Raw genomic sequence first — 144,179 nt, 5'->3', positions numbered from 1 at the left:
TCTAAGTGTCATTCCATCCACCCACCCCCAATATCAACATCACCAGCAACATCAGCAATGAACAATGGAGAAGAATGTGCCCATCGTGGTACCATAGACGTGCCCTCTTTCCAGCTAACCAGCACACAGCACTCACGGATTCATTTGTTTGATATTCCTTCATTCATTCCTTAATCTGCCTTGACTCCCCATTCCCTCCCCGCCCCAAACCCTTGGCCAAGTTCTCTGGAACTCTCCACCACCTCAACCTCTTCTCTTAATCTTCCCTCAACTCTTCACCTTAACCTGAAGCTAGCTGCCCCTCCCTAGAGGACTCCACTTGCCCTGCAGCCTCTGGGGGAGGAGAAGGGGCGTTGGTTTAAGAGGAAGGCGGGTGTGCCAGAAGACGGGCACTCCCCGTTGCTGCTTCTGAACCACCATCTTTCCTCCTCCTGCACTGTCTCCCTCTCCTCGCAGCTGTCATCCACCAATCCTCATTCACACAGGACTTGAGCCAGCTCACTGGCTTTGCCTCCTGTCACCCATGTGGATGACCGGCTACCCAATGCACAATCAGGTCCTGACCTCCTCACCACTGCTGACCTCTCCCTCCCCTCCACCTCACCCATCACTCCCATGGTCCCACCCTGTAACTGCTAATAACTGACATAGGGAAGTGAAGGTGCTGCTGACTAGAAGTGTGGAGGGTTGCAGAGCAGGGCAGGATATCAGATCTACACGGCAGTGGATGGGGAGCTGGAGGTCAGACCAGGGAGATGCTGAAGGCTTGGATGAGAGTAAAGCAGAGTATGGCACCTGAATGGACCACAGCTGTTTTTCATCTCAACCTCTCCCATCAAAAGCCATAACAACTCGAGATCAGTCTGGCTCAGGCAGGCTGCTGGGGCCGAGCATCCAGGGGTGTCCTCTGGGCATCCTCCTCCATGGCCGCCACACTCTGTACCCACAGCTCACTTCCTTGGTGTCACCTCTGCTGCAGGTCATTCTCCTCCCTCAGCACTTGCTAACTCCCTTCTCTTCATGCCCCTCCATCATTATAACCTTTACCTCCCTGCCCACCCCTGGCACTGTGGGTACTTCTGGCAGAACCCCAACCTTGAGTGGATGCAACAGTTTGTCTTCTCCACATATTTGTCATTTCCAGAGAAAATCTCCCAACCAAGCTGACTGGTTTCACCTCAGTCCATTAGCACAAGTCTCAGGGATGTTCAATACCCAGATTCATTCCCTTGGGGTTGATTTTCCTTCTCTCGAAGCAGTTTCTTGCTCTTTCCCATCCCACGCCCCACTTCCAGGAATGCCCTCACCTCATATCTTACGTGTGAAAAACTGAAGCCATCATAGGGGATGTCCCTCAACTTCCCACCGCTCCATGGGAACGCATACCTACGTGGTCCCCAACTCCCCACCTTCCCCCTGGTGCAGCGGGGATGCGTCCTGCTCTGCTCCTCAACCTCGAGGGGGTCCTGCTTCCTCATCCGCTGACTGTCCCTCTCCCTCACTGCCACCTTCCACCTCAACACTGGAACATTCCCCACAGAGTACACACACACTCTAGCACCTTCCAACCTGAAACAACACTCAACCAGGACACAGAGTCACTCTGCCTCATTTCTCCTGTCTCATTTCTCTGCTCTCCTCACCACCGTCTCCAAATTGCTGTCTCTGCTCGCTGTCTCCACTTCTGCACCTCCACAATCCACGGCGCTTCTACTCTCTCCAATCTAGCTGTTGTCCCCTTGCTTCACTGAGACTTCCTTTATTAAGGTCACCAGTGTGTCCTTGTGGACAAATCCAAAAGATGCTTCCTTCACCCCATCAGTGTTGTACACATTTGTCCATAGCCCCAACTGAAGTGCCCTCCTTGCTCGGCTTCCCGAACCCTCCACCCCATCCACCTAGTCTCCTCTCGCTGCATTTCCCACCCGTGTCTTGACACCATTTTCTGGCTCCTCATTTTCTGACCAACACTCAACATTCCAGCACCATAGGCCTGGCACTGGGCCCTCTCCTCTTCCCTGTCCACATTCTCTTCCTTGGTGACCACATCTGGTCTCATGGTTTTAAACAATTTCTATTTGCTGAAGAATCCAAGAGGACCTCTCCAGCCCTTGCCCCTGATCCCAGCATTCTTATATCCTGAAATATAAGAACTGCCTCCTTGAAATCCCCACTTGGGTGTCTAGGAGGCATCTGAAATGAAATATTCAATACAACCAAAATGGAGCATTTGATCCACTCTTCCCTCTGGGAAAACAAAGCAAAACAAACATATTTATTCTCTGGCCTTCTACAATCCCTATCTCAGCCTGAATGTCCACAGGTGCCTGCTGCCCAGAGGACACGCCTGGATGCTCGGCCCCAGCAGCCTGCCTGAGCCAGACTGATCTCAAGTCGTTATGGCCTTTGATGGGAGAGGTTGAGAGGAAAAGCAGCTGTGGTCCATTCAGGTGCCATACTCAGCCTAACTCTCATCCAAGCCTTCAGCATCTCCCTGGGCTGGCCTCCAGCTCCCCATCCACTGCTGTGTGGATCTGATATCCTGCCTTGCCCTGCAACCCTCCACCCTTCGCTGTAAGCAGCACCCTCATAGGGAAATCTATGTCCCTATGTTCCCATAGTCCCTGGGAGGAACCCATCTCTCCTCCAAGCTCAGTTTGCCTGTCTCAGTGCAAGATGACACTACTCCCCAGACCCATGACAATGAGCAGGCGACCCAAATATGGCCAACCAATCTATCCCATTTCCCTGGGAACATGACCCAAGCCAGGACAAAAAGACCAAATTCCAGGACTTTGGGCTTACTAGAAGAGTAAAGCTCTCCTCCAGCTGAGAGAGTCCTGATGCCATTATTTGAGTCCCTGGATCCAGCTAAGCCCCAAGTTATTTCTGCACCTGTCAGTTATGGGAGCCAATAAACACCCCTCCTTTATTTTTACTTAAACCAGTTTGAGTAAGATGATTTTGCTCACAACCCAAAGAGCTCTAATTAATGCATCAATTCATTCACTTATTTACTCACTCATCCCCCTACTAGGTAAAAGGCACTAATCTCTCTGCTAGTGACTTGTCCAAATCATGTCACTGAAACCACAAATATCCCCCTCTCTCTGCCCCATTGCCTAGGGGGTCAAGCTCTGGCATTTATAATTCCTTAACTGGGTCCCATCTGATCTCATTTCTCAAGACTCTCCTTAAATGAACCCACTACACCAAGAAGGCCAATTGTAGTCCCCTTCAAAAACCACATTTAGGGCTTCCCTGGTGGCGCAGTGGTTGAGAATCTGCCTGCCCATACAGGGGATGCGGGTTCAAGCCCTGGTCCAGGAAGATCCCACATGCCACAGAGCAACTAAGCCCGTGCGCCACACTACTGAACCTGTGCTCTAGAGCTCGTGAGCCTCAACTACTGAAGCCTGCCTGCCTAGAGGCCGTGCTCTGCCGCAAGAGAAGCCACCGCAATGAGAAGCCCGCATACCGCACCAAAGAGTAGCCCCTGCTCACTGCAACTAGAGAAAGCCTGCGCGCAGCAACAAAGACCCAACTCAGCCAAAAATAAATAAATAAATAAATTTATTAAAAAACAAACAAACAGGGCTTCCCTGGTGGTGCAGTGGTTGAGAATCCGCCTGCCAATGCGGGGGACACGGGTTCGAGCCCTGGTCTGGGAAGATCCCACATGCCGCGGAGCAACTAGGCCCGTGAGCCACAACTACTGAGCCTGCGCGTCTGGAGCCTGTGCTCCGCAACAAGAGAGGCCGTGACAGTGAGAGGCCCACGCACAGCGATGAAGAATGGCCCCCGCTTGCCACAAGTAGAGAAAGCCCTCGCACAGAAGCAAAGACCCAACACAGCCATAAATAAATAAATAAATAAATTTAAAAAACAAACAAACATGTATTCCTCTCCCAAACCCTTTCCTTGCATGCTCCTCATCTGATTCATCTTCCAGACTCATCTCCCAGGCACAGCCCCCTGAAGAGTTGCCCATGTGGCTCTGGCTTACACATCAGAGATCCTCTCCAGCAGCTCCTGGACCACATCCCCTCACCCCCTCACCCCACTGGAACTCAGCCTCCCTAGTCTCAGTGAACATGTGTCTTGCTTCCCAAAGGGCAACATGAAGGCAGGCCTGGGTCTCATGCTCCTTTCAGGCCCCAGAGTGTCTGGGACAGAATTGGACATCCTCATTAATGATAGGGTTTAGCGTTGGCCAGGCCCAGTTCCATGTTAATTCTGCTAATTCTCACAGTAATCAACAGTTGAGAAACTGAGGTGCTCAGGAACCCACCCAGCATCACCCAGCTGGAAGGTGTTGGGCCAGAGTAGGAACATGGATCTGCCTTAGGATTCCCTGGGCAGGAGTGGACACTTTCTCAGTGAGGAAGGGGCAGAGAGAGGAAAATGCATTTCTGAGGCCACTTTTTCCCACCCAGCGCCTGTCCTGCCATCTGTGGTGAAGAACAAACTTGAACCCATCTCTGCCCAGTTGGTCCAAGAAGAGGAGTCCACGGATCACATGTTTGGCACTTGCGGCCAGGACACACTGCTCTAAACGTGTCGAAATGTTTCCACTCAGCATCTGTATTCGCAGCCTCACGCTCCAGCAACAAACAGCAGATCAGGCTTCAGGCAGCAAATCCAGCCACCGCTTTTCAGGGGAGCCTGGTGCCTTTCTCTCCAACCTTTCCTCCTCAACCCTGTCCCACGTGGGCAGCTGTATCTGAGCCTGGAGTCCACATGACCAGAGAGCTGAGCGGGGAGGCAAGGAGCCAGCCTGGAGGAGACACCAGGTGGAACGGGACCCTGGGCAGGGGCACTGCTGAGACAGCAGAGGGGAAAGCAGCGCTGCTCAGCCCCCTGCTCCCGGAGGTCAGCTCTGCCACAGACCAGTGAGAAACCTCGGATTCAGCGCCAAAGGCTGTTGGGTCTCCTCAGAAGCACTGATCAGACCACTTGAAGAGAGATGTCAGACCGATGGCCCTCGAACCAGAGGTTAATGGCCTCTGTCCAGTAAATGCTCCAAGTTTCATTCATTCTTTCAACAAATGTTTATTGATTGCCAGGCTCTGCGCCAGCATTCAAGATAGAACCAAACCATGTCTCCTGCTAGTCGGGGGACAGACGCCTAGATAAGAGTTCAGGCGGACAGTCATGGATGGGTGGACAGTGAAGAAGAGGGGCTACAGAGAGCCTGGAGCAGGTCTCCAGTTCTGTGCCGTGGGAAGCTGCAGGGAGCTGCCTTTGCCCTCACCTGGTCCAGCCCATTCTTGGCATCAGATCTTTCCAGGGGGCCCCCCAGTTAACAAACGAAGGAAAACCTGGGGTCTGCACCTAAGGAACTGGAACTGGGCCAAGGGGCCCCTGCTAAATCCTCCCCCTCCTCTGGCCCCTTTTCCACCCACCATTCTTTCTTGTAGCAGGAACCTGATGCTCTGGGCCGGAATCTGTCACTTCCCCAGCAGACACTGAGAGGCTGTTAGGAAGATGATGCTCCTTCTCTATCCTGAGAGGCAGCATAGCAGGATCAGGAAGCTGGTCTTTGACCTCAGAAAGATCTGGGTTCAAATCCTAGCCTGGTCACTTTGCGAGGATGATGTAAAGTGGTTGAGAGCCAGACTACCTGAGGCCAAATTCCAGCACTAGCTGTGTCACACTGAGTCACTTAACATTCCTGTGCCTCAATTTCCTTCCCCATAAAGTGTAGAATCACTGTAGTACCTGCCATGGAGTGGTCAAGGGGACTGAGTGAGTGAATTCATGTAAAGTGCTAAACCAGAGCCAAGCTAACCATAAGCACTTTGTTATTGTTAGCTATGTTATTTATTGTATGTTAGTTATTGTTAGCTACAGTTATTACACCAACTCACAGGGATACTGAACAAACTAAATGGGCTAATCACTCAAAAATGTTGAATAGGTGCCTGACAAATATTACTGTCCTTTCTCATACATTTTTTTGATAAGATAAAGAGCAAGTGGAAGGCAGAATCTGCCCTCCCCACCAACCCAGGGGGCAGAGGCCTGCTGTAGATGTGAATGTCCAGGGACTGCTCCTGCTGCCCCTTGGGAGGGTATCCCCAAGTCCTCTAAAGGGGCTGTGAAGTTTTTGAGAAAATATCCATTTAAGTTCACCTTAATGCTTACACACTGTTTTTAAAAGGTAGATTTTTAAAAAGGAAGCAGGAAGGCAGAGAAGTGGGAGAAGCTGACAGCAGTGGCCAGCCAGCTGTGGGTCCAGGGGAGTGCCAGGGTGGAGCCCAGGTCACCCCTTGCCCATGACCCTGGGGGAAGATGCCAGGAGATCCTCTCCCTGGAACAGAACCTTCACCTTTTGCAGAGAGGGAAGCTGAGTGCTGCCTAGAAGAGATGAGCTTAAAAATGCTTATTCTTCCCAGAATACAAGCTTTTCTTGTTGCCTTTCCCAGACATTTTTGTGAAGGAAGGAAGAAAATTGTCCAGGGCCCCTGAGCTGAAGCCTGGAGGCTGTAGGTGGGAAGGGAAGGGGAGGACCCCCAGCTACAATCTCCCACTGGAAATTGCTGCCCCACCACGTGACCGAGGGATAGTGGGGTCTGGCTCGGCGTGAGGGGTCCTCAGAGCCCTCCTCTCTGTAGTCATCCTGGTGTCCAGTCCCTGCCCATTTTCAGGGAGGAGGAAGCCCCCTGAGGGACTTTCTCCACACAGCCACCTGAGACCCTGAGGTCATCCCCACACGTGCTCTCAGGACGGCTGGGATGCACCTGGCCTTAAACCCCTCTTCCTGAACCCAGACTGGTGCTCCGCTGTGCTGACTGGACCGTCCAGTTGGGTCAGCCAGTCGGAAAAGCTCCCAAGAAGTCACTTGTTCATGCTGGCCCTCCCCCAAACTGCCCCCTATGGCTTGGGCTGATCTGCATCTAAATGGTGACCCAGCTCCTGGCTAGGGCCTCACCTTGGGACTCGGTTTCTCCTCTATCTCTGATCCCTGGCCTCTGTCGGCCTCTCTAGCTGGTAATGTCCTATCATGCCAGGGCTGAGGGCACAAATAGACACCCCTGGGCTGGGCTGGCTGAGGTGAAACCAGGGGAGCCCAGACCAGACACAGGCAGGCGAGGCAGGTAGCGTGTGATGAGGTCTCCTTGGGAGAGCAGCTTGGCAGGTGAGTCACTCCTGAGGAATCCTCTGCATTATAAATAGGCCTGGCTGGCAGTGATGGGAGGGAGAACAATGAAGGACCATTGTCCTTCCTGATAGGTTGTCACTAAACCATGAATAATCCCTTTGAGGGAACTGAGTCTACAAACAGCACCCAAGCCCCTTCCGTGCCAGGCACCAGCACTGTTGATGATACTAGGTGCCTGGAAGCATGCTGGGCTGTATCTATATGATGGCGTTTAATCGATCAGGATATCAAACCAGGAGATAAGTATGCTTATCCTCAATTTAGAGATGGATCAACAGATCAGAGAGGTTCCCTGCCCATGTTCATGGCTGAGTCAGTGTTGGAACCCAGGTCTGCCTGCAGTGAGGCTTCTGCTCCTTCAGCCAGGCCATGGAGCTCCCAAGGGCAGGCCCAGGAACCCCAAAATGACCAAGCCAAAGAATCCACTGAGACTCGAGTGCAAAGCCAGCTGTGGGAAATGTCACCCATGGAGAGAAGTGGTTGGAAATCCTTTTAAGCAGGAATAGATCTATTAAACTTTTTTCATCTTTATTTCCCTTAAAAACATTAAATAAAGGGCAGGGCCAGGAAAGACTTCCAATAGGAACTAAGCAAAACCTGTTCTTTGCTACAAGGTCATCCTGCTTTCATTGCCAATGAGGGTCAGATCTCTGTCCCCACAAGAGGTCCAGAGACCATTCTAGCAATTCCTGGGCCATCACACCACGCCTGCTCCTCCCACACACCCCTGGGATGGAACAAGACCGGGCCTGCCTAGGTGGGCATCAGAGGCCTCAGATGACCAAGACGTGGTTTGATTGGGACCCCACCCAGTTCCTTGAGCCTCAGGCTCAACATGCAGGGGTGCTCACATTCCTGAGCTGCCTGGGACCTGGACCCCCGGGGGCAAACATCATCAGAACCTGAGAATAGCCTCCTCCTGGTTGGCTGTGGACTCCTGAGTCTGCTGGGGATGGAGTATGGGGAAGTTTGCCTGCTCCCTAGGCATTACAGGCCCAGAGCTGGAGCAGGCCAAACCCAGTCTACACTGGCAAGGTTAGAAGGGCACATCGCAGCTCCACTAATGCAAGTTGGGAGGGAGGTTTGTTTGCATATTTTTGTTTTTTGCATAAACACCAGACAGCCATCTCTCCTCCCCTTCCCCAAACCTTCCCTAAAGCTACATGTGAAAGCTCTTAGTGGGGGATGCATTTTAGGGAGGAAGGAAAAGGGGCCAAGTCTGCCTGGGTGTCAGCAGGTCTGGGTTGTCTGAGAAGGTCCCTCCCACAGTAGAAATCTGCATGGAGCTGGAAGCAGCCGGGACACACGGGCTACCCCCAGAGACACCACTGGAAGCCCTTGCCTTTTCCTCAATACCATAGGATGACATAATTCCTAAGCCAGGCCTCAGGGTTCTTCCTACCAGGGATTTTCAAGACCTGTGGCTTCCTCAAACCCTGGACATCTTACACACAAGTTAGAACCAAGAACAACTGGTTTAGGTTAAAATGGACTTTGAACTCAACAAGTAAAACCTCAAAAAATGGCTCTCTTTAAATGAATATTTCAGTGAGATATTGTGCAATGTCTGTGTACTTGGGGGCTACTTTCCTATAATGCCTCTGAGTACAGGAACCCTGATTCACAAGCCAAACCCAAACCCACAGCAAGGATCCCCATCCCCCACCCCCAGCCTTCCTTCCTGACATTGGCATCCAGTCTGTGATGATATGTGGGCACTTCATCAAAGTTTAAAGAGGCCAAATAAGTGCCAGGCACCCTGCCGGGGCCTTTGGCCTCCAGCTCCACTAGAATTGCCAAGACATTTGTTGAACAACCCAAGATGGCAGAGGCCACTGACACAGTGCAGCCTGAAGGGCTTGAAGGAAAGGAATCTGTGTGTTCTGAACACACACCCAGTTGACATGCAAGCAAGACACCCATCTGCAGAGCCAATGTTCACTCCTGTGCCAAGCCCAGCTCCCTTAATCTGCCAACCCAAGCCCAGTCAAGGGAACGAGACTAGGGCCTGTAACTTCCAAATGTCACACAGACCCTTGCCTGCCAACAGGCTGCCTGTGAGAAACTGGGCCAAAACACGAACCTACTCCCTTAGGTCCATGACAAATAGGGCAGGGCCATCCTGGTTCAGATGGAGCTGTATTGGCCCTCCTTCTTGTAAGAGCAGGACCTGCATTGGACCACTGGATCTTATGCTCAGGAATTTTCTGGTAGATGTGGCACACCAGGGACATAGCTGTCCCTTCCCATTGGAGCTTATCTAGGAGACCGTGACCCAAGCAGACACCATCCAGACCCCTTATCTTCACCTCTGCTTGCTTTTCCTATGGTTCCATCTACTTCTGTGGCTGTTGACCCAAATCTACACCTACAGCCTGGAGCCCTCTCCTGAGCCTCAGCTCACAGAGCAACAGTTCTTCAGGACACCCTGTGTCTGCTCTGCAAATGCCTCAAACTCACTAAGTCCAAGATGAGCTGACTTTATTTTCTCACATCCCATCCTGCTCCCAAACCTACCTTCTTTTTACATTCTCTACCTTGATAAATCCATCCAGACACCAGGTCAGAACTTTCTACTATTCCCCACCATCGCCACCTCCGCCTCCACCATGACCATTGCTACCACCTCCATCACCATCACCTCCACCTCCACCACAACCACCATAACCATGATCATCACCACCACCTCCACATTCACCTCCACTAACACCTCCACCTCCACCACTATCACCATTACCTCCACCTCCACCACCAACTCCACCATCTCCCCTCCACCGCCAACTCCACCACCTCCCCTCCCCCACCACACACACACACACACAGACACACACCCATAATGTGTCATCCAGTCCCAGTGATTCTTTCTTCCAAATTCCCCTGGAGTCTGTTCCTTCCCTGCACCCATCCAAACACCACCTGAGCTTAGGACTAGTCTGTGTTAATGTTGCCCTAATCAGCTCTCCATTCTTTAGCTCCTCCCCCTCCCCTTTGCTTACACACAGCTGTAAGAGGAATCTTCTAGAGTGCTCAAAGCCCTGCAGTGACTCCCTTCCACCTGCTCCCAGACTTTCTCAAACATGCCCTTTAAAAGAGAGTTTTGATCAAATTTGGGGGGTGCTGGACTAAAAACTAAAATGTTTTTCTTTATTGCAAGATTTGGCAGTCTTTAATATGAATGAGAATGGAGACACTTCCAGGGGAAGAAAGTAGATGCACTGTGAAGAGCTTCCTGAATTTCCCTAATCACGTAACTTTGGCTGGAGCTTCTCATGGAAGAGGAAGGGAAACCAGGGCACCTATTTGGCCCTGGTTTCCGCTTCTCATGATTCTCTCCCTGCTGGTAAGTCTCCTCAGAAATGTCCCTCCTCCACATCTTCCAAGGTAGACATAACCACCCCCCCACCTACTTCCTCACTCTCTTTCTAACACTATAATTGTTTACATCTCTGATTTCCCCACTGGTCCAGGAGCTCCCTAAAGGCAGGGAGTAATGGGGATCCCCTCAGCCAACACAGTGCCTGAGAAATGGTGGTGCCATCAGTGTTTGTGGAGCAGCTGTCGAATGCTCACTGGTCTGGGCAAGAAAATTTGAAGGAAACCGAGCAGTGTCTGCACGACTTGCCTGCACCATGCATCTCCTTCCCTCCCCTCCCCCACTGCTCGGCCCACTGGCCCCTGGAATCTGTTTCTGCCCCTCCGTCAAAGTAGCTCTTACTCGTGTCACCAATGATGCAAATCACTAAACTCGCCCTGCTGTGTGTCAGTTTTCAGCTGCCTCAACCTCTGGGCAGAATCTACAGTTGCCCCTCTGTCTTTCTGGACCAGTCTCATGCACAGGCACCACCCCCACCCCAACCACTCTGTCCTGGTATCCTTTGGGCCCAGGGTCTCCAGCCTTCCCTCAGCGCTGCATTCCTCCAGGCATGCCTGGCTGCCCTCTCCTGCTCTGGGCGCTCCTTCAGCCATGTCCCTTGCAGCTGCCCCCATGGCCTCAGCCACTCCAAGCCCTCTAATAACTCCCTCATGCTGTGTCCACCCCGGTCCGCGGCTCGGAGCTTCCAGTCTGATTTCACCAGCGACCCACTTGACAAATATACTTTGATGTCTCACTGGCGCCTCAAACTCTCTGTGGCCAACATGTTAACTCTTGTTCCTCCCCCTCAAACCTAATCTGCCTCCAGCGTTTTCCCATCTCCACAGATGACACAACCATCCACTTGCCTCCCTCAGCTCCACAGCTTTGCCAATAGTTAGTCCCCCAAATATATTTTTTAAATTTTTAAAAATTTATTTTGTTGTGAAGGAACATTCGACACGGAATCTACCTTCTTAAATTTTCAAGTGCACAATACGGTATTGTTAACTAAAGGCACAGTGTTGTACATCAGATCACCAGAACGTCTTCATCTTGAATAACTGAGTCTTTAAGCCCATTGATTCCATAGCTCACTGCCCAGCCCGCTGCCTCCAGCCTCTGACAACCAACTTTCTACTCTCTTTCTATGAGTTTGACAATTTTAGATACTTCATATAAGTGGAATCATACAGTATTTGTCAGAAGGACAAATCTTTCTTGAGCATCTTTCTTAGTCCACCCATTTCTCTTGGCTGCCACCCAATCCAGATGCCATCCTCTCTTGCTAGGATTCTTGCAGGAGCCTCCAAACAGTTCTCACCTCACCCACCCTCACCCACCTGCACCCCCATCCACTCTACACAAGCAGAGAAATCTTTCCAAACACAAACCATTCCCTTGCTGAAACCCTCTGTTTCCGCATTACTCTCAGGATAAAACTGAGCATACCTAGTGTGGTTCCCTCACCTCATCAGCAGGGTTCCTAGTTGCATCTCCAGCTTCCTGCAGGTCAACCACACCAGCTTTAGTGGAAGGGGTGCTTCTCCCTTCCTGCAGCACTTACACAAACTCCTACATGTAACTCCTCACGTCCTTTGGAGCTCAGTTCAAATATCCCTTCATGCCAGACACCTGCCGGACATCCGCATACACATTCTTGTGACACGATGTGCTTCTTCTTCCTAAATTCACTATGATTGTGATTAAATCCATAACTATATTAGGATCTGTTTCCACTGCCAGAATGCAAACTAAAAGGGCAGGAAGCATGTGCATATTGTCCTCACTGTGTCCCCAGGGCCTAGAAACAGCCTAGCACATTCAGGGACTCAGCCAGTAATTCTGCAGTTAATGCTTGAGAAGCTTTGCTTATTCAGAGGCAGCTTCTCTAACTGTGTTGAAAGCAAAGGTCTTGGAGTCAGACACACACGGCTCAGCCTCTCGCCAGCTTTGGGACCCTGAGACTCAGTTTCCTCATTGGTAAAGAGGGATGACTGTGTGTGGGGTCTGGCCTGGAGTCTTGAGTTCAGCGAATTTCAGCAGCTATCGTGCAAGGCCAGAGCAACAAAAAATCTCTATTCTTGCCTCCTGAAGGAGACATTTTACTCACTGAACACAGAACGGAGGCTGTATTAAGTAGTTTCCTAGGGTTACGATAACAAAGTACCACAAGCTGGGGGCTTAAGCAACAGAAATGCACTCTCTCACGGTTCAGGAGGCTGGAAGTCTAAGACCAAGGTGTCAGCAGCATTGGTTCCTTCTGACTGACCGGGAGGGAAGGTCTGTTCCAGGCCTCTTCCACAGCTTCTCGTGGTTTGCGGCAATCTTTGCGTTCCTTAGCTTGTAGAGGCATCACCCCCATCTCTGCCTCCATCTTCATATAGCATTCTCCCTGTGGGTGCAAGTGTATCCAAATTTCCCCTTTTTATAAAGACACCGGTTATTAGGGGCCTTTCCTACTCCAGTATAATGGCATCTTAACTAATTACATGTGCGACAATCCTATTTCCAAATCAAGTCACATTGTAAGGTACTAGGGGTTAGGACATCAGCTTCAGTTTGGGAGGGATACAGTCCAACCCATAATAGAACCTGTCCACAGGGTCTGAAGAGGAGCCCCCGCTGCCCTGGGTGGGGTGACTGGGCGTGGGTGAGGTCCTCTGTGCTTGGTGGCTCTCAGGCAGGCTGGGCCACCTGCAAGGTGTGGCAGGTGCGAGGCTGCGTAGCCAGCGTGATGCACCCTCAGACTGTCTGGCCTCGGAATGTCCCTTCGGAATGAAGGGGATTTCTCTCACCTCCAGGGCAGGCAGGTAGCCCCACTATGTCTCTGGTGAGGGCTTGAGAAAGGGTCTCTCCAGCGCTCTCCTGAGACCCCTTGCCCAGGTGCCCCACCACCCCACCGGTGGGCTCCTCCTGACTGCAGGAGGCCTTGGCCCCCACAGCTGCTTGTCTCGCAGAGGAGGGAGCCCGCCCTCCCCTCCCCTTTCACCCCATTACCAAGAACCGAGGCGAGCTGGAGCCTCCCCAGAACTTGCAGACCGAATGGGAGTGAGCAAGCATTGCTGGGCCTCGGCTCGGTCCCCGAGGCTGCTAGACGGGCTTCACGGGAAGGGCTTCTCCACCCACAGGGGTTCCCAGGGTGCACCCACCAGAGCTACACTGGGCTGTCCAGACCCCACAGTCTGTGTGACCCTCAGCAGCTGGAAGGCATGGCAGGCCCTTTGCACTCAGCGTTTTGTCTACTTTAAAGGTGGCAGAGGGATTCTCACTGAAGCTACCCCCTGAGGCTGCACGGTCACAGTCATGATTTCCCCCTCACCCGCTCTCTCTGACACACACCCCAGCTCCTCAGTTTTAAGCTAGGACCTAAAGCTGGTGAGCGACAGCCCAAGCACATAGTAGGTGCTTGATAAATGTTTCCCTGATGCTTCCCATGCTCTCCACCGGCATTTCCAGCTTCTAAGTGGAACTATCTTTAGCTAAGCTCTCTCCCAACTCCTCCTCGGTGTCCCCTGCCAGGCAGGGCACCAGCACCACAGCTGTCCAGTTGCCTCAGCTAGAAGCTCTCTCATTAAAGGCCTCCAGCATCTGTCTCCCAATTTCCCTCAAGCCCAGCCTCATCTCTCCACCCACACAACCTCCCATCAGGCCCACACTTGTCTTGCTTCCAGCTTGATAACTGTCTTCTCCCTGGGCTCCACTCTCGTGGTCTCCTTCCATCCTATCCATCTGCCCCTCTGCCTCCAGAGCCCCAGGACAGCTTGGGACCCCGCATCCAACGCTGCACCATCTGGAAGTACACAGCCTGTCCTCCACTTATCTGGTCATCTTCCCCTGCCAGCTTCGCCACATCGCCCTCTGCCTCAGTCACTCCAACCCACACGCTGTGAGAACCAACTCCAACATCACCTGTGACTCAGCCCTGATCATGCCACTCCTTTATCCTTCCTCCCAAGACAGGTTGGACACACGTCCACTGTGGCGTTTGTCACTCCATATTGTGATCCTCTGTCAATTAGTCACTCTCTCCCATAAGAGTCCCAAAGTGCACAAAACCACAAGGCAGCATCACAAAAAAGGCAGGTTGCCTGGCTCCAAGCCCAAGATTCTGATTGTGGGGCCCAGGAATGTGCATTTTAACAACACACCAGGTGGGCTTGTTACAGGTGGTCCTTGGGTCCCACACTGAGATCTGCTGCTCCTGTGAGTTACAGGCTTGGGGGTCTGGTCTTGTTCATGGGTGAGTGTCCCCAGCTCCAGCTCAGTACCCATCACAGGAGAGCCCAAGTGGGGGCCTTGGCTCACATCGTGGCTGCCCCCTTCCACCGGCTCAGGGACTATGGCAAGCTCCTCAGCCTCTCTGAGGCTGGCTCTGGGCTTCCTCTGGAAAAAGGAGGCTACCAGGCCTGGCTCACAGAGCTGTGGGGAGAACTGGAGGACAAAACAAACCTCAGCACATCTTTGAACCCAATATACCATCCGTGAACAAGGCTGAACCTATGGCAACCTGTGCATCATAAGATTTCCCAGAAGTGCTGAGGCCTCACTCCAGCCCTATCAGGGGATATCTATTGCAAACAAGTAGATGGAAATTCTACTGAGAGGAAATATCTCCTCCCTTCTTTGGAATCAATAGAATTTAAATCCTGTCCTGAATTTGCCTAGGTCTCTTGTCAAGCTTTAGGAGGGTGGATATTAATGCACAGAGATGAAGGCACCAGCATTTCCCAAGAAGACAGAAGGTGAGAAGTGTTTCCAGCACACTGCATGATGGAGATGGACCCTGGTGTGAGAACCACAGGGTGCAGCAGTGGCCCTGGGCCTGACATGCTGACCAACAGAAGTGCAGGTGGCCAAGGGCCAGGGCCTGCCTGGAATTCAGCACCCTTGTCCAGTTGGGTTTGGCCCTACACCCACCTCTGGGCTCTGTCTCACCCTCACAGTAAGTCATTCATTCATGCAGCAAATATTTATTGAGTGCCTGCTCCATGCTGGTGCTGTGCTAGGCCTGGAGATACAGAGGTGATAAGATAATCCTCTCCACAAAAGGATTTACAATATTGGGTGGGGGACAGATACGCAAGCAGGAGCAAGGCAAGATGGTAATGCTGGGATGAAAGTAAATAGAAAGTTCTGGAAGGACTTGAGAGGAGGACTACCAAGATGGAGTCTGGCCTTTACCTGTGGATTGAGATAGAAGAGGCCAATACCTCCTGTATCAGAATCAAGGCCTGTCTGGGCACCACATGCTGCCTTACTTCTCCCAGTGTAGTCCATGACCTCTGCAACCTCATCCACTGGCCCCTGAGTCCACAGGCCTGCGCGGACGCTAGGGTTGGCCAGAAGGACCAAGCAGAGAGGGCAGAAAGAGCCCGGAGGAGCAGACATGTCGAGAATCTGAGATGGGAACCCTGCCACCCGGACACAGATTCCCTCTGCTAATGCTTGTAGTACCTAACTATTTGGGGCTGATTCTTCTGGGATTCTTGAGAGCCCTTTGTAGTCTTATTTAAGGAAATATTTTACATGAACCAGTTTTGTTCATTCATTTATTCAAAAAAGTATTTACTAAGCATAGACCAGGCGCCAGGTGTAATGCTAGGTGCTTGAGTTATATCAGAGAACAATTTTAACAAAGACCCATGTTTTCATGGAGTGTGTGTTCTAGAAGGGGAAAACAGACAATAAACAATAAGCATAACAAATAGGTCAATTATATAGTATGTAGAAAGTTGTAGGTGCAGGAAGAAGAAAGCAGAATAGAGTGAGGGAATTGGGGGCTTAGCGAGTATGGGAGCAAATTACATTAAATAGGGCATAGGCTGGTCAGGTGAGGCCTTGTTGAGCAGGTGAAATGAGAAGACTTTGAGGAGGTGAAGGAGACACTGTCAGGGTATCTGAGGGAAGAGTGCTCCTGACGGAAGGCACAGCAAGTGCAAAACCCTACGTGGGAGTGCTCCTGGAATGTTTGAGGATCAGCAAGGTGACCGGGGGCTGGAGCAGAGTGAGGGAAAGGCAGAGCTGTGGGAAAGGAGACAGGAAATGTGAGGGGGCCTGAGGCCGGGGGCAGCCACTGGAAGAAGTGAGCCGAAGAATGTCAGCATCTGAGTTTCACTCTAAAATGATCACTCTATTATTTGGGACTTGATGGGGAGTAGAACAGGAAGACTAGTTTGGATGCTATCGCATAATTCAGATGTGAATCAATGATGCTCTGACAAAGGTGGGAGCAGGAAACCTGGTGAGCAGTGGGCAGTTCTGGATCTATCTTGCAGGAAGACCAACAGCGTTTCCTGACAGATTGGATGTGGGCTGTGAGAGAAGAGAAAGGTTGAGTTTGAGTGGGTTTCTGTTGCTTGTAGCCGAAAGAGGTGAGTCCTGAAACTGGTCCCCTTTGCTCTCACCAGAACTCTCAAGGTGGGCCTTCTCAAGCCTGCCTTTCCACTGGGCTCAAGGCCTGGCAAGACACTGCCTCAGAAACCACCCATTGCCCTGTGAGGAATTAGAGGCGATGACTAAGCCAAGGGATTGAGTGAGCTGGGCTGTGTTTACACATAGAAGCCTGAAGTCAGAAAGAACAAAGGGTGTGAATGAGAAATCCAGGAAATAGACCCAGGAGCTTATTTGGATTCAGCACTTTTTCCCACACACTGTCAGCAACTGTAAGGCCATTCTTCAACTCTGTGGTTGAAACTTCTCAGAGAAGGCATCAGACCACACACATCATTCTTTTTACCACGACTCTGCTGGTCTTGTGGAAACAGTTGATGCTCACCTACCTACTATCCATGAGCTCCCCTACATTTCCCAGCCTCCCTTGCTATTAGGTCATGTCACATGACTAACTCTGGCCAATGGACTGTTAGCACAGATGATATGATTTCCTCCCAAGATAAGCAATAAGAGGCAGTGTGTGTCCTCCTTCCCTCTCTTCCCCTGCTCCAGTGACCTGGGAAAAAATGGAGGCAGCCTGGTTCCCTGAGTCACTAGGTGGAAAGAACTACTACCAGACTTCATTGGACCTTATGTGAGCAAGAAATAAACTTTTGTTTATTACAGGGTTAATTTATTGTGACAGCATGGCATAGATTTCTCTGATGAATACCACTGACCAAAGACTTTGGAACCAATTTAAACAATAACAAGATTAGTAATATTCCCAAACTATCTCATAGTTTACAAGAGCTTTTGCTTATTTTCATTTGATACTCACCTATTCCATGAACTAGGTAGTTCCCTTTGAACATTTTCAAATGGACACCTTCTGACCAGTTGAAAAATAGCAACCATAGAGAAATCAGTGGCTTTCCTCTGTAGAAGACAAAGTGGAAAAGAAGACTTCTTTACCACACTATCAAAAATTAACATATACATAGGAACAAAGTTACCAGGAGGAAAGCAGGATTTGTTAAGAAAGCTATGAACTCTACTGAGGGAAACAAGATAAAATTTTAATAAATGGAGAAAGATATTTAGTTTTTTATTAGAAAGATCAACATTGTAAAAATGAAAACTCTTCCCAAATCAGTTTGTAAGTGTTATGTACTTCCAATCAAAATACCAAGAAGACTGTTTGAGAGACTTGACAGCATTAATATAAAGTTCCTCTTGGAGAATGAAATGGTAACAGAGGAGAAAATTTGGCGGGAAAAGTACAAATGCACGAGCAGATATTAAAAGCCTATCTTAAAGCCATAATCATCGAGAAAGCATGGTACTGGTGGCGAAATAAACATATCAATGAAATATAATAAAAAGCCTACAAAGAAACCCAGGTATTTCAGTAGATAAATAGAAGACAAACTCCAAAGGCATAAGTGACAAGAGTTTAATTATTTTCAAATCCCCAAACTCTGGAGTACTGCACACATTCTCAGGGTAACAGTACTCACCATGACAAAGATGCTTACTGGAAGGGCCTGAGATGGAAAGGGAAGCATTTAGAATGTCTGTGTGTGTGTGTGTGTGTGTGTGTGTGCGTGTGACTTTGAAAAATTGTCCCTCTATGTACATATGTAGTAAAGTGATGAGAAAATGCAAGAGAAAAATAAGCAATTCAAGACATTCCTTACTTCTTCAAGAGAAGGAAGAGAATGAGGTCAGAATGACCTTCAAAGGGCCTCCAAATATTTGGTGATGTTCTATTTATTCAGTTGAGTGTTGGGTAGATGAGGGTTTATTACATTATTTTTTATTCCTTAGATAGACATTATACTTATTCTTTGTATGTATAAAAAAGTTCTTAATACATTTTAAAGCCCCTGAGGTATATTGATATCCCTCCCAGGAAGGTGTATCTACCCCATCTCTAGTTATGAATCACTGAAATAAGAAATGAGTAATAAAACAAAATTTGAAGAATGGAAGAATTATAAGTAGTATACATGACTCACCATATTTTGAAAAAAAATGATGGTGAGGAAGATGAGGTCCAAGTGCTTCCATGAAAACAAGTGAGGAAATAGATTTTAGTGCCATCCCTTTCTTTCCCCAGCAACTCTTCCTCCCAACCCCACAATACAAAAAGTCATCGACTTCCTACACTTCAGCAATAACCTTTGTAATTATAATAGAGGAGAAATGCCATTTAAAAGAACATGAAATAATATTTTTTAAACCCCCATAGGAAAAAAATTATAAATTTTATGTGAAAAAATAAATATATATTTATTAAAGAACATTTTTAAAAGCCTGAATAACTCCATAATTTTCATTGGAAATGCTCAATTTTATAAAGTTTCCCTGAAATGATACACAAACTGAAAAAAATCCCAACCAAAATCCTAAAGGATTCCTTGAAATTTGCAAAATGATTCTATTTTTAAAATATCTGATAGTATAGCCATAAGTGTTTAAAAAATAAGAAAAAGGAAAAGTCTAGATATCAAAATAGTCTATAAAGTTAGAGTAATTAAAATATTGTGGTACTGGTACCAGAATAGACAAGTAGATGGATGGAAAAGAACAGCAAGTCTTGGAACAGACTCATGATTATTTAGGAATGTAGTACATGATGGAGGTGTCATTTTAAACCAACAGAGACAGACTAGAATGTTCTAGTCCCATAAATGAAGATAGGATGACTAATTAGTATTAAAATAAATTACATAGATCCTTAATATATCACTATTTACAAAAATAGAATCCAACTGGATTAATGAATCAAATGCCAAAAAATAAAATTATGGAAGTATTAAAATATATATATAAGGACATATCTTCAAATTTGATAGGCAAAAAGTTTTTCTAAGCAGGATCCCAAATCCATTAGCCATAAAAGAAAACACTAACAGATTTAACTACTATCTATAAGTTTTAAAACTTCTGTACATTAATGACATCATTTGCAAAGCTTATTGATGAGAGAGAATTAGGGAAAAAATATTTGTAATATGTATAAAAAACAGTGTTCAAGTTACAAATTATATAAATTTCTAAAAATTTATAAAAGAAAAGGGAACATCCTAGTAAAAATAAATAGACAAAATATATTTAAAAACAATCCACAGAAGAACTACAAAGTTTAGTAAGTCATTAAGCGTTGCACATGGAAATGCAAATTCTAACAAGAGGACGTTTTAAAATCTATCAGAATGGCAAAAATTTTTTTAAGATTGATAATGTGGGTTAGAGTGTGGGAGAAAGAGATCCATCACATGCTTTTGTTGGGATCGTGGAACGTGGACTGTGTTGTGGAGGGCATTGAGTGGTGCCCGTCAATGGACCACTCTCTGGACAAACAATCTCACAGTTAAGAATATAACTGACCTAAATCCTTATGCCATGAACAGGGCCATGCATTCAGGAACATTCTCTACAGCATTGTTGGTAATAGCTAAAATTGGAGAAATTTAAACATGTCAGGATGGGACTTGCAAAGTAAATGATGGTATATTCCTACTATGAAATATCATGCAGCCTTTCTCAAAAAGGAGGTGGTTCTAGATATCCAGAAGTGGAAAGAGACCAAAGATCTATTTTTAAATGCAAGACATAGAGTCTCAAAACAACACCTTTATTATGACCCTTTTGTGCAAGTGCAAAAAAAAATGTATTATAAAACAAAAAATTAAAATGGTCCTCACAAAACTATTTATATTACTCTGGCAAGAAAAATGAGATTGGAGGTGAGGTGGAGATATTGGATTTGCAATGAAGAATATTTACTTTTTATTTCTTTAATTGGGTATAGTTGCTTTACAATGTTGTGTTAGTTTCTGCTGTACAACGAAGTGAATCAGCTATATGTATACATATACTGCCTTCCTCTTGGACCTCCCTCACCCCCACATCCCACCCATCTAGGTCACCACAGAGCACCAAGCTGAGCTCCCTGCTCTACGCATCAGGTTCAGCTATCTGTTTTACACATGGTAGTGCATATATGTCAATCTTAATCTCCCAGTTCATCGCACCCCCCCTTCCCCCCCACATGTCCACATCTGTTCTCTGTGTCTGCATCTCTAATCCTGCCCTGGAAATAGGTTCATCTGTACCATTTTTCTAGATTCAACATATATGTGTTAACATACGGTATTTGTTTTTCTGACTTACTTCACTCTGTATGACAGACTCTAGGTCCATCCATGTCTTTACAAATGACCCAATTTCATTCCTTTTTATGGCTGAGTAATATTCCATTATATATATATGTATCATATCTTCTTTATCCATTCATCTGTTAATGGACATTTAGGTTGCTTCCATGCCCTGGCTACTGTATATAAAAGACACATGCACCCCAATGTTCATTAGTTTTAATAATCTATACTTTCCGACTCACAGATATAGAGAACAAACTAGTGATTACCAGTAGGGAGAGGGAAGGGGGGAGGAGCAATATAGGGGTAGAAGATTAAGAAGTAAACTATTAGTTATAAAATAAGCTACAAAGATATATTGTACAACATGGGGAATATAGCCAATATTTTATAGTAACTATAAATGTGAGTATAACCTCTAAAGTTTGTGAATCACTGTATTTTACACCTGTAACTTATATAATATTGTACATTAACTATACTTCAATTAAAAAAACTCCATAAGATACTCATCCATAAAAACTAATTGCCCAGGTTATTTAAAGTAGAATTATTTAACAATAAATTGTTATATTGACTAAAAAAGTTTTTGTTGAATGTACACACAAGTGAGTGAATAAAGCAACAAGAAAATTTTTTTTACAATCTATACTTCTTTTAAATTTGATATTTTAAAAGGATTTTTTTAAAACAATAAGTACAGAATTATTCCACTTTAGTTTTTAAAAGACAAGTACTTAAATACACATATAGTGGTCCTCACTTTGCATGGTAGTGTGGACCAAAAACTGACTGTGCTATCTGAAAGCATGCAAAGAGATCTTAATAATCAATGGAGAGGGTACACTCTAAAATTCCTCTGGGGAAGGAACTGGGACTGGGTCTTGAAGAGGGACATACACATTTTTCTCAATATACTTCTGTTATTGGATACTTGACAATAATCCTTGGAATTTTAAAATGAAGTAAGACATGCAGAAAAAGAAAAAGTCATCTGACAAAATACCATTGTTTTTCTAAAAAGATATTAAAAACACATTTAAATAGAAATACTTCATTAGATTTTATTTAATTATCTTTATTAGATTTTTAAAATTATGAAGCAATACATGTCTATAATAAGTAAAACAATGTAAAGACAATAAAAATGTTAATATTTATGGACTTTATTTTGCTTCATTTGTTTCTGATTTATGTGATTATTTTTATGCCAATTGTTAAAGCAGTTTTAAAGTGAGTTGTAAAAATCTGGGGAGGCAAACCACTCCCCTGCCACCATTCTCTTATAAAATGTTCTGAGTTATTCTCAGACTTTATTCTTTCATATTACCCCAACATATAAATATTTGTTCAACCCCAACATATAACATTGGAATTCCATTTAGAACTATATTTTATTTTTGTTTTTATACAAATTTGTGTTTATATCTAGGAACACAGTATGTCTCTCCCTCATTGTTTTACTTTATTTAATAAAGTTATATAATTTTCTTCAATAGGTGTTATTTCCTTTTTGCTAGATTTATTTCTATGAATATTGTTGAATTTTTGTCACGAACATGAGTAGGATATTTCTATTTTCATTTCTAACTAAATTTTGTTAATATGAAGAAAGCCTGCTGATTTTTATATATTTACCTTGTATCCAGCAAGCTCACTTAATTTTCTTACCGATACTATTTTTTTAGTCTTTTGAGTTTTCAAGATGTCCAATCAATTACAACTGCATATAAAGCCAAATTCACCTTTATTTCTAATATTTATATTTTTAATTAATTTTTATTTTTTATCTTAGTAATAAAAGCATATATTTAAAAATCATATAATACTAGAAGACTTAAAATTTAAAAGCAGCAGTTTCTTGCCACACTCTTGTTTCCATATCCTCAGACAAAGCCACTATTATCTCTTTTAGCTATTTTTTCTGACTTTTTCACAGTGCCGTATTTCTAAATGACATGCTTATACTAGTATCTTTTTATTTTTTAGGTTTAGATACTACCTATTCACTTCCCCAAATGGAAAACAAGAAGTTAAGTCTCTTACACCACCCCTCACCCACATGTATATTCCACATCTCTTAATATAGTTTTTTCACAATAAACCAATTTTCCATATTCATAAAGTCAAGGCTTTGTAAATATTATCTATAGATGAGCCATGCACCCAACGACTATGACCATCTTTCCTTTACTTACAGTTTTTCTTTTTCCCAGAGTTAATAATGGCTTTATTTTTCTGTTTGTTTCTTTGTTTTAGATGTGTGTATATGTATGTTGTCATTATTATTTTGTTTTGCTTAGTTATTCACTAGCATCACTTCTGATACATTCTCCTCTCAAAACATTTAAACACATCCAATAATCTATCAGTTTTGTTTCTTTTTTGGATATCTTTTTCCTGTGGCTCTCTATCTTCCTGCTCCAAATGAAACCGGCTGTGGTCAGCCAACAACGTGGCTGCAATCCTGGACTGTCATTCACATTAGCCTTTCACAACACCCTTTTGCCTTTCAACTGTGTCTCCTTTTCATTTATTTCTGGTTTTTCATCATCTTTCTTTTTCCTGCTTTACTCTCTCTGGTAAATAGAAGGTAAATTGTGAGAAAGAGAAGGTCATTCCCACTTGCTTAAAATGTTTTCTAGTAAAGAGAGAAACATAAACTTTAACCAAAAAGGGCAGATGAGAAGGAATTAGCTAAAAGAGAGAAATTGTGATCACCCGAGATAAGGAGATAATCTGTAGAAGAAAGTTTCCAGAGATTACACATGAATGAGCTGGCTTTGGAAAGGGAAGTCTTCCCACAACCATCATCAGGGACAGCCGAAAGACTCCATTTCTGGGAATTTGGCAGACAAGATTACTTGGCCAACCCTCCTGCTGAAAACAATTTAAAATGCTAGATAAAAATAGAAGAAATATCCAAAGGCTGGCTAAATATTAGATTTATTAGATTTGCCTTTTGACAGCCAAAAATGGCCAACTGATAATAATTCCATATGTTTCAATCTGGTAGTAAAGAATCTAGTAGTAAAGTAACAGGACAAAAATCTAAGGGAAAGAGGGAGCGGTAAGAGCAGTACTGGAGCTGCTTTTGCTCCAAGGACATTTGTTTTTGTTTATTTATTTATTTATTTATTTAGTTAGCTAGTTAGTTGAGGTATAGTTGTTTTACAATGTTGTGTTAGTTTCTACCGTACAGCGAAGTGAAGTTGTTCCCTGTGCTATACAGCAGTTTCTTATTAGTTATCTATTTTATACATACTAATGTATATATGTCAATCCCAATCTCCTAATTCATCCCACCACCAACCCCCTACTTTCCCCTCTTGGTGTCCATACGTTTGTTCTCTACATCTGTGTCTCTATTTCTGTCCAAGTGCATTTGTTGATCTAAGCCAACCTGCACTTTGATTGGCCTCTTGATGGTGCGGGGGCAAAAGTCAAAAGGGTAATAGGAGAATCTCCCACAATATTCTATGAATCTGAAAAGCTATACTCTTAGAAAAAAAGATGAATCAGGGAACTAAATGAGAGTTGCTGAGACGCTGAGCAGAATGGGAGGAGGGAATCCCCTAAAAATTTGTAATCATAAGTTGACCTTTATGGAGATTTGTAACCCAAGTTCACATTTCTAGGAGGGTCCCAAAGTAAGCTCAAATGTGAGTTTGGTTTAAAGTGGCCTTGGTGGGAGTGACCCCAGACAACTTGCAGAAACAAATGCAAATCCTGAAAGAAAACATTTCGTCCCACAAATACTTTTTCAAGGAAAATGAGCAGCATGCAATAAAAAATAACCAAGCCCATAAGGAAAAAGGCACCATGGTGAGATCCAGCGGAAACAATAGACAGCAGAAACAGACCTACAAAAAAGTCCGGTATTAGAAACATAAGACATAGATTACAAAATAACTGTAACTTATGGTGTTAAAAGATATTTAAAGCTTAAAAAATATCTGCAGAGAATAAGAATCTATAAAAAGTGACAGAAAATTTGAAATAGAACCAAATAGAACTTCTAGGAATAATTTTTAAAAGAATCATCAAAATTTAAAACTCATCTTTTTTTAACTTGTTTTTTATTTTGGGAAAATATAACATAACATGAAACTTAACATTTAAGTCATTTTTAAGTGTACAATTCAGTGGCATTAAATATATTCTTATTGCTGGGTAGCCATAACCACCATCCATCTCCTGAACATTTCCATCTTCCCAAACTGAAACTCTGTACCCTTTAAATACTAACTCCCCATTGCCTCCTCCCCAGACCCTGGCAACCAACATTCTACTTTGTGTCTCTATGGATTTGAATACTCTAGGTACCTCATATGAGTGAAACCATACAGTATTTTTCCTTTTGTGTATGGCTTAAATCACTTAGCATAATGTCTTCAAGATTCACCCATGTCATAGTATCAACATTTCCTTCCTTTTAAAAAAGTTTATTATGGTATATACACATAACATAAAGTTCACTATCTTAACCATTTTTAAGTGTACCATTCAGTGGTTTGAATAGATTGACATTCTTGTGAAGCCATCACCAACATCCATCCCAATAACTCTTTTCATCTTGTAAAACTGAAACTCATTAAACAATAACTCCCCATTCTCCCCTTTCCCCAGCTCCTGGCAACCACCATTCTACTTTCTGTCTCTGTCAGTTTAACTACTCTAAGTATCTTATATAAGTGGAACCATACAGTATTTGTCCTTCTGTGACTGGCTTATTTCACTTAGCATAATGATCTCAAGATTCATACATGTTGTCACACATTGCAGAATTTCCTTCTTTTTCAAGGCTAGATAATATTCCATTGTATGTATATACCACATTTTGCTCATCATCTGTCTATGGACAGTTGGGTTGCTTCTACATTTGAGCTATTGTGAACAATGCTGCTAGGAACATAAGTGTACAAATATCTCGTCAAGATCCAGTTTTCAATTCTTTTGGGTAAATATCCAGAAGTGGAATTACTGAATCATATGGTAATTCTATCTTTAAATCTTTGAGGAACCACCATTGTTTCCCACAGCAGCTATACCATTTTACATTCCCACTAATAGTGTACAAGTATTCCAACGTCATCATATCTTCACCAACATTTGTTGTTTCCTGTTCTTTTAAAAGTAGCCATCCTAATGGGTGTAAGGTGGTATCTCATTGTAGTTTTGATTTACATTTCCCTAATGATTAGTGATGTTGAGCATCTTTTAATGTGTATATTGGTTATTTGTATATCTTCTTTGGTGAAATATCTATTCAAGAACTTTGCCCATTTTAAAACTGGATTGTTTGTTTTTTGTTTTGAATTTTAGGAGTTTTCTATATGTTCCAGATATAAATCAATTACCAGTTAGATATATGATTTGCAAATATTTTCTCCCATTCTGTGGGTTGCCTTTAGGCTGTGTTGATGGTGTTTTTTGATGCACATAATTTTTAGTTTTCATAAAGTCCAATTTGTCTATTTTTCCTTTTGTTCCCATGGATGTTATCATATCCAAAAATTGGTTGCCAAACCCAATGTCATGAATCTCTTGTCCTATGCTTTCTTCTAAGAGTTTTATTGCTATAGAGCTTACATTTAGGTCCTTGATCCATTTTGAGTTAATTTTTGTATATGGGTTTAAGGTAGGGATCCAACTTCATTCTTTTGCATGTGGATATCCAGTTTTCCCAGCACTGTTTGTTGAAAAGACTGTCATTTCCCCATTAAATGACAGTCTTGGCACCCTTGTCAAAAAATCACTTGGCCATATATACAAGTGTTTATTTATGGGCTTTCTATTCTATTCTATTGATCTTTATCAATGTCTTTATTCCAATACCACACTATTTTGATTACTGTAGTTTGGTAGTAATTTTTGAAATTGAGAAGTGTGAGTCCTCTGATTGTGTTCTTCTTCTCAAAGATTGTTTTGGCTATTCAGGGGTCCCTTGAGCTTCTATACGAATTTTAAGATGGGTTTTTCTATTCCTGCAAAAAATGTCATTGGGATATTGATAGAGATTACATTGAATCTGTGGATCACTTTGGGTAGTATTGACATTTTAATAATATTAAGTTTTCCAATCCATGAACATGGGATATGTTTCTATTTGTTTATGCATTCTTTAACTTTCAGCAGTATTTTGTAGTTTTCATCGTACAAGTGTTTTACATCCTTGGTTAAGCTAATTCCTAAGTATTTTATTCTTTTTGATACTGTTGTAAATAAAATTGTTTTTGTAACTCCCTTTTCAGATTGTTCATTGTTCATGTATAGAAATGTTACTGATTTTTGTGTGTTGACTTTGTATCCTGCTACTTTGTCAAAGTCATTTATTAGTTCTAACAGTTTTTTTGGTGAAATCTTTAGGGTTTTCTACATATAAGATCATATCACCCACAAACATAGGTAATTTTACTTCTTTTCCAGTTTGGATTCCTTTTATTTCTTTATCTTGCCTAATTGCTCTGGCTAAAAGTTCCAGTACTATGTTAAATAGAAGTCATGAAAGCAAGCATTCTTGCCTTGTTCCTGATCTTAGAAAAAAAGCTTTCAGTTTTTCACCAATTCAGTACGATGTTAGCTGTGGGTTTTTCATTTTATGATGCGGAGATAGTTTCCTTCTAGTCCTAGTTTTTTGAGTGTTTTTATAATGAAAGCATGTTGAATTTTGTCAAATGCTTGTCCTACATCAATTGTGATGATTACTTGAGTTTTTCCTTTCATTCTGTTGGTGTGACATATTACATTGTCATTAATTTATATTTAACCATCCTTGCATTCCCATTTGGAATGAATCCCACTTGGAACAAATCCCACTTGTTTGGTCATGGTGTATAATCCTTTTAATATGCTGCTGAATTCTGTTTGCTGTATTTTGTTGAGGATTTTTGCATCAATGTTCATAAGGGATATTGGTCTGTAGTTTTCTTTTCTTGTAGTGTCTTTGTTTGGCTTTGGTATCAAGGTAATGCTGGTCTCAGAATGAGTTAGGAAGCGTTCCCTCCTTTTCAATTTTTTTGGGAAAAGTTTGAGAAAAATTGGTATAGTTCCTTTTTATATGTTTGGTAGAATTCACTAGTGAAACCATCAAGTCACTGACTTTTATTTGTTGGGAGATTTTTGGTTACCGATTCAGTACTCTTACTAGTTATATACCTAATCAGATTTTTCTATTTCTTCCTGATTTAGTGTTCATATGTTTTGTGTTTCTAGGAATTTGTCATTGCATTTAGATTATGCCAATTTGTTGGCATTGTTCATATTACTCTCTTCCAATCCTTTTTATTTCTATAGAATTGGTAATAATGTCCCAACTTTCATTTCTGATTTTAGTAATTTGAGTTTTCTCTTTTTTCTTGATCCATCTATCTAAAGGTTTGTCAGTTTTGTTGATTTTTTTCAAAGAATCAACTTTTGGTTTCATTGTTTCCTCTATTGTTTTCTATTATCTATTTAATTTATATTTGCTCCAATTTTTATTATTTCCTTCCTTCTGCTAGCTTTAGGTTTAATTTGTTCTTCTTTTTTAATTTCCTTAAGTTGTAAAGTTAAGTTGTGGATTTGAGATCTTTCTTTTTTAATGTAAATATTTATATCTATAAACATCCCCATTAGGAACTTTCCCATTTTCCCGTAAGTTTTAGTATGTTGTGTTTTCATTTTCATTCATCTTTAAGTATTTTCTAATTTCCCTTGTGATTTCTTCTTTGATTCATTGGGTATTTAAAAGTGTGTTGTTTAATTTCCAGAATTTTGTGAATTTTCCATTTTTCCTTCTGTTATTGTTTTCTAACTTCATAAAATTATGATTACAAAAGATACTTTGTGTAATACATATCTTTTAAAATCTGTTGAGGCTTAATTTGTGGCCTAACACATGGTCTATCCTGGAATATGTCCAGTGTGCACTTGAGAAGAATGTATATACTGTGTTTGTTGAGTAGAATGTTCTACATGCCTGTTACATCTAATTGGGCTAATGTGCAGTTGATGTCACAAAATTACATCTTTATATATGTGTGCCCCAAAACACAAACTAATAATTATTTTAAATGCATTGGTCTTTTAAGTTGTGTGGAAAAAAAGATTTGGAGTTATAAACAAAAGTTACAGTAGTACTAGCTTTTTTACACTAGTAATAGTTTTATTCTTTAAATGTACTAGTCTCTTAAATCATTTAGAAAACAAAAAGTTCAGTTAAAAACCATTTTTACAATAATACTTGCTTTTATAATTGCCCCTGTATTTACCTTTATTGAGATCTTTATTTCTCCATACTGCTCAAGTTACTGTCTAGTGTCCTTTGACTTCATTTTGCAGGACTCCTTTGAGCATTTCTTGTAGGTTGTGTCTGGTGGTCATGAACACCCTCAGCTTCTGTTTATCTGGAAATACCTTAATTTCTCCCTCACTTTTGAAAGACAGTTTTACTGGATATAGGGTTCTTGGTTGACAGTTTTTTCATTTAGCACTTTGAATATATTGGCTTACTGTCTTCTGGCCTCCAATGTTTCTGATGAGAAATCTGCTCACAATTTTACTTACTTCCTCATATACGATGATTCACTTCTCTCTCACTGCTTTTAAGATTCTCTATTTGTCTTTGACTTTTAAAACTTTAATTATAGTGTGTCTCAGCGTGGGTCTCTTTGAGCTCATCTTACTTGAAGTTTATTAAGCTTCTTGGATGTTTATATTTATGTTTTCAATTGAATTTGGGGAGTTTTCAGCCATTATTTTTAAAAATATTCTCTCCCTTCTCTTTCTAGGACTCCTACAGTGCATATGCTAATCCACTTTACGGTGTTCCAAAGGTCCCTTAGTCTCTGTTCACTTTTCTTTGATCTTTATTCTTCTGTTCCTCAGATTCAATAATTTCCATTGTCTCATCTTCAAGGTTGTGGATTCTCTCTTTCTTTATTTTTTTTATAAATTTATTTGTTTATTTATATTGTTTTTGCCTGTGTTGGGTCTTCATTGCTGCGCACGGGCTTTCTTTAGTTGCGGTGAGCAAGGGCGTCTCTTGTTGTGGAGCACGGACTCTAGGCACACAAGCTTCGGTAGTTGTGGCATGCGAGCTTCAGTAGTTGTGGCTCATGGGCTCTAGAGTGCAGGCTCAGTAGTTGTGGCAGATAGGCTTAGTTGCTCTGCGGCATGTGGGATCTTCCTGGACCAGGGCTCAAACCCATGACCCCTGCATTGGCAGGCAGATTCTTAACCACTATGCCACCAGGGAAGCCCTATGGCTTCTTTCTTTCGACTACTCAATCTGGCTTTGAATCTCTAGTGAATTTTTCATTTCAGTTATTGTACTTTTCAGCTCCAGAATTCTTTTTGGTTTATTTTTAGGTTTTCTATCTCTTGAGCATTTCTTATCTCTTTATTGATATATACATTTTGTTCACACATCATTTTCTTCACTTTCTCCACATCTTCCTTTAGCTTTTGGAGCATCTTTAAGATGGCTGTTTTAAAGTTTTTGTCTATTATATCTGCCATTAAGTCTTTCTCAGGGACAGAGTCTGCTGAATTATTTTTTCCTTTGAATGGGTCATACTTTCTTGTTTCTTTGTGTACCTTATAATTTTTTGTTGAACAATGGACATTTGAATCTAATAATGTGGGAACTCTGGAAAGTAGAATCTCCCCCTTCCCCAGAGTTTGCTCCTTTTTGTTACTGTTTTTGTTTATTTGTTCATTTTTTAAATTGTTGTAGGCCATAGCTATGTAGAAAACCAGGCTGAATTGTACACTTAAGGTCTTCTCAGGTCTTTTCTGAGCCTTTCCCTAGGATGCCTGGTCACTTCTAAATTTTCCCTGTAAATGCAGTTGTTTTTTGAGTGTCCTACTTTTTAATGTCTGATTCCCAAAAGGGGGAGAAAGAAAAAAATAAACTGGAGAAAAAGGAGATGGCAGCCTTTTAAATCCCCTGGAAGTCACTTTGGCCAGAGGGGAAAGAGCTCCCAACAGTGGGAAGAGGTGCAAAAACAATGGCTGCATGCCTCTTTGACTGCATCTCTGTGATCAAAAGCAACAATCAGTGATCACATTTGGTACAGATCCTGATACTTGGAGGACAGGAGAACAAAGTCTTTTTGCTCTCCCTGCCTCCTCCAAGAAGTGTGCAGGCTGTTCCAGGAACACAGACACACTGCCTGACACGCGGCTGGGGATGGGTGATGGGTAAGCAGCTACTGTGCTAAGAGCTGAAATTGACCAAAATTAACCACAATTTATGATCTAAGTCTTCCCCTGGAAGTTGTAAGCCTTCAACAGATTCCAGAGTTCCAAAACTGTATGCCAGACAGATTCTGCAGTACAATTGTTGGTAAAGAGATAGATTCCTGGCATTTCCTACTGCACCATCTTCACAGAGTTCTCCTCTAAACTCAGATCTTTTAACAAAAGGTTAGAAAAAGCTAAAGAAAGAATTTGAGAACTGGAAGTTAAGTTAGTAGATATTATCCAGAATGAAACACAGAGACACATTTAAAAATGGAAAATATGAAAGAGAGATTAAGAGATATGGAAGATAGAGTTAGGTAGAGTCAGAGTAAAGGAAAGAAAGAAAAAGGCAAAGTCAGTATTTGAAAAGATAATGACCAGCAATTTTCAGAACTGATGAAAGTATGGAATATATCCCTGGATGGTATTCCTCAATAAATACATAGCAAAATTTGCTCTGTTATCATATTGTGGTGGGTGTTGGTAAGACTTGGGAAAATTTTAAATTTTATTAAATCAGGATCACTTCACCCCATCCCCTGAGTTAAAATCCAGTATCGGTGTGATAACACACTGCAAAATCAGCCCCCACTCTGCATGGGAAGTAATGATTTACAGCCCAGCTGAAATAGAACAGAGCAGGTTCTTTAGAACACTGATCTCAGGTTAGGATTCCTTTGAATTCTCCCCAAAGACCCATGAAGTTTCACTTTTTAAAATCAGTATTATTGGTGAAAAAAGTATAACTTCCTCAGAGGAGGACAAAGAAAATCCCATAAGGTTCTACATCAGCAATCAAGACCAAGGCGCCAGAAAAATGTTACATGCTCTGTCTTGTCATGAGTTACAATCATTGTTCTGGGAAATTTCTCAGAGGCTTGGTATTTTTCCTTATAAACAAAACTACATATCATTCTTGAAGCTGTCTGATAACTGGAATGCAAGCAATTGCAGCATCTTTTCCAGGCCAAAGTGTGATGCCCGGTGGTCCCAAGTGACAACCAGGGGTTTGGGTTTCACTTTTCACTCCCCGGTGGAACTTCCCCCTTACAGGACACATATCAAGACAGCTATCTCCTCAGACCTCTCCAATCTGGCCCAGGCATCTCATGCATGGATCGCAGAGGGCTTCTTCCTCTACCTCACAGAGCCTGCAATTTTCTCTGCCTGGCGATAAAGGGCTAAGTTTTCTGAGGACCCGTTAGTGTGGACATGAGATCCCTGTGATCACTGTATCAAGTACACATGTCTGGTACATCATGTTCCTTATTTGTAAATTAATTCTGGGGTGAAGTTTACAAGATAAGTTTGATGACCTCTTGGATAAAGGGATGCAGGCTCAGAGATAGTTTAAATAGATCTGAATAAAACACAGAAGAAATAATCTTTGCCAGTCACCCCTTCGCCAGCCAACTTTCTTCTAGTTTCCCTCACTCCCTTTCTTATTTTCCCTTCGTTAACAATATCAGAGTAGGGTATCTCTTTATTATATAGTCTTGATCCCTAGTACCTTGAGCACAGAGCTCCTGATTCCTCTGGAAGTGGATTAGAGATCATCCTTCACATCTGTCTTGTTATCACCCCTTCTGGTTGTGGTGTTAGACCCTTTCCCATGTGCATACAAGACTGACCACAGTAGGAAAGGCAGCAGGTGACTCACAGGTATTCTCAGCTATCTTGACAGCCTTCTCTCATTTGAATATGAGGTCTCCCTTTCCCCAATTTCTCCTCCACACCAGTTCCTCCCCTGTACTTCAACCAACACTCTTCCTTGCCCATAAACCTTCAGTGATTTCCCATCTTCTTAAGGATCAAGGCCAAGCTTGTTCCTCTGGCTTCCAAGGCCTTCTTTAGTCTGTTCCCAAATCTCACCCTGATTTCCAACTCTCATCTGCTCTAGTGGTTCTCAACCAGAGGTGCCCTAGAGGGTGTTTGGAAATGCAAGGAAGCCTTCTGGTTGTCCCAAGGATGGGGGTGGCAACTGGCATTTGGTGGGCAGGGTCCAAGCATGCAAATTGCCCTCTGATGCCCAGGACAGTCCCAGGCAGTTGTCCCATCCTGACGCCAGCAGTGCCCCTGCTAGAAACACTGCTTGATTCTGACCAAACTTGTTCATTTTCCATCCATCAAACCAGTTACATGTGTTTGTCCCTGCTGTTACATCCTACCTGGAATTTACCTCCTTTCTTCTCTGCTTATCTGAGTTCTACCCATTTTCAAGAACTGCCCTGCTTAAATGCCTTCCTGAAGCCATCGTGCCCTCTGATCCCTCAAAGCCACCATCATCTATGACTGAGAGGCTGTCAGCCCACATGAAATATAGGACCCTGGAGTAGCACAGACCTGAGTTTGAGTCTCATTCTGCTGCTCTACCCACATAGCCTGGGGAGAGTCACCCCAGGCCAAGTCTAGTTTCCGCATGTCTGAGGTAGAGGTGATAACAGCACCTCCTTAGAAGGTTTTGTGAGGATTAGATGCCACACAGTAGTAAAGTGCCCAACACCATCTGGCGTGTGGTAGGAACTCCATTCATACTACATATTTTTAATTCCTTTCAACACAATGTATGTATTCAATAAACACGTGTGGAGTCACCATTCACCCCTAAGACTGTCTGTGAAGTTGAAGTGCTAGGTCCTGTCATTCTAGACAGAGACTGTGTAGGCAGAGACTCTTTTATTCAGCCACATAGTGTCTTAGCATGTGAGCCACTGAGAAGGGGCAAAGGAAGAGTCAGGATTCAGTACCTGCTGAATCCTGACTTTTCACTGAACGGGAGTGAGTCGCTGCCCCTCTGACGCAGAATGCCACTGCCATGCTGCCTCCCCAGCTTCTCTTGGCTGCTCTTTCCTTGCTCTGGTTCTGCACTACAGACACCCCCAGTTACCTTGGAGTCCTCCCAGCTTGGCTTTGCTTTATGTCCTAAGAAACGTCATTGTCTCCTAGTCAAGAAATGGCAGATATGGAGTCAGAGAACAGTTTCACTGCATTTATCCAACAACGTAGGGTGGCACAGATATCCAGGGAGTGTGCAAGGGCCAAGGTCAGGCCAGCCCAGCCTCCTTGGCCTGAGTCAGAAGCCCAAGTCCCCACAAACTGTGCATCAGCTCTTAGCAAGCACTCAAGGGCTAGCTGATGACAGCTCAGGATGTCACTGGCTCAGTAACCTTTAAGAATTGAAAGTTTATGAAATTCCTGGTAAGGGAGGACCAAGAGTGGTATGGCAACTCAGGGAGCTCTATCCAATCCCTCCTTATGATTTTCTACTTCCAAAGTTAGCAACACCCCAAAAGTCTAAGAAGATCCATCAGGAGTATTCCAAACCTCCTATAGAAGTAGCTCAGGCACAAGGCACTGGATTTCCTATGCTCTGAAGACAAGGAAGTGGTCCCAACCAGATGTGGGTCAATGGACTGATGGAGCAGATGGCACCATCCTTTGTTGGGGGAGGAGTGAGGCCTGGGCCTGTGGCCTGGCTCTGGGCACCTCACACAGCTTCTCTGGGTGTCTGTCTTATCTGTTCCATGAGACCATTGGTCTCTAAAGACTGCTTCTATGATGGTGATGATCCAATTAAACAACCAATAGACTTTTACCCAAAAGATTGATAAGTAGTTGCAATGATCTGTTGGTTGTTTATTTGGCTGCTGGCCCTTCCCACAGAAGACTTCTCACCCACCATCCACAAAGCCACCATGAGGACACCCAGCTCTCTCTGGTCACCCAGAGAGAGGGGCCTCCATCTGACCAGGTTATATGTTCCTGGCTCAAGTTCTGCTTCTGACTCCAGTCATCTGTCAATTAACCCTTTGGACCACCCCTTCTTTGTGTCTCCACTGATTCTTCTCCCAGCACCGGGGCAGGACAAGTTTCATCAGGGCTCTGGGGGGATGGGTCAGATGGTACCTGTGACCCAACGGCCAGAATCAAGAACTTTAATGACTTTCACTGCCCACACTCCACTGGGTAGTGGCTGGTGTCCAGCCAGAACAGCCAAGTGAGAAGTGACAAGCACCAATTCGTGCTCCTGTTCTTGGAGAGAAGGCTCTGTGGCTGCCCCTGGTGGCACTGGGGATGGAGACATTGGTTGTATGGCACGCGTTTGTAGATGTCTCTCTCAATACAAGGTCCCGTCAGAACCACGATCATTTGTACTCCTGGGAATGGCATCCAAAAGAGAAAGGCTGAGCAGACTTCCCTGGCCAAGGACTAACATAGCCTCCCTCCCTAGGAGTTGAGGAAGCCCTGCCTTCAACGTGGAGAAATAAGAATCCTTCTCAAAGCCATCTCCATCCACACATCCAAGTGTGTTCATGTCAGGGGCCAGCTGGACACAACCTGTAGGCCTTCATGCTTCTGGCCTCTTCAATTCAGAGGTTTTACTACAGAAAAAAAAAAAACCTTAATAAACTGGAGCATAATCAAAACTCTAAATTCATCAGGTTATTTTGGAAAGACTCTCTTGTAACAGAAAAAGAAATCACAATAACACAAACTCACATCAAGGATATAATTAGAGCACAGCAACACCAACAATCAAACCAAAATGGTCTTAGCTCTTGTCACCAGCTGGGAGGCAAACTTAGGATGGTGGCCCTAAACCCATCAAAGCCCAAAGGAACCACCCTAACTATCTGAAGAGAGAATTAATTCTGGAGACCCTTGCTGGTTTCCACAGAGGAGAGAGCAAATACATGCATTTCAGACTGTTGAGAATGAAGCAAACGGAAACTTTTCTCTCATTAATCCTCAGTGAATTAAACAATTTTGTTAACCGACTCTTGAGTGTCTCGGGCCCCTTGAGTATTGTGCTGAAATGACATTGGTAAGATATGCAGAGTATTCACACCCTGCATCTTGACAAAATCAGATACCTCAAATCTTTTTTGGAAATGAGATAGAGAATAAAGTATAAAAAGCCACAAAACAATGTGGAAAGAAAAGGGGACATTGTGATAAGCTACTCTTTTGTAGCCCTTTGGAGGCCTGGAAAGGTTAAGAGTGTTTGCAGAGTTGTGGCATTGGCTACCCTCCAAAATTTGAGAGGCACCTCAAGGCATTTGGAAGAAAGCACCATTTGGCCAGGAAAAGTGGTACCAAGGGAGGTTTTTGGTCCAGGAATTACTAGGAAAGTAACAATAATGTTAATCAAGTGACTAGAATTGGCTTCACACAGGCTGTCTATGCAGCAATTGGCAAAGGATATCTTTTTGTTTATTTGCATAGTTGACAAAAAAAATCCTTCTTCCTTAGAATGCATTAACCTCTTGTTCTACTTGTTCTTAAAACTGAGGCGGTCATAGATTCCTTTGAGAATACAATGACCAAAAATTCCTGCTAGCACACAATTTACAATGAGTTTGAAAGGACCCCAAAGTTAATCCATAGACCCTGGCCTGGAACCTCTGTGCTAAAATGGGCTCCATATGTGACCTGTGAACTAAGGGTAGGTTCAGGTCCATTTCCAGAGAGCTTCCCTGTCAGGAACCAATCTTCTCTGGGAGCTGATGGACAATTCTGATCACAAGAGAAGGACCTTGCAGCTCTCCAGTTTGCCCTGTGGGCCCACAATACCCCTGGTTATTGTGTAGGCATCCATCTTAACTCGCCCAAGGCCATTCCTCCCAAGGGTTTTCAGGCATTTAAAAAATACTAACTGGCATGACCAGCCAGGTGGGTTTAAGTCAAGACAACCTAGCAGTAGTCAAATCTAGACTGTCCCCATTAGGTTTCATCCTGTAACTGGTGTGCGTGTGTGGGTGTGTGTGCACACATGCACACACAGCAACCTCAGGCAGTCTCAGTGGCCCGCTGGGTTTGTCTAGGCTCAGGTCTACACCTGGACCAATTCCTCACTTTGGAGCATTTCCCCAAATGAATTGTGAAAAAGACCAATAGAACCAACAACTCAGTGATTCGGCTCAGAAGTGACCCATGTCACCTCTCTCACAGCCCTTGGGCTCAGAGGGGGCCTGTGGCCCTGCCTAAGGAAGAACAAAAATGGAGCCTCCATGTGGTCTGAGAGTGTGGAGCGCTGGATCCAGACAAGCTTGGGAGTCTCCTCCACACACCAGGTAGACTGATATGCTCAAGGTCACCTATGTAGAGGGCTCGGCCGGGATTCCAGCCTGTCTCTGTGGTACTCAGTGGCTATGCTCCAAATCACAGTCAGCACGAGGCAGGGATCTGGAAAGGGACAATATAAACACAGCAGGTCCCTGCTCTGCATAAGGTGCCTGTGGGGCACTGGCAGCTGTCTGCATGATGGGAGACCCCTCACCCATCCTCCTCTGGGAACAGGCACGTCAACACCCCCCCTTGCCTGATGTCACCCATGTCTTGGAATACTGGCCATAGAATAGGTGGATTTTCACCTGGCATCTGACCTGGTAACACGCCACGGCAACCACGTGCCCCAGGAGCCACCTGGTGGGCTTGAAGCTCATGGTGCAAGGTCTCAGTCAGCCTGGGCTGCCATGACAAAATACCACAGACTGGGGGTTCAAACACAGGACAGTTATTTCTCGAAGTTCTGGAGGCTGGAAGCCCAAGGTCAAGGTGCTGGCAGACTTGATTCTTGTTGGGAGCCCACTCTTGGCTTGCACACTGTAAATGAACAGTATGTCCCCACATGGTGGAGAGAGAGCAAGCTCTTTAGGGTCTCTTCCTCTTCTTATAAGAGCTCTAATACCATCTTGAGGGCCTCACCCTCCTGACCTCAGCTTAACCTAATCACCTCCCAAAGGCCCACCCCCTAATGCCATCACATTGGTTCTGGCCTCATCATATGAATTTGGGGAGGACACAAACATTCAGGCCAAAACAAACGTTCAGGTTCTGTGGCACTAGTGTCACTGGCGTGCACAGAACACATCTTCCTACTGTCCCAAATCTGCTCTGGCCAGGGAGGCAAATGGTGCAGGACCCCTTTCTTGTGGCTTCCTGGGAGGAGTCAGAAGGGCAGGGAGTCAGTGAGGGCTGGGGAAGGGAGGTTGGCTTTAGTTTTGAGGTTTGTGGACTTTAGACATAGACCCTGAACTTCCATGCTGACACCTTGCCCACAGCTGGAGTGCAGGCCTGCATGGCACAGGCTTCCTGCTCTGGGCCAAAGAGTAGAGCCGGGACTGTTCCCGGGGCAGCTTCTCGGCAGGAACACACCACACGGCAGTACCTGAGGCTGGTGGCAGCGGCTGAGCTAGGGCCCTGGGAGGGAGCCTGCAACACTACCTAAGAAGGGTTTGGAGTTGAGCCTCTGGCTCAGGCTCGTGGGGCCAGCTGCCTCTCCCCTACATCTTGTTTGGGCTTTGCTTGATTGATTCTGAGCGTTCATTTACAGTCAGAGAGCCTGAGCACCTCACTGTCCTGGGGATCCCCCTTATTTCCCTGAATCCTCTCTCTCGCTTACGCTCCCTCCCTCACTGCTGCTGTGACATCAGCCCTGGGAATCCGGCTGGCAGGGTGGATCATTCCTGCCAGACAGGCTGGCTTGCAGGGAGAAGCTGGAAGCTTCTGTCGGTAACAGGGCCACCTTCTTCACTTGCATCAGCATTAAAAGGCTGCACAGCCCACTTTTCCTGTAATTTGCTCTTCCCGCTCTTGCAACCCTGGGCCGAGTGATGTAATGAATGCCTCTCTGTCCACTGCTGCAAGGATTTCTTTGGCAGGCCATGTGGCAGCCTGAGGTCCACCAGAACGTTTCCATTTTGTTCCTTCCATTTCTCCTTTTCCATCAACCTTTTGGTCCATCCTGAGACTTTCTGAAGAAAACCAGGGCAGCGAATTCTGGCTCACAATGCTCCAGCCGAAAGCTCGCTACGTTTCCTGACAAACCAAGAAGCTTCATGTTGAGAATCTCTGAGAAACTCACTCAGCTGATTACAACATTGCTGAACTTTTGGCAGAATGTATGTTTATCCATTTAATTATCATTATTAAGTTTCTTTCCCACTCAAATTTTTGGCTTTACGTATTATATCATTTTTGGCTGAGTGTGCGTGGCTGGGGGGTGGTGTATGGAAGGATAAAAAGATGTAATTTGCTGCTCTTGACTCTCATGCTGTGTACTTAAACATTCATTTTCTCCCAAGGACAGCTAAGAGCTGTCCATGGCACTAAGCAAATATTCTTTTCTTTAAATCAATTTTCTTTTGTTTCCATCAAAAAGTCCCTTCCATTGTTTCTGCCCTCCTCATGTCTTACTCACGCTCAATCACTTCCTACTGGGGTCATAGATAGTTTTTGTTTCACCACTGGTCTAAAATGATGTCTTTTGAATATCCCAGACAGACAGCAGAAAGATTGAATCTCAGCTCTGGAAAATAAAATATTAGTCATCTGCTTTACTCACTCATGAAACATGGTGAAGGATTAAAATCCAACTCGCTTGTCCAGATTTCCAGAGTTTTCATACTGCCAGTTATTTCCATAATTCAAATCAACTTCACCTGTTATATATGCCTTCCTTGGTGCATTTGCATTTATGTGGACTGTTTCCAAGCTACTGGCCAGGGAAGATGGTAGGAGAGCTGTGGATGACCCTCCTTGAGAACCCCAGGCCTGCCCACTTTCCCACCCAGATCCAGAGGAGGATCTGTGCTGCTACCTCCCAGGACCCTCTCGCCCCTGGGTTGCCCTGTTCTGAAAGGACCCCCACATTTGGCTCTGCTGTAGCCACCGTTCCCTAACACACTCTCTCTCTCTTTTGCTCACCACCAATCCCCACCAGGGTCCCCTGCTCTAAGTTTGCTCCCCAGGATGTAGGCACCAGCCCAGAAGCCTGCAGCCGGGAGACAGTCTACAACGCCGAGGGTCCATGCTCTTGCCTATGTGGTTAACCTGTCTCCCCATGACTGGGATCCTGATGGTTCTCTCTTCTCTTTCTCCTCTCACTCCTGAATAAGTAGCCCTCATAGAGCAGCCCTCTCCTCCTGTCACCTGCTTCCCTCCAGGCCGTGTCTCCTCTGTGGCAGAGAGGGCTATGTGCAAAAAATAACCGTGCTCCCCTGCCCTGCCCGGTGGTCCCTGGGAGGGATCCCCACCAGGACTACCTTTTCCACCTCCCTTGCACCCAGGTGAGGCCATGTCACTGGTTCTTGTGCCAGTGGACCGTAGCAGACGTGCCAGAGTCACCTCTAGGCTGGGGTTCTTAAGGAGCAGATGTGACTTGCCTGTCCTCTTCTCTCCATTTGCTGGGTGGACAAAGAGTAAATCAAGAGCCTGGGGGCTGCCAAAGATACAAGATGGAAGAGTACCAGTCCCTGGCATAACACATGGGAGAAAATTTGCCCCTTGACCAAGAATGCCTGCCTTGGACTGTTACGTGGGTGAGACATGAGGTCTGTTGTGCAAAATCACCACCAAGTGGGGGTCATTTGTTACAGCAGCCAGTGTTCCCATCCATCCTCCAATGGCCATCTTTGGCCCGTTCCTCTCTGGGGCTGCTGCCCACCCTCCCAAGGGGCTAACTTCCCCACAACCGTTGAGACCAGCACCCTAAGGGCCAGCGGCAGTGGCAGTCTGGAACCTCCAAATCTTCTGTCCAGGTGACCTCTCCTGTCCCTTGAGAGTTATCCCCAGCCAGTTATCTCTCCCCACAGAGACATGCTGGGTGCTCCCAGAGCGCGGTGTGGAGGTAGGGTTTGCTCGCACTAGAGGGGAGGCTATCTTGGGGTCAGCTCCTCAGGTGACTGCACAGTGGCCCAGCCTGTCTCTATGTCAGTTCTTGCACCTGTTAAACGAGGTAATGGCCTCTAACCCACAGGGAAACTGTGAGGCTTTCAAGGCATAAGCCGCGCCCAAAGTACCTGGAGCAGAGTGAGGGCTCGGGAAGTGTTAGCTCCCTCCCCCAACACCCGCCTCCCTCTCTGAGGAAGAAATTCACACACAAAACCTTAGCTGTCTGCCTGAAAATCACCTGGAGAAGCAAAGCGGGGAAAACTTTCTAAAAACCAAAGCTGGCCAAGCCAGACAGGGTGCATCACTTCCCTGGTCAGGGAGCTCAGCAGGCCTCTCATGTTCCAGGGAGGTCAGAGGCCTGGGCCTTGTCACAAAGGCCGCCCCAGGCCTGTCCTGACCACTCATCAAACTCCCAACACCCCCAGGAGCCCCAGAAGGGGCCGCAGGTGGTGTGTGGGAGCTTGGGACCCCTCTTGCCACACCTAGGTCCACCTGGTGACAGGAAGAAGCTGTCCCAGAGCTCTTTAACACAGTCCTGCAGGGGTGTGGCCTCCTCCCGTCTGGGATGCAGAATCAGCGCTGACCCTTTACTTACATGAATGCTGTCCAAGGCTTGGCTCTGGAAGCCCCACCACTACTTCCCCACAGCTGTCTGCCAAGGAGGGGACGTGCTGGCTCTCCCTGGACGGGCTCCAGCTCTCCATCCTCCGGGCCCGGCCCTCCCCTTCCTGGCTTCACCCTCCGTGCTTCCTTGTGCACCTGGGCAGCCCACTGGGGTGTCCTAGGACGTGCGCCATATGCCCTGAACTCAGCAAGAGCACACACTGGAACCCAGGCTCGGGTGCCTGCTTGTCATCTGTCGTCGTTTCAAGGCTCTGGTCTTTGTTGAAGTCCTTCCACCTGAATGCTGTTTCCTGGAAGTCCTCTCACTACACCAGAAGGTCAGCTCTCAGTGAAACACAGCCACGGAATTTCCTTTAAAATGGAATCAGATACTGTACAGTTATGTTGGACCTCTACCCTCCAATAAACCCTGAGCTTCCAAATGTCAGCCAAGGGAAGCTCCATTTACAGGAAAGCTGGTTAGGTTCTGAAGATGTGGAGCTCATCAGCAGAATCACCATTTCTTTCTGTAAAGAGGCAGCTGGGGGGCTCAAGGTGGCCATCAGCCCTCCCTTTTTCTCAGGAAGGTCAGGGTCCAGGAGTAAGGGGAGAAGTAAAGACATCACCTCCATTCTTGCCCTAAAGAGGTGCTTCATCAAGGCAGTTCTTCCCCAAAAGACTGGCCTGGGATCACTCTGTGGCCAGGACCTGAGAGCCTCCTAAAGCCAGGTTCCAAAATAAAAAGGGAGAAGCCGACCTCTGATGGCAGGGCCTGACTGTCTCCTTCCTGGAACAAAGAACCCGGATTCTCTTCCAGATCTGCATGGCAAAACATGAGCATTTGCTGAGGATGGAATAGAGGAAACCCTTCCTGTCCTCTCTTCTCTACAGATGGAAGGACTGTCACCAGTGCCCCAATGCCTCCAAAATTAAAGGGGCTGCTCATGTTTTAAGCAGGGAAAAGGGAGAGGAAAACATGTGTAGACTGTAGCTCTGTGTGGCAGGGTGGGGACAAAAAGGGATTCAGGAATAGAACGAGGACCCGCTCTCCCATGACCACTTACTAGCTTTTGGTAAAATCTCAACTGCAGCAGGGTCCACAGGAATCTGACCCCTGCCTGCCCAGATGGCCCCCAAGGGCCTTAGATATTTAAAGAAGACTCTATTAGAATTCACAATAAAACATTCTACAAAGAAGTGACGTTTGGCTTTTGAGGCTAGTGCAATACTTAGGCTAGAATTGCCAGTTGCTTCCAAAATGACAGACCCAATCTTTCATTAAAATATCCTTTCCTGCCTGATGATAAAATGTTAGCAAGTATATAAAGCACTTTTGATTTGTCGATGTTGAAAAACCATCAGACTTCAGAGTATTTTGACAAAGGCAAAATTCTCAGGTGGTACCTAGGTAGTTCAACGACATCAACTGCTTCATCACCAAACACCACTGAAAGAGAAAAGCTTGGCTTTGGGGGAACTGAACTTGAGTGAGCAGCTCCATCACTGCCCCTGGCCTGCTCCTCCCCCCAGGAGGCACACATCAGCCCTTGAAGGCAGGACACGTCTGAGATGCCCTCAGTTAGGAGTAGGAATTCACATCCCAGATGGTTCTCTGTGTTCCCGTGTGCAAGGTTTGGCCTTGTGCCTCCAGTTTCTCAATTTGCAAATGACACAGAGAGGGCATTCTGAAAGGACATGCCATGTGGTTTGTGAAAGAGGCTGGGAGGAGGGTTGTCCCCTGGGTACACACGCTCTATGAGGTGTGGCAGTTGGGAGGAAAGTGCCGTGCAATCTTTTGATCCCAGGACACCATCCTTATCCCTGCCTCCTGGAAAATCTTTTCATCTCTGTCCCCCTGATCAGAGGATGATGTGTGAGGGCTTCTAGAGAATGGACTGTACTAGCAGGAGTTGCCGTTGCAACATTTTAATCACTGTCTTTTCACCAAGTGTTGTAACACAATGGTCACTGATCACCCACTGTCTTAAGAACTTTGTGTTAAGCTGGATGAGCAAGACACACGGGCCCCTGTCCATGAGGGTCACAGTCTGCAGTGGGAGAGTCCCACAAGCATGGACTAAAGAGCAGACAGGGACTAAAGGGACTCCACCTAGTCTGGGGGTCAGAGAAGGCTTCGGGCAGGATGGGAGCAGGGGAAGAGACTGTGAAGTGGAGTGGGGGCCCAGGCCACACGAAACCGCAGCAACGCCAGAAGCAGAGAGGGTGAGTGAGAGAGGGTGCCATACCCTGGGAGGCCGCCGGGATGTGGCCGAGAGGAGAGCTAAGCACCAGCCAATGGGAGTTTGAACATCACCCCAAGGGCAACGCCATGTGACTGCTGGTGGGTCAGCTATGGATGTCATTGACTCCCAGATGCCATCAATTTTAAGCCATTTCAGAAATGTTAAAGTGTAAAAACTGTACATATTCAAAGATGAGAAGTATAAGCCTCAAGTCCTGACTTAAAATATTTCAAAAGTCCAGAAAGGGTCCACAAGTGGGGTATGAGGACAAAGAGAGCCCGTGTCCTTCCTTAGGGGGCTGCTCACACCGCAGAGCTACCTTTCTAACCCCCAACTCACAGCACCCCCAAAGGCTCCCCGGCTCTGTTTCCCACCACCCCGAATAGTGAGGCAGTGGCCCCCCACCACCGACGCTCAGCACTCACCCATATTCCCCTGTTTGCATTTTACCCACATTTTAATGTTTCAAAATCACAGTATCTCTAACAATCGATGTGGACATTGAAGGTGTTTCTCCCCCTGAAAATCTGTTAAATTGATGGTGTATCTTAGAGTCATTTAGAACCTAGCCTGACTCTAAAATATTCAGTAATCCACAGGCCCAACACATTATGCTGTAGGGACTGTGTGATATACTAAAAAAAAAAAAAAAATAGGGCACTCGTTTTTTTTTTAATATTGCTATCTCCAACTCATCTCCCCTTTTTGCAGATGTGCACAAGAGCCACTTATAAACAAATTCCAACTTCTATTGGGTAATTCCTCTTAAAAAGAAAAAACATTGAGGAATATCTGGATGGTTACAGGCATTAGAGTCCCAAATATTTTGCGGGGGTGCCTTTTGCACTCACACCCAATAGTACTGTTTTACAGAGGGAGAAATTACCATAGCAAAGCAAGGCTGGGCATTTGGCTGGCTGCAGTTTGCTCTGCTTGCTGGCTGTCATTTGATGGTGCTGAATGACACAGAGCATCTTAGTAATCTTCACAGTAGCCCTGTGACTACTGTTCAGATGTGGAAACTGAGTCTTGGGGACAGAGGGGGCTGCCTGACACCACAGAGGCATGTAGTCAGGGCTTGAATGCAGGTACGTCTCATTCCACAGAGCCACAGAGATTCCAAGGGGCACAGCGTCCTTGGTGCTTTAACCCATGATGCAAATCAGTTTCCTTAATGTTCTTCCCGGGAGAAACTGGCGTGCATGATTCATCTCCCTGCTGCAGAACCCAGTGCTGCCAGTGCAAACTTAGCCTTTGCCTCCCCCACTCCCACCACCAATCCTCTCCTCCCACAGACTGAGGGGCAGGGCTGGTGGGGACCGAGTGCCAGGATGCTGATGGTGGCCGGGCAATTCTGACCGCTCTTAGGAAGACTTCAGGGTGCTTCTTTTCCAACGTGGAGAACTTGGGCCGTACATTTACAGGTGTGGCTTTGTGCCGAGCCCAGCCTGGGCTGCTAAAAAAGAGGGAGTTCGGTAGCTGGGGAGCAGAGCTGACTCTCCTCCGGCAGTAGTTTATGTGTCCAAACCTTCCCATCTTCTCCTTCTTATTGCCCTGAAACACAGGTGCATGCCCATTACTGCTAGTACCGCAGCCCCACTTTTTCACAGCCTCCCATCACTTTGCTGAGCAAATGTTGAAAGGTGAGTCCTCACCTTTCCCATCTAAATCTGGAGTTCAAAGACACTGGGAGCTTGATTAGACCAAGGAGGCCTCAGACAGTTGTGGCTTAACACGGTGAGTGTTATGGGCTGAGTTGTGTCCCCCACCCAAATTCCTATGTTGAGGTTCTAACCCCCAGTACCCCAGAATGTAACTTATTAGGAAACAGTGTCTTTGCAGATTGAACCAAGATGAGGTCATTAGGGTGAGCTCTAATCCAATATGACTGGTGTCCTTATACAACGTGAAAATTTGGATGCAGAAAAACATGCATACAGGGAGGACGCCATATGAAGATGAAGGTAGAAATCAGGGCGATGCTTCACCCAGCTAAGGAACTCCAGAGATGGCCAGCAAACCACCAGAATCTGGGGAAGAGGCCTGGATAGATGCCCCCTCACAGCCTCCAGAAGGAACCAACCCTCCTGACCTCTGGATCTCAGACTTCTGGCCTCCAGAACTGGAAGACAATACCTTTCTGTTGTTTATGCCACCCGGTCTGTGGCAGCCCTAACACACTAATACAGTGACCGACATCCTGGATTCTCCAGAAAAGTTACAATTCCAAATGTTCTAAAACTGAATCCTCATAAGCTGTCAAAATATTCCAGAAATTCAAATTTCAGCTAGAAAATATTCTTTCCCAAGCTGCCTCCCAGACTCCCTAAAAGCAGCAAAACCCACTGAGGGACCATAAATCTTGATTTAGGGTTCAGAAAACATGGACACCATATGTGCAGATCCATCCATGCAAGCCTGCCTCATCAGGACCCACTTTACCCAGCAGGGAAGCAAACATCCTCCTCCTGCTCTCCAAACACACATGACAGCGTCAGGGCTAGGCTCACCCCAAGGAAGGCCTAGCAAGCCCCTGTGGTGCCCGCAGACCAGCAGACTCTTCTCAGACAAGCCCTGCGAGAGTGAGCCAGCACGCACAGTGATGCTCCTGGCTTGCGGTACCAGCTCCCGCTCTCACTGTCCTGCTCTCCTGCTGAGTGCGCAGCAGGCCAGCCCAGCCGACGGGCTCCTTATTGTACGTCACTGCCTGTCTGTGCTTGAACACGTCTCAGTCCTGCTGCCTGTGACCCAATCCACCACAGTGACACAATTAGGATGATTCTAGTAAAACCAACTACCAAGTTTTCTTGGAGGATGGGAGGATGGTTTTTATGCACCATTAAGTTTCTAGGGCCAGAAAGCCATGGGTTTTTGGTTGGGTGGTGCTGCTTGCTTTAGGTAGCGTTGTTGCCTGTCCTTCCCCAGATGGGCTGACAAGGACCCCAACACTCTGGCAATGTGAGCAACGCCAGAGTGTTGACCGAAAGCCCCAGTGACTTTTGTCTAAGTAAGTGGAGAAAACGATTCACGGTGAAATGTGCCCAGGTGTCTTCCATCAAAACCCAAACCGTGGGGCTTCCCTGGTGGTGCAGTGGTTGGGAATCTGCCTGCCGGTGCAGAGGACGCGGGTTTGAGCCCTGGTCCGGGAGGATCCCGCGTGCCGCGGAGCAGCTAGGCCCGTGCGCCGCAATTGCTGAGCCTGTGCTCTGGAGCCCTCGGGTCACAACTACTGAGCCTGCGAGCCACAGAGCCACAGCTGCTGAAGCCCGTGCACCTAGAGCCCGTGCTCTGCAACAGGAGAAGCCACCGCAACGAGAAGCCTGCGCACCGCGGCGAGGAGTGGCCCCTGCTCGCTGCAGCTGGAGGGGGCCCGCGCGTAGCAACGAAGACCCAACACAGCCAAAAAAAAAAAAAAAAAAAAAAAAAAAACCCAGTCCGTGGTGCCACATCACCTGTGCTCTGGGTGAACAGTTAGAAATGCCCCAGGAACATCAGCCAAGGGCTCAGACCAAATGCAGCACAGTACATTTCTGGGAGGATTTGTGTGTGTGTGTGTGTGTGTGTGTGTGTGTGTGTGTGTGTTTAAACACAAGCAAGTCTGAGTCACAGAATTTAAAACCTAAGGAAGGGAATTTTCAAGTGAGTCTCTTCAGCTCCAACTCTGTGGGACCAACCAGCTTGGGCCATCTATTTACTTTGTTATTCAGTTTTTGGCCTGAGAGATGAAACACAAGATTAGAGAGAGGGGGAAAAAAGAAACACCATGTGTAAAGAAATGAGGAACAAAATTCTCCATCCAAACCAAAACAAACAGGCCTGGCCAGGCCTTCCCCTCCATCGGCTGGCCTGTTTCCTCACCTCACTTTAGCTTAGGGTAAACGTGTAGGGAAGGGAAATGCAACTCGGATGCAGTGCTGTGCATCACCAAATACTAGCTATTCCTGGAAGGGATATAAGCCATTCCCAGCCTCTGCTAAGTGGCCAGATGTTTTCCTCATTAAGCTTTTCCTAGGGTAGAAGTGATTCTTGCCTTTTTTAATGCAAGATTAGTAGTCTTTTGGCAAGGCCTAGGAACTGTCTACTTTCAACTGCCTTTAAAGATGAAACTCTTAATATGTATTCTAATACACAGCATCATCTATAAAATGTTTACCCTGAATACAGCCTAGCTGTCAGATTGACCTCCAGCTTACAGGAAATACCAACAGTAGATGATGAACAAGCTAAATGACATGAGGAATAAACAGTCACACAAATCCAGATTATGGGATATTCTCCAAGGCAACTCTTCTAGACTCTTTACTCAATCTCATGAAAATAAAAATTAAATAGATAGAAGATAGATAGATAGATAGATAGATAGATAGATAGATAAAGGTAGGAGGCAGTGTTCTAGGCTAAAAGTGACTGGAAGAGACACACTGAATGTAATATATAAACCTATATTAAATCCTGATTAAAAATATCAAAATAGTTATAACAGACATTCTTGTGGCAATTGAGGAAATCTGAATATGGACTGGATATTACATTAGAATATGGAATTACCATTATTTTCTCAGGAATGTTGTTGGGATCATGTTTATATTGAAGAATGTCTTTATTCTTGGATACAGGGTAGAGTATTTAGGGATGAAGTGTCATGATGTCTACAACTTACTTTTAAATGGCACAAAAAAGATATCTATGTGTGTACACACAAGGATAAAGCAATGATGTTAAAATCTTCACAGTTGTTGGATCTACATGGAGGTATTCAGTGTATAATTTTTTCTACTTTTTCATGTGAAGATATTCATGTTAAAAAGCTGGGGGGAAAAAACAAGCAAAATAAAAATAAAGAGAAATCCAAGAGAATAAAAATAAATAAAAGGAAAAATATTTTAAAAACTAAAAATTTTTAAAAAGGAAGGGGAATTTGTTGTAATTAGAAGACACACATTCCATTGCTTTGCCTTCTGAGAAGCATAGTGGAGAAAATATTGCCAGCAAGCACATACACAAGATTGCACTACTACAGTCATCTCTTAGTATCTGTGGGGGATTGGTTCCAAGATCTAGAAGAAACCAAAATCCACGAATGCTCAAGTCCTTTGTATAAAATGGCATGGTATTTGCATATAACCTACTGCACATCCTCCCCTATACTTTAAATCATCTCTAGATTACTTGTAATGTCTAATACAATGTAAGTGCTATGCACATAGTTGTCAATACAATGTAAATGCTACGTACATAGTTGCTGGTGGGCAGCAAATTCAAGTTTTGCTTTTTGAAACTTTCTGGAATTTTTTTTCCAAATAGTTTTCATCTGTGGTTTGTTGAATCTGCAGATTTGGAACCCATGGATATGGAGGGCCAACCATACTAGTGAGACAAGGAAAGAGCAGCATTATAAAATCCCAGTGCAGGTTAGTGGTGACGTCTCAGGAGGAAGGAGGAGCACAGATGTCAGTGAGCGTTATTATCAGTATTCTAGTTCTTAGGTTCTGTGGAAACTTGATATCTATAACATATTATTAATAAATGAATAAATAAAATGGGAGTGGGCCATGCACAAACCGAAGATGGTAGCTCAAATAACTTGTAAAATCAAATATTGTCCAGTTCCTGTACTTGGTTATGTGAATAATGAGAAATTTCCTCATGTAGGAGTCTTCAGTCCTCTGAACACTGAAGCAAACAATTATACTCATTACATGATGTTTCTATTTATCCACTTCTTTATTCAGTCCACAAATATTTATTAAGGGTCTACTATATTCCAGGTGTATAGTATGTATATAAACATATATATAATTTATTGAGGGTCTGCTATATTCTAGGTATATTGTATTATATAGATGTTATATATAAATGCATGATATATGTTTACTGAGGGTCTGCATAAATCAAAGGCTATGAAGACAACATAAAGTGTATAAAGGGGCTTGGGAGCAGAGATCCTGACTTTTTTGCCAAGCGGCCAAGGGCAAGCTGTCTGAGAAGGGGCCCTTTGGGCAGGCCTGGAATGACTGGGTGAGCTTCTGTGTGTTCTCTGGGCAGGAGTATTCCCGGCAGAGGAACAGTAAGTGCAGAGGAAGGTTCTGCGGCAGGAGTGTGCCCTGTGTCAGGGAACACAGGAGGTCAGAGCAGCTCCAGAGAAGTGATGAGGGTCACAGAAGGTGCTGAGGCCATCATAAACACTTCAGATTCAGTGCATTCAAAGCAATCAGTGGTTTTGAGCAGGGAAGTGATATACCTGATTTGTGTTTTTAAAGGTTAAAGCTGAGTGATTCTCTTGAACAAGTGAACCAGAACGTTATTGTGTTCACAAAGGCAGGGGTGATAGTCAAGACACTGACCAACTTTCAAGACAAGTGTCCTGACCAATCAGAACTGACGCTGGTCCTGCACAAGGGCCAGGTGCTGGAAAGCCCCTGCTGGGGCAGGTGGCCAGTTCTGGAGCTGCGGGATCTGGGTGAGGTCTCCGAGGTCGAGGAGGGCAGGGGCAGTGGGGGCAGGGGACATTGGAGGGCTCAGGGAATGCCTGATGCCCAAATATAGAAGTGGTCAATATTTTAACAAAAGAATGTGTAGATACACGCTTGTATAAAGATATAATGAATAGAAATAAGACTAAATCATATCTCTGTCTAAAGTGGCTAGGATTGTGCTGGAAGTTGAAGGAAACCCAAGCAAGGTGATCAATGAGCAGTTCTACTTCTTCCCCTGATCCCTTTATTCATGGGAAATACAAGAATCATCCATTCACCTGTGTGTCCATCCACATGTCCATCCAGCTATGCAGAGACTCAATAGGTTTTGAGCTGCTGGTATTTATTTGTCAAATACTGTTTTTAGTGCTGGGGATGTATCAGTGAATAAGATAGGCAACATCACCGATTTCGTGGAGTTTATATTTTAATGTAGACAATTAAAATATACACATTAAGCACATTTCAGCCTGAGAAAATAAAAGCTCTTTATGACATAGCGATTGAGAAGCAGGCTGGATACTTTAGATTCTAGAAACAAATTAGCAAGAAACAGACAACACAAAATAACTAGTTCCTGCTATATCGTCAGTCCCTAGAGAAGCGCCTGGCACATGGAAGATGCTTAATATACATGAAAGAAAGAAAAAAAAAAAAAGAACGTGGGATATTATTTAGCCATTAATGAGAATTAGGTACATCTACACATGGTAACACGAAAGTGTCTCTATGAGTAGAGATAAGCTCCAGAGAGATCATTTTTGTGAAACTAAATGTAAAACTAAATTCACAGAGAAAGAGCTGTTAGAATACACACTACATGGTTAACACTGGGAGGAAAAGAGAAGGGACTTCCACTTTTTACTTAATATATATTTATTGTTTACATTTTAAGGGTACACACTCATTTTGAAATACTAAGGACTTTTTGAAATATGCACACAATGATTATATGCATCAAGAGGGGCGACCTGGAAATGGAGCATGAAAACTGGTGAATAATTTGATCCAATCATGAAAACTTATACCAGATAGTCACTTTACAGGTGATGACTCTTCAAACGTTTGGGCAAAGCGAGCTCACTCACACTCAATGCCATCTATCAGCCAGGCTCCCTGATGTGCCCCAGGGCCTGGCACGTGTCCAAGAAATACCTGTATGGAGCATGCTACATTTTCTAACGCATGCATATGTGTTATCTCAGAAACAAGGAGCAGAAAGCATAGTGTAAAAACAGAAAATAGAGAAAAGTATTTCATGTTTCAAATTATAGCATCCGGGTGACACTGTTGAAATAAAATAAATTGTCAGGACCTACGGGTATTCAAATAACCCAGATTGTCACCTTGGAGGAAGATTAGAGACTCTGAGTGGACGAACTCTCCAGGTGAAAAAAGACCAACCAGGAAGGACGAGCCTATCTTGGTTTCTCAGTCTAGAGAGACCTGACGCATGGTGGGAATATCAAACACCTGGAAACAAAGGCATCCTGTGCAGATTTTTGTGGAAGGATTAAAAAACTAACAAGCATGCCCTCCATAAATTCTCCTGGGCAGTGGCGGCCAAAAAGCCCCACCGTGGACAGCTGCACACAAAAAACGGGTGGGTGGGATGCCGGCAGGAGAGCATCCAGGGGTGAGGGTTCCCTGACCCTACAGGCTGAGCAGGAGAATCACGGGGCTCAAACTCCTAAAAAACCCTGTAATTTTCAGTTGAATAATGGTGGGAAAATCAACATGTGAATCACCTTTCAAGTATTTAATTTAATTAGACAAGGAAAATGAGGCTTCTTTAAAATTCTTACTTGGTATTAACTTCTGTCACAAAGCAGCCTAGCGTAATTGGTAAAAGTGAAAAAGTGATTACCGGGACTTAAGCTTATTTATCACAGCTGCTGCACTTTTACAAAGTGAGTTTTACGGTGCTAAACCCTCTGCCAGAGCAGTACAGACCCCGGAGCATGGATTCCAGTGTTTTCATAAACCACCTCTAATAAGCTGCTGTAATAGGATGGGTGGGGAGGGGAGGGGAGGAGAGTAATGAACACCCCCCCCACACCCCCACTGGAGCTCACAATTTGGTCTGTTGTCCCAGGTGCCCGTTCTTCCCCTTCCTGTCTTCTCTGTCACTTTTGAATCAGACAGTGATGGTGGGTGAAGGAGCCCTTAGCTCAGATTGTCTAATCCTTGGCAAAGCACTTGCCCAGGGTCACACGGCCATTTACCAGCAAAGCCAATTAAACCCAGGCCATGTGACATCCATGTCACAGACCTTTTCTGTCTTCAGCAAGCCAATCAGAAAGAACAGGGATACAAACAACAAATGCTGGAGAGGGTGTGGAGAAAAGGGAACCCTCTTGCACTGTTTGTGGAAATGTAAATTGATACAGTCACTATGGAGAACAGTATGGAGGTTCCTTTCAAAACTAAAAATAGAATTACCATATGATCCAGCAATCCCACTACTGGGCATATACCCTGAGAAAACCATAATTCAAAAAGACACATGCACCCCAATGTTCATTGCAGCACTATTTACAATAGCCAGGTCACGGAAGCAACCTAAATGCCCATCAACAGACAAATGGATAAAGAAGCTGTGGTACATATATACAATGGAATATTACTCAGCCATAAAAAGGAACGAAATTGAGTCATTTGTTGAGACGTGGATGGATCTAGAGACTGTCATACAGAGTGAAGTAAGTCAGAAAGAGAAAAACAAATATCGTATATTAACGCATGTATGTGGAACCTAGAAAAATGGTACAGATGAACCGGTTTGCAGGGCAGAAGTTGAGACACAGATGTAGAGAACAAACGTATGGACACCAAGGGGGGAAAACCGTGGTGGGGTGGGGATGGTGGTGTGCTGAATTGGGCGATTGGATTGATGACTAAGAAGAACCTGCAGTATAAACAAACAAACAAACAAAACAACTTATACTAAACTTTCTTTGGGTTATTTGTATGGAAGTATGTTAATATAAATGTTTCAGACATTACATGAAATTTCTAAAAATCTTATACATTCTGGTATAATGTTATAAGTCATAATTCTAGTTATTACTTTAAAATGTATATCTCAGAAATAACTAAATTTCCTTGTCAATTGCATTATTATGAACTTTCATCAAATCTTTAACCGTGGTCATTTTTAAGTCTTTTGTCATTTACAGACAGTTCTGGGTGTACTGTGATGCTTTCGCAAAAATGTTCCTATAAAAGGGTTTCATCTTCAAGGAATTCAGGGAAAAGACTCTGACAAGTACAGGTTTCTGGTAACTGACTATACTGCTGAACTGAATGAATAAGCATTTTCAGAACTCTAATGGAAAACTGATAAATTCATAAAAGTGCTAACAAAAGATCAAGATGAAAAAAAATTAATTACATGGGACTGAGTGAACTGATGAGGATGATTATAATTTTTGTGACTTTCTGTTTGAATAAAAAAAAAAAAAAGAAAGAAAGAACAGGGAGCAGCATCTCAGGAGCCAAAATCAGAGGTGTTCCTCCACAGCTTTCTGTCTGGTGCTCTTCTGTGGCCCTCCCTCCTTTCCCACTGCATTAGTAACTTCTGTTTACCTCCTCTTCTCCCCAAAGCTCTAAACATTTGGAAGGCAGGTTCCTGACCCCATCTCTCTTCGATTACCACAGGGCCAACTGCAGCAGTTAGTAGGCACCAGGTACAGCTGTGTTGAAAGAAAGAAACCTCTCTATACTAATAACTAATGAATTTTAGGAATCACTTTCCTCTACTCAAATAGACCAAAATTTCCACCTAATGAGTGGTTGTTTGCAATGTGCCAGCCTCTGTGCTGTAATCCAAAAAGGAAAAAACAGACCCAGTCTGCAAAGAACTACAGTCAAGTGGGCAAGAAGACAATTTTTCTTTTCATTTTTGGGTAAAATATTAAATGAAGGCTCAGAGAATAATAGCACAAACACCCATGTACTCACAACCCAGACATATAAATTTTGTCATATTCACGTGGTCTCTCCCCAAGCCAAAAACCAAACAAATAAAACCAATATTACAGCAGGCCAGGGACTGCTCGTGACCCTGGACTTCTAGGCTGGGGATTCCGCTACATTTCCCTTTAGAAAAATACTCGATTAGGTAAGTTAGGAGATACAGGGGTTGGAGAATAGGACTGTTAAAATCCTTCCAAGAATCCAAAGACCCTAAATATTTCATTAAGTACGTTTACCTGACAAAGGATTTCTGGACTCCTGTACCTCCACCTCAGCCAGCTGCACCCTTGTAAGGAGGCCACATGGCTGACAAAGGCAGGGCGGGCTGCCTGCAGCCCCCTCCCAAGACCCGCCAGGCCAGGCTTTGGAGCGAGGGGTAGGCTGAGCCTCGCTCAGGGAGTTCCCTCAGAACATTTGGGACACCACTATGTACTGTCCTTGCCACATGAGTTTCAACCTGTTCCTCCACCCCAAGGCCACCTGCCCCTGGAGACTAGAAACTTGTGCCACTCATTACCTGTCTGAGGCCTTGGATTATGCGCAGTAGCCTATCCTACCATGAGGAGGAACTTGGGACATTCCCTTTCCTTCAAGTTGTCTGTTTTACCACTTTCCAGTGAGAACAATCAAACCCATCACATTGTTAACATTAAAATGTGCAATTTTTTCTATAATAATTACACCTCAATAAAACTTTTTTTTTTTTTTTAAAGTAACCGATTCTTCCTTTTAGCAGGCAGATTCCATCCAGGGACGACTCCATGTCAGTGGCTCTCAGAGTGGCTCCTGGACCGGTAGCAGCGGCATCGGGTGCAAATCCACACTCATCTCCTAGCAGATTAGTTTTTCTTTCTTAAAACAGGTAACACCAGCTTAGCCCCCAAGAAACCCAGCCTGCATCCATGGGCTGGGTAAGGATTCGTGCATGCTGTGCTTCCCTTGGGCCCCTCTGGGAGCTCAGGCTGCACCCAGCTTGACCTGGCAAGGTGTCTCCCATCTGCCATCAGTGCTTGAGGCAAGGCTGCTGATGCTTCTCTCATCTTCAGGACACGCCATTGGCAGCCTGCCTTGCGGGCAGTACCAAGGCACATGCTGGCTGGAGCAGCCAGAGTCATTGTCTCCCCCACCCCCAAGCAGGCCAGGGCTGTCATTATTAATGTTGGGCAGACATATTATTTACGAGCTGCTAAACTAGGTTGAAGAATAATAACAGCAGGATAACAGAACTACAGGCTACCAGTTTTGTCTGTGCCCAACTTAAATTAAGCAGTTGCAAAAGATAATTGGAGACATAGAGGCCCAGATGTAGAGTCAGCTTGTAATGTGGCAAGAGAGATTTGTAGTCTTTGTTCACATAACACATACAGAACTATTCAAGGCTGCCCATAGAATAAGGGGACTCATTTCACACGTGGCTTCTGAGAATCACTAGAAATACTATACGCACAACTCATGGATAAGTAGGTAGGTGGTTTCTGAAACATCTCATAGTAACTGTTGGATTTTTCTCTCTATCTCTCGCTTACATTTGCCATGGAAGAGCCTAAATACCCAAATGCAGTGGTTCTAAGACAGTCTCAAGACCAGCACCGTCCACATCATCTGCATTAGAAATGCAGATTCTCAGGCTCCACCCTAGCCCTGCTGCATCAGAAACTCTGGGAGGCTCAGCAATACTTTAACAAGCCCTCCAGGGTATTCTGATGCCCATTCAAGTTTGAGACCCACACCCGGTAATGTATACAGTGGAGCACCATAATTCCACACTCGGGAATTGTACACATTTTGAATTTAGAACGTGGGAGCCCTCGGTCAAGCATAGCCCTACCCGATCTCCACACACTTGGTCTCCCCACACCAGCCCTGACTCTTCCCTTTCCCAGGTACTGCTGGCTATGAGTGCTGGCACGATGCTGGCCCCTCAGCACAGGTGCTCCAAAAATATGTATTGAAGGGACAACCAATCCTCAACTGATCATTTCCAAACTTTCCCCAATTTTGTGAACATCTCAGTAAACAACACGAAGGTGGAATCTATGAAGGTTGTATCAGGAACCTCCCAGAAACACTAAGCTGGGGTTCTACTGCATCAGGAAGACCAAGGGACTGCTCTCAGGAGCTTTATTATCATTACCAGGGGTCCAGTCTGACTGGAGGAACAACTCAACTTGTCTATCATGTGATGATGAGCTTCTACTAAACAAGATTTTTATTTCTGTCCATTAAAACAGAAGGTGATTCAAGCACTTTTCAATTTATAGAAATTTTAAATGAAGAAGGTAGTAATGGTATCAGTCAATCTCAGGTCAGGTTTTTTTGGAAGCTCCTAATAACTTCTTAAACATCAAGCATTTCCATGAAGCTAGCCAATTAATTATAGGCTTTATGAGAAAGCACTTCTACAGAATTCTCAAAGGAATAGCCAGGATCCTCATATAATATAGGGTTTAGATGTTCCATACTGGAGCCTGTATACTTGCCCTTTTATCTTAATGCACAAAAGTGTCCAGAAGAGGATGCAACGAGGGGTTACATACTTTGGGGAGCCAGCCTGGCTCAAGGCTGGGAACCTAGTTTCCACCCACTGGCCCTGCTCACTGTGGGCCACTGCAGGGCCTACTCTGGTGATATAGTGACCCTCCAGGTGGCCTCAGGCAGGTGAGTAACATGAAGCCTCATCATCCAGGACACTCAAGGTTGCTATTGTCTCCCTCCCAGCTCTGCGAGTCTTCCTTTCAAGGTAACATGGGAGCCTGCACAGGACAGACTGACGGTGCGATGACCTGGAGGCTGGTCCAGCAGCATCACCTGCTGCCAGGCTGCGGGCAAAGCCCACCAGCCTCGCCTATCCCTGATCTGCGGCATGGGATCCCCCAGGTCTCCTCCAGCTTAACAAGTCTCTCTGCCCCCTAAAACCTTCTCACTGAAGAAAGACGTCCAGGACCCATGTGGAAACAGTTAAGCGAGGAAATGATAAGGTCGGGGAGAAGAGGGCCAAGGGAGCAGACCCCAAGCCCCAGCCCAGTCAGGGCCAGATGGGGACTCCACGTCCAGGAGGCAGGAGGTGTGCGCTACACCTCTCACCGGGCTCAGTGTGTAACTTGGGCAAAGGACACGGACAGGGCCCCCGAGGTGGTGGGTGAGCTGCCCTTGGCATTGGGCTGGCAGGGAGACAGATGCTCGGGAACTGCTTCAGGGGTCGGTCAATGTACTGTTTCTGACACTAGCGGGCTACAGACCCCTCTGACGACTTGACGGCCCAGACCCTCCTCCCAAGAAAAGCCACGTGTGCATGCACACAACATTTGCACAGCCTTATGCAGGGTTCCTAGCTCTGCGTTAAGAACCTGAGGAGCAGAGGTACACAGAGAACAAGACAGCGAGCGGCTGGTACCTGTGATAACAGAGGGAGTAAAGACTTTGGGGAGCCTGGGGAAGGGGGAGTAAGCCCAGGTGGGAAGCTCAGGGAAGCACCTCTGGCGAGGAGGCATGAAAGGTTGGGCCAGGGCCAGGCAGAGCCAGACAGGAAAATTGGAGTGGGGAGGACTCAACCTCAGCCTCTCCACTGTGAAGATGACCAAAATGCCTACCTGGCAGTATGGGGGTGAGAAGTAAGTTAGAATAAGTATAAGTCCACACAGCTTAGAGTCCACACAGTGAATCTAGTGTTGGTTCCCTTCCAGCTTTCTTACCTGTTACCAGGGCTTTGAAGGGGCTATCGCACCCACCTCCTCACTCCCCGAACATCTGGGAGGCAACTGACTGTCTACTCACAGGTGCTGGTCTTGTTGTTGGGCCACAAAGCCTAAGGCCAGATCCCTGCCTTCCAGAGGCTTCTGGCATGGCAGGTGGACACAAACATGCAGACCACTTTCCCCCCTAGAAAGGAACTGCAAGGCAAAGCCTCCAACTAGGACTTCCCAAAGGAAGGGGCAGGGCCAAGGGGTGGGAGGCTGGGAGGGAAGGGCATCCTCATGGCTGGGACAGGAATGCCTTGGAGAAGCAGTCGCAAGGGCAGCCCGACTACCAGCCTGGGTTAGGGCTGAGTGCCCAGCAGGATGGGACCCCTCCCTTGCTCTCCCCAGCCACAGGATTACCAGCTACCAGGTACTCACACCTGAGTACCAGCCCCCTCCATCACCTCCTTAGTTTCCCATCCCCTTCCAGACTTGACCAGCCCGTTACTGTAAGTCCACAGGCGGCCCTCAACACAGAAGCCCTGCTCACAACACACAACCACAGCTGACCTCTCTGCAGAGGTGCCACAGGCCCGCCCCCCTCCCTGGGGAGGAGAGAGTGACACTCTCCTCCCCAACACATTTCCTTCATCAGAACCTCATCCTTGTCTTCTAAGGCTTTCTTTCTAAGACACACACACATACAAACACATCCCTCCAGGGGTGGATGACAACACACATTTGTCACTTACACATTATGGAGCAGATACGCCTAAGGACAGATTTAATAGGAATCAGGACTAAAGACAAGTGTTCTGAACAGGCTGCAGCCAAGTTGCTGCTTCCTAGGCCATACTGGGTGTAGGATGCAGTGGCAATGCTGTGCAGGTCCAGGCAAGGCAGTGTCCCTCATTCTTTAAGGAGCCAAGGCAAGCCTGTTATTGCTACCAGTTCTGCCTGGCTCAGACCTAGGTTCCTGGTGCACCTTGTTTGTCATCAGACTGTAGCTGTGTACCTGGCCCATTTCTCCCAGGGCCCACTCTCCCCACAAGGAGAGGCATGAGGCAAGGGACTTCCATCTCTCCACCACTGATATTACATCAGCAGGTGGAGGCCCTAACCCCCTATACCTCATGCCCTAGAAACACCTGCCAGGGGTGGAGAGGTGGTGGTGACTTTCATTGGGTTTAACAGGAAGTTGGAAGAGAAATGACCACCTTGTTACTGACGTGTCCACTGTAATTTTAACCATGGGACCTCAAAATGTTCTATGGGTAGTATATTTGAGTCGACAGTACTTTCTGGAATAAAAGCATTATAACTTTAGTCTCAAGGACTGATGAATTAGTGTAAACTAATAAGGTGACATCCTCCAAGTCAGCAGCTCCACTCAGCCCACCACATCTAAATAGACAAGTCTTATTTTCTATTTGTTAGAGATGATTACCTGACAGAAAAATTTATCAATCAGCTTCTTACAGAAAAATTTCAGTTGAGGCCTCCAGGTTAAGAAACGCTTACTTTAAAGTGTACACAACAATTGCTATGTGATACAAGGGTTTGTACAATTTGTTTCAGTTCAACTTTAATTCTAAGTCAAAATGTCCAAGTTCCTCGCTCTACTCCTCTGCAAGTGTCTTTAACTCTCAATGGAAATACATACTGTGAATGTGAGGGATCATAAAATATGATGAAAAGACAGTGGTGGATCAATCTCTTAGCTGCCTGTAATGAAAACTTAAAGGGAAAAAATGCTGAGTATAAATGCCACTGGCATCATTGAGCAGCCTCATATATGCAGTTATTCAACTCGCCTTGTAAACACAGAGCAAAACAAAAGCACAGCACAACGAGAATTCCTATCCCCACGCCCAGGAGGCTGGCGATGCCGTTCCTAAGGTCGCCTCCAGAACCTAAGCCCTTTCAGTCATGATTTTTCAAAAAGGCACATTGGAGACCAAGATGGAACTCTCAGGAAGCATTTTGTAGGAAATTAGAGGCAGTTTTATGGATGTGTGGGCTTTAATCCAGGAAGTATACGTATAGAGTCCTGAGACTTGCCAACTCTTGCCAAAATGTATCTCATTCCATCATTGCTCTGTTAACAAGGGGTCAGTTTCTATTCCACAGAAAACACCAGATGCAAGTGAGGGCCAAGCCACCCGAAGCTGGGATCGCTGAAGAACCAGAGGTTGAGGAGTCCTGGCTGCTGTGCCCTTCACTGCCAGCCACTACAGGCAGGGCCACAGTTACTGAGTCACCTCAATTCTCGATCCATAAAAAAGGGCTTCCCTGCCTGTAAAAGAAAGGGCTTGGACTAGATTAATTCATTTGAAGAATAACAACTGAGCACCCACTATGTGAAAGGCACTGTGTGGCAGGCACCATGGAGAGGAGCAACGGTTAGACGCAGGAGCCAGCTATGCAGTGCTCCCCTGCTACGTAAACAGTGACGTCGTTCGTGCTGCCCGTGGGAAAGTGGGGAAGAGCACAGCCGGGGGTGATGAACCAGGGGCTCTACCTCAGTCCCCACCTAGCTGCCCTGAGATGTGAGGAGAGCACAGCTGTAACCCACAGAGACACATCAGTGAGCTGGGGTCACTGCTGGGAAGCTCTGAGCTGGACATGCATGGAGGGTCCTCAGGAGAAGTGTGATCCTTCAGAGGTTCAACACACTGTGGGAGCACAGGGAGGGAGACTCCCAGTAGGCACAATTCCCCATGACCAGAGCCCTGTGGCATCTCTTTGGAAGTCTGCCACCCCAGTGTCCACGCACCATTGATCACATGGGTCCACTGCTCAGTGACCATGATGGAGGGGAGGGCAGAGAGGTGGGGGCAGAAGGGAGGAAGGAACAGCAAAAGACAACACTGGCAGGAATTAGGAGGACGATACTTACCTGAGATTTGGAGCTGGGAAATGCTGATGCTGTCATCCACATGGCCCTGGGTTCCTTGGAGGCTTGAAGGAATAAAGTTACTGGCCGAGGACCAACTGCCACATGTACCTATGGCTCTGGAAAACTGATTCTTTCAGCAAATACTGTTTGAGATTCAAGCAAATAAGACTCAGGGTCCATCCTCAAGGAGCTCACTGGGCAATGGACTCACAGAAAATGATTTCTTAAGAACATGTAATAAACCAGGAAGAAATGCAATTTGTTCCTCTCCGGTGCTACCCAAGATGGGAAATGGATGTAGCCCAGACTTATTCATTAGGCTTCTTAAATGATATTATGCTATATTTCCTAATAATATTAAGCTGTATTTCCATCCAGGTAAGGCAGGGAAAACAAGCAATCAGGGAACTCAAAAATCAAAAAAGCAACTTAGCGAGGCCATGCTTTATGCACGTGTGTGTACTTCACAAAAGGGTTAAGTGGACAGAAGTAAGAGAGGGAAAATCTAGAAAACCTCTAGAGAAATATAAAATGGTCATGTACAGTAAGTCCACCCCTACAAGTGTTCTTTTTTTTCAGTAAAGAAAAAGAAAACTGAGCAGTGACCTGACCCAAAACTATCAGAGGAAGAAAAGCAACATCAGCTCAAGACTGAGCAGCAAGAAAAATAAGACTCTGTTTGCCAGATAAAATAGGAAATATCTGCAGCTGGATTACCTCTGTGTCAGTCACAAAGGGTCAGTCTACTCAGCACATAACCGAGTTTCTCAGCTTCAACTGAATCCCCTCATCCAAATTAAGCCATCTCATTTCTGATTCATAAAATACTATTTCACAGAAAAGTGAGTCACTTAATTAATACCTAATGTAACATAAATTACATTTGCATTCATTTAAAACAATTTCCTAATTACAAGGAAACATAAAAAAAGGTTCTGAGTGTGATTTTTAAGATGCTCGAACAAACCAAGATTTAATTTAAAATATATTTACAATAACTACAAATGATTACATGATTTTTTCTTAAAGGTCATATCTGCAACAGAAGAGAAATATTTTGCTTTAATCTGATCCTTTACTTCTAATGGTTTATGGGTCTTCAGAATTGATAAAACATTTAGCTTGTGGATGCACAACTGAAACCCAGCACGAGGCACTCTGGGTACAGGTGAGTGAGAAACGGAAAGAGCAACACTTGGTGCAAGACACTCCCCTGCAGGACAAGAGACCATGCTCTGCAGCAACAGCGCTATTGCCAGGTTTTATTGACACAATGATGATCTCTCATAGGACCTTGTGCAAAGCACCTCAGTCTTTTTTCATATGGGACTGAGCGTGTTAACTGTCACTCAGGAATCAAGAGTTTTTCTGGAAGATAAAGAAGTATCTATAAAATGTACCATGATCTTAGAGAAATATAGTACAAGATTTTGAACACTATTTATCAGCAGCATACGAGAAGAGTCATGGGCTCCAGTAGAGCCATATGCTGGCTGACACTTTGCTTTTTATCTAAGACTTAAGAGACCTTATAGGTAATGACAGAATAACTAATGATAAAATAAAGACAAATTTGCCTTTGTATCTTAGGAGTCTACATCAACCTAAATAACAGTACCTAGCAGTGGATATTTAAAATCTTTATTGGTATTTAAGCTAATATAAATTCTAACATCAAAGTTTGTCAGATGTGTTAAGAGAACACAAAGCTACATTGTTACATAAATACAAAGATGATACAAAAATCCACTTTCTTTTACCTTTGAAACCCAACTACATGGGATGTGGAAATATTTTTTTATCAAGTAGATAATCTGTTTTATCAATAGCTAGAAAGCCATTTTTGTAAGTTGTCTTTCAGCTGAAAAAACAATACACTACTTACATCATATTGGAAAAGGAATGACCTCAAGATTTCCAAGCAACACAGCTATTTTTCACATCTGAACTCCCCTGCTGATCATTAGGAACAGTTTCAAATGTCCCATTCTTGGCTTTCATTTGTGCCAAACCCTGGACAAGTCTGTAACAAGGTTATGGTAGCAAAACACTGCGTTTCTGCATGGGGTGCTAAGTCGTCTGTCCTCCCTTCTTCTTAGCACAGCATCATTCACATTAGTCCGAGGTCTCTCCTAAATCAAACTGTGCTTATATACAGAGGAAATATGAAATCAAAGTTATTTTCCTTCTATCTCTTGCAAGCTAATAAACTACCTCGAATTCATTGTTTAACTGAATATACTGTTCTGTGCTTAGAGATGCTGTGGTCCAAACTCTGTCTTCAGTCAAGGTGAGGCAGAGGTGAATACGGCCCCAAAAGGCTCAGTGCTGGATCAACACACTCAAGAATGGGATAGATAGTCTTTTGTTGGTAGGTATTTGCAGAATACATTAAAAAAGGTAGGGGGGCTTCCTTATCTGATCCAAAATGGTGCAGTTTTCTGTATCACATTCTTACACAATTCCCAATTATCTAAAATGCTGAGGAATGAAAGACAGAGTTCTGTTTCTTTTGACCAAATAGCTGGAAGTATTAAAAAGTTAAGGTAGACTAGAAATAAAACACGATTCCAATATGTTTTAAACCAGATTTAAGTTTTTTTTTTTAATTCAAATTGACCCAAAGCAAAACTTACATTACAAAGGAAGAACAAAATACATTATGATATAACACACTAGGAGTTACATGAAAGCTAAATTTGTGGGCAAAGGGCCTCATCCCAATCACATTCTGGGCTGATGAGCAATTCTGCAAGAAAGTTAGAATCTCAGTTTTTGTATGGTCCACTCTGGTAATTAAACTACACATTCTCATCTCATAGGGTGTGTATCCGACAAATCAAGCTAGACTCCCTCACGCTCCAGATGTGTACTCTTGCTACTGCCAGAACACTGAATTCTCTAGCGGAAATGCTGTTCCAAGCATGACTGATAATGAATTAAAAAAACAAAATAGTCAAGTCCTCCAAACTAACAAGCGTGGATTATTCTGTGGTAAATAGTTTAGAAATATGGGAATTAAATAGTCTAAAAAACTTACTCTGCTGTACATTTATAAACACAAATATTTACACACAAAAAAATCTGTTTTTAAAAGATGAGGTCTGCAGTTCATTAATGATCATAATCTTTTATGAGCTGGTTTCTTTGGTGTACTTGCCAAATATATTTCTATAAAGGTTTAGTAATAGGCTTAAATAATAAATTTCAAAAGAAACATAGAAGGATCAGTGACAAATTTGATTCTGAACATTTCAGTCAAGATTGAAGTCAACATTTCAGTCAAGATTCTGGAAAAACCAATCAGTTGATTTTCTGAAAATATCTGTTCTCATTATGTTACTACAGAAAGCTTCTCTGCCAATCAAATTCAAGTGCAGACCTGCACGTTCATCCCTATATTCCACAAGTTACCAACCTGGAGACATTTTAGTTATTGTTAAATATGATATGTGATTGGGATTCTATTAACAACAACAAAAAAAAACATTCTTTTTAAACTTCCAGAAAAATGAAACCTCAAACAATAAATAATGGAATTATACACTTCTTCATTAAATAGAAATTTTGATTCCAGGAAGAGCGCTCATAATTTTTTTCTGAAGTCGCAGCAGCAATACAGAACAAAGAATTTACCTTCATCTGACCTTTATACTTGGAATTCCCTGACTCAAACTCAGTGGCTAACTTAGTTTGGAAACCTTTGACTGGCTGGGGAAAGAAAATCATTTTGAACTAACTGAATAAATTAATAGACACATGAGGAAATAAGTCCTGTGCAAATGTAACATTAACATCATTGCTCAGAGTGCAAGACCCCGCAAGCCCTCCCATCTCCTCGTCTCCCTGGGCCCAGGGTTTCAGGGAGAAGTAACACAATTCATTTCTGGCCATGCCAGGTCCCTGATGCCGCAAATGTGTCTTAGCTCTGACCTGGCTATTGGTTTCCAGAATGAGAACACAGCTCAGCTCCTAGCTTCGTAAAGGACTCTCTCTCAGAAGATAACTTTTTGGAGATATTTTTATGAAAAACAAAAAACAGACCACCCATTTCTATCCATCATGTTCCAGTTACAGTTTTGGGATGGTTACAAAACTGGCCATACTCTTAGTGGCTCCCTGTAGAAGAGGCTACGTAGCCCATCCGTGATGCCCCACATCAACCTCTTCCCGAAGCTGCCTGTTCTTCAGAAACCTGTACCCAGCCTAGGCCCAGCAGATCAGACATCTGATGCCACAGCTACTCTGCATCCAAGAGAATAAACTCTGTGCTTGAGGAAATATCACTGCTGGCTCTGAAAAGGGTAAAGCCAGAGTAGACTCCTAATTCTGCTTGGTTATACTTTTCAGGTGAAACAGCTTTATACTTAATGACTTAAAACTACAAATTCAGACAAGAGAAGCCCTTCATCTTGTAAACTTCTGATAACGAATTTATTACTGGTGTGTAACTATTCTGAAATTTCCTAAAGCACTAAGAACAATACTGGGATATTTTTAAAGTTTCTTCTGAAACTAATATGATGACAAATCAAGCACAGAACTCATTTCCAAGGGCATCACCATAGATCCCTAAAGCCTCTAGAACCATCGTTATTGACACTTTATCATATTTATGTTTACACTGCAAACATATGCCAATCAACCCAGAAAATAACTGTTCTGAAGAGCGTCACTGTGTATAACTTTAAAATAGATAGGAAATGCTTAATTAGCATATTAGGAATTAACCAGATTTACAAATGTGCACCCATTAGAAATTTTACCCTTTAGAAATTTTATTTCAACTGGGAAGAAAAAAACACCATGAAACCACCCCAAATTATTTAACCATTAAAGCCAAATGGTTTAACAATATTTTGGGCTATTTTTAGGGAATACTCTACCACCAGGACATGAAATTTTCTGCTTAAAGTGAAGTAAAAGACAAAGCTTAAAATGGAAATTGCAACTGACATACTATGGTTCTGCAATTAAAATTAGTGGTGGTTCCTGTTCTCACAGGCATGTCAAAGCCAGCTGTGGAATGAGGAACATCAAGTGAAATAATGGATAAAATACACCAGAAAGAGTACTGCACTGGAGGCACTGTTTTAAAAACAGAATACATGGGCTTTATAAAGTTATTTTCTTTCCCATTAGTTTTTTTAAAAGCACAATTCAACTAGAGACAGAAGTTGAGACGCAACGTCTCTGGGTAGTGTACTACAGTTGTTAAAAAAATAAGTTAAAAACAAGAGCACACCAACAGGAAAGCAGAGGTAATGGATTTATGTCATCCAAAGCTACATTAATTAGGAAAAGAACAGTTTGAAACAGGCAATTTGTACTTATTAAAAATGACTGAGGTGACAGCGTTACTTTAAAATTTTCTTAGGGCGTTTTCCAGTAGAACCCAGGATGTCCTGGGTAAAACTGTGCCTCCAAACTGTAACAAGTGCTCTGCTGGTTTATAATATTGTGCACGTCAATGAAACCATAAATTTGAAAAGGGTAAATTCTCCACTCCTAACCTGCTTGTGTCATTTTGGAAAAACAATTGTTTTAAATGCAATATTGTATAGAAAGCTTGAACCTCGTAAACTTGGACCAAGAAACCAAATTAAGACCTTCAAGCATGTGGGGTGTGTGTGTGTGTGTGTTTATATATATAAAAACATCCCTCCCCTACAATGAAAACCAAACAAACAAACAAAAAAAACCTAAAAGTGTATACCTGCTTTCTGATTTCACAGCAAATCAGAAATTGCATAGGATATACTTTGTGCAAGGCAAAAAGCCTTTTAAGTATCTGGAATATAACTCCTAATCTTGCTCACAGTTCTGTGTATATCAGATATCATCAAATTTGTGTTTTAAGTAGTCTTTCATGACCTTGGCAATTGGTAGTTCATCAAGTAGCTTTAGGTTTTGAAGGCCTATACATTGTCGAATTTTAATTCGGCACAGGTCCTGCAAGTTTCTGGGCTGTCCTATAAAGACAGAAAAAAGAAAATGTTACAAAGCTGCAAAGCACAACATTTAAGGCCGGCTTTAAGGTTCTGAAAAGAATAGTTTATTTCACTGGGACGTGTCTCTCTGTGGACTTTACATGCAAAGGATCAGAGAGACTCTAGCTAGGAGGACATGTCCTGGGTACCTTCATACGGCGTCTCATTTGATTCTTTTCACATTCCTGGGAGGGTCGATATTTTCACCTCCATTTTACAAATAGGGACACTAAAGATCAGGGATTTTAGTCAATTGCTCAATGTCAGACGGCCAATTAAAGCTTTTTAGACAGAGGCTAAAACCAGATCTTCTGACTCTAAGCCTGGTATGCCTACCAGTACAAACTGGAATGTCAGTTCTTGTCCCAGGTAGGCCTCTAATATGCTGGGTGAACCAGTGTGAGGCAAATCACTCTTCTGGGCCTCAGTTTCTCCACCTGAAAAGTGAGGGAACTAAAAGAGATGCTTTCTAACATGGCTCCTCCTGTCAGCTCACTGTCCAGGGCACGGAACACAATCCTGGGGAGCTCTCCCAAATGACATCTGCCCAGCTGTTCACCATGATTCTGGACACAGCAGAACTTGGCTGTGGGGAGGGCGTGGACTGGGAGGGAAGGGGGGGGCAGAAAAAGCACCCCAAGCTATTCTGAATCTCCATCTCTTCAAACATGCCACCCAGACCATCTGCCGATAAAAACCTCTGCTATAACCTAACTCAAAAGAAAAATTACAAAATGCAATTTCTTTCACTTTTGAATATTGTGTTTTACCAAATCAATACAGATGACCACAACACAAGCGAAAATTCTTTGCCACAGAGCCTCAGAAGTGTTTGGATTCACATAAATTCTACTTTCATATTAAATGGTAATAATAATACAAACTGACATATGTTGAATGTGTACTCTGTGCCATGTAGTCTTATAAGCTCCCGACATATACTAACTCGTTTAAACCTTTTATGAGGGAAACACTTTGATCATCATCCCCATTTTACAGACTGCTTGCGTCTCTAAGTAACATGCTCAAAGTCAAGCAGGATGCTATACTTCAGCGATTCTCAAACTTCTTGGTCTCAAAACCTCTTTACACTTTACCATATTAGAAGTTAAAACAGAAATTTCAGAAATACTTATTAATTCATTTAAAAATAACAAAGATAAACCCATTATATGTTAACATAAATACCACTGTTATGAAGGTAACAATATTTTCAAAAATAAATGAGAAGAATGGCATTCTTTCACATTTCTGCAAACCTTTTAAAGGTCTGGCTTAACAGATGATAGCTGAACTCTCATATACGTTCTTACACTCAATCTGTTGTGATGAAACCACATCATCCAGTCTCTGGGGAAGTCCACTTACTCTCATAAAAGAAGGAATGTGGAAAAGACAAATAATATCTTAGTATTATTATGAAAATTGCTTTGACCTCGATATCCTGAAAGGGTCTGGCTAACTCCAGGGGTCCCGAGGCCATACGTGGAGTACTACTGCTATACTCAGTACTTACTTGAATTGTACTCGTTTACAGGGATCACCATTATTCAAAATTAAGTAATTCTTTATAAACAAAAAAGGGTCTTTAAAACAGACCTTTGCTCTGTAAGGCCTGTATGAACATGTGCTTTCCAAGAGGTACTTAATACATGGTCTCTTAACAGAATCACAGCTGAAGCTACTGCTTTCCTAAAAATGGCTGTAAGCTAGGGGCACGTGTATCCGTGGATGTCTGCATAAGGATCCCTGTGAGGCTGTAGCACTCACTCATGAGTCTCTTGGTGAGGTATGTCCCCCTCATCGTCCAGATCTCTACTAAAAGGGCACTGCTGAAAGGGAGATGAGGTCAGGTTCCCCATCAGATACTCTCTGAGCTCTTTTTCTCTACAGTACTTAACAAGGCTATGATTTTACATTTACTTGGTGACTACCCATTAATGTCCATCTTCCTCACATGTTCCATGAGGGTAAGACGATTTCTGGCTGCCAATGCAAAAGTCCAATGCCTGACACAATACTCAACAAATACTAGTTGAACAAATGAACACTTAATACGCTTGTCCTTAAAGTATAAAACAGTCAGCTCATTGCAAAACACACCCATGTCAATGGCAAATCATTTTCTAACCTGTTTTGAATTATTTTTCATCACCATTCATGGGCTACCTTTAGGAAGAGAATATATTATCACTGTCATTTTTCAATAAATGCTTATAGTATTTGATCTGCAAATGCAAACCAGAATATGTATCAGATTTGAATCTTCTTTTTTTAAAGAATTTGATTTTCCTAATAGATGGCAGGTTCTTTTCAAGTACAATATTAATGAAAAGAACAACCACTATGTATTCAGGCAAAAAACAGATGACATAGAATTGACATATATAAATATACATGTGTACTTAAATGGAAACATATCATCTAACAATGTGGAAAACCTGTATTATTGGAATTTGCTTAGCTTAGAAAAGATGGAGACAAAAGGTTCCAAATAGGGGATCTTCTGATGGTCTCGTTTTGTGGCAGATTATACTCTCCAAAAACGACCACAGTACCTCCTATGCCTCATGTTCTTTTTTTACAACGTGACTGGATACCCCATCATTCAGAGACGGTATCTAGGTTCCCTCTCCTTGAAACTGGGTGGGCTCGTGACTATGGTGGAACTCATAGATCATAGCTTTCACCTGGCTCTTGGGACATTCACTCTTGGCACACACCTATCACCACGCCATGAAGAAGTCTCAGCAGTCTACAAAAAGGAACTGAGGTCACTGCCCAACATCCGGGCTGAGCTCCCAGCCAAGTGCCCGCACAACTAGCCAGCCATCAGAGTGAGCCGTTTTGACAGTGGAGAGGCCCCAGTCAAGTGGCTCCAGATGACACTGCTTGGAGTAGAGAAGTAAAATAATCAACTATTATTATTTTAAGCCACTAAAATTTGCAGCATTAGATAACCAAGTGAGATTCTGGGACGTGGAAGTAGGGGGTTGCCATTAGAAAAAAAATCTAAAATAGGTGGCTTTGTCATTGGGACCAGGCAGGGGGGAAAAGCTTTGACGAGGCTGTTGGTCAGGGCTTAAAGGAAAGTTTTTAAAATGTTACTAGAAGCTGGAGGAAAGGGGAGACTTTTAATTGTTTAATAAATTCAAGGGATGCAGCTAAAGAAATACTTACTACCACCCTCAGAAGCTATTGGTGCATTAGCCTTTCCCAGGGAAAAATGCACTTTCTATGCCTAAATATCAGAAAGTTTTACTCAATTTGCTACCGAATTTTCTTCTTCTGAAGCAGTGTGTTGTGGCAGTCTTTTAATGTTTGGGGAGAATGTGATCTTTTGAAGATTTCCTGACCATGTATAATTCCTGTCTGCAGAAAGACCTTGAATGGTAAAGGCCAGAGTGGGTAAAAGCATCAACTCTGCAGCCAGCATCAACTGCTGGCCCCAGTAGCTCTTGGGTGAGCTACTTAGCCTCCTGCCTTGGTTTCTGCGTCTATGAACTAAGGATAACACCACCTACATAATAGGCCTTACAAGCATAAAAAGAATTAGTTTTGGTAAAGTGCTTACAATAGTACCCAGGCATATAGTAAGAGCTATAGGGTATTTGGTAAATAAATGGTAAAATAGTAATTTTAAATACTTGTAAGGATATGTTTTGCTTCCCCTTCTCAGAAAAGCAGAGGGCTCCTTTTTGGAAGATGAAGCTTCCTGGTGTTAAGACGGTAAGAAAACTAGCTGACAACTTAACAGTAAAAGAACAACTCGTAATCTAGTCCTGGGAAACAGTCCTGAGCAAATTGATGGAAATCATATTCTGGAAATCACTACATGACCTGGATTCGGCAGAGATGTGAGAACTTTGTATAAAAAAGCTGTGCAGTAATGAAGTGAGGTGTGTCGTTATACTACTGCTCCACAAATATACAGATATTCCCTCACCTTGCCAGGTAGTGGCACTGAGTGAAAAGCAGGCTACATAATAAAGAGTAATAAAGACTAATTGTAATGACTGTTATTTCTAAGACTATTTAAGGACCCATTTTTTCAGGAATATCATTTTAGGAATAGAAGATTATGACTGAAAAGAAGTACAGGCATACCTCGTTTTATTGCGTTTTGCAGATACTGCATTTTTTACAAATTGAAGGTCTGTGGCAACCCTGAATTGAGGAAGTCTATCAGCGCCATTTTTCCAGCAGCATTTGCTCACTTCATGTCTCTGTGTCACATTTTGGTAGTTCTTGCAATATTTCAAACATTGCCATTATTATTATATTATTATGGTGATCCGTGATCAGTGATCCTTTTCTTGAAGTTACTACTAGGCTAAAGGCTCAGATGATGATTAGCATTTTCTAGCAATAAAGTATTTTTTAAATTAAGGTACGCACATTGTTTTTTTAGACATTGCACACTTGATATACTACAATATAGTCTAAACATAACTTTTCCATGCACTGGGAAACCAAACAATTTGTATGACTTGCTTCATTGCAATAGTCACTTTATTGCAGTGGTCTGGAACAGAACCTGCAGTATCTCTGAGATGTGCCTATTATTTATTTTCTTGTCAACATATCACTCAAAAGTATTTGCTGAGCACCTACTATGTACTTAAAAATGTACTGTCCCAAAGATTAAAGGGGCAAGAGAAAGAAGGAGGTGGTGGCAGAGGAAAAGAAGGCAGAGAAAGAGAATAAAGGGAACAAAAGCAAAAAACCAACACACGTGCACACTGTTTACCAGGTGTCTTAGAAAATTACTCCTGTCCTGTTAAGTAGCAACTGCCTTGTCCGTGGGATGACAGGGGAGACCTTGGGGGACATCTCACAAAAAGAGTATAATTTAAGGAATTATAAACACTATGGGGGATACAGAAACACTACAAACTATTATTCATACTAATGAACTACAATGGGATTACATAATACTTCAAAGGGTATAAAATAGGAAATCAGCTTTTGAAGGGTCTGGTCTAGTATAATTACAGCAGCATAATTTTGAAAATTAAATATCCTAAAGCACCTCCTTTTGACACGACAACCATTGCATTTATAATAGGCTAAACTTATTTACTTAGCGCTCTCCATCTTAGGTCAACATCTGGAATGGTCTCCCAATACCTCTTTGTTTTATCTCAGTTTCCCATTGTAAGATCCTACCATAAACACGTTTTATTCCTTTGCTCTTGCCTCTGAATTCCCTTCACAGGGACTTAGTATGAAATGTGTTAAATCTTATTTTACAGGACAAAGGTAGTTGTGAGCTCACCTCAAAATAAAAATCATGGTATTGTAAAATAAAAGGCTACTCTGATTTAACTCTTAGATAGAATCCAAAAGTACACAATATCAGCCTTGATGACATTTGTCCAATTGTTACACTTTTCTTCACAGGCACACGAGCTTTGACCTATTTTTCTCATTTGCACTAAGCCAAACAAAAGCATATATTGCTTCCTAACAAATAACAGAAATCCCTAGAAGCCTACATAAAAAATAGAAAGTAATACAAATATGATAGAAATAGTACAGAATAAGGTAATACTTTCCATATCAAAGAACCTTAAAATGTGGTGTAATTTGACTTAAAACTGTGTACTATTTATTTATTTGTAAAAGTGATTTTAATAATTGGGACTAAATAACCTAATAAGACTACAATGTAGATGTGTAGCAAAATCCCCATTGAGAAGAAATATCAATAATCAAAAATAACCTTAGTTAAAATGTGTTACACAAATTATTTCCCCAAAGAGTTATACTAAGTAACACTATTTTGGTAAGTCATACTAAAAAAAAAAAAAAAGGTCAAAGAAATTGATTAAAGAAGCATTTGAAAGGAACACAGGAGTAAGGGCACCTGATGCCGAGGGGTTGTATGGGGTCATCTGCTTACATACCTACCTGTTGCTGTGCTGGACTTAGCTGAGAAAGTCACAGCCTAAATTTCACTTTCTTAAAGTCATGATTTATATTCTTACTTTTTTTTTTCTTTTTCTATGAAGAGAAATTTGGCAGTTTTTTCTATCTATCTATCTATCTATCTATCTATTTATTTATTTATTTATGGCTGTGTTGGGTCTTCGTTTCTGTGCGAGGGCTTTCTCTAGTTGTGGCAAGCGGGGGCCACTCTTCATCGCAGTGCGCGGGCCTCTCACTATCGCGGCCTCTCTTGTTGCGGAGCACAGGCTCCATATCAGTAATTGTGGCTCACGGGCCTAGTTGCTCCGCGGCATGTGGGATCCTCCCAGACCAGGGCTCGAACCCGTGTCCCCTGCATTGGCAGGCAGATTCTCAACCACTGTGCCACCAGGGAAGCCCTGTTCTTACTTTTTTTAAAGTTTAAAACTTTGCAGCTAAAACATACTACTTGACTATGACTAAAATTTAAATAAAGACATATTTCAGGTTACTATAGTGTTTATAAAATAGTATTTTAAAATGCCCGTGATTTCAGGTTACTGTAGTGTTTATAAAATAGTATTTTTAAATGCCCATAACTTATGTTCTAGAAAGCAACAATCTTAAGTACTTGATGGATTAAGTCTCTGCAAAACAGTTTATCCAACTCATTTCCATTTACCTAACCTTTTACTCTTAGAAGTATGAGCCCTTTATTTTTCAAATTCCTTTTGGTCAATTTACTTATTTAAAAAGTTTTTACTTAAATAAAATATTTTAAAATTATTTAAATTAAATTATTAAATACATTAAAATTATTTAAAATTTAATTTAAATAATTAATTCCTTTTATTAACTCCTTTAATTCCTTAAAACATACAAATCGAAATATTGATACAAACCAGCACTACCTTTTACATACCACTGAAGCATACTGAGCAGCTACTTCAAGTATTTGAACAGCATCTGCTAGAAACACAGGTCACTGCATTACCTTAGACTCCTCTGGATATTAAACACAAACCCAACTGGCATATTCTCTGCCTTAAGAGTAATTTATATGAGAGCCTGCCATGCTATGTAAAAAAAAAAAAAAAAAAAAAGGTGTTTAGTGAACAGTTAAGTGGTTAACTTACTCAAGGACTCCTTGGCACCTCTGATATGCTGCTGTGCATGGTGAATATCTGAAACTGGTATCTAGAATCCAGGGTACTAGTCTTCTAAACTGACTTGCACTCTTAAAATTATAGGACCTCAAAGAATTTTTGTTTAGTGTGTTATATCCATCTATATTCATCATATCTAGAAAATAAACTTTAGAAATTTTAAAAATACTTATTGATTCACTTAAAATAATAGTAATAAATTTATTATCAGTTGAAATAAGTTTTTATGGGAAAAAAAGCTGCTTTTCAGAACAAGAAAGATTTCATGAGAAGAGTGGCACTGTTTTACATCTCTGCAAATATCTCTTAGGTCTGGCTTCAGAGAAGACTACTGGATTTAGAGATCTGCTTCTGCGTACCATCTGTTGTAATATGCTGTCTTGATTGAAGTAGATGAAGAAAATCCAGACTCATATAGGTAGTTGGAAAAGGAAGGAATATTTTAATGGCCTTTTTAGATAATCATGGATCTTCTTTGATACTTCACCAAAACTCAACAAGAGGTGTTTTTTTAAAGGTTAGATTAGATGCAATATGGAATCTGAAACCACAACAATGAACTTTTTTATACTCTTTCACATTAAAATCCATTGGTCTGTTTTGCCCTCTGAACGGATCTTTTACCCATGCATGATTTTGTAACATCATGCATTAGTTGTTTGGAAAATACTGGCTACCTGGGTTATTATGCAGATCTTCCAAATGTTGACCCAATTTATTACATGATATCAAAAAATTACTTTTGTTATTATCTCTACTAATCTCAAAAAAGTCTTTACATATTGGGAAACTGTCAATGTCCCAGTGGCAAATACAAAAATACAAGCTTTTCAAAATTCTAATTTTCACTTGAAAGCTCAGATTTTATGACACCATAAATACTGTCAGTTGTTTTCCTTAAGGTGACAAATGCACTTTATCATTTTCAAGAAAATGTCTACCAAATACCAAAGCCTAAACAGCTATAGTTTGGCTGTCCGTCCATCCTTCAGGTAAAAATGGTATTCCACCAAAAATGCTGCTGGTTCAGCTCAAACAAATCACAGATGTACTTTTCCTCAATTCAGTCACAGCACTTCATTACATAGTAAGAATACTTTCAATTTCCATCCCACAGAATATTTAAAAGGTACATACTGAAAGGGATAAGATTTAATAAAATTAAATCAAAGAGATTCCTAAATGTAACTGGAACACTCTTTACTGAGATTGCCTTGTGGTGAAGAACACAACTACTAGTACCCTCTGGGACTACTGCCTTGATTAATGCTGAGGTACCTGCCATTTTACCCACCACCGCTCTTACACCATCAGTGCAAAAGTCAGTGCAGAGATGTAGACGTAGAGAATGGACATGTGGGCACGGCGGGGGAAGGGGCGGGTGGGATGAATTGGGAGACTAGGTTTGACATAAATACACTACCATACGTAAAACAGATAGCTCATGGGAACCTGCTGTATGGCACAGGGAGCTCAGCTCCGTGCTCTGTGATGACCTAGATGGGGCGGGGGGATGGGGAAGGGGGGAGGGAGGTCCAAGAGGGAGGGGATATAGGTATACATATAGCTGATTCACTTCATTGTACAGCAGAAACTAACACAATGTTGTAAAGCAATTTTACTCCAATAAAAAAAAAAAAGAAAAGGCAGATAATATCTTAGTATTGTTATGAAATTAGTTTTGGCCTCATGGGCACCTAAAACTGTCTTGAGGACCCCCAAGAGTCCACACTGTTCTACATGAATCCAGAAACAAAATAAAATAAAACCACAAGCAGTAGGATATCATCCCCTTTAAGAGTGTTTATTGGCAAGAATTTTTAAAAGGAGGGACCCCACGGACTATGGTGTAATTCCCCCATTTTTCAGAGGAGGAAACAGATCCATGAGGCAGGTGGAGGCTAAGCAGCTTGCCTAAGTTTATTAGGTAAGTCAGACACTGGGTCAAGAGCCCATTAGCTGCTCTCTCCACCACCAGACTCAGTTGATTCAACAGCACCCATGACACAGGCACAGCTGAGAAACCTTCAGGACGCTATAAGGGAGACACGTGCCTCTGAATACAAGTGGGCAAAACTCTACTCAGCCCAAGGGACCATGGATAGGATGATTTTCACACTGTAAGTAAAAGTGATAAAAACAGTGAACAGACTTCAGGTTTCAGCTCCAACATATAAAGAACTTGAAGTCCTCACTCCAGTCCTTACAAGAAGAAAAAGCTGAACAAACTGAAATTAATGACTTATCTAGGACCCATCGGTAAACTGATGTCGCAGGGCAAACCTCCACCATAAAATCTGGAGAGAGAATCAGATCTAGAGTCACAGCTGAAATCTGTGCACCTGCAGCAGTAGCTACTGGAGCCACAAACTGGTAGGAACACTTAAATGGTCATTTTGACAAACTGCCAGTAGCTGTGCATGGACCAGCCTGAGAGTGAGAGCCACAGTCTTAGGAAACCCCCGCATGTTCTGAGCTTTCTTTTCAGGAACCCCATCAGGTTCTCACATGAAGAGCCAATAAAGACCCCCTCATGGCTCTGCCAGGGGGAGGGTGAGAGTAATTATCTGGCATACACTCAGAAACTTCACAACAAAGTCTGTTCTCCAAGGGAAGAGACTTCACCAGAGTCTTACCCCACCTGGAGAATAAACGTTTCTCTGACTTCAGCCACAGCAGTCCTCCTAGCTCACCAAGGTGCGGGTATTTGGGGGTGGGGGGCAGGGCATGAAACAGGGGAGAGGGCAAAACTGCTTTCTCATGAAATCTCTCTCTCTTTCTTAAAAAACTTTCATATTCTGAGTAACTCCTTGACTCGGAAAGTTTACACTGTAGGGCAGGGAGATGATAAGGGGAAAAGAACACTAGATTACAATCCCCTTGCTCAAGGAGAGTTCTATTATTATTTAACCATTTCCTCAGGGTAAGCTTTACTTATGAAATAGTCTTTCTTGAAGTTTTAACGTTGCACCTCTTTTAACAACAGTTTCTTGTGCTCGCCCTTTCTTGTGCATAAATGTTAATTTTTTCTTTTGAATTGGGCAAACATTCCTACAATCTCTGCTCTTTATCTTCAGCTAGAGAATTTTTGCCCATTCCTATATGCCAGAGCTTCCATGATCCTCTTAGCTCCAAATGGTGTCTGTGCAAACGCTACGTACAAATTATTCTACTTTAATTAACTGCATGCATTTGCATGACCCTCAGAATGAGTGTCTCCAACAGACCTCCATCAACGGACCTCCATCAGAACGTCTGCTGCTGTCTGTCATCACCACCATTTCTACCTGTCATTAGTCACATCTTCATTGCTCTCTCTGTTGTTGTCCCTTTAGTTTATTTGCTCCACTCTTTTTTTTTTCTAGTAAGAGAACTAAAAGACCAAAAACTGGCTTCTCTAAGCAGGAAACATCTTTCCCTCAGCAAGGTGATACTCATTCTCCAGGTATGATCTTTGGCTCTTCTTAGCTGTATTTACTGTTCCAGGGCACAAAAAAGCTACTCCTTCAGTTGACTGGCTTTCTGGAGGCGACCACATTGACTTCCAGCCATTCTAGAAGGCAGAGGTTTCTGGAAGTCTGTCTGTAGAATAACAACACCTCTTTGTGGCTTCTCCCTCTACTGTGACCAACAAGGCACCCACAGATACTACCTTATAACTAAGCCACTAGACCTGCTCTGTTTTTATGGAGTGTGTATCAGAGTTTTTATGGCAATTTTTCTAAAAAGCCACAGTAGCTTTTAGATTCTAGGATTATGATTGTCTTGAGCTCTTCCAATTTAAATAACTCGCTCTCTACTAAAATGGCCCTGAATAAAGACCACCAAGTGGCATTTCTGCTGTCCTTACACCTCAGGAGTCTGAGTTATCAGATTTGAGGCCAAGGACTCGGGGCCTAGAGAGCGGTAGCTCTCAGCAGCAGTAAAGACTGAAAGGAGCTCAGGGATTTGACTTGATGGCTCCCGGAACCACCCAACCATCTTTCACTCTGGTTTTCTTTTCTTTTTTTAAAATTAATTAATTAATTAATCTATTTTTGGCTGCATTGGGTCTTCATTGCTGCACGCAGGCTTTCTCTAGTTGTGGCGAGTGGCAGGCTACTCTTTGTTGCAGTGTACGGGCTTCTCATTGCGGTGGTTTCTCCTGTTACGGAGCACGCGCTCTAGGCGCGTGGGCTTCAGTAGTTGTGGCAATGGGCTCAGTAGTTGTGGCTTGCGGGCTCTAGAGCGCAGGCTCAGTAGTTGCGGCGCACAGGCTTAGCTGCTCCGCAGCATGTGGGATCTTCCCAGACCAGGGCTCGAACCCATGTCCCCTGCATTGGCAAGTGGATCCTTAACCACTGCGCCACCAGGGAAGGCCTCACTCTGGTTTCCAAGAGAGCCAGTACAGAGCTCCTGAGGGCATCAGCTACAGTTGGTCCTTCTAGCACATAATTATTCACTAGGAAAAGAAAGTCTAATAAATAATGCATAGGTGAAGCAGAAACACTTAATTTGCTTTTGGCAGGAAACACCACTGATGGCAAAGTCAAGAAGTAATGAATTATGTTGCATCACCTGAAGACAGAGGATAACTGCAGCCTTCCAAGGACAGATGGTCCTTCACTTCTGAAAAGCATCCCAAGTTTGCTCAGCCACCATCCTTACAGATGCAGCCAATCAGCCAACCCACACTTACTGAGGACCTACTAGGTGTATGGCTCTGCTCTAGGTGCAGTGGAGAACTTAAACACAAAGAGGCAGTCCCGTCGATTTTTCTATCTGCCCTAATTTTAAAGGTACGTGTGAATCTCTTTTTAACTCAACATTCTTGCTCTCCAGCAGCACTCCATGGTGGAACTGAGCAGCTCCAAGGGCCGGGGGACGAAGGGGCAGCTCCCCCCATCCCCCTGGCTGCCTGTCTCCAGATGCAGACTACACAACAGTTTATAGAGTTGAAAATAGAGGCTAGGGTAGAATAAGAATCTAAGGGATTCACTCTGTAGGTAGCAAGCCAGCTCTTGCTGTTCATCTACCCTCACTTAATTAAATATTTTATTTAAAAAAAAACCACATATAGCACTTAAAATGTGCCAGGTACTGTTTTAAGTGCTTTATAAATATTAACTCATTCAATCCTCACAACAAGCCTGTAAGACAGATACAATTACCCCAATTTTAAGATGAGGACACTGAGGCACAGAGCGGTTAGCTAACCCACCCAAAGTTACAGCTAATATGTGGTAGAGTCAGGGCTGGTCTAACATAGTCTAGCCCTAGTCTACACCATTAACCACTGAGCAAAGTATTTAACAAACAGGCTGCGGCATTTATGTGTGTAACATGCCTTCCTGAAGACAGACAAGGAAGTCAAAACAACAACAATAGCAGCAACAACAAAGAGATATTCAGAATTTATTAAGAATAAGATATACTTTATAGGCTACATACCACGACAGAATTCTAACCTCAAGTTCAAGAGTAATCTTATCTTTCACTACACCAACACCCCTAACGGTCTATAAATGAAAACTGCTAGAACATTTGCTGAGAGAATCAGCATTTGAATTTTTGCTGTAGTCTTTTCCTAAAATGTGGCCTGGATCTGAAGGGTCAGCTGGGGAGGAATCAGCACACACAACATCTCCTGTCTCTGGGTACATCAGTGTGCCTCAAAAGCTTTCTGCAAGGGACCACCTACCAGATAGCCCAGAACACCTCTCCCAAGGCAGGCGTATCTGTGCTGTACAAGTCGACAGCCACTAGGCACTTGTGGATGTTTAAATTTAAATTAATACAATTAAATAAAATTAAAAATTCAGTTCCTATGTGGCACTTGCCACATAATAAGTGTTCAACAGCCACATGGAGCTAGTGGCTACCACAGTCGACAGCAGAGAGACCATTTCCATCATCACAGAAAGTTCTATTGGACAGCATGAGTTAGACCCTGAGTGTGATTTCTGTTTATGCTTGAGTCTGAATATACTTAGCGGTAATAATTTCATCCTTCCCTTCTTATGAATAAACAAAATCCAAATTACACTTCATTTCTTCATAAGTTTTCTACTCCCAAATTCAGCTCTCAGGAGGGCAGTGGATTATTTACAAGCAGGTCAAGTAAACTCCTCACCCTCCAGTACATGGTACCCAGAATGTGTTTCTTCTTCCATAACAATGAATGAAACATAAAACTTAGGTGAGGAAGGGGAATTCATTAAACAGTGTGACAGACAAATGTTTTGTTTATAGACTGTGGCTTCATGTGGGATGTTAAGCTCTGAGACACATACTTGACTGGTCACAAGGAAGTCGGACAGAAGAGGGTGGCTACTCCACACAAACTAATACCTCTATCTGAAAAACAACACGAACACGTGCACCACTACATACAGTGGGTCAGACACTTTTCCTGGCTTTAAAAAAAAGTGCCCACACAAAAACAGGTCAGTTATACAATCCTGTGTGGGGCCAGAGACAGTGGCACCAAATTTTCCACTGGGAGCAAATTTTTCTTTACAACACTTTCTGATTTCTATCATCCTTAACCTGCATTACTAAGATGCCTGATAAATAACAGTTGTTCCATTTCATGTGTGTTCACATTGTAAAGAAGAAGAAAAGCAACAATAAAACATGAGCAACAGCTTAGCAATAAAGCACAAATTCTAGGACACTTCCATAGCTGTGGATGCTAAGATCCAAAATTCTCCTAATTCCTCAATCTCAATTCCAGGAAAGCCTGGAAAGACTATGTTTATGACCAGTAGGAACTGCCTTGTTCTAGCATCGATCTTAACATCTAACATCGGGGGTGTTCTAACACCCTATCTACCCCCATTTACTTTTAGTAACACAACTGAATTTTTAATGAAATCCTGTGATATAGAGCTTTCTTTTCATTTCAGATGAATGGAATGAGCAGGGCTAATAAGAATCATTAATGTCTGGTCATTTTAAGTTGTAAAAATACCTTAAGCTCCTCAGAAGATGCAAAATTTGTTAAAAAATGTAATAATAGTAATAATTAAATTACATACTTGTGACTTCTTGTAAGAAATCCAAACATGGTCGACTACTTCCAGAAATGCTTATTGAAACAGCCAGTGGGGTCTGTCCTTCATAGTTCCTTGTGTTTGTGTCCGCTCCATAATTATATAACATCCGTGCACAAAGCACATCATCCCTAAGGGCAGACAAATGTAAAGGAGTCTGTCCATCTTCTAAGCGACCCAAGTTTGTGTCTGCTCCTCTCTGAAGGAACATTCGGCAGTAAGAGTGATTGCTTTTGATCACAGCGTATCGCAACAGGAAACCGTTCTGAATGTCGATGTTGGCATTGTGGTCCAGGAGGATTTTCACACAGCTTGACCTCTCTCGGATAATGGCGAGCTGAAGCGGTGTTGTACCTTTATCACTGAGCGGGTCGACCTCAGCCTTGAACTCCAGTAGGAGTCGGACAAATGAGTCCCTACCATAGTGAGCAGCCACATGAAGGGGAGTCCAGCCATCATTGCTTTTTGCATTAATAATGTCGCTCCTGTATTCAGATTCTAACATCAGGCGTGCAATCCGGGCCCGGCCATGCATGGCTGCGTAATGAAGTGCAGTGAAGCCTCCAATTAAGTCCTTAACTGTGGGATCAGCTAGAGTTAAAACCAAAATGAAAACATTAGCAGACTCTGAGACAAAGCAACAAACTCTGCCATGGCACAGCACATCTTAGCCAATTCTCATATGAAATGTGAAATGATTAAACACTATAATGAATATCAAGTCCTTCTTGCCTTAGCTTAATTGAAATACCGTTTTAATGGAAAAAAAATTTTAGTAGAAAGTTATCAAACCTCAATTAATAGGATGAGTATATGACTTACAAAGCGTTTAAAAGCTATATACAAAAAACACAGAGTGCAGATCACCACATCCCCTCTCTTTGCTAATTTCACTCTTTGCTAATTTCACCAATTGCCCTTGGCTTCCCAACTCCCTCATCTCTGTACTGTTTCATGTTTCTCTTCTGTTTTGAACTTTTTGTTTTATTTTCTCTTCTGCTGCTTCTTGGTCTTAAAAAGAAGCATGTGTAGCAACATCTGCTGCTCTAAATTACGGATGTACTGTGGTCTGGCAGACTGTGTTGTTTTAGGGTGTATTAGGTAAAAATTAAAAAAAAAAAAAGGTTTTCTGTGATCTGTAAGAATTCCAAAACATGTAAGATATATGTTAAGTGATCTTGATAAATCATGTTTTTATAAGATAAAACTCTATTCTGAATTCTTCGTTTTACAAGAACTTTGGAGTTTGTAAGAATTAAGCAGCACACTTTGTGTGAAAAATTGGGAGAAACCTCAGCACTGAATAAATATTATTTTCTAAAACAGTTCCAAACCTCTCTCCTAAATCGACAGATTTCTGGAAGAAAAAAAAGAAATAGAAGAGAAGAAAAGAAACGAAAATGATTTATCTGCTGTGTGACTCCTCAAGTCACAGACTTTTGTCACCTGCCCCCAATCTTTCCTAAAGCTGAGGGTCAGTTCTACACAGCTCTCATCCCACTAGCCTTCCTGGACAAGGGCAGAAAAGGGGCAAGAACCCTCATATGCTATAGGTAGGTCACTTCCTGGAGGCCAGCAATTCTGTGTGAAGATAACTGGCTGGACCTAACTACCAAGGATTAAAATACTTTCTCCTTATAAAAGTCACCATTAATTTTTAGCTTGTTCATGAAAGAGAAAAATTCATAAGTGTTCTTCAAACAAACAAACGAAAAGCCTCCACAGTCATGTGATTAAACACTCACGTTTTGTTTAGTAAAATGTTGCTTAGTTCTAAAACATTTTATGACAGCTTGGTCTCTCAGAAAAACCTATGAGGCAGAAAACTGTATCTAAAATAGTAATAATACTGTGGAGCATACAAATTTCAATTAAGAAATAGTTACAACAAAAGCTATAAAAAGTTAACACTTTTTAGGTAAGCTATATCAGTTGAATTTCTAAGATTATTTCATATAAACTGACATTACACAACAGTAATATGACTTTTATGTGTTTAAAGAAAATAAGGGTATCATATCTGCCTTGGTCTTCACTAAAAGAAAAATATACAGTACCTATTCACTACTTAATTTAAAAAAAAAAAAGGAGCAAGAATATTTAAACAATGCACATTGCTGCCATCTACTGGTAAGGCATGAACATGAGCTACTAATGTTTCCATTTTGACAGATGATGCTGAGCCCTCAAGTCTGTTTTCAGATACCTTACTTACCTAAAGTAGACTAAGTGAAGACAGACATGAAATCTAAAAGAACCCCTTCTATTCAAATAAAACCGTAAATCTTGCCAAGATGGCCATTCCTAATCTATACCTGACCAATCAACTGCTTCCAGATATTCTCTCTTAATCTGTTAGTGAAATTTAAGAATACCCTTTTTCACTTCTCCCACCTTTCATCCACCATGGGTGCCTTTAAAGTTGCCAGCAAACAGTCTCATGTGCATCCTATACTTGCTTTATTTGACAGTAAAATTAAAATTATGTTACATAAAATTGCACTTGCATCTTTAGTTTTCCACCTCAGGTCTTTTTTAGATTCTACTTACAACTTGGTGCTCTACTGAGCTAGGAAAAACAAAGATTAACAAATACAGCAATGATCTGCTTAGTCTAAGTAAAAACCACTAAAATGCATTAATTGAGCACACACTGGAAACACAGCACAGAAGGAAGACTGTAGGTTAACAACTGTAATTAATAATTTGTTAATTTCTTTCCTCAAGAAATTAACAAATGGGAAATATAAGACAAAGATGAAAACAAAAATTAATTTAAGGATTATTAGCCAATGCAATAAGATAAGAAAAAGGTCTTATTTGTAATAGTAGCAGAAACTACAAAACACCTAGATATAAATTCTGTAAGAAATGTGCAGGGCACATGTGAAGAGACCTTCTTTGACTTAACTAAATTCACTTCATCTGTGTCTATTCAAATGTTCCTTCAACAGAAAAGCCTTCCCTGAACACTAACATGGCAGCCCCATCAACCTCATAACTTTGTCCGCTTTAGCAAGCTTTCTCCCCCCAGGTGCAACCTATTTAATACAAATTGTAGCAGTCTCAAGAAACCCATTTGAAAAGCTTGAAAGTATATATAAATAAAAGCAGACAAACATTCCCTACCAATATGGCTTCTTTCTTTCCAACAGCTTTACCGAGGTGCAATAAAACTGAACCATTTTAAGTATACAGGTTGATGAACTCTGATGAATTGTACACAGTCATGTGACTACCACTACAATCAAAATATTCCCATCATCTCAAAAAGTTCCTTCCTGCCTCTTTATAGACAATTTCTTACCCAAACTCTGGACCCCAGGCAACCACTAATGTTTTGCCTTTCTATAATTTGATATAAGTGGAATCATAGAGTATTAGGTTTTTGTATTTGACTTATTTCACTTATCATAATGTTTTTGAAATTCATCCATGTTGTTGTTGTTCATCAAAAGTTCATCCCTTTGTATTGCTGAACAGTATTCCATAATATGGATATACAGTTGTTTATTTATATAGTCAGTAGCAAATGGATAAATGGGTTATTCCTAGGCTATAATGAATAAGGCTACTGTGAACATTCATATACAAGTCTGTTTGTGGATATATGTTTTCAGTTCACTTGGGTAAATACCTAGGAGAAAATTGCCGGGTCATATGTTAAATGTACATTTAACCTCCTAAAAAAGGGCCAAACTGTTTTTCTAAGTGACTATACAATATTACACTCCCACCAGCAATGTATGAGAGTTCCTAATGTTCTACATCTTCACTAATACTTGGCATTATTAGTAATTTTAATTTTACCAATTCTATTGAGTATAAAGTGGTAACTTATTGGGATTTTAATATACATTTCCCTGATGACTACTGATACTGACTTATTCTGATACTGGGCTTATTCATATACTTTCTTTTGTGAAGTGTCTGTTGAAATCATTTACCCATTTTTAGTGTGTAGTTGTTGTCATTATTGAGTTTAAAACTCAATTGTGTATATATTCTGGATACAAGCCCTTTTGTCAGGTATGTTTTGTATTTTCTCCTAGTCGATAGCTTGCCTTTTCATTTTCTATACTGTGTCTTTTGAAGAGCAAAAGTTTTGAATTTTGATGAGATCTACTGTCATTTGTTTTCTTCTATGGTTTGTGCTTTTTGTGTCCTGTTTAAAAAATCTTTGCCCAACACAATGTCACATAGGTTTTGTTTTCTTCTAGAAGTTTTATACTTTTAACTCTTATATTTAGGGCAATGGTCCAATGCTAGCTGATTTCTGTGTACAGTGTAAGATCAGATCAAGGTTCATTATTTTCCATATAAATATCTATTTGATCCAGCACAACTTGTTTAAAAGACTACCTTTTCCTCGATGATTTATCCTGGTGCCTTTGCCACAAACCAATTTACCATACAAGTGTGGATCTATTTCTGAACTCTATTCTGTTCCACTGATCTAAAAGTGTATCCATATACCAGTACCAGATTGTCTTGATTACTGCAGCTTTATAGTAAGTTTTGATAGCAGGTAACATTCTCAAACCTTCTTTAAACTGTTTTGGGCAATAAATTTTAGAATCAACCTACCAATTTCTTCAAACAAGCCTGTTATAATGTTGATTGGAACTCTACCAACTCTAAAAATGTAAATCTGCCCCAAATTATCTAAATAATATTTATTCTTTCAAACCATGAGCACAGAATACCTCTCTATTTACTTAGGTCTTCTTTAATTTCCCTCAGCAACGTTTTGTACTTTTCAGCAGACAAGTACTGCACATCTTTCATTACATTTATTACTAAACTTTGTTGCTATCATAATGAATTGTTTTTACATTTCATTTTCTAAATGTTAATTGCTGGTATAGAGAAATAAAATTGATTTTTGTATACCAACCTGTGTATTCTGTAATCTAGCTAAATTCACTTTTTAGTTCTAGAATGTTTTTGAGATTTCTTACGATTTTCTAAACACACAATTATGTTCTCTGCAAATAAAGACAGCTTTACTTCTTCCTTTCCAATCCCAAGACTCTTATTTGAACAATAAAGTGTTGACGAAATGTAGTAAAAGCATATACCCTTGCCTTGTTCCTAATCTCAGAGGGAAAGAATTCAGCAGTTCACCATTTACCATGATGTAAGTTGTAGTTTTTCACAGGTGCCTTTCCTTAGGGTTTGGAGGTTGTCCTCTGCTTTTGGCTTGCTGAGAGTCTTTATGATGAATGGGTATACTATATCGTCACATGCATTTTCTGCATCTATTGAAAGGATCATTTGGTATTTACTTTTATTCTATTAATAGGGTAAATTACTCATCATATTTTCAGATGTTAAACAAAGCTTGCATTCCTGGGATAAACACTACTTGGTCGTGATGTAATATTCTTTTTTATATAATGATGGATGAGATTTGATAGTATTTTGTTAAGGTTATTTCTAACTTTTGCCATAAGGGAAACTGGTCTGTGGTTTTCATTTCTTGCAATGTCTTTATTTGGTTTCAGGGTACTATATGCCTTATACAATAAGTTTGGAAGTGTTTCCTCAAAGAGTTTGGGTAGTGCTGTTATTGTTTATTCCTTTAATATTTGAAATAATTCAACAGAAAAGGCAGCTGGGCCTACTTAAAGATTTTTAGTGTAAAGTTTTAATTATGAACTAAATTTCTTTAATGTAGGACTATTAGATTGTTCTATTTTTCCCTTGGGTCAGTTTTGGCCAATTGTGTCTTTCGAGGAATCTGTTCATTTCTTCTAAATGGCAGAAGGGTGTTCACTATATTCCTTATTATCCTTTTAGTGTTTATAAGATCTGTAGTGAAAACAGTTTTTTCCATACTTGATATTGGTATGTGTCTTTTGTTTTCTTCATCAGTCTAGCTAGATATTTATCAATTTTACTGATCTTTTCAAAGAACCAGCTTTTTCTTGGTTTCATAAATTTTCTCCATCATTTGTCCATTTTCACTTTCACTGATTTCTTTTCTTCTCTTTGTTATTTCATTCCTATTCTTACTTTGAATTTAACTGTAGCAGTATATAGAAACTGTTCCAAGATAGCCCCCTTTCCTCTCCCTTCCTTTGTCCTATTATTGTCATATATATTACATCTTTATATAAGCCCAACAACAGTTTTATAATTATTGTTTTATGTTGTTATCTTTTAAGAGATGAAAAGGGGATAATATATTTCCATTGTCTCTGGCAGCACGATTCTAAGGGGGCCCCTCCCATAATTCCTGCCTCTTGATGCTCATGCCTTTGGGTAATTTTCTCCCCTCAAGTACGAGCAGGAACTGTGACTTCCTTCTAACCAACAGAATCTGGCAAAGGTGATGGAATGTCACTACTGTGGTTATGTTATGATACATAAGACTCCATCTTGCTAGCAGACTCATTGTAGCAACTTTCACTGCTGCCTTGATGAACTAAGGAGCCTTGGTGGGAAAGCCCACAGGCCAAGACTCTGCCGGTTATCTCTAGGAACTACTGGCAACCTTCAGCCAGTAAGAAGCTGAGGCCCTCAGTCCTATACATACAAAGGAATTCATCTGCTAACAACCTGAATGAGCTTGGAAGCAAATTCTTCTCCATTTAAGCCTACAGATGAGAACGGTCTGGCCAACACCTTAAAACTGTGAGGTAATAAGTATGTCTTGTATTAAGTCATATGTTTGTGTAATTTGTTACACAGCAATAGAAAATATACTGTTTTTTACATGCATAATTACCTCTACCAGTGATCTTTATTTGCTCTGTGAACTTGGATTACACATGGTCCTTTTCTTTCAGCTGGAAGGACTTCTTTCAGTACTTCTCGTAAGGCAGGTCTGAGAGCAACAAATTCCCTTCATTTATCTGGGAACATCTTTATATCACCTTCATTTTTAATTTTTTAAAAAAATATTCTTATTGGCTTTTACTTTTTTAAAAATTAATTAACTTATTTTTGGCTGAGTTGGGTCTTTGTTGCTGCACGCGGGCTTTCTCTAGTTGCGGCAAGTGGGGGCTACTATTCGTTGTGGTGTGTGGGCTTCTCATTGCGGTGGCTTCTCTTGTTACGGAGCACGGGCTCTAGGCGTGCGGGCTCAGAAGTTGTGGCTCATGGCCTCTAGAGCGCAGGTTCAGTAGTTGTGGCTCATGGGCTTAGTTGCTCCGTGGCATGTGGGATTTTCCTGGACCAGGGCTCGAACCTGTGTCCCCTTCGTTGGCAGGTGGATTCTTAACCACTGCGCCACCAGGGAAGCCCTATCACCTTCATTTCTGAAGGACAATTTGGCTGGATTTAAAATTCCTGGTTGACTGTTATTTGTTTTCAGTAATTACAAGATGCCATCCCACTGCTTTCTGGCCACTGTTGTTTCTTATGAGAAATCAGCTGTTAGTCTTATCATTGAGGATCCGTTGTACATAATGCATCACTTCTCTAGGTGCTTTCAAGATTTTCTCTTTGTTTCTAACATTCCCCAGTTTGACTATTACATCTCTTAGATGAATATCCTACTTGGAGACACTGAGTGTCTCAGATGTATAGTTTAGCATTTTCCATCAAATATAGGAAGTTTTCAGTCATTTCTTCTTCAAGTATTTTTTTCTTTCCCTTTCTCTCTTTCCCCTCTCTTTTCTGGCTCCCATTATGCCTCATGCATATATTGGTATGCTTGATAATGTTCCACAGGTCTATGGGGCCCTGAGTGAGGCTGTGATACTGCTTGCAGCAAGCAACACAGCAGCCTCACATTTAACAGGAGCCCTGGCAAATGAGGAAGCCATATGGGCTTTGATAAGCTGCTACATATTTCTGGGAATTTGGAAGGCAGATGCATGCTTAAGAAAGACCAGAGAGGACCCCAGTTATCTACTCATCCCTGGCTGAACATGAGGCCAGAAAATGAAAGCTGGGGCATACTTGTAAATTGTCTGATTATTAAATGTGTCTCATCCTATACACAGATCTCCTTGGCAAAGGGTAGAAGCCTTACCGGCTCAAATTGCTTAAGCACAACCTCTGACCAGTTACTGGTCAAACATAAGTTATTTTGGCCATAAGATGTCTTACATATCTTATTGTTGTTGATATTTTTAAAAATTCTTTTTTCTATATGTTCCTCAGACTAGATAATGTCTATTGATAAATTTTCAAGGTCACTGATTCCTTCTTTTGCCAGCTTAAATCTGCTGTTAACCACTCTAATGACTTCTTCATTTTAGTTACTGTACTTTCAACTCTAGAATTTCTATTTATATATATGTATATACATACATTCCCATTTACATATATAAAATTATATGTATTCTATCTCTTTATTGATCATTCCTATTTGATGTGTCACTATCACATGTTTTCATTTAATTCTTTGAACATGGTTTCCTTAGTTCTTTGAACACATTTATAATAGCTATTCTGAAGTTTTGTTAACTAACTGTAACATCTGGGCCCCTTCATAAACACTTTCTATTAGCTAGTTTCATTTCTTGTGTATGAGCAATACATTCCTGTTTCTTAGCATGTCTCATAATTTTACTGAAAATTGAAGATTTTAGACTATATCATAGCACCCCTGGATGTTGATCCTCACCTCTTCCAGGTGGGCTGCTGTTGCTATTTGTTTTAGTGAATTGCCTAGACTAATTCTACATAGTCTGTCTCCCTTGTAGTATACAGCCACTTATGTCTCTGCTCAGTTGTTATTACTAAAGTCTGGCTTCTAGGGGCTGCTCTTAGGAATAACTTATGTTTGACCAGTAACTGGTCACAGGTTGTGCTTAAACAATTTGAGCCAGTAAGGCTTCCACCCTTTGCCAAGGAGATCTGTGTATAGGCTGAGACACACATTCAAAAAACAAACAATTTACAATTTACAGCTTCCATTTTCTGGCCTCATGTTCAGCCAGGGGTGAGTAGATAACTGGGGTCCTCTCTGGCCTTTCTTAAGTATGTATCAGCCTTCCAAATTCCCAGAAATATGTAGCAGCTTATCAAAGCCCACATGGCTTTCTCATTTGCCAGGTCTCCTGTTAAATGTGAGGCTGCTCTGTTGCTTGCCCCAACTGGTATTACAGCCTCAGTCAAGCAGCTATGCTGTTGGCCTTTCCAGTTTGTTTGCCACCTAGATCAAGACCACAGTTATTTTCAACAACGCTCCAGGCATGGGGAATTTCCATGGGCTCCAAAATCAGGTCAGTCCCTTCCATCATCGAGGAGGATTCTGGCTCCCGTGATAATGTGACACAGAGACCGTTGGGGAGCAGAGAGGGTAAATGGCAACAGCCACTTCGGGCTCAATTTTTTTTTTTCCAAGTTTCTTAAGGTAAAAACTTCAGTAATTGATTTAAGATGGTTCTTCTTTCCTATTCAAACATTTATAGCTATAAATTCCTCTCTAAGCACTGCTCTAGTACATCCCACAAATTCTGATATATTGTATTTTCACTATCATTCAGTTCAAAATTTGTTTGATTTCTAAATATCTGAGTTTGTCCTAGACATGTTATTGTTGTTGATTTCTAACAGAATTCCATTACAGTTAGGGAATATACCCTTAAGATTTCAGCCTTTTAAAATTTACTGACACATATTTTACTGCCAGCATATGGTTTACCCTAGTGTCCACATCATGCACACAAAAGAATGTATATACTGAAGGTATTGGATGCAATTTTCAAAAATATTAGGTCAATGTGTTTGATGTTTTTTAGATTTTTCTATAGTTATTGATTTTCTTTTTTCTTTTTTTTTTTTTAAACTTATTTTTATATTTATTTTTGGCTGTGTTGGGTCTTTGTTTCTGTGCGAGGGCTTTCTCTAGTTGTGGCAAGCGGGGGCCACTCTTCATCGCGGTGCGCAGGCCTCTCACTATCGCGGCTTCTCTTGTTGCGGAGCACAGGCTACAGACGCGCAGGCTCAGTAGTTGTGGCTCACGGGCCCAGTTGCTCCGTGGCATGTGGGATCTTCCCAGACCAGGGCTCGAACCCATGTCCCCTGCATTGGCAGGCAGATTCTCAACCACTGCGCCACCAGGGAAGCCCTATATAGTTATTGATTTTTTAAATCTAGATGTTCTATCAATTGCTGAGAGATGTTAAAATCTCCAACATTCAAGATTGTGAAACTGTCCATTTCTCCCTTTAACACATATTTTGAAGTTCCCTTCAAATTTTTTGCCTCATGTATTTTGAAGTTCTCTTTCTAGGTGTATGCACATTTTATGACTGTTATTCCTCCTAATGAAGTGCCCCATTTGTCACTGTGAAATGTCTCTCGTTAGTTCTGATAATAGTCTATGTCTTGCAATCTATTTTATATATTAATGTAGCCACTCGGGCCTTCACATGCTTGCCATTTGCATGACATATTTCCATGATATATCCCATCCATTCATCTACTTTCAACCTACCTGTACCTTTATATTTAAAGTATTATCTTTGTAGTCAGCATGTAATTAATTGAGTTTTGTCTACTTACCTTTCTGATAATTTCTAACTTTTAATTGGAGTGTTTAGTCCATTAATGTTTAATATAATTATTGATATAGTTTAGATTTACCATTTTATTATTTGTTTTCCATCTGTCTCCTCTATTGTCCCTCTTCTTCCCTTTACTACCTTTTCTTTTCTTTGTGCTATCAGAACATTTTTTAACATTCCATTTTAATGTCTCCATTGACAGTTTAGCTATACTTTTTTTTTTTTTAATTTTTTCTCATTAAACTTTTTTAATGGGTCTCAAATTCTGTGACAGATTTTTGGTCAAGTTGTTTCCATTAAAAAGTACTGATTTTAAAAACTAATAACTTAAAACTGCCACACACAAAACAAATGGTCCACAACACATTCTCCTTTCCTTCTGAAGGTTTTACGATGCATTGTTATCATTAACCAGTCTTTTGCTATTAAACTTAAATGGCCAATTGAGACAAACAGTTCTGAGACCGTTCTTCCACCACTGATTAAGACTGGGGTGGCAGGTATTGGGGATAATATTCATTTAGCCTTCTGAGCTTTCTGGGCAGACCTGGTGACCTTGCCAGCTCCAGCTGCCTTCTTGTCCACTGCTTTGATGACACCCACAGCAACCGTCTGTCTCATGTCACGAACAGCAAAGCGGCCCAGAGGAGGATAGTCAGAGAAGCTCTCAATACACATGGGTTTGCCAGGAACCATATCAACGATGGCAGCATCACCAGATTTCAAGAATTTGGGGCCATCTTCCAGCTTTTTCCCAGAACGACGATCAATCTTCTCCTTCAGCTCAGCAAACTTGCAGGCAATGTGAGCTGTGTGACAATCCAGCACAGGTGCATAGCCGGCACTGATTTGGCCTGGATGGTTCAAGATAATCACCTGAGCTGTGAAGCCAGCCGCTTCCATCGGTGGGTCATTTTTGCCATCACCAGCCACACTGCCACGACGAACATCTTTGACAGACACATTCTTGACATTGAAGCCCACATTGTCCCCAGGAAGGACTTCACTCAAAGCTTCATGGTGCATTTCAACAGACTTCACTTCAGTTGTCACGTTGACTGGAGCAAAGGTGACCACCATGCCAGGTTTGAGAACACCAGTCTCCACTCAACCCACAGGGACAGTGCCAATACCACCAATTTTGTAGACGTCCTGGAGGGGCAAGCGCAAGGGCTTGTCAGTTGGGCGAGTTGGTGGCAGGATGCAATCCAGAGCTTCAAGCAGTGTGGTTCCACTGGCACTGCCATCTTTACGGGTGACTTTCCATCCCTTGAACCACGGCATGTTAGCACTTGGCTCCAGCATGTTGTCACCATTCCAGCCAGAAACTGGCACAAATGCTACTGTGTCGGGGTTGTAGCCAATTTTCTTAATGTAGGTGCTGACTTCCTTTACAATTTCCTCGTATCTCTTCTGGCTGTAGGGTGGCTCGGTGGAATCCATTTTGTTAACTCCAACAATTAGCTGTTTCACACCCGGTGTGTAGGCCAGAAGGGCATGCTCACGGGTCTGCCCATTCTTGGAAATAACCTGCTTCAAATTCACCAACACCAGCAGCAACAATCAGGACAGCACAGTCAGCCTGGGATGTGCCTGTAATCATGTTTTTGATGAAGTCTCTGTGTCCTGGGGCATCAATGATGGTCACATAGTACTTGCTGGTCTCGAATTTCCATAGGGAGATATCAATGGTGATACCACACTCGCGTTCAGCTTTCAGTTTGTCCAAGACCCAGGCATACTTGAAGGAGCCCTTCCCCATCTCGGCAGCCTCCTTCTCGAACTTTTCAGTGGTTCTCTTGTCGATCCCACCACATTTGTAGATCAGATGACCGGTAGTGGTGGACTTCCCAGAATCTACGTGTCCGATGACAACGATGTTGATGTGGGTCTTCTCCTTTCCCATTTTTGCTTAGGTTTAGCGGTGGTTTTCACGACACCTGTGTCCTGGCGACAAACCCATTGCGAAAAAGCTAACTATACTTCTTTGCATTATCTTTTTTTTTTTTTACTGGTTACTCTAAGGATTGGAATATATACACTAAACTGTTCAAAAACATTACCAGGATTTGTACAGAGGTTATTATATGCTTCCCATTTGTGTCTAAAAGCTCAAATACTTTTGGACATTACAAAATCCTAAAAGCAGGAAAGTCAGAATTTTACAAAATATATGTATAAGCATTGTACCCTAATTTACTATTTACGTGATTACTCTTCTTAAAACTTTTAGAAAGCACCAAATGCAATTAGCTAAGTTACACAGGCATAGGCACTGCTTGGAGTTCTAAAAACCAGTTATGCATTGTGCCATGTTATTATAGGAAAAAAAAGCAACGATGGAGGAAAGAAAAAAAATCTAGACAAAAACCTAAAACTTGACTAGTAATTCAACACAGAACAAAGAGCCGGAAAGTCAGATGGTATAATGTTCCCAAACAGAATTTCCCCAAGAAATATTACTTTTTTGTTAATGAAAAACTAAAAATTTAGAAAAGCAGCAAAGCAAAAACCAGCATTCTCTAATAACTACTGTCAACACTTATGATAGACTTCTTTCAGCTTTGCTTCTATACATTCTAAAAAATTACTCATAATTGTAATCAGTCTAATTACTTAATTTTTCCTCTATATTTGGGCACTGAAAATGCCTCCATTTTTAAAATTATATATAATAAAGGGTAAAATTTTCATACAGAAAATAACTCCTGTACTTAAGACTGCTTCCTTGGGATAAATTAATAGAAGTAGATTTATTGGCAAAAAAATCTCCCATTTCTCAGGATCTAATATACTACTAAACTTCTTTCCACAAGTGCTTTAATAAACTTCTACCATCAATGTCCCTGTTTCATCACATTTGGGATTACCATTTGTAAAATCTTTCATTTTTGAAAAGCTAAAAATAATTTCTCACCATTCTGCTATGGCTTTTTCTAATCACTTATCTCTCTCATTTATTTTCTTGTGTTTCATCAAGAGGATTTTACCTACTGTACCAAGAGAAGACCTGAGACACTTATCTCAGGTTCCTCCAGGGATGTGTTTTATGGAATTAACTTCTAGAGCTTTAGCTGACCGCCCTCCAGGATGTGTTTTATGGAATTAACTTCTAGAGCTTCAGCTGACCGCCCTCCAGGTCAGTTTGCATAAACACTGAATCTGAAGATAAATAAACACACTAGCTAATATAGTGTCTCTTAATGTTACTATCTTGAAATGTCCAGTGCAGTATTAGAATTTTTAGAAAGATTCAAAATGGGAAAATGAATATAATGATAGTGGGTTTCTTAAAATTCACACTCTTATAGTAGAGACTCTTCCCCATAATTCCAACAGCACACTAACCTGGTCAGAAAGATTACCAGGATTTGGACAGAGGTACTATTATATGCATCACATTTGTGTGTAGAAACTAATATTTTTGGACATTATAAAACCCTAAGTGTTTATCATTTTGAAGCAGGATGTTTGAAAGTAAAGCAGCAAAATATCACTTATCTGCACAGGTCAACATTTTATATCTATGAGGTCTAATATGTCTACTAGTCACGTATGGCTACTGAGCACTTGAAACGTGGCTAGTGTGACTGCGGAATTGAATTTTTTGTTTGATTTAAATGTAAATACAGGCACATATTTTATTGCACTTCACTTTATTGCACTTCAGAGATACTGACTGCAATTTTTACAAATTGAAGGTTTGTGGCAACCCCACCTAGATCAAGTCCATCGGTGCCATTTTCCAACAGCATTTGCTCACTTTCTGTCTCTGTATCACACTAGGATAATTCTCAAAATATTTCAAACCTTTTCATCATTATTATATTTATTATGGTGATCAGCGATCTTAGATGTGACTATTTTAATTATTTAGGGTTGCCATGTATCACGCCCATAATAAGACAGCGAACTTAATCAATACATGTTGTTATGTGTTCTTACTGCTCCACCAACCAGCCGTTCCCCAGTCTCTCTCCCTCTCCTCAGGCCTCCCTGTCCCCTGGGACACAACAATATTGAAATCAGGCCTTTAACTGTTCAAATGAAGAGTCACATGTCTCTCACTTTAAATCAAAAGCTAGAAATGATTACGCTTACTTAGTGAGGAAGGCATGTTGAAAACTGAGATAGGCCAAAAGCTAGGCTTCTTGTGCAAAACAGGTAGACAAGTTGTGAATGCAAAGGAAATGTTCTCGAAGGAAATTAAAACTGCTAATCCAGTGAACACAGGAATAATAAGAAAGCAGAGCAGCCTTTTTGCTGATATGGAGAAAGTGTGAATGGGCTGAATAGAAGATCAAACCAGCCACGACATTCCCTAATTTAGCCAAAGCCTAATTCAAAGCAAGGCCCTAACTCTCTTCAATTATGTGAAGGCTGAGAGAGGTGAGGAAACGTCCAAAGAACAGTCTGAAGCTAGCAGAGGTTGATTCATGAGGTTCCAAGAAAGAAGCCAACTCTATAACATCAAAATGCAAGGTGAAGCAGCAAGTGCTGAGGTAGAAGCTGCAACAAATTATCCAGAAGATAATTAATGAAGGTGGCTACACTAAACAACAGTGTTTCAATATGGATGAAAGAGCATTCTATTGGAAGAAGATGCTACCTAGGACTTTCATAGCTAGAGAAGAGAAGTCAAAGCACGGCTTCAAAGCTTCAAGGGACAGGCTGACTCTCATGTTAGGAGCTAATGTAGCTGGTGACTTTAAGTTGAAGCCAGTGCACATTTACCATTCCAAAAACCCTAGTGCCCTTAAGAATTCTACCAAATCTACTCTGCCTGTGCTCTATAAATGGAACAACAAAGCCTGGATGACAGCACATTGGTGTAAAACATGGTTTACTGAATATATAAAGTTCGACGTCGAGATCTACTGTTCAGAAATAAAGACTCCTTTCAAAATATTACTGCTCACTGACAATGCACCTAGTCATCCAAGAGCTCTGATAGATATACAATGAGATTAATGTTGTTTTCATGCCTAACACAATATCCATTTTGCAGTCCATGCATCAAGGAGTAATTTCGACTATGAAGTTTTATTATTGACGAAATACATTTTCTAAGGCTACAGCTGCCATAAATAGTGATTCCTCTGATGGATTTGGGCAAAGTAAATTGAAAACTTTTTGGAAAGGAGTCACCATTCTAGATGCCATTAAGAACATACATGATTCATGGGAAGGGGATAAAATATCAATATTAACAAGAGTTTGGAAGAAGTTGATTCCAACCCTCATGGATGCCTCTGAGGAGTTCAAGACTTCAGTGCAGGAAGTAACTGCAGATTACTTAGCAAGAGAACTAGAATTAGAAGTGGAACCTGAAGATATGACTGAATTGCTGCAATCTCATGATAAAATTTTAACAGGTGAGGAGCTGCTTCTCACGGATGAGCAAAGAAAGTGAGTTCTTGAGATGCATTTACTCTCAGGGAAGATGCTGTGGAGGTTGTTGAAATCACAATAAAGGATTTAGAATACTACATAAACTTAGTTGATAAAGTAGCAGTAGGGTTTAACAGAATTGACTCCAATCTTGAAAGCAGTTCTGCTGTGGATAAAATGCTATCAAACACACTGCATGCTACAGAGAAATCATTCGTGAAAGGAAGAGTTAATCAATGGTGGCAAACTTCATTTTTGTCCTATTTTAAGAAATTGCCACTCCAGCCTTCAGCAACCACCACCTTGGTCACTCAGTAGCCATCAACATGAGGCAAGATCCTCCACCAGCAAAAGGATTATGACTCACTGAAGGCTCAGATGATGGTTAGCAATTTTTTAGCAATAAAGTATTTTTTAACTAAGATATGTACATTGTTTCTTTAGACACTGGGAAACCAAAAAATTCATGTGACTCCCTCTGTTGCAATATTCGCTTTATTGTGGTGGTCTGGAACCAACCCTCAGTATCTCTGAGGTATGCCTGCTGCCACATGTGCTATAGACAGCACAGGTTTCGATTAAACTAAAGAGAGCCTCACTTTTTTTTTTTCCTTTTGGAATACAGACAGTATTAGCGATTCAAGTCAAACTTGCTCATTTCCTCAATGAAACTGGATTTCTCCCAAGCAGCAGCAAGCGTACTTCACATACCTGCTCCACAACCAGGCTTCCCTCTGTGGCCACATGGCTGTCACCACAGCACAGAGACAGGCAACCTCTTAGCTCTGAGTTTTGATAGCTCTGTGTGATCACTCATTGGTGGTTTCATGGTGCAGGTGTACACATTTAATTATAAGATCTGATCCTTTAATGTACTTGAGATTAAAAATTTCTGGTAGGGTAAATGACTGATATTAAATATCTATATCCTTTCTTCTTTTCAATTGCTTTGGCTAACTTTCCCCTGCTCATTCAGTAAATGACAACTCTTTTCTTCCTGATCCTCAGCCCCCAAACCTCAGTTATGCTTAATTTCTTTCCCTCTCACCTCATAGCCAATCTATCAGCACATATTGTTGCCTCCATTTTCAAAATATATCCAGAATCCGACCACTTCTCAACACATCCACTGCTATCATGTAGCCCAAGCCACGAACATCTCTCACCTGAACTATTCCAAAGCGTCCGGACAGGTTTTCCTATTTCTCCTCTGCTCCTCCACAATCTATCTTCCTCAGAGCAGCCAGAGTGAGCCCTTAAGTAAGTTCATATCGTTCCTCAGTTGAGAAGTATTCAATGGCACCTCCATTCTTACTCAGAACAAAGTCCAAAGTTTTTTCCATGCCTTCTAGGAGCTACAGAACACGTCAGCTGACTCTCCTTAGCCCTGTTTGTCCCCCTCTCCCATTATTCTGCTCCAGCCACCATCTTCCTGGCTTTTTCTTGACAGTGCTAAGCATGTTCCCAGCCTAGAGTTTTTACTTTAACACTTTTCCTTTAACACTTTTCTCCCAGATACACACATGGTTCGGTCTTCATTTCTTTCAGGCCTCAGCTAACATGTCACATTAGAGGCCTTCCCTGAATACCTAATTTAAAACAGAAGCCTGTACCTCTTTATCCCTTCTCTGCTTCCTTTTTCTTCATGACTTGATATCATATATTTACTGTCAACTACTGAAATGTAAGTGCTATGACAGCAGGGACTTTACTTTGTTACCGTATTCCCAGCCCTCAGAACAGTGCCTGGCACATAGTAGTGCTCAATAAATACGTGTGGGGTGCAGGGAAATGAGGCTGCAGTCCTGAGCAGGCAGCAGTGCCTGAGGTCTTGGGCCCTTTCACTAAGCTCCCAATACTACAACCAGTGAGCTTTCTACAACACACAGCTGTTTCTCCCACTCCTCTGTCAAATGGCTCACCACTGTCCCCCAAATAAATGACCAGATATGCTCCAATCATACTGAATTTTTTTCAGTTCCTAAAACCAAACATGCTCCCTTTCTTCTTCAGCCCTTTATTACTCAGTGTCTTCTGTGTTTGAAAGAACCCCACACCTCCACCCTTCCAGCACCCCACACAGCCTCACCTTTCAAGACCTTGATGCAAACCATGCCTTCTCTAGTAAGCCTTCCATGCCACTCCCACCACCTTCACCCCAACAACTGGGGTGGTCTTTTATACACGGCGCTTAGCTCACTCTGCTGGGACTGCATTGTTTTCTTACAGGTCATACAGAATCATGGTTAAGACAATGGGTTTGAATCCTGGCTCTACAATTTATGAGGTGAATGACTGTGAGCAAATTACTTACCATCCTGTGGCTCAGTTTTCTCAGTGGAAAAATTACTACTTACCCTCACAGAATAGTTGTGAAGAATTAGGCTGATACTAAATGCTCAACAAATGTTGGCTACAAATCCATCCACCCACTAGACTATGAAGTGCCAGAAGGCGAGCACAATGATTACGTCCGTATCTCAGGGCCTGGCCAGAGCCTGGCATACTTTACGTGCTCAATAAATATTTGCTGAGTAAATATATGAATAAGTGACCAACTGGCCACCTCATCCTCATCTAACTATCTATATGAATTCTCTCTATCTCAGGCACGGAGGTGGGGGAGGGGAGAGGGAGGGAAAGAGGAAGGTGAACCCTTGTTTCTTGTGCATTTCTTTCCTCACTTTCCCATATTTGAATCTTTGACTGCATTTCACCTTAATGTCCATCACAAAATAAACGTATTAACAGGAGGGGACCAATCTAACTGGAAGTTTATAAGCTCTTAAAGAAACTGTGGTTTAAGGAAAAGAGCAGGTATGATGAATTCAGGGACTTTTCTAATCCCACCAGAAGGCTGGCCCATTTTCAATCAAAATTTTTTAATAAAAAGAAAAGGATCAGCCTTGTCTCTGTAAGGCTGGGGAACAATTATTTTAGATAACTGGTGTTTGTTTCCTCTTTCTCTCTCTCTCATTGAGAACAATACAGATATGGGTTCTGTCCTCATGAAGCCTCAGACTAACAAGAATAGAATTAAATAGAATACTACAAAAATAATTTATTATGCTTGTGATAGGAACTACAATAAAAAGGTACAGAGCCCGATAGTATCACATGATAGAAGGATCTGACCAAGCCCGGATGGTAAGGGAAGGCTTTCCTGAGAAAGTGTGGGGAGAGGTGAGGGAGAGGCAGGCAGGAGCCAGGCGAAGGTGGCAGCAGTGCAGGGAGCGGAGGGACCCCAGCAGGTCCTGGGCACACGCCTCTGAGCTCAGTGAGTCTGAAAGAATGCAGATGGGCTACAGCTCAAAGACAAGCTGGAAAGATATCGCAGAGAAGCAGACGCTGCAGGGCCCTGTAGGTCACATTAAGGACTCAATATTGCCCCAAGAGAAGTGGGAAACCACCGACGGATTTTAAAAGGAAATATTTTAATTGTCATTTTTAACAGATCACTCCATTTAGAGACTGGTTGGAAGGGGGCAGGACTGGAAGCAGGGACGAAAGAGACATCACAACCGTCCTGGTGAGGAACAAGGTTTCCTTGCCCAAAGGTGGGGCAGTGCCTCCAACGAAAGGAAGTGAAAAGATCTGACAACTATTTAGGAGGATGGTTTCTAGATTTCTGGCACAGAAGTCATAGGCCGTAGTGCCATCTACTGCAAAAGAACACGGTCAAAGCAGCAGTTCGTGCTGTGCTGTGCTGTGAGCCACAAGTGTGGAGAAGCTGAACAGGCAGCTGGGTACACTGGTCTAGAAATCAGAAGCCAGGCCTAGACTAAATACACAGCAAGTCTAAGCATCACATGTGGCCAAGGGGAGCGAGGAGGAGGAGGAGGTCTCCTTTCCTGTTTCCAAATCGATACATAACATGCTATTAAAAACTACTCCCTAAATCTCTTATTGTACTAGGGTAAAAGGAGGAAGTAAAAGGTGCTATACAAGAATAAGTGAGGGGCTTCTGCAAAATATGTAATTTTGTTGTTTCAAAATTTTACATGGAAATGTAAAGTGCTAAGAATAGCCAAGACATCCTTAAAGAACAAGGAGAGGAGATTTGCTCCCCCAGATATTAAAACTTACTAGAGAATAATAATAATTTACAACAATATTATACTGACCCAGAGATATAACAACAGACAATAGAACTAACGGAACCATGTGTATATAAAAACTTTATACCTGAGTTGGCAAGACATAACAATGAGGAAAGAAAGGATGATTTAGGCTACCTTTATGTATGAAATTGTACCTGACCACCTCATGTTATACACCAAAACCAATTCTGGATAGATTAAAGACCTAAATGCCATGAAACATTTTAGAAAAAAATATAGGCAAATAATGACCCTGTGGTATGATGTACAAGACACAAAAAGCACAAACCATAAGCCAAAAGAAAAACACAGTTTACCTACTTAAAATGCAAACTTTTGCCCCCAAAAAACAAGCAAAACAACAATGTGGAAAAGCTACAAGCTGGGAGAAGACTGTTGCAACATATAACTAACAGCAGAGAATACATAAACAACTCCTACAAGTCATAAGAAAAAGACAAGCAAGCAGCCCAGTCTTGCAATGCTTTGTTACTCATATGTCATTTTTGGGAAAAAAGGAGGCAAGCAAATCACACAGAGGAAGAACAAACCACTTAGTGATACACTCCTGGCAAAGGCAGGGGACCAGGCACTCTCCCACCTGGTAAGGGCAGAGTCATTAACAACCTTCTTTGGAGGACAATTTGTCAATATCCATCAAAACAACAACAACAACAAAAAAACCTAACAACCCTTTGATGTGGCAATTGTACTTCTTGGAATTATCCAAGAGATAAATTCACATATGTAAAAAGATTAGTCAAGGACATTCTCTGTAATACTGTTTCTAGAAGCAGAAAAATGAAAAATTAGAATGTCCAACAATGGGGAATAAGTTTAAATAAATTACATCCATACAATGGAATCAATGACAAGGAACTATCACTTAGAGAAACTGTTTTGTGAAAAAAATCAAGATGCAGAACAGACGATTAACAAAAGAGGAGCAGGCTAGAAGATGGAGGGCGGAAAATATGCACACTTATATGCACAGACTATCTCTGCAGGGACACAAAAGAATCCAGTAAGAGTGACTGCCTCTGGGAAGGAGAGGAGGGGCCAGTGCTGAAGAGCAGACATTTCCCCCTCACTGAACAGTCCGTAACACCTTTCGTTTTGTTTTTAACCATGTATATATATGTATGTGTTACCTTCTTAATAAAATGTCCTACTGAGAAAATTTCAGCCACTCAAAAAATAAAAAAGAATGGTTTAAACAAACGATAGTATATCCATACTAATAAATCCTATATCTAGCAGCTGAACAGAGTAAACCTATATGTATTAATACTGAATAGGTACAAGGTTTCTTTTTGGGGTAATGAAAATGTTTTAAAATTGGCTGTGGTAATGGATGCCCAACTCTATGAATACACTAAAAGCCACTGAATTGTACACTTTAAAAGGGTGAATTGTAAGGTATGTGATTTCTACCTCAATAAAAGCTGTTAAAAATATCTATATACACATACATACACAAAAAGAGAGAAGGGGATGGTGAGGAAATAGGATTCAGCAAACTGGAACCAGAGGCCGAATCTGGCACACCACTGGTTTTTATAAATATAGTTTTATCGGCACATGGCCACACTCATTCATTCACATATTGTCTATGGTTGCTTTCATGCTACAAAGGCAGAGTTGAGAAGTTAACAACAGAGACAGGAGGGCTCGCAAAGCCCAAAATCTTTACTATCTGGCCTTTTACAGAAAAAGTTTGCCAACCCAATATTAAAAAAAGTCTTAAGTTATATACAGCTGAGCAAAAAATAACAGTTGCAGAATAATACAGTCAGTATGATATCATTTATGTTCTAAAAACCACACACAATAAGACATATTTTCTATAAGCACATTTAGGAAATGATCTAGAAAGATAAGGACCAAACCAAACTCATACCCATGAGTTACTTCTGGGCAGGGGTAGGCAGATAAGGATTGGGAGTTGGCCAAAGGGGACTTTGGCTTTATTTGTAATTTATTTGAAAATGTATTTTATTTGTTTTAAGGAGACAAGTTCATATATTACCTGAGTAACTGAACTTTCTTTCTTAATTAATATTTTAAAAATTTTAAAAGCAAGGCTGGCAGAAACAGAAAAGTAACGGGACTAGGTAGAATTTTAAAATGTGAGTTCTGATCTTGGTCTTAATTTTACTAAGCACTGCCAGAATTTTAAGTATTCTGATGCTACACCCACTTCTTAGTTTTTTCAGATCCTTCTCCTGGCATTCCTCTTACATTTCTCCTTCGTTGCCTTCAGAGCTGAGGTTTTCAAGTTTCAAGGTGAAATGAGATATGAGCAAGGGCGGCAGGGAGGGATGGAGGATGGCTACAAAGGAGGCACAGGCTAGCAAATGGTGGTGTCCTGTCAACAGTCAACTATTTCGGGGATATAATTCTTATTTCAGGGCCACTCGGATGTGTGATGATTCCTAGTCTCAGGTTTAGCAGCACTTTGCAGTAAGTCCACGCTCATAGCCTTTGTATTCCTATCTTCACATAATTCACGAGACCCTAATGAGAGCTGTGTGACTTCTAACATTTTCTGTACTTCAAATTAGTTTGCAAGTAAGTTTGACTAGTCTTGTAACAAAGTACACCATAGAAATGGAACTAAATGACTGTTAATAAGCGATCCAGGCCCTAGAATGGTACATAATGGATCCTGAGTCCCAACCAAGCTGTTTTACACCATAATTTACAAAAATAATATGGGTACAAATGACAAAATACACTTGTTCATCTTTAGGAAAATAAATTAAGTGAAAATCTAATGGGAGAAAAAAGTAAATGACTTTAAGACAATTATTAGTTACTATTAATTACAGGAATGGACAGTTTTTCATGCAAAAACATTAAATGTCAAATGTAGTTTCCAACTGCATATGTTTACACAAAATTAGACCTCAGCTAACCAATCTTGTAGGATACCTAGAAACTATGTACAATTCTAGAAAAGGCAAGTGCTCTAAAACAGTAATAAAAGCAAGTAAAATTTTTTTATGAAGAGGTAAATTCAAAAGCTAGGGTATCCTGAAGGCCATGGTATTGACAGGGGGCCTGTGCCAGCTCAGTCGGCTTGAGCAAGTCTCAACAGGGGGAGCTTGAGCAACTCTCAGTTGTTGGGACCACAGCCACTTCTGCTTCTGAAACAAAGCAACTGGACAACCTGAAGAAGGGCTGCTTTTAGCTGAAATAATCTGGGGAAATCTGGCTGTACAGAAACTAGAGTTACAAGGGGGAAAAAAGCACATTCAACAAACTGATTTTTTAGACAATCTGGTTTTAAACAAGACTCAGCATAATTTTAACACATCTTCACAAAGGAGAGAATAAGAAGTCGAGTATTAGCAAAAAGAAGCATTAGAAATTACATACACAAGCACTCATATATTTTAAACTAAATAGAATTTCATTTTAAGTTTCTCCTTGGGAAAAAAGGGTTTGCTCCTAATAAACTCACCTCCATGTTCTAGAAATACTCGAACACATCTTTCCTTTCCTCTTGCTGCAGAGAAATGAAGCAGGGTCCAGCCATTAGCATCCCGGCCATTTGGAGAATAGCCTTGTTCTAACATCTTTCGTACCGTGTGAACATCCCCGGCAGCCACTGCAGCTTGAATCTGCAACTCTTCCTGGAGTTCAGGGTTCCTTCGACAATGGTGGTGTAACATCCTAGCTGAGTCCACTTTTTACAAAGGATTCATTAGGTCACAGGGATCAGCCTTGAAGGGTAGGTAGAATACATAAAATTTAGAATACTTGACACCTGACAGTGTGTTCATTAAATAGCACAGAATTTTCCATTGCTAAATCATGTAAACTTTAGAGATGACAGTTCATACTACTACAACAAATTAACATGTATCAGTTTTGACCAAAACTTTCAGTTATTTCCCTAAGATTATAAAAGATTTCAAAAAGAGAGTGAGGCATAAAGCCCTAAAATGCCGAAACAGGAAATTTCTTCTGCAGCCTTTTGTAAACTCAAAGCAAACATCAATGAACACAACATTTATTTTAGGTAAAATGGAAAGTGATGCTGGGCAGCTGAAGATGGAGACAACAGAGGAAGCAAATGAGTACTTGTCTTAGGAGTTTGCATTTACCTGATGCACATGGAAAATTTAAGTTATGAACCATTCAAGGATTCTATCACAGATCAGTGAGTAAATATCGAGTATCAAATGGACAATTCATAGACTAGGAGGACTAAAGAACTTCAGCTATGAGAAGTAGTTTAAAATTTAAAAAAAGCAAAAACCTTTAGGCTGGTCCCCTAAAGTATTTCAACAATATTTTATTTTTAGCCCCAAAGAGTGGAAAGTTGGGGGGGAAGGGGAAGTGGGTGGGGTTTAAGTAAATTAGAGGAAAATGTGTAGATTATATTTACTTTCCTTTTGTTTCTGTCTCTCTTTCTATCCTCCCCACTTTATGTCCTCTGAGGCACGATTTACTACTCCTCTTTTTCTGCCACATTTCTTTTGCACTTTTCTAATTTCCATTTTCCAGAAGTTTTATTCTACACATACTCAAAGTAGCAAGATCATACAAAATATTTAAAAACTAAAGGAATCTAAACAATCTGTTGATTAACCACATGAAAAAAGTAAAAGTAGTATATAGAATTCCAACACTCTCTAATAGGTCACAAAAGAGGTGTGTACTCAAACTCAATGTAAAATGAGATCTCCTTCATGCAAACAGGAAAAGTCCAAACTGAACTGGTGAAAAGTTACATCTTATATGTGTGTATGCAAAAACTTTTTTTAGTACATTTTTAAGCTTTTAAATACATACAGAAACTTAAACTACATAATTCTAGGAAGCCATTCCATCTGGGCTAACTTTAAGGTATAGATTAAACTCACCTCCTAATTAGTAGCTTCCATTTCTAAAAATAAAAAATTATGTGAAAGTCCTTTAAAGACATTCTGGTCTCATATGTAGGTTAGACATCTTGGGATAATCTTGTTACCGATAACAGTTTACCTTGTAAAACTTCTCCTTATAGACTGTACAAAGGTCAACTTAAGCCTAACTTAGGTCATAACTTAGGTCATATTATCACAGCTTAATAGTATAATCACATATCCTACCTTATTTCATACATAGAAAATGGTTATTACAAACTCCTAAGTATCACTACTAAGTAATGTAATTTAAAAATATCAGGCTATCTCCTCAAGGAAAATTGGGAAATGAGAAATTTCCTGACAATTTGTTTTCTTAATAAACGTGATTTCTCCCATCTCTTCACTTAATTACTTTTTCAACTGACACTAAAATTAAGTCTCTTGTCTTAGAAATTTTAAAACCAAGAATACTTTTGGAATAGGTTTTTGCTTATTTTTAGCATTATAAGGAAAGATGAAGACCATTAGAAGGAGTTAATAGAAACTACTACCATATACTCAATCATCTTTAACAGATTTTTCTTTTTTAATTGGGATGATCACATTGGCACTTAAGGCATACTATGCAAGGAAGAAGATTCAAACAATATCAAAACAAACCTGGATTTTCTTTTAGCAAGTGCTGTGTTTAGTATACATTAGGTGATCTGAAGGAGAAATAAAAGCTAAATGGATTTTCCCCCAGAACAGCACAGATGACCTATGACCCTCAGTCACTTACCTTATGGGAAGAATGCCCCTTTTCCTGATACGTGGATTGCCTAATAACCATTGTGCACATACAGCATCGTGAGTAGGGGGCTCAGAGTGTGTCCAGATTCCAGTGTCAATGAGTTCTTTCTTAACCTAAAAACGAATGAAATAACAATCACGGGAAATTTTCTAAAAAAAATAAACATAGCTGCCTGAGTAGTCTACCTTTTGATGAGCTTATAGTTTAGCACTTTACAACAAACTTACAGAGCAAAGAAAGAACTCCAATCAATTCTTAGAAAAAATGATCTCAAATCTACATTAATCTGCAAGGTGGTATAGGATATGACTTATTTTCAGGAATTTTTTTTTTTTCTAAAAAGGCAGGTTTTTTTTTTTTCAATGAATAAGGAAAATAATAAATCACACACTTGGAATTTGGATGCAAACACAAATTCTTCTTTTTGCTCTATTCAAAATATATTTTCAGTACTGAATTACTTTTTAATTGACATCGCAAGTTTCTTACTCTTTCTAAACAATTAAAATGAGACTATATCTGCATTCAATACAATAGGTGGCCAGGGTCAAAATGGAATCTATGACAAGTAAAAAGAGATTTTCTTTAAATGTTGGTTCTTCGTACATGCAAAAGGCATCACATTAATAATTTTGAAACTTTTATTCCTTTATGCATACACCAAACTAGGTAAAAGATAAACAGTCTTGCCAGCTTCTCCATATGGATTCTGAAAAAATTCTCTACAACTAAAAGAATAGGGATCTTTCTCCACGTCAAATAAATAAATCCTAGATCTGTGAATTCCATTAAGGTTAAGAACACAGGCAAAGTGACTTCCACGCATTACACCAGAATCCCTCTAGGAATTACTCACTGGGAGAACTGCCACCCCATCCCAGTGGGGTGGGTGTGCGAATAAGCCCTCCATCACTTAAACAAGGAATGGTCAAGCTGCCTGGCAACCTGATGAGCTATGGAGAAAAGTGACAGTCATAGGTGGTGGTGGCTACAGACCAGAATTTTCAACCAATCCAAATTAGTATGGTCTACTTTGACCCTTTCCTCTTTTCACACCTTATTTTTCCTTGTCAAACTTCTTCAAGGAAGGCCAAAGACTTTGCAAACATGCACTTGGAAATAAATAATATTTGGTTTAAAACTCTGCTTAACACTTCTAACTGAACTAGGCATGATCAGAACAACTCCTACATGGCAAGCTGTAAAAAATGCACAGTTATCCTTACAGAAATGGCTGATTCTATGACTGGGCAAGAAATACAGAAGATGAGCCTAGAGCACCTCACAGTGCCAAAAAGCAAGGAAGTGCTCCAAGAAAAATGCAATGATGGGGGTATGTCAAAGGGACACAGGAGCCAACCAAAAGAGCTCTCAATAGCCAAGATGGAACAATTCGAACAAGAAGATAATCAAAGTACTATTAGAGTCTAACCCAAAGTACAGAATAAATACCAATAAGTCTGTATTGATATAAATAACTAACTAAATTTTAAAAGGGGGAGAAGAAACAAATCTCCTGTGCAAAATTCCAAATAGTTTGTGTAAATTCTCTCCCCTCAAGGAGGTGGAGCACAACTCCTCTCTCCTTAAGTGTGACTTCCTTCCAAAGAGGATAGTATGGGGGAGGGGGGAAGAAACTTTACAGTGCGAAACCTGAAAAACACTGCCTCAGCCAGGTGATCAGTCAATATCAAGAGTGCCAAGTCATGTTGTTAGTATGATATGATGAGAATGGCAATTTACCTCTGTGCTCTTTCTCCCCAAAACCCATAGACCTAGCTTAATCATGAGGAAAATATCAGACTAATTCCAATTCAGGGGCATTCTACAAAATACCTGACCAGTACTCTTCAAAATGTCAAGGTCATCAAAAGCAAGGAAACAAAGAAGTCTGAGAAACAGTCATAGTCAAGAGGAGCCTAAAGAAACGACTAAACGGAATGTGATATCCTAGATGGGATCCTAGAACAGAAAAAAGATATTAGGTAAAAGCTAAAGAAATCTGAATACAGTATGGGCTTTAGTTAATAAGAATGTTCATTACTGGTTCATTAATTGTGGAAAACGTATCTATTAATATAAGATGTTAATTAGGGGAAGGTGAGTGTGCAGTATATGGGAATTCTGTATTACCTTTGCAATTTTTCCATAAATCTAGAACTGTACTAAAATAAAAAATGCAAACCAATGTCTCCAATGATGAGCCTGCAGCATTTCCACAAAGGAACATGTGATTACTTCACATGTGAGCTACACCTACAGTGCAAGAATGAACACCACTGAATGCCTTACTTCTAAGTGCATCCTCAGTACTCCCTGCCTCCCAAGAAAAGTGGAGATGACCCTCTATGGTCTTGAGCCTTTAAGAGTCCTTGTTCTTGTTGTTGTTGCTTTCCATATAGCCATCACCACTTCCATGAATGCAGCGGAGTGGTGGGGAGGACATGTGAGGTGGGGGTTGAGGAGAATATGAAATGGTATTAATTTATTAATAATATCAAGAAAGGCTTTGTTAAAAGTCAGAGTGACTCAATTATTGCTCTCTTATAAGAAAGACGCACAAACAATAGTAACTTGTGATAATCCCACACGGTCTGCTTCAATTAGACAAATGAAAGTCTACTGAGTGCCTGACACATGCCTGGCATACTACTAGGCTTTGGCCACTGGTATTATCTCTGGGTAGAACTTTAATAGAGAGTTCTGCATACTTCAAATGAATCAAATACTCCTAGAATGGTTAAGATCCTTTTTCTCTTTTCTGACAATACCAAGCTCTATAAATAATAACCATAGATTTAAACCAAAAAATCGCTTCAGTCTTTATGGGAAAAAAACACATAGACACACATAACATGCACACATGACCCCTGTCAACTGCATACCTTAAATTATGAAGGTCAATGACTTATTACCAAAATATCCTAATAGTTCAAAGCATCAGACGAGTTAATTGCATCTTGGTGTAATTTTATGAGAGTTTGCACTTACTAGAGTAGAACCATCCATGTATGTATAAGTACAGGGAAAAAAGACTATTGAACTTAGTAAATATAATATCCAGTGGTAAAGTTACCTATTAAAAACTACAAAGGAAGCCCAGAGATGAGGATGGAAAAAAGTCTATTCCCCCTCAAAAAGTGCAAGTTTGAAAGTCTGATAGCTCATGGTAGTGACCTATAAAATAAAAAAATATGACGAAGGAGGCAATTTTCTAAATAAACATATGTACAATGTAAGTTGACTCAGAATGACTAAAACTCTGAGGGTGCAATCTTTAGAAATCCCATTCTAGGTTTCATAGTCAGAAAAAGAAAAAAAAAACATACTAACAAGGAAGACTTCAGAATTATATATCAAAATGAGCTGCTTCCCAATGTATATCACTTTTATATAAGATTTTACTGCCCAATGTTAATGGTGTGTTTAAATTTTACGAATTCATCTTTTCTACTCTACACTTTTCTTACAAAAGAAAACAATCTAGGCATCCGAGCTTTTATACTGTTGACCATATTAGAAACTATAAATTTAGGAATTAAAATGTTGCCATCTAATTTCTATATAGATGCCAAGTGAACCTCATTAAATTAAAACCAAAGCTTCTTGTTTCATATAATTAAAAGAAATCTATATTCACAGAATAAAGAATAAAATAGCTATAAAACAAAATATATTTAAGATTTGTCTAAAATTATATAACTTCCACCAAATTTGCCCACATGTCCCCAGTTTCCTTTGGCATAAATGATTAGTCATTAATGGCTTTTTACATATTATTTTCACTAAAAGGCCACACATTTTTTTGATTAAGTGACACACATTAGAACTGTGCTTTCAGATTTCACACAAACTAGAAACAAGATAACAGCTTGCTACTCAAGAAAAGAAATAAGCATTTCTTTGCAGAGTAAACAGAGATACAGGCTGGAAAGGAAATAAAATCAGCAACTCCAAGGATACTGGCTCTGAGAAGAGAAAAAATACAAAAAACAAAAAAACCAATAGTTCACAAGTCCTAAGAAGGAAGATGGATGCAGAAACACTACAATGCCCAAAGTGTGCGACATGGGTGAGATGGATGTTAACGAGGTCTACTCGTATAACTAAGAGCCTGGAACCCAAAATGAAGTAGAAGTGTTATTTTAGTATCACTCAACAAAGTACCATAGTGTTTATGTTTCAAAACAAGTGAGGGTATTCGTATTTCCTTCAAATTACTGGGCCTCCATATAACATAAGGATTTATTATCATGCAAGACTTATCTATAAGTCTCCTAAGTTCTAATAGAAAGACCAACAAATTTCATGAAACGTGGACAAGGCAATAGAGGAAATTCTGTAATTCACTTACCCAGACCCAATTCAAAGCATAAATCACAAGTATTATAAATGATGAAGTCTTGTCAATCTTATCTCATTAACCCATGTCTGGCATTACCACCTTAGCAACCTCATGTCAGTACCTAAGTTTGTAAGAAATGAGACAAGCATTCCACATAGGGCATGCCTTCTGTTGAGAATGAAATGAAAGGCTGAAAGTCAGGTATTAGATATGCTTATAGAAACTACCTGACTTTAGACTTTTTAGGGACAGTATGTACTTCTGTGTTATCAAATAAAGAGAGATTATATGTGTCATAATTGTGAATGGCATCACTTTAGGTATGAAGAAGATAAGTACTGGCCATAGCATACTCAAAATGCATCACTTCAATTAAAATCAGTGATTCTTCCTATGTGATCATAAATCTTACTTGGTTACCAAAAAAATTGGGTGTTTTAAAATTTTTTTTCTTTTCAAAACCATGTGACTGACAACAGAATTAACACAAAGTGAACTACCAGATTGTAAAAGATAAACTACCTAACTGGCCATGTTGGTAACGAAGTACTAAATTAAATATTTTACATGACTGGCATAATCTAGACCAAATACTCTCAATCATGCTAATATTAGGAACAGATGCTGACAATTTATATATATTCTGTAATCTTAGAAAAATCATTAAAAGCTGAGAGGATCAACGAAACATTATTTAAGCAATGAGAATGAACTGACTGGAAACCAGAGGAAAGCAGTGTCCTCTCTTTACTTTACATACTTGACTCAGCACAGGTGATAATATCCCTCAGAAATGAAAACATACTAGAGTTCAATCTAAAGCAGAAATATATTTAACTGAGAAGGCCTCAATAGAAAATACATAATTCATTTTTACCTTAAAAACATATTTCAAGTATTTTAGCATTTTTTTAAAAGTTCTAAAGGAATCATTAGGCATTTCTCTAGTGATTCACATATTTAAATAATGAAAACCTCATTCTACCTAGCTTTTACTGAAATGAAGTGGACCCTACATATACATACAAAGGGTGCCCTAAATGTTCACTGTGTAATAGTCATTGGTAGATACTGATTTTAAATCCCATTCAGTAGCATACACTCTCATTTTGGTGTCCAGTTCCAGGTCTCAAGAATATGCAAACCCTCAGAGCCCCTTAAAAGTCTCTTTAGCTGTACCTTGACAATTAGAAGAAGCAGGAAAGACATTAATTTCTTTTTCTGGAAGGCAGAAAGCCAGTAGAACAGAGTAAGTCAAAGATTTCCTAACAACTTCTGCTATTTTAAGTACTTCTTTGTACCTAAAATTCCCTAAACAATCTGAGATATTAAAATAACTCTGAGATTAACAAGTCACTTTATACTCCTGCTATTGGATGTTAGAGAAGCTATTCATTTGGCTAATTTCTGAATTAACTCTTACATAATTTCCCTGTTCACATCCCCTCTTTAGGACTTACATGAATGTCCTAAACCTACCTTCAGTGCATTTTCAGAGGCAGCAACGAAATACAGCAGCAGAAATGTGATCACATGAATTAGATGCTTAAATTTCAATTTAACAAATTCTCTGTAAGGGTTTTGAAATGAGAAATCTTATGAAGAGTGCCAAAATAAAACCCTAGATTCTAAACACACTAAAACATTCTTTTGTTTTAAAATTCCTGACTGTCAAGTGATTAATAAGATATTGTGTAAAGTTTTATAAGTATTAGAAAATGAGGTATAACAAATACGATTTATCTTTTTATAAGAGTTTCAGAGCCCATCCACATCTGTCACACAGAAACACACAAAAGCCCAAAGAGTTAATTATACATAAGTGCTTCGGGAGGGAGTATTGCTTTCATATCATTCATACTACTAAGGTACACAGATTCACTTTTCACTAGAGAAAAAAAGTCACATTATTTTCTGAAACTCACAAATTTCAAGCTATTACTGTACCTTCCTCTACCAAACCCTTGTCAGTTAGGTAACTCAAAAGATTTTCTGATGGAGGTAGAGGAAAGATGATAGGAAAGAATAGGGGAAAACAGAAAGTTGCGGTTTAACTGAAAAGCAGAGTCATTCAGAATTAACAAGCCATTAACAAGGAACTGAGGAATTCCTATGAGACTAAGAGGGGCAGGGGGAGCTACAAAAAGGTCTCAAAGTCTCTGAGCAGGGTAAACGGTACAGTGCACCAAAAGATAATGCAAAACATGGAAACACACTGTACACAGAGAAAGGGGAAAAACATGGTCCTGGGAAAGAAAAGTCATTAAAATGTTAAGGATTGGAGCACTGGCAGTGTTTTTGTTTTTGCTGGGAAACTGGGAGCCAGGAAAGGGTTGCATGCCCAGGTAACCATCCTGAAAATAAAGCACTGCTTAATGAGTAGGGACCAGGAATAAACAGTGGGGGAGGGGAGGGCTGGCTTATTACCTTTATGGAGGATGCTGGTCAGAGGCTCTCTGCTGCTTCTCTGGTGGGTGGGCAGCCCCGTTCCTGCTCTCTCGCCTCCCCTAGCCAGCCAGCTCAAACCTGGAAATCAGAAACCTGTGAGTGATGCAGTACCCCGGGGGCGAGGAGGAGGGGGGCTCTGAGGAAGGGGGAGCAGAGAAAGAGACAGGTAAAAGGCAAGCAGGAAGAAGCAGTGATTCTCCTCCCTCCCAGGCCAGCCCCCTTCCCCTCAGGGGAGGTAACTGACTTTACCTGTCTCCTCAGCTGCTGCTTCTCTTCTTTCTTTCAGCCTCCTCCACACTCACCAACTTCTCCATTGAAGAAACAGCCCAGGCAGGGCCGGACACGGGTGTTCTTGATCCTCCTCGATGCCTCACGGCCCCAGCCCGGCGAGCATCCAGACTGCCGAGCAGACTGGAGGCGGCGGTCCTAGCCGCCGGGCAGCCTCGGGGCAGGGGTGCAGGGAGGAAGTCCCGGCTCGTGTGGGGGGGGCAGTCCCCGTCTGAGGGCTCGGAGCAGGGGGCTGCCGCGCTCCGGGCCGGAGGCTCCCAGCTACGAGGGGACACGGGAGGTCTCGGGGCAGCGAGGTCCCAGGTCATTCAGGGTCCAAAGTGCCAGCCGCGGGGACTCCAGGCAGGGGGCTTTCGGGATGCACTTTGCACTGAGCCACCCCCGCCCCCTCCCTCCAGCACTTTGGGGTCACTGGGATGGGACCAAGCCTTCAGCAGCCAATCAGCAGCCGCACTGGAGCCTGAGCCCGTAGCCGTAAACCAGGTCCGGGGTGGGTGGGGGGTGGGGGGGGTGGAGGCGACTTGGTTGGTTGGTTGCTTCCTTCCCTCCTCCTTACCCCAGCAGCACCCACCCCTTGCCTGCCGTAAAGCCGCCTGTGCATTCGCGACAGTTAGAGAAGGCGTGCCGATCGAGGTTAGGACTCGTCTCCGATTGGCCTCACTCACTTCCCCCTTCCCCATGGCTTCCGCTGCTCCGCCCCTGGCGGAGGGACTCGAAGCGGTTGCTAAGAAACACTGTAGGCCGAACAGGCCCTCTGCGCATGCGGAAGAGGAAACGCCTTGTACTTTCCGTGAACTACGGTGGCTCGGAAGGGGCCGGGGCCCGCTCGAATGGCGGTGCGAAAGCGGAGTGGCTTCAGTCAGATCCCTGGCAGGTAACTGGGAGCATCCGCTAACCTCGGCGGCGGGGGAGGCGTGTGTGCGGCCGACTGAGAGGCTGTTCCGGGGCTTAGGATTGCGGAGGCCTCAGTCCCCAGGAAGCCAGGAGAGGGGCGCTTTGTACCGCCGCTTTCCTCAGAGCTTTTTAGACGCGAGTGACGGGTCCTGGGCTCCTCTCTCGGTCCCTGAGGTTCCGTTAGCTCCCAGGCTGGGTGTGCCTCGCCTAGCGTGGAAAAGAGGACTCTCTGTGGGGTGACGGTGACGCTTCAAGGGCTTTCCTGCAAGAACAGCGACCCTCACGAATTCCTGTGAATGAAAGGGGAAAGAGTGGAAAATATGGGAAGTGGACGTGTTTATTAAGTGCATTTTTTCGTTTAGCCGGTATTTACCTGCCGAGCAGTGTTCTAGCCGTTAGGGAGACAACGGTGAGCAAGATAGGATAGATGCAGTCATTTGCTTTCGTCACTTTAACAGAGAGACCGACAAACACAAAATTATTTATCCGATAGGGATAGGTTATGTAAAGAAAAGCAGAATAAAGGGATCGAGATTGCCTAGGGTGCGATGGCTATTTTAGATAGGAAAGGTCTCTGAGGAAGTGACATTTGAGTATCGATCTGAGTGAGGAAGAGCCAGCCATGCCAAGATCTGAGGGAAGAATTTTTCAGGTAGAGACATCAAAAGCGCAAAGCTTCTGACGCTGGAATAATCTTTGCTGTTGACAGGAACTGCAAGAAAGAAGGCCAGGTAGTCAAGCAGCCTAAGAGGGAGCATGGTTAGTAATGAAGTTGAGGGTGGGGGAGGGGGGGTGCGACAGGCTGCGGATCTTGCAAGACCTTGTAGCGGGTGGTCGGAAAATTATCGTATCTGTTTATGTTTTGAAAAGATCACTGGCTGCTCAGTGGAGAAGACTGTAGCTAGGAGTGAGGTTAAGGCAAATGTGAAAGACTGTTGTAGTAGTCCAGGCAGTAGTTGACATTATCTTAAACTAAGTCACCCAGTACGCCAGACGTTTGACTCCCATCGATGTCCTCAAAGAGAGACCTAATTGTATAAAGGAAGTATGCATTTCAACATATCAGCTGTTTTTGTTTAATAAAATATATTAAGATGTTTTGTGGCAGATGGGGGTCACTGCAAACACTTTAAATTGATATCCTGGTATTTTATTGTACATTATCATTCATTTATCAAGAATACTAGTTTTGGTGCCTTCTACATGAGCTACTTATTGGCTTAGGTAGGCAAACTGGGTTCAGGCCTGCCCAGGGAAGCTCATAGTCAAGCGTAGGGGAACCAAACTAGAAAGTAGTTATGGACAATGCAGTGAGAGAAATACTGTGTATAGGCTGAGGGAGCACTTGGCAGGGCCCTCTAATCCTGACTTGGATATGTGGAAGGCTCTCCAAGACTGGAGGTTTCCTAGTTGAAGGTTGAGAGTGGGAGGGAAATGGTTGAGTGTGATTTAGAAAGAATGGGCCAAGCAAAGCTTGGGAATCCTTAAAGTGCACAGAGTTTCTGAGGCCCTCAGAGAAAGCCTGGAGCTAAGTTTGTGGGGCACAGAAGTGAGAAGACCCCAAGAGCCAGATCTCAAAGGACATGCTAAGCCATGTTCAAGGATTTGGACTTTATCCGAATGAAAGTTGAGATGTTTTTCAGAAGGAAGTGGGTGTAGGGTGGGCCAAGAAACAGCCACTTAGCACGGACTCTGTTGTGGTTGTCCAGGGTAGGAGTGGTGTACTGTAACAGTGGCAGTGAGGATGGAGAGAAGTGAGGTGAGAAAGGGTCCAGGAACATAGCCAGGTTTCTCACTTGGGTGACTACGAGATACAGGTGCCGTACACTGAGATGGCAAGTTTGAGAGGCCATAGATTGAGATGAGTTTGTATCGAAGGTGCTGTGGAAACTCCAAGTGGAGCTCTCCACTGGCATTTAGATACATGAGTGTGGAGCCCAGAAGAGAGCTAGACCTAACTGTGGGTTCTGAGTTGTTAGCATGTAGATATTAATTGAAGACATTGAGAGTCCATGAAACATTTAAGGGACTACAGTCAACCCTCTGTATTCACGGGTTCCACATTCAACCAACCTCAGATCAAAAATATTTGTAAAAAGAAAAAAATTCCAGAAAGTTCCAAAAAGCAAAACTTGAACTTGCCACCAGCTTAGCAACTATTTACATACCATTTACGTTGTATTAGGTATTGTAAGTAAGAGATGATTTAAAGTATAGGGGAGGATGTGCATAGGTTATATGCAAATACAGTGCCATTTTATGTAAGGGACTTGGGCATCCACTGATTTTGGTATCCCTGAGGGGTCCAGAAACAATCTCATACCCAGAAATGACTGTAGAAGGAAAGGGGTCCAGCAAGTGTGTCTGAGAAGGAATCTCCAGAGAGGAAGAAGGAACTCCAAGAGAAATTGACTTGTCAAGGATTAGTGTGTGTTTAGAAAAAGGCAAAAATATTTTTAATGGAAAGACTACACAATTATTATCTGTGTAAACATGTGCCCATTTTTCCTTTAAAGAATATACCCCTTTGGCCAGCAAGTCTACTGATGAAATTGTAAGCAGAAGCCCTTTTTAAGAAGAAAACTTGAAGATTGCAGGGGGAGGGGAGTGAAAAGATGTATTATAAAGTGAGAACCCTCATGCATGATAGAGAAGGCACTGAAATTCTATGAATTGATGATTAAATTAATATTCACATCTGGTGAGCCCTAAAGACTTCTTTCCCTTGTTCTGTGTAAGGCTTTTCAGAAAATACAAATGCTTAAAAGAACATTCTTGCTAAACATTTGCTTAGATTAGAAAAAATTAAAGTTGTGTATTATTAAAAGCCAGGCTGCAAATTATACAAGAAAAGTTTTTAATCACTTCTGGCTGTTTCTTTAAACCAAATCCACCCAGAAAGTATCATATCTAAAACAAGAGCGTGGAACAGAGGTACTCTATTTATTCTAGGTAACTCTTCATAAAATAGGTAACTCTTCATAAAAAAACTACTTTGAAGGCTACTACATATTTTTGGATGTATAATTCCCAATTTTTAAAAAATAAGCTATTTTTTATATCTTTATACTTCTCAGCAATATTTCATAACTTTGAATTTCTAAATTTCCCTTCCTCCTTGAAGTACGTAGCTGAATTATAATTAGAAACCAGTTATATTCAGACATATTAAATGATATTACATATTAGCAACTTCTGATCTTTCAATTCTGCCGTGATTTCTTACTGGTTTATTATAAAAACAAAATAACATCACAAAAAGTTTGGAAAACAACTTACAATACCTCAACTTCAGTACCACCACGAAGTGTATTTTTGCATACTCTTTTTGTCTTCAGACATTTCACACAGTTCCAACAATACTTGTGCTATGGGGAATTCCCTGGCAGTCCAGTGGTTAGGACTCCCATGCTGTCACAGCCGAGGGCCCAGGTTCAATCCCTGGTTGAGAAACTAAAATCCCACAAGCCACATGGTGTGGCCAAAAAAAAAAAAAAAACCTCATGCCATGAATTTCTAGAGTTTATCTGTGCATTCTGCCTGAATAATTACTGCTTCTTTCTTGGGAACCTGGATTGCCACCTGACGTCCCTAGTACTCTTGGTTTCTGGAATTGCATAGAGGCTTTAGGAATCTCCTGGTCCAGTGATTTTCAAATTTTCGTAGCAGTGGGACTCCAATGTAAAGAAGTCTATTAAAAGTGGTATTTTACTAGTATGAATGTAAATTATAAGTTCAGTTTTATAACGTGTACTGATTATAGAATCAGGCAGTTTTGAATTCCGAAAGGAATGAAAGGAATGAATAAATATGTGAATAGTTATGGAGAACACGTTCAGTCTTACAGCATCCTCAGCACCCACGCAGTTTGGATAGTGTGTTTGCAAAATGCTGCTTCAACCAAGACATGAAGGTCTATGAGCTTCTTAACAGAAGCTGGTATCTGAGTTGGGTCCTAATTTTTCCTAGCTTTTCCACTTCTCTGGTCATTTATTTTTCACTTGGAATCCTTTGTTCAGGTTGCAACAATTTTTAAGATTACTGACATACAATTATATCACAACCAGGGAACATGGTATTACCACACTTTCACAGAATGTGCTACTAGATAATTCTAAATTGCTTTATTGTATCGGTGCTCTCAAATTTGGTAATTCTTAAATTATAACTTTTCATTGATTTAAAAGTTTAGATTGCATAATATTTTTTAACAAGTTAAAATTGATTGGATTTCACCAGACTTCATTTTCCATTCAGTTAGGTGATATCAAATTCACACAAATGGAAACACTAATTTTACAACATATAAATGAAATAATTCAGGATCAACGTTTATGATGTTTTAGTTCATAAAACCCTGACTCAACCTGAATTGAGTTTATACCCTGCATGGAAGAGGACTTGATCACTGGAAAAATGCTCAAGCCCCACTGCAGCAACTCTGATTCAGTTGGTGCCTAGGGCTCAGCCATTTTTCCTAGTGCCCCAAAGAGTTCAGTGTGTGACTGAAGTCAGGAATCACTGCCCAGGAGGCTGTGTCTTAAAGCACGCAGTGTTGGTGGAGAGAGTAAGCAGGTTATGCCCTGATGACAGCAGACACCATTCTTGGGACTGCAGGGAGATCGGGACCTGTGTGTTGTAAATAGGGCCACCAGACATGCAGTCCCATCATCTGCCTTTTAGCCTAACTTTGTTCAGCAGTACCTGGCAGGAAAGGAGGATGGGGATGGATAGAGAAATTCCTCTTTGACCTCACAGTCCCAGCAAAAAAATGCTGAAAGAAAGGAAGCTAACTACTGGCTCTTGAGCTTCTTGTAGCCCTGATTCTGCTAATTTAAGGGATTTTTTTCCCTCAAGGGTAGTTTTAATTTGCACTTTATTGTGACTTCAACATGTGCAGCTCGAGCACATTGTTAGGTGTGTAACACAGTAAAGACTGAATGAGCTCAGAACTCAAGCCCTGCTATAGATAGTACTGCATTTATAATTTTTTGACATGAAATTTTTATTGTATTTTAAAATTCAGAAGTTAAAAATTACACAGCAGTTAAAAATTCTCTTGAGATCAAAACAGTACTAAAATGAACTTTGGAACTGATTTTAGGATTATTTTGGACATACACACTACTCATGGACACTGAATGAAGTTAATAAATCCCTGAGAACTTGACTGAAGCAGAATATTCAGCCATGAACATATTCAATAAATATTTGTTAATACTACTGTGTACCTGGCATTGTGCTAGGAGCTGGGGAAGAAGTGATGAACCAGACTCCTCTTAAGGCAGGAGTGTTACAAATTATTGCACAGATAACTTAAAGTACAATTGTGACACATTCTGTAAGACAGCAGTGGTGCTGGGAGACTGAGAGTATCTCAGGAGGACCTAACCTTGCTGGAGAAAGTCATTATTATTAGTTTCAGGTGAGCAACATAATGATTCAATATTTGTATATACTGCAAAATGATCACCACAATAAGTCTAGTTAACATCCATCTCCTCACATAGTTACAGATTTTTTGTGTAGTCAGAACTTTTAAGATCTACTCACTTAGCAACTTTCAAATATACAATACAGTATTGTTAACTATAGTCACCATGCTGTACATTCCATTCCATGACTTACTTATTTTTGACCACCTTCAACCATTTTGCCCACACCCCACCCCCTGCCTGTAGTAAGCACCAGTCTGTTCTCTGTATCCATGAATGTGGGGTTTTTTTAGATTCCACATATCAAAGAGATCATATGGTATTTGTCTTTTTTAATCTGACTTATTTCACTTAGTATAATGCCCTCAAGATCCATCCACATTGTCACAAATGGCAAGATTTTGCTCTTTTTTTATGGCTGAACAATAATATCTCTATCTATAGATATATAAATATATAGATATCACATTTTCTTTATCCATTCATCCATTGATGGACACTTAGGTTGCTTCCATGTCTTGGCTATTGTGGATAATGCTGCAGTGAACATAGGGATGTATATATCTTTTCAAGTTAGTGTTTTCACTTCCTTTGGATAAATACCCAGAAGTGGAATTGCTGGATCATATAATAGTTCTAGTTTTAATTTTTTTAAGGGACCTCCATACTGTTTTCCATAGTGGCTGCACTAATTTACATTCCCACAAGGGTTCCCTTTTCTCCACATCCTCAGCAACACTTGTTATTTCTTGTCTTTTTGATAAACAGCCAATCTAATAGGTATGAGGTGTTATCTCATTGTGGTTTTGACTTGCATTTCCCTGATGATTAATGATGTTGAGCATCTTTTAGTGTTACCTGTTGGCCATCTGTATGTCTTTGGAAAAATGTCTATTCAGATCCTCTGCCCATTTCTTAATCAGTTTTTTGGGTTTTTTGTTTTTGCTATCAAGTTATATGAGTTCTTTATATATTTTGGATATTAACCCCTTATCAGATATATGGTTTGCAAATATTTTCTCCCATTTTGTAGGTTGCCTTTGCATTTGCTGCCTGATTCCTTTGCTTGCAATTTATGGAAACAACCTAAGTATGTGTCGATGGATGATAAAGAAAATAACAAAAACACCAAGCTCATAGATACAGAAAACAGATCGGTGTTTGTTAGAGATTGGTGGGGTGGGGGGAGGTGGAGGGCAAATGAGTGAAGGGGATCAAAAGTTACAAACATCCAGTTATAAAATAAATAAGTCATGGGGATGTCATGTACAGCATGGTGACTATGGTTAATAATACTGTATTGCATATTTGAAAGTTGCTAAGAGAGCAGATCTTAAAGGTACTCATCACACAAAAAAATTTTTGAAACTATGTTGATGGATGTTAACTGGATTTATTGTAGTGATCATTTTGCAATATATATATAGAGAGAGTCATTATGTTGTACACCTGAAACTAACATAATGTTATATATCAATTATACCTCAATTAAAAAAAGAATCTGGTAAACGGTGTCTTCTATTTGTGCCTTTCTTAACTTGCCACTCCTTTAAAAAATGGGGGAGGAGCATTGTTTTTTCTCAAAATAAATCATGTTCATTCATTTTTTAACAATTTCACACCATAAATAGAAGTGCAAAGGAAGTAAAAGGAAGGAGTGGGGTGGGCAGGGCCTGGAGTCATTCCTGCCGTGTGTTGTCTTGTTTAACAGGGCCACCTGGGGCGCAGGAAACACTGACAGATGTGCACTGGGGATTACTACGGAGACAGTCATTTAACTTAACCCTCCCAGCGTCATTATGCCCTTGAACTTGGAAGGAGACTGAAGCTGAGGTGTAGCTTGCCCCATGGTGACCCTGATGTGGTTGAGACATATGACTCTAGATCCCAGATCCCAGGTTCTTACTAGTATACCACGTTGACAGAAAAACACTTTTAAGTATTGTCTTAATCATACATTTTATCTTTTATCTATAACTTAATTATCAGGCTTTTTCTTTATGCTAAAAAAAAATGCCTGACCTGGATCAGAGTCCTGCCAACAAGAGTTTAATAGGAGGACAATTTACAAACATGAGGCAGGGTCTAAGCGTTCTTAGTGTTTTAGCAATAACCTGGAAACTTGTTAGAAATAAAAATTTGGGGGCCCCATCCCAGAACTGCTGTATCTGAAACTCCTGGGGTAAGGCCTGCAGTCTGCTTTTACGTGCCTTGGCAAGTGATTCTGAGGCAGCTAAAACTTGTTTTAAGGAAATGAGCAAGGGATGGTGTACCCTGGGGGCTGGTAACTGCCAGTACCTGCTCTAGGCCTGGAAGTAAGTAGAAGGAGCAGTTCCTGAAACTGGAAAGAACAGTCTCCTGCTCTCCCTCTCCCCCCTCTCCCCCCCATCTACTACAGGAGCATGTTGGGACGCAGAGAAAGGGGAAGAGTAGAACTAGCAGGGCAAAGGGAAGGTGCCCAACACAGGATGTGCTGTTGGAACATATCCTTCCCCCTCTTGTCACTAGGGTAGAGAGGTGCTCTTGAAATCAGAGTTGGCCAGCTATGATGGCCCTGATGGTGGACATGGATGACGGGAACCCCTTTCCTTTCATCTTCTGGGCCTTCTCAGTGCCTTCACTGCCCTCTCAGACTTTCCTAACCTTGGCACTGCCACCCAGGTTCCCTGCCCCCTCCCAACTTGCTGTAGAGTCTAACCAGACCCACTTTAATTTTTTGGACAAAGTAAATGACGTCTCAGTTGGGGGAAGGAACTGGAATCTTAGAAGCAGCCTTTGTTTAGAGTACCTCAACTTCTGCCTCAAGAATCACAGCAGCCTCGTTATTGGAGAGAGAGATTAAGTAACCTGTCTGGCTGTGGTCAGATTTGAACCTATTGTTCCATTAGGCCAAAGCCCAATATTGAGAGATTCTAGTCACTTAGCAAACAAACCATTAGCTTCTCATAGAAAGAAAAGCAGTTTTTTACTTTGCGTACTGACCATGAAAGTAATTATTTTTCTGTATTCTGAATTTAATGTAGAGTTTATGTAAAAGAAAAACTCCCTAAAAGTAGTCATCTTTTTTTTTTTTTTAAACAAAGGAGTAAATTACTAGCAGCTTGTTTTCTGATAATTTTTAAATTAAGTTGTGGGAGAATGTTTTCTAGTGAATAGACTGTGCACTTAAAAGCTCTATTTCTTAGGAATACTTTTTAAGAAAATATTTTTAAAACATTTTTAAATACCATTCTCAGTTTTCAGTCTAGAAATTTTTAAAATCAATAAGTTTACGTTTATATTTTAGTTGATATTAATGAAGTCTTATGCATATTGTTGCTAAGGATCAGAAGGCTGATGTCTATAGCTGAAATTGTTATTTTTTTAATTTAACTTTTTATTTTGAGCTAATTGTAAATTCACGTGAAGTTGTAAGAAATAATACAGAGAGATCTTGTGTACCCTTCAACTAGTTTCCTCCAATGGTAGCATCTTGCAAAACTGTAGTACAGTATCACAACCAGGATATTGACATTGATACAATCAATCTACTGCTCCAACTCAGATTCCCCTTTTACTTCTATTCATTTACGTGTGTGTATTTAGTTCAATGCAATTTTATCACATATATAGGTTAGCGTGTTCCCCATCAGTTCTGTTATCACAAGGTCTTTATGACCCTACCCACCAAGTGGGAGGGGCCCTCACTAACCTCTGGCAACCACTGATGTGCTCTCCAGCTCTCTAATTTTGTCATTTCAAGAACTGAACCATACAGTATGCAGCCTTTTGACATTGGCTTTTTTCTCTTAGCATGATTCCCTTAAGGGTCACCCAAATTATTGCATGTATCAATAGTTCTTTCCTTCTTATTACTGAGTAGTATGGATGTACCACAGTTTATTCATCCGTTGAAGGACAACTGGATTGTCTCTAGTTTTGGGCTGCTGTGAATAAACCTACTACGAACTTTCACATACAGGTATTTGTGTGAAAATAAGTCTTTATTTTGCTGGAATAAGCGCCCAAGTGTGTAATTACTGGGTCATATGGTAGCATGTTTAGCTTTTTTGTTTTGTTTTAAAGACTATATTTTTTAGAACAGTTTTAGGTTCACAGCAAAATTGAGAGGAAGGTACAGAGATTTCCTGTATACCTTCTGCCCCCCACACATGCATAGTCTCCTCCATTATCAGCATCTGCAGATGGGATACCACAGTGGTACATTTGTTACAGTTGATAAGCCTACATTGACACGTCATAATCACCCAAATCCATAGTTCACATTAGGGTTTACTTTTGGTGTTTTACATCCTATTGGTTTAGACGAATGTATAATCACATGTATCCATCATTGTAGTATCATTCAGAGTAGTTTCACTGCCCTAAAGGTCCTGTGCTCCATGTATTCATCCCTCCCCTCATCCCCCAACTTCTGGCAACCATTGATCTTTTTACCATCTCCATAGTCTTGCCTTTTCCAGAGTGTCATATAATTGGAATCATACACTATGTAGCCTTTTCAGATTGACTTCTTTCACTTAGTAGTATGCTTTAAAGTTTCCTCCATGTCTTTTTCATGGCTTGATAGCACTTTCTTTTTAGCATGAATAATATTCCATTGAGTGGATGTACCACAGTTTATATATATTCATTCACCTACTTAAGGATATCTTTGTTGCTGCCAAGTTTTGGCAATTATGCATGTGCAGGTTTCTTTCTGGGCGTAAGTTTTCAACTCCTCTGGGTAAACACTGAGGAGTGCAGTTGCTGGAGCGACGTGGTAAGAGTATGTTTAGTTTTCTAAGAAACTGCCAAACTGTCTTCCAGTGACTGTACCGTTCTGTGTTCCCACCAGCAATGTAGAGTGGTCCACTTTCTCCATGTTCTGGCCAGAATTTGGTGTCACTAATTTTTATTTCAATCATATTGATAGTGGTATTTACTGTGGTTTTAATTTACATTTCCCTAATGGCTAAGGTAGTTGGACATCTTTTTGTGTACTTACTTGCTCTATATCCTCTTTAGTGAACATGTCCGTGTCTCTTGCCCATTTCCTAATTGAATTATTATCTTTTTTAACGTTGAGTTTTGAGAGTTCTTTATGTATTCTAGATACTAGTCCATTGTTGGAAATGTGGTTAGCAAATATTTTCTCTCAGTCTGTGCTTATCTTTTTATCCTCTTAATAGGGTCTTTCACAGAGCAAAAGTTTTTAATTTTGTTGAGGTCCAGTTTATCAGTTTTTACTTTTATGGATTGGGCTTTGAAGGCCAAGTCTAAGAGCTCTTTGCCTAGCCTTGGATCCCAAAGATTTTCTCCTTTTTTTTCTAAAAGGTTAATTTTAAGTATTAAGCCTGTGATCCATCTTGAGTTAATTGTTGTAAAAGGGTGAAATTATTTTAAATGAAGTTAAATCAAGGTCTTAGTCACTCATATTTATACTGCCTTTAAACTGTTGATGAACTAATATCAAAGTATGATCAGTGGATAGTTAGGCTTTTCACCCTGGGTTTGATGTAGCTACTAAAAGTAATTTAATGTAAAAATCAATCAAATGGTTGTCCTGATTAATGTTTCAACCTTTGGTTGCTGAGTATCATTTGAAAAAATTAATTGTAGTTTGCACTGGGAATTTGCATAGTTGGGAAGTTGTATTGTAATTGGCCTTGATTTTAGAATTTGTGCAGCATGTAGAAATGATTTCTGAGGATCAGTATTCTGTTTTAAGGTATTGTGGGAGTACATATAGAAACTGTTAAAGATTAGGCTATGTGAGTTACTCCTTACACTTAAGAAGTTTATTAGAGAGCTTCTATTCAACCATTGCCCTGAGGCTTTGGAGCATCAGAGGAAATTTGAGAAGGGGCACTGGCTCTGAAATTAGACTTTCTGGGTTCAAATCCTGATTCTGCCAGTTAACTGGCTCTGTAACTTGATCTCTTTGTGCCTTAGTTTCCTTATTGTAAAATGGGTGTGGTAATTAAGTACCCACCTATTACAGTTGTTATGAAGCTATTACTCACTTAAAACAGTTTCTGATACATAGTGGGTGCTCGATAAACTTCAGCAATTATTATCCCTAAATCATTGATTTTATGTGAAGATGGGTGGGGAATATATATATATTTTTTTAAATTTTATTTATTTATTTATTTATTTATGGCTGTGTTGGGTCTTAGTTCCTGTGCGAGGGCTTTCTCCAGTTGTGGCAAGTGGGGGCCACTCTTCATCGCAGTGCGCGGCCTCTCATTATCGTGGCCTCTCTTGTTGCGGAGCACAGGCTCCAGACGCGCAGGCTCAGTAACTGTGGCTCACGGGCCCAGCTGCTCCACGGCATGTGGGATCTTCCGGGACCAGGGCTCGAACCCGTGTCCCCTGCATTGGCAGGCGGATTCTTAACCACTGCGCCACCAGGGAAGCCCCAAGGGAATATATTTTTTATATTAAGACAAGCATGATTCTGTTAGGATTTGACTGCAAAATTCAGATAGTTTACAGTCCTTAAACAATAAAAGAGAGACTTTAAATAAATTTTGTGCTTGTAATGGGCACCCCCTTAGGCTCCCTGACGTGGGAATTCACTTTCCTTTTCCAGGAGGCGTTTTCTGAAAGAACTCTGAGAAGCACTGCTCATTCACATTTTCTAATTAGGCCTCTCCTAACATTTGTGTCCGTTACAGGCTAGACAAATCTCTCTCATTATCCAGGATAGCTGGCTCCAGAGCCTCTCAGCATTCTGAGCATCCTTCCCCAGACACTTCGCTTTGTTGATGTCTCGTAAGAGCTTGGTGTCGGAGGGGTATGCCTTCCTCCAGACCAGCATGGTAATGCAGCTTGAGATGTCCCAATCTCATAGCAGCCACTTCGAGGAAAAAAGTGTGGTTGGTTAATCCCCTAGTTCGTTTTTTCAGGATTTGTCCTTTGCTTTAGTGCTGTGATTGCTTTAAAACAACAACTGCAGTTCTCAATTCTCAGTGGGTTACCATAGACATTTGTTTCAATGCAGGTTTCTTTGGCCAGCATTAATATCTTAAAAGACACTGTAATTAGGAAGGGTTTATGATAGTCACAGTAGAAGCAGCCTAGCACCTATTGTCTTCATTCATTTGTTATCTGCCTGGCATTTGTGACCCCTAGTTGATGCTTTTGTTTTTCTTTCTGTCTATAAAGCATCATTTTGACTCTTTGTATCTTCAAGTTTATAACATTTCAATCTGATTTCTCATAACCACTCTTATCAAGACCCTGGGTCCCACCGTGATAGAAAATAGCCCATCCTCCCCTCCAACCCCCCCCAACCCCCAAAATGCTTTTTTGTTTACCTGTTTATTGGCATTCACTTTAGTTTTGTGTGCTGAAATGATTGAACCATTTGAAATGGGTCTTTTTATAGGTTGAAAATAGTTGAAATAGCAGCAGTTTTATTCTCATTTGTGGTAAAATTTAAGGACTTAAGACGTATAGAAATAGTGTAAGTATTTTTATTGCTATAGCATTGAAATAAAAATAATTCCATTTGTGGTTGAAAATTATATGAATAGAGTATACAATATTAATTAAAACCTAATTAGGTAGATTTACTGATTAAATTAGCTTTAAAATAAAAAATATTGCCACAGAATATTTTATATAATAGAATATTTTATATGTAAAAATGTCAGTAATTTTATTGGGAAGAAATGTTATAACTAAAATATAAAGTAAAATAAGTATGATGGAATTCATCTTTGAAGTAGAATATGAAAACTAATTTCTGGTCTGTGACAGACAAAATATACCAGACAATTAAGGAGATGATTTTATTCAAGCTATTGCAACAGAGAGAATGTTTATTAATGGAAAACCTGTCAAAGAAGGAAGAAATGGGGAGTTTTATAAAACTAGGGAGTCAGTAAGGAAGGGTGAAGGTGGGTCCTTTCTGGAAATACGGTCAGCCCTTTCTTGGAACACAGAAGGTTCAGTGCTTCTTAACCATAGCTGCTTTCTGGGAGCACAGGGCTCAGGTAAATTTTAACATTGTCAGATGGAACAAGGTTACTGATATTACCGTATTAAGTTATGTTTATAAATTGTGTGAGATACCACGGTTTGAAAATAGAATTCAGTGAAAACTTTACAGAAGCTTCATTTGTAACCTTAAAATCTATAGGTTTCTTAATATTTATTTCTGCACTGGAGGACTAGAACAGGGCGGCTTTGTCTTGTAGGGGTGACCAGGAAATGAAATTCCTTACAAGCTAAGCAAGGGGAAGAAACCAGTGGAGAGGGAGGTTTGAAGACCAAGGGCAGGCCAGTGGGCCCTATAGTAAAAGTGAGAACAGATAAAAGTGACAGCCCTCCCTATGAGGTCTCTTCCAGTGAGGCAGGAAGGAAGTTAAAGATGGGCATTTATAAGTGGGTCCAGGTAAAGGAGGGAATTCCGTGGATTTTGTTAAATATAAATTTTAAAAGGACAAAATCATGACCCATATAAAATGAACGCAGAGCAACGATTTTATTTAACTAGTTAATTAATGAAAGAACTAGACAAATGTCACAACCATTTTAAAAGAAAAGTTGACTTTATATAGAGTAAAGGAATGTTGAAATGAGTTTACAGATAGAAGCAAAACTGGCTTTTCCCACTGCAGGGAGGGTTGCCCCTTCACCAGACAATTATGGGCATGTCCACAGACAAGAATTATTTGCATTGCTATCAGTTACTTACAATTTACCAAGGTGTAAAATAGCTCAAAGTCAGTGAAAAGACCAAGCCCTGTAGGATCCAATAATTCCCAGAGGCTCCAGTGTTCCCATTGAAAGGATATTCAGTAATCTCTTTTGCTTGCACCAAAGTCTTTAATTTTTCCTAGCCACGCTTGCTGTATAGTAACTACATGCTTTCTCTAATATTCACTTATCAGTTGATTGCCCATTTCTCTGCTTTAAAAGCCACGTCTGATCCTTTCCTTTTGCCCCATTCTTTCTGGTCTCCATCAGGTCAAAGGAGCCTGGGGAAACCAGGATGTCTAAATTTATATCCAGCTACAAATACAAAATACAGTTTGCTCACGTTTGGATTGCTTTTGCTTAACGTCTTGTCTTTTTCTTGGGATGGCATTTAAAATTTTTAAATTTAATGTTATAAATGATAACCAGGGTTTCTTTATATTATCATATAATTTTAAGTTGGGAGTTAACCAGCAATAACCATAATAGTTTGACCATATAGCAATCTAACTTTAGGTTTTCATCTATAAGTTGAACGTAAAAGTTAATGAATTTGAGTTATTAGCCAAGTGGTTCTCAACCTGGATGATTTTGCCTCCCAAGGGCATGCTACTGGCATCTAGTGGGTAGAGGCCAGGAATGCTGCTAAAACTTCCTACAATGCACAAGACACCTCCCCCAAAGCAAAATTACCCAGTTCCTACTGTTAATAGTGCCAAGGTTGAGAAACTCTGACAGCCCATTGAAAAATGTTAGAGGAAAGCTAAAGTTTTACTGTAATAAAATTAAAAATAATTTTATGATCTTAAATCTATATGAAAAACATGAATTTTATTTTTATGGTTTTAAAATAATCTTATTACCAGTTTTCCATTTTTAGAAATTAAGCCATCAGTATTACCTTTAACTTGAGAGACTAAATGATTAAGTGGAAACAGTTGCCTTTCCCTTGTAATGTAATGTATATAACACTTATATTTTTAAATTATTTTTCCTATTTTAGGTTTTATTGAAGAAACAGAGATTCATCCCATTTCTAAGATTAATATTTACAATTTGGATTTGTCGACCTTCTTGTAAGATATATATGGCAATCAAAATGAAAGCTTTCTTTGAAGTTTTAGAACAATTATACCGGAAGGTACTTCTTGGAGCCACACTTGAAAATGACAGCCATGATTACATCTTTTATCTCAACCCAGCATTTTCAGATCAAGATTGCTCTACAACCACCTCCTCAGACTGCTCAAACATCCTTGATGTTCAGGGCAAGCATCAGCCATCCTCTGTGAATTTGGCTACCCCTTCTGTAGCACCTGTTTGTTTGCAGAGACATTTTCAGTTGAGCAGTACCCGAGAAATAATGCTCCTTCAGTTAACAGTGATCAAAGTGATGATAACCAGAATATTATCTGTCGAAACTGAATTGCATGCTAAGGAGAAATATAAAGATATAATTAAAATTCTCTTAAAATCATCTGACATCGATTCTAAATTAGTAAGCCCATTTGCTTTGGGGGGTTATTTTAAGATCTAGATTTTTAAAATATACGTTTTAACATTCAGTAACAGTAGGTAAATTTATTTGTTTTCTTATAGACCTGTATGTTCCAAACCTCGGATAAATTGTTATCTCACATGGCTGCAAAGTGCCTTGCACTACTTCTGTATTTCCAACTGAAGGAAAAGGTAAGATAAGTAATCAAATTATGTTACTGTTTCTTTTATAGTTTCTTTAAAATTGCTCTCTGGCATTCAATATTTTATCAATAAAATATTTGCTCACATAATAACGTGTAAATCTACAAAAGTGTAAGAATAGAATAATATGATGGCTTATATCAAGGATTAGAGTCTTAAATATGTTGTAAATCTTCACAGATCAGATTCTTAACTCAAAAGATGGGTTTCAAGTCAAAGAGTTCATAACTTTCTTCAGATTGTCAAAGGAGTAGGTGGGCCTCCTTCCTCCCCTCCAAAAAAAGGTTTAGGAACCCCTGCTTGAGACTAAGACCATTTTCACAGGTTTAATATAAATAAATTCTAAGAGTGGTCCTCAGCATAATGAAAAAATATGAACAAATTATCAGATTTTTCTCTTATCTCTGAATTAGTTAATAAACAAATCTAAATTTACTGACTTCTTTCAGCTATAATTGCTTGTTCCTTTCTTAAAATAACATTCTTTCCTGAATTAAAAAAGGTGGTATTTGCAGTAGAAAATTTGGGAAAAGAGAAAAAGTATAAAGACCAAAATAAAAATTACATATCATTCTAGCTACCAGAGATAATAACCACTGCTAATATTTTCATGTTCCCTTTGATCTTTTATTTCTATGGCATATTGAATTTCTTGATTTAAGGAATATTAGGATATTTGTGTCCTTGTTTTAACAAATATTATCATACTTTTTTTTTTGGAAGGGAGTAAGCAATGTTGTATTGAGTTGTATATAATAGGTAATTTGTAATTGTAAAGAAAATATTGTATTATAACTTACTCCTTTAAATTTTTTCTAACTTCTAGATAACATTGAGTAATTCCTGGATTTCTTTCTGCCAAAAAAATCTTTCTGAATATTCTGAAAGTGATAAAGTAGTATACTGCCTCTGGATGCTTACCTTTGTAATAAAAGAAATCTTTAAAGATACATGTTCACAAAAAACAGGTATGAATTATGTTTCCCCGTAAACAATGGTCATTATCTTGTTCCCAAGGAGGATTATAGTTATACAATGAAGAGTAAAACTTACTTTGGAACGTCTGATCTGTCTTGAAGTATGAAAACCTAAAGAATTGTGCCCCATATTTTTTGATTGAGGATACCTTTTTAAAAGGAAAAAATGTAAAACTTCACTATTATTAAAAATTGAAATTAAAGCTTTTCATTTTTATATATCCTTTGCATCGTCTGATGTTACTGATATTTGTAAAATGGGTATTAGCCATGGTTATTAGCTCTTACTTAGTCTGTGTATCTTCATTTGTTCATGTTAGAGGTAAACAATCCAATCCATTTTTTCATCTTATAAAGGGATAATAATTACAAAAATTGAATTGTAAAATTGCTTTTTAAGAAGTCTTTGTTTTTCCTGTTGCTTATAATTACTATTTTTTTAATCACAGAAATTCTAAAGCAGTTCCTGACTCCTTTTGACACTATTTTTGAAGTCTTTTACAATTCCTTATTTTCTCAGCATTTTGAAAACCACCAAGATACTTCTAAACTAATAAATAGCTTGATATGTTTCCTGGAATTGCTTGAACTTCTTATAGCCTCCAGAATCCACCTGAAGTTACATTTCACTTGCCAGAGGATTTTATTTTTGAAACCTTCTTGCGTGTTCGACGTTATTACCTGGCCTATTCAGGCTTTTGTCAAAAGGAAATTCATCATATTCATCAAAAAGTGCCTTCTCTGCAAAGTGGGTGAAGACCTTTCTCGGGGATCTGTCCCTACCTTCATGGCACCAGATCATCCTTTAGATGTGGACCTGTTGGCTTTGGCTGATGCTGTTTTGCAAGCTGTGGATTTGGGCTTGTTGAGGACACTGTCTGTCTATGGAAAACCTTCCTGCTTTGGAGGCGATGAAGTCCAACCTGGATGTGAGTGTGTCCCTGGTCCAGATCATGTGATCCTTAGAGCAGCGAGCTTACTTATCATTAGATCCTTAGAAATCAAGTTTCAAAATGGTGCTTCAGCAAATGAAATGAAAGGTAACTCTCTCATCTCCTTTTGTATGCAAAGTAATGGGTAATTATTTACTGAAGTAAAATTATTCATAATTATCAAATCTCAGGACTGTAATTTCACAATTTAAGCTATATGTTATTCTAATTATAATTTATTAATTTTCTTCCAAAAAAAAGAGAAAAAACTAGAATTGCCTTAAGAAAAAAAGTTTCAGTTTTGTGCTCTAAACTGAATTTGCGTAGTATAGTTAATAATTGTGTTTAAAAAAAAAAGATTCTGTTGAGTCACTTCGAAGTAAGCAATGTAAGTCAATTCATATTCAGATATTTGTAGTATATTATTCATATTTTCCTTCATAAAATTGGTATATCTACTAATACAGATTTTTGACAATTAGGAGTTGAATCGAAACTAATATGTCAGAAGTTATATTGATGAAGAAATTTTTGTATAAAATTTCCAGGATGTTAACTTAAGAGTCCAAAGAGAGCCATTTAAAGTATTCAGTGTAGGTGCTGGGGAAGGTTATGTCCTCTGTTTCATTTGAGGAAAATGAATAGTAAACGTCTCTAAACAAGCAGCATAGAGTTTCAGTGAAAGGTTTGAATTGTAAGCAATGACTTCCCTGAATTGCTTTAGATAACATTTAGCTTGTAGTAACAACATGTAAGATATAATCCTGTGCAGTTATCATTTACAACACTAGATGGCGTGTGTTATATGTCAAGAATTTTAAATTGCAGTTAAAACTCCTCAAAACCTTTTTGACTTTTGTGCTTAATAGTAGTACTTTCTTTTAATACTTTAAACAATTTTAAACAAACAAAAAAATTTTTTTCTGTTATTTTGAGGGCAAATTATTTTTGTTTGGGTGCATTGTTGTGTCTAGTAACAAACCATGTGGCATTCAGTGAAGTGATTTCTGTTGCCTACTACTCATTCATTTATATGCATTGAGCAAGAATTTATGTAACTTTTATTTCTCAGAGATAATTAGTTATTTGGCAGCGTGGGAAGTAGATGATCTGGCTATACATTTTAACTGTATCCTACTGAGTGGGTCATTTTTTTCTCTGAAGCTCAGTTTCCTAATATACAAAGTAGAGATAATCCCTAACTCACAAACTTTTTGAAAGTGTGAATTATGAAAATGAATTTTAAAATACTCTAGATATTATAAATTTATATATAGGCAAGTTATTATAAATGCATTCATAAACTGTTGCTTGCTTTTGAAATTTGCATTTTTTGAAGTTGATTTACAGAGGTTCATGTCTGAGTTACTGACCTTCTTAAAGCCTCACCTTCAGCCCTCTCTGCAATCACACAATCTTTGTGAGTGGTTGTCTAGGGTCTTCATAGAACAAGACGATGACATGCTGGAGGCTGCCAAAACAGCAATGGGCATCTACCTGAAGTTGACCAGGTTCGTATATTTTAAAGTAATTATACTAACTACATGCCAGGAAAGCAGAAAACATTTTTAATAATGTTTTGGACATACTATTTACTTTCCATCATTAGGGGAAAAAAAAAATCCCTAACAATCTTGTGGTTTCCTTATAAGTTCCAATTCCTTTCTTTAACCCTGCCCTACATGAAAATAGATTATATTTGAGTTCTCATTATGAAAACCTGGCTGGCTAGGCAGATCTAGGGATTAGAACTAGACTGAGATTAGACAGCATGGATTCTGGCTGAGTCTCCACCTTTGCTTTACCTGTGTGATCAGGAATAAGTTAATACACTTGTCTAAGTCTTAATTTAATTGATGTTTAAGAACTCTTTTCACCTCTGAGACTAACTTGTCTGTATTGAACTTCTGTAAGGTGATTTTTGCCTTTGTAAAGGTGAGTACAATCTTCTAAGTAATCAAAGGAACTGTTGTAAATTTTCATTTTAATGTACAGTTGAACTGGGATTGATATCATCTTGAGGCAGATATCTGAAATTGATTATGAACTTACGTTACTGATGACATTTTATACTGATCCTATTTCTGTTTATTAAAACAGCTGTACTTGGTCAATCTTGGGTCAGTCTTGTGGCAAATATCTGTAATTGGTAATGAAGTTAATAACTGAAGACCTTTTACACTGTTTCTGCTTCTGCTTTATTAAAACCTTAAAGTATTTGCTTTATTTCCATTTCTTTCTTGGCTTCAGAGAAAGGGATTTCTTACTAATGACTGTCGGTGCAGTGTTGTGCTGCCAGTTCTTACTTGTATTATGACACTGCTGGCAGTGGCTGCTTTCAGACTGTAAGAGTTTGGGGCCAATTTTCAAAAGGTTCTAATCAAGAACACAGAATTCCTGCATGCGATTTGAATTAGGCTTAGAAACGGTCAAATACAAATTCCGTCTGAATGCACATGCCTCGTAGAGTATATCTTAGTTGTATTCAAAGCTGACTTCTTACTCCTCAAGAAAGAGGAAGCCTCTGAATTAAATTTACTTTGTATGTGAATTTCTAACTTTCTTAGCTTGAGTTTAGTGTGCTCGCAGAGGCATGTGCTCATGTCATATGTATTTTTTTTAATGTAACTGTATTAGTTAAGAGTGACTGGCTGTAAATGATAGAGATCAACATAAGTTAGTCTAAGCAAAAAAAAAAAAAGGAATTTATTGGCTCTTAATTGGGAATTCTAAGGGGTCAAGTTGTCCTCAGGTATAACTGTATATGACTCAAACCATGTCATTGATTATTTCTCTTTGTTTCTATCTCACGGCTCTGAATTAATTCTCAGGACCACCAGCAGTGCCAGGCTTACAGCAGCCTTACAGTTATAATCTTTAATGGTGCCAGCAGAAGTCCTGGAGAGATCTGATTAGCCTGCGTGGGTCACAGATTCATGTTGGAATCATGGTGGCCAGGAGCTTGGGTACTCTGATTGGTCAGTCTGGGTCACATGCCCACCCCTGTTGAGGCAAGTGTGGAAGGAAAGGAAGGAGGTTAATTGCCACCTTACCATGGGGAATTAGTTACCTGTAGGAACAAGAAATTCTGATGTCAAGAGACAGGAAGACAGAGGACTTTAATTGGGCAGGTAAAAACTAGAACTACCAAAGTCAATGGATTTTATTTATTTTATTGAATCAGATTTATATGGAGTTTGTGGAAAAAGAGATGGTTTTGAAATTTTTTTCTTTTTAAAATAATGCATACATTAAAAAGAAATCTAATAGGAGAATTTATGGTTTGTGAATTACATCTGTCAAAACTTACATTTGTAAACAGTCATTAACCTGAAGTCTCTGCTCCCTTTGTTTTCAGAGAATGTGAAGCTACTGAAAGCTTGACCCAAGAAAAAGAAATGTGGAACCATCACACACATGAAAATGGCTATAATCCACACTGTATTTTTTTATTCTTATTAAAAAATATAGGATTTGATTCTACAGTTCTTCTTGATTTTTTGATTTCATCAGAAACCTGTTTTCTTGAATATTTTGTTAGATATTTAAAATTATTGCAAAAAGACTGGGATAATTTTTTCACCATTTGCAAGTACTTTGATATAACTGAATCTAAAGATAACATAAATATTTGTTGTTGTATCTCCTCACTTGTCCAAGACAGAAGCAGCAACCAAACAGAACCTAGTCCTTTGGCTGTTCTTGGTAATCACAGAGATGCTCATGCTTGGGTCTCCTGGGCTTCTGAAGCTTCTTCTGAACCACTGAACCATGTTGTGATGTCTGAGGAGGCCCAGGCCACACTCCAGGCTAATAGTCTGTCTCCCGCACGAACTTCTCAAAGTCTGGTAGATTATGAAACCTCTGATGATTCTGAAGAAGAATCCACAGGCCAGCGTTTAGCAAACAGTAGACTAACATCTTTACACCAAGAAGCAATGAAGAAAATTCAGGACACAGTTGGAACAAGTAGGGATAAAAAAGAACTTAGCCTGGAGTCTCAGTCAAGGTCTCTGGTTTCCAAAGTATCTAATACTCCCTTCTCTGTTGATTGTGACATAGGCCCAAATAACATTGCTTCTAAAGTGGGAATATCTCACAGAACAGTAAAGTGCTTTGAAGAGCTACAAGGTGCCATTTATCGTTTGCAGAAGAAAAATCTGTTCCCATATAATCCAACAGCACTTTTGAAGTTGTTAAAACATATTGAGACAATATATAATAGAAGTATGACTCCTTTGTAAAACAGGAACTGGTTTTCCCTAATATAATTGTGCCTTAATGAGATAACAGTAAAAAAAAAAAAAAAAAACTTCAAAAGGGTTTTCTAACATGCCTTTCCTTTGCCTTTTGGAAGCTGCCTAGTGACTGAAAAAAATACATCAAATGACAAGTCACTTGATACAGTTGTACAGCACTCAAAATTTATGGTAGTTCAACTTACACAAATTTGGGATAGTTATTGTATTAGTTTCTTACTGCTGCTGTAAAAATTACCACAAACTTGGTGGCTTAAAACAACAGAGATTTATCCTTTCACAACTAGATTTATCCTCTAGTTCTCTAGTTCTCCTCTAGTTCTGGAGGCTAGAAATTCAAAATCAAGATGGCTACAGGGCCACACTTTCTCTCAAGGCTCTAGGGGAGAATCCTTCCCTGCCTCTTCCTAGCTTCTGGCCATTGCTGGCAATCCTTGGTATTCCTGGACTTGTTGCTGCATCACTCCAGTCTCTTTCTCTGTTGTCACATGACATTTTCCCTGTCTGTATCCAGTTTCCCTCTTGTAAGGACACCAGTCACTGGGTTAGGGCCCACTCTCATCCAGTGTGGCCACATCTTAGCTTAATTATATCAGCAAGTACCCTATCTCACATTCACAGGTTCTGGGTAGATGTGAATTTTGGGAGGGACGCTGTTTAAGCGAGTATGGTTATTATTTCCCCCTGAGGTATTTACGTGTAATGTGATATGTAAAAAACTTAAATCTTAGCAGTTTTTTAAAGAGAGGTGATTAGCTCTATATGTATATATGTGGTCTACAAACACAAGTGTATTCTTTAAAAAGAGTTTTAATAGGTAATTTTCCTATTTAAAATTGTGATATGGATAATTATATTCTGTCTTTTTGAGAGGAGGCAGTAAATTCAAGTTTTCATGTCATTACAGGCATACCTCATTTTATTGTGCTTCACTTTATTGTGTTTTGTAGATATTGCATTTTTTACAAATTGAAGGTTTGTGGCAATCCTGTGTCATACAAGTCTTTTGGTGCCATTTTTCCAACAACATTTGCTCACTTTGTGTCACATTTTGGTAATTGCAATATTTCAAACTTTTTCATTATTTGTTACAAATATAAAACTTTAATGGATGAGGAGTTGCTTCTTATGGATGAGCAAAGAAAGTGGTTTCTTAAGATGGAATCTGCTCCCGGTGAAGATTCTGTGAAGGTTGTTGAAATGACAACAAAGGATTTAAAATATTATATAAACTTAGTTGATAAAGCAGCGGCACGGATTGAGAGGATTGACTCCAATTTTGAAAGCACTTCTACTGTGGGTAAACTGCTGTCAAATGCATTGCTTGCTACAGAGAAATGGTTCATGAAAGGCAGAGTCCATCAGTGGGGCAAACTTCATGGCTGTCTTATTTTAAGAAATTACCATGGCCACCGTGATCAGTCAGCAGCCATCAACATCGAGGCAAGACTCTCCACCAGCCAAAAAATTACACCTCGCTGAAGGCTTAGATGATGGTTAGCATGTTTTAGCAATAAAGTATTTCTTTATTAAGATATATAGGCATAATGCCATTGCACACTTACTAGACTACAGTATAGTGTAAACATAACTTTCATATGCACTGGGAAACCAAAAAATCCATGTGCTTCTCCTTGTGATACTTGCTTTATTGTGGTGATCTGGAACTGAACCCGCAATATCTCCAAGGTCTGTGATGGATTTATATACTGAGAGCATAACTATATTGTGCTGGTCAGTCTGTCATTAAGACGATCTGAAATGTCCTTAAAATATTTTTTAAATGATCCTTTTATAGAGAAATATAAGGAGACTGAACCTATCAGACATTAAAATATACTTTAAGGCTGTGTTAATCAAAAGAGGGTAGTACTCATTCAGGTAGAAATGGGAATATCAGTGGAACTAAACAGAGGATGGCTAATCAAAGTAACAGTGAGATACTAATGTTAACCAAAGAGAAATGCAGAGGTCAAAAACTCTGGTAACAGAGTTGGGGGTGTACATTGGGGCAGCTTCTACATAAAAAGTGTGTATCTTCAAGGATTTTCAATGCCACATTGTTTATAAAAGCGAAAGACTAGAAATAATCTGGTTAAGTAAATCATAATATATATACTCATAGTATGTATGCTAAGTTATATATACTTGTGGAAAGAATGGGCTGTATTCATGTTTACAGAAATGAAACATCTACAGTTAAAAAAAAAAAAGTGAGTATACTGGGCTCCCATTTGTTTAAGAAAAGAACGTGGGGAAGGAGTAATACACACACATATTTATATATGCCTTTGTGTATTTATAAAATATTTATGTAAGAACATATAAGAAAATACTAATAGTGGTTGCCCTGGGAAACAGATCTGAAGTAGAACATTTAATTTCTTATTATATATCTCTTTCTACTCTTGTTTTTAATTGGGTACTTTTTTTTTTAGTTAAAATTTTTTTAAGGAAAGGAAAAAAACAAACATTCTTTATGTTCCTAAGGGTACATAAATGTTAAATGCATTAAAAGTCATGCTTATACAGATATGTTTTTGACCTGTGTTTCTCTATAAGGTTAATAAGGAACCATCAGTCCCTTGTTATATCTAAAACGAGGAAAAGGCAATCTCCTATGTATGCAGAGTGTTGCCATATCAGAGACGCTACATATATTCAATATAACTAACCCTTAGGTGTAAGCCAATTCCTCCCACCCTCACTGAAGCCCTACTATTGGTGAAGGTGACTGACTCTGGCTATGTGATAACTTTCCTGGCTGTTCAGAGTACCAGAGCTGTCCTGAGGTAGTCCATAAGGGAACACAAAACTAGTGATATTTGCACGATGAGTTTCCAGTCTGTAACTCCACCTCTTCAAGTAAACGCATGTGTGTCCAAGTGACCACAAAGTGTCATGAATCTAATTTATTGTTTTAACTTAAAATACAACATATACAGCAAAATACATGTATACGACTTGATGAATTTTCACAAACAACATACCTGTGAAACCAGTATCCAGATCAAGAAACAACATTACTGGCACTCAGGGGTCCCCCTTGGATCCTCTTCCAGTCACTATCCAGCGGAAAGGTAACTATACCCTAAATTGAGACAACATAGATTAATTTTGCCTAGTTTTGTCTTTTATGTAAATGGAATCATAGAGTATGTGTTCTTTTATATCTGGTTTCTTCAACATTATTTGGAAGTGTGTTCTAATTTATTTTTTAAATAATTGCCAAGTAGCTGCATTTCAACTATTAGTAACAAAATACTTATAACTCCTCAAAATTGTCTATGGCACTCCCAATGTGCTAGGATGGTGAAATTGACAAACAGTGGTTGAAACAAAATAGAGACTCAAACAGGTTATACAGGGCCTTGTGCAGTTGGCCCCAACCTGTTCCTCTAGTCACACCTGTGGTTCCCGCCCCACTCACTGTCTTAGGAGCACCACCTTTTGCCTTACATATTCATTCATCAAGCCCCATCTTTTTTTTTTTTTTTGGTCAAACCCCATATTAAATGTTGGACCTGTGAAGCCTTCTCCACCTGTTTTGAACCATTAGATCTTACATGCTTGATGTTCTCTTCACTGTGCTCTTTCCTGTATTGTAGCATTTGTCACATTATGTTTTAATAATTTGCCAACAGTCTCCATTTGCCATGCTCTTTTTACATTGTCCCTCGTGAACAGCATCATGTCTGCCCCATTATTATAAACACACCACAAATGTTGAGCAAATGAGAAGAGATCCTCTCCAAGGACTTGATAGTCTGCTGGGGCAGACAGGTGTGCAGAGACCTAAAATCTTTAACGCATATATCAGTCACACTTCCTATACGCCGGCTGCTGTTCCAAATGCTCTGATAATCCTCACAATAATAGGTACTATTATGATCCCTATTTTGCAGATGAGATTAACTTGGTAAACTGGTAAAGTGGCAGAGCCGAGACAGTGGATCTAGTCAGTCTAGTTCCAACCTTCTCTCCATAACTGCCTGTCTTCAAGCAGAGGGTGATACATGTGCACTATTAAAACTAACGTTGTACTATGTGTGGTAAGTGGTATGAAGAGAAGTCATGCTGGCAAGCTATGCTGGGGTCAGAGCATCCAAGACCTTGTGTGCTGTGCTAAGGAGTTTTGACTGTTTTGTAGGCAGTGGAGAGCCAGTGTGGTTTTCAAGTAAGTGACTGGTTTTGTGTTTGAAGAAAGTGACTTCCATGGCAATATAATGGTGAGGCAGACAAGTAGAAAGATTGAAAAGAATCCTGGGGAAGTCCCACTGGCATCAGGGGCAATGGGAATGGAAGAGGGGGAGCAAGGCCTTCTTGCTGAATGCCTGCATCAGGCCCCCTCCCTCCATAGATCCACTAAGACATGAGAAAAGGAGCAGTGAGACACACAAACACTGACTGAGCAGTCCAAGAAAGCCAAATCCTTAGCAGGTCTTTGGACTGAGGAACAGGCACAGCTGAGGACAGGGCTACCACACTGAAATGGGATTAATTAGACACATACTGAATGTTGAGAACCACCACCACCGCTAACCTTTTCCCCCAGGAAATTAGAAGAGAGTTCTGTGGAATCTGACACAGATTTAAGAGGAAAGATCTAAAGATACATTGTCAGGGGGGGTTCCCCAAAGAAATTACTCGGCCAAGTCTCCCAACTATGAAGCCCACAGTCACAAACCACCCATGGGCAGTTTCTAGTTGGCATTTATGTGCCCAACTCTTACATAGGAGTGAACAGCCAAGGATCACGAGGCATTTGCAGAAAGTCTCTTAACATGACAGACAGAGGCCAAAACAAACAAGACAGATTAGGCAAGGAGCAGATTAATCTAGTAATATCTTCAGATAAATGGTTGTAAAAGATAATACATAAAAAAAAGAATATTCAGGAGGAGAAACAAACTTCTTATAAGTGAATAATGCAATAGCAGAAATGAAAAACTCAATAGCAATATAGTAAGTTGAGGAAATCTTCTAAAAAGTATAAGAGCAGGACAAAAAAAAATTGGAAAATAACGAGAAATGACAAAATTTGAGGACAGTTCACGAGGTTCAATAACTGAATAGCAGAAGTTCTAGACAGAAAAGTGGAAACAGAGAGGGAAAAGTACTAAAGTAATCCAGGAAAAATTTCCAGAACTGAAAGACTGAGTCTTTCAACAATGTGTGAATATATAACTGGAAAAAAAAATACACTTAAATTTTACAAAGGAGGGAGAGGATCAGCCTGAGACAGGAGCTGTTTTCTCACTCGCACCTGCACGGTGGAGATGCAGCTGCTGCTGTTCACGGAAATAGGGGAGTAGATCGTTACAGTCTCGAGGAGGAAAATGAGTTCCATCTTCACCTGAGTGATTGGGCACTGTCTTCAGCACATGTTGATGCCCAGCAGACAGAGAGAAATCCTGTGTTGAAAATGAGAATATCAGCATTAGAGCAAAACATAGGAGTCATTTGCCTATGCATTATGAAAATCATAGGAGAAGGTCTAATTTCCCTGAGACTAGAGAGAGGAGGAGAAAGAGGTCTGGATGAAGAAGGAGAGTGAAAAAAATTACAGAGGCAAGAGAACAAGGAATACTTTGCAGAAATTAAGGTCAGGTAGGGCTTTGAGAAGGGAAATGTATATGGAGTTTAGTATCTGAGAAGAAGACGCTGGGCGTTTTGACCATCAGGAAGCTATTGGTCACTTGTGACAAACCAGCTTTAGTTGGACCTGGAGAGAGGAGAGGGAGAGGAGGTAGAAACCACAAGGACAGTGATTTTCAACTTATTTGTGTTTTCGGTGCCATCTGAATACTGGGATTTGTTGTGACACCTGTGAAATGACTGTGTCATCACTGACTTGAATGCCATCCCCGGAGGCAACGGTCACCAAGCACCTGCTGGGATTCTGACCTGCCTCCTGACCTCTCCTCAGGGCACATGTGGCCCACTCATGCTGCATTTAGCCCACTTGGACTGCCCAGGGGTTTGGAAAAACTTGACCTAAATACTGAACTTTAATTGGTCTTTTATGAATTGTCATTTGTGACACCATATAGAGTTGTCTTGCTTTATATTAAAATACTCATTTGAAAATTGTGGTTGATAAAATGCCTTTTCTGACTATATTATTATAGGTCAGACTAGCAAATCAACTGTAAGTTTTTCTAATTATTCTAAGGAAAGTGGAGCTGAACAAAGCAGATCAAAGCCTTTACAGTTAACCCCATGTATCCCCTCCTAATTATACAGCTCACTAGTATATTTTTTAAGATATAGAAAAAACAGGGATCCCCTTCTAAATTTGCCATTGACATTAACCTTTTCGAGAAGATTGACTAAACTGTAGTACAGTTACTGTGTTGGGTAAAATACATGTTTATATATACCCTGGATTGCTTGTGGGTTTTTTTTCTCTTTGAGACTTTTGCTATTTTTTCAAAGAAAGTACAGTTTTCTAATACTTAGAAGAAATGAGAAATGGAATGTGATCAGGGTATGATTTCCTTTCCAGTGAGAAAAGTTCAGGTGTTTTTAGTCTGGTTTGAGACAAGAGTCTACCTAATCATTGAAAGCCGCAGAGTTTAAAACATGGGTTTACATTAAAGATATTGTCTAGGAGTGGGGATTGGGATTGTCTGTGGCATCATGATAGCATGTGGGGTTTTTTTTTAAAGTGCTTTAGACCTCCTGCCAGACACATTTCTCCCTTGAGGCCCACAAAGTGAACACACCAGCAGCACATTTATGATTGCTTATGACTTTGTTTTTTAAGTTATTTAACAAACTATAATAAGGAAGCACAGGTTTTCCTGCAGCTAAACTTTATTTTATTTGCTAAGAAAGGAAGTTTATTCTCCATTTCTAAATTGCTGACTTTGTTCATTTCTGTAAAACATAAGAGTAGTATAGCCCACTACTGTAAAATAGAATTGGATTTTTGACTGCCAATTTTCCTATAAATTGTCTTTTAAATTTTTTTTCTGATTTTGCTATTTTTTTCTGTAATAAAGTGGAAAGATTCCCCTTACTAGACTGTTGACAAGTAAATCATTTTTGGTGTCATGGAGCATTCTTTGCTTGAATATGGCATATGTCCTCTTGTGTGTCACTTTTAATATGTATAATGAATGATTTGATGGTTATATGGAAGTGAAAATGAGTGGTGAACTAGAAAATAAAATTGATTGGCAACAGCTTTTCCACTATACGAATGAGTTTTATTAAAAACTAATAGTGAAATCAGAGTAACATTTAGGAGTAATCACAAACAGCCTGATTCTCTGAAAGGTCCGTATGGCCAAAAAAGTATGTCAGTACACCTCCAGATGGGGATTTGGAAATGGATCTTGAACAGCACTCTGTACTTCCTAGATCGGCATGGAGAGAGAAGAAACAACCAAGATCCATCAGAAGTATTTCTTTTAACAGCATTATAAAAAGTTAGTTAACAGTATTGTTTATTTTGTTCTTTAATAGTCTTATGGAGGGTGGCAAAGGGCCATCTGCAGCAAAGGTATGTCATTCCAGGTGTTATGGGTCAGTGGTGACATACCCACCATGGGAGGCTGGATTCACAAACACAGTAGCATGCCATGTGGGATAGTGATAAGTAGAAAATATGATGCTAGAACTCTTATGCCATCTGTGTTATACACCCGGGC

The 144,179-nt window shown here is 41.1% G+C and overlaps 2 protein-coding genes and 1 pseudogene across 4 annotated transcripts; 1 reads left to right on the top strand and 2 right to left on the bottom strand.

Annotated features, from left to right (window-relative positions):
* Nucleotides 1-63,415: 63,415 nt before the first annotated feature.
* ASB7 (ankyrin repeat and SOCS box containing 7) lies at nucleotides 63,416-114,039 on the bottom strand. Its single transcript, XM_059915408.1, has 6 exons — nucleotides 113,594-114,039; nucleotides 113,324-113,422; nucleotides 106,540-106,664; nucleotides 104,366-104,627; nucleotides 80,925-81,530; nucleotides 63,416-66,811 (listed from the first exon to the last, which is right to left on the bottom strand). The coding sequence occupies exons 4-6, from the start codon at nucleotides 104,574-104,576 to the stop codon at nucleotides 66,672-66,674; spliced, it is 957 nt and encodes a 318-aa protein (XP_059771391.1). The 5' UTR covers nucleotides 104,577-104,627; nucleotides 106,540-106,664; nucleotides 113,324-113,422; nucleotides 113,594-114,039; the 3' UTR covers nucleotides 63,416-66,671.
* LOC132359172 (elongation factor 1-alpha 1-like) lies at nucleotides 91,642-93,343 on the bottom strand (annotated as a pseudogene).
* A 364-nt stretch (nucleotides 114,040-114,403) lies between the features above and the next one.
* On the top strand, nucleotides 114,404-138,890 carry LINS1 (lines homolog 1). Of its 3 annotated transcripts, XM_059912616.1 has the most exons (7): nucleotides 114,404-114,506; nucleotides 129,656-130,150; nucleotides 130,252-130,341; nucleotides 131,180-131,321; nucleotides 131,780-132,370; nucleotides 133,602-133,773; nucleotides 135,621-138,890. In XM_059912616.1, the coding sequence occupies exons 2-7, from the start codon at nucleotides 129,740-129,742 to the stop codon at nucleotides 136,504-136,506; spliced, it is 2,292 nt and encodes a 763-aa protein (XP_059768599.1). In that variant the 5' UTR covers nucleotides 114,404-114,506; nucleotides 129,656-129,739; the 3' UTR covers nucleotides 136,507-138,890. The 3 variants fall into 3 exon arrangements, with proteins under 3 accessions (XP_059768599.1, XP_059768601.1, XP_059768600.1); XM_059912618.1 differs by lacking the exon at nucleotides 129,656-130,150 and having other exon boundaries at nucleotides 114,445-114,506; XM_059912617.1 differs by lacking the exon at nucleotides 114,404-114,506 and having other exon boundaries at nucleotides 129,660-130,150; nucleotides 131,780-132,259.
* The last annotated feature ends 5,289 nt before the right edge of the window (nucleotides 138,891-144,179 follow it).

This window comes from Balaenoptera ricei, chromosome 2 (assembly GCF_028023285.1).
Source record: "Balaenoptera ricei isolate mBalRic1 chromosome 2, mBalRic1.hap2, whole genome shotgun sequence".
Taxonomy (NCBI): domain Eukaryota; kingdom Metazoa; phylum Chordata; class Mammalia; order Artiodactyla; family Balaenopteridae; genus Balaenoptera; species Balaenoptera ricei.
This window is presented reverse-complemented; position numbering and strand designations above follow the sequence as displayed.

Coding starts and splice junctions, on each gene's coding strand:
- ASB7 (XM_059915408.1), bottom strand. CDS start 104,576: ATGTTACACCACCATTGTCGAAGGAACCCTGAACTCCAGGAAGAGTTG. Junction 81,531..104,365: donor AGTATTTCTAGAACATGGAG/GTGAGTTTATTA, acceptor TTTTAACTCTAG/CTGATCCCACAGTTAAGGAC. Junction 66,812..80,924: donor TTTCTTACAAGAAGTCACAA/GTATGTAATTTA, acceptor CTGTCTTTATAG/GACAGCCCAGAAACTTGCAG.
- LINS1 (XM_059912616.1), top strand. CDS start 129,740: ATGGCAATCAAAATGAAAGCTTTCTTTGAAGTTTTAGAACAATTATAC. Junction 130,342..131,179: donor ATTTCCAACTGAAGGAAAAG/GTAAGATAAGTA, acceptor TCTAACTTCTAG/ATAACATTGAGTAATTCCTG. Junction 131,322..131,779: donor TACATGTTCACAAAAAACAG/GTATGAATTATG, acceptor TTTTAATCACAG/AAATTCTAAAGCAGTTCCTG.